The sequence below is a fragment of the Myxine glutinosa genome, chromosome 11 (genome assembly GCF_964187855.1).
Source record: "Myxine glutinosa chromosome 11, kmMyxGlut1.1, whole genome shotgun sequence".
In the NCBI taxonomy this organism is placed as follows: domain Eukaryota; kingdom Metazoa; phylum Chordata; class Myxini; order Myxiniformes; family Myxinidae; genus Myxine; species Myxine glutinosa.
The window spans coordinates 18249577-18393755 of record NC_136271.1 but is presented as its reverse complement, the minus strand read 5'-3'; the positions used below and the strand labels follow the sequence as shown (position 1 = coordinate 18393755).

The following is a 144179-nucleotide window of genomic DNA, read 5'->3' as shown; positions in this document are numbered from 1 at the left end:
ACAAATGTTTCCTCTAGAATCGTTGATGGTCTTATCATTCATTTTCAAAGCTTCTTTATCAATGACCTTTTCAAGCTTTGAGTAAATTGTTAGTAGTAGTGGAGAAACTTTTGTCAAATTTACTTTAATAGAGTTATTAATTAACATAGCTTGTCCCGTATATTTAATAAAAGGACACATGTTATTCTCCATTATGGGTTTAATCCAAAAATTTCCATATTTATCTTTGTTCAATTTAACATCTTTGACATATTTTTCTATATCTTCCACCGAAGTAGAGATTGATTGAAATTTGTCTTTTGTGTTTTACTTTAAGCACAGTTTCATCTTTTAAAAAGCCTCTAAAAAAGGCACTTTGTTTTAAGTATAATTTTACTTTATAAATATGATAAATTCTGAAGGATATTTAGAATTTCCAGACTCTCCATATGATAAATTAGAAATCTGCCACCATTGTGGTAGAATAGGGCTTAATAATGAGGGTTCATATAAACAATGTATTTTCTGTGATTTAATTTTAATTAATGATAATAAAAAATATAGAAAAATATATAACTCTTTTAAATTAGAACCAAAAATGAATTACTTTACAAGATTAATAAGAGAGATTAATGTTAAGTATTATGGTGATAATACACCATTTCTTACAAGGGAAGAGACTATTTGTATTGAGGAAATGTATAAGGGTTTAATGATATTTATTATTCAAAATAATTTTAATGGAAATGTTAATACAAGATACTATATAAACAAAATAATGGATTATTTTGAAATTAAACCTGAACTCAGGATAAAATATAGAGTTTCTCAAAAAACTCAAAAAAAGTTAGATGACTTGTTTTCCAAATATATAAATGAATGATTTTTTACCGGTTTGGGAAAATAAGATAAAATTTAATAACCATAAAAATCTTCCAAATTCATTGAGATGTCTAATAGTCAGTTCAAGCGGATGTGGAAAAACCTGTTTACTTTTAAAGATGCTCCTTAGACCTAATTTTTTAGATTATGATAATTTAATAATTTTTACAAAGTCAAGTTTTCAACCCGAGTATCAACTACTCTCATAGGGTTTTAATGCGGGTCTTAAAAAGGAAGACATTATCGGTTTATTTAAACTTCAAAACAAACTAAATGATTATAATATTGATGATATTGTTGCGGATATGAGGACTGTATATTTTTTTTGATTGTGTGCTTTATTATTATTATTATTGTTTATTCTGTGCCCCCTGCCTCCGGAGCTGTGTAAAGGTGAAAGGGCATCCCATAATTAGTCCACAAGCATACACGTCAGCCAATAATAGAATACCCCTGTTCGATAGTTATATCTTATTCTGTGTTTTAGAGTAAGGCTGTGTCTCCCATTAATTGAAGTACTCCATTGCACCAGTGAAAGAGAATAGATCCCCTTTCATTCCCATCCCCAAAATCTCCATTTCCTTTCACATCCCCTTTCGTCATTGCCGAGCCTCGATTGCCAATTACCTCCCCTCCAAAACCACCATTGAACAAGTGCTCGGGTCGGGGAAGAGGGGCGTGCCCGCCCGTCGTCATCAAGGGCGGAGCCAGAGGGTCGCATGACCAACCAGGGCCGAGGTGAGCACACCGATGGGCGTGTCCTGAAGGCCGGCGGCTTGATCGCCGGAGGCGCTATAAAGGCGCGCGCGCAAGTGGCGTGAGAGAGTCAGTCAGTGGAGTCGGTGGTCAGTTGGTTGCGTTGGTTGCGGTGAGGAGTCGGTGGTGGTGGTCAGTGGTTGCGTTGGTTGCGGTGAGGAGTCGGTGGTGAGGAGTGAGTGGACCAAGAAAGAGTTGAGGGTTTGGACCAGACGAGTCAGACAAGTCCTGGGAAAGCAGCGGAGGCCACAGCAGCAACAACACCCAACAGCCACTTGGGGCCTGGACGGCGTTTTGAGCAAGGCCGTGAAGGAACGGCGGCTGCTAAACGCGCCGATCGTGCTGCAGGACCCCCTTGGACCTTCCTCTCCCTCCAGCCATCCACCTCCTGCCTTTCCACCCTTCTTGTGTACGTGAGTTTGTTTTGTTTGTTCTGTCCCTGGGTTAATTAAGTCTGTATAAGCTAGTATTTGCACTGTGTCACCTGCGTCTTATGTGTTGTAAATAAACGTGACTGCTTTCTTTTTGCTTGTGTGTACAATAAATCCAATTACTCTTCTGTCCGTCTTCTCGTTTTATTCCTTTTCCTCTTTGCATTTCGTCGTTTTAGAGTTTTCCAGATTGGGCAGCTGCGGTGCGATACGGCCAAAGTTCTGGGTGAATCGGGTGAGTCGGGGAACAACTGTTCGGTCGCGGAGCCTTCGCTCAGCAAAGTAACATCTAAACCGCGATCAGTAACAATATAATACAATTATTTTGTGATACACAGAAATCAAAATCAAAACCAAAACCCATAACTTGTATTCTCAGTGATAATACGGATGATATACCTTCACCTCAAGATTTAGATAAATCAAAAAAGAACCTCGTTATCTTTGATGATTGTGTTAATGAGAGAAACCAAACAGTAATGGATAGCTACTATACAAGAGGGAGACATTCTTCTTGTAATTGTATTTATCTTAGTCAGTCATATTTTCAACTCCCTCGGCGCTCAATAAGAAACAATGCTAATACTTTTATTTTATTTAAGTTAAATTCAATAGATACAAATAAGTTTTGGAGAGATAATTGTTCTACATTATGTAGTAAGAAGGAATTTGAAAATAATATGAAACACACGATTGGAAAATATAAATATATTGTTGTGAAACAAGATGAGATACTAAATGATATTTTTCAATAAATAAATACAGAAAATGAATACCGAAGAAAGAGTAAGAAAGTTTAAAGAACATCAAGAGTTGGTTTCAAAAGTTGTAAAGCAACAGAAAGACATAAAGAAGAAAAGGAGACAGAAACTAACTGGTGAAGAAGCCTTTGAAAGAAAACAAGAGAAATTTTTTAAACCACTTTTAAAAACTCAACAAACGATTTCACCTGCAGTTCCCACGGTAGAATTTACTCTGAAAAAATTTCAAATGCTCAAAGATTTTAGTCAAATGACAGAGCAAGAACTTGGAGAATTAGAATATGATGATGAAGGATTATTTCGGCATCTTGAGAAGGTAAATAAACTTTCCAATTATATTGTAGAAGCTCTTCAAAACAATGAATATTTGAAGGGTTCAAAAACCAGAGCAGGTCTCATTCCAACAGAAGAACCAGCACAGTTCCATCTTGTGAAAGAAAAGTTATTGATATTTAATGATAAATTGGTGTTCTTAAGTTCTGACCAACCAAATGTTGAATTAACCCCAAGATTAATGTTTCTTCTAACAAAAGATGGACATGCTAATTCACCTTATTTTGATGAACCGCTTGATATGGAAAGAGAGGAAGATAGAGAGTATATTGAGTTGCTAAACGCACTTGATTATGGAGTTTCTGTTGCTGGTAAAAGTAAGAAGAATGAGAAGGAGAAACATATTATTGATGCTTTAAGTAAGCTTGGTTCGGGTGTTAGTTTTCTTCCAAATGACCCATCACAATTAGTTAATAGGTTATTATTGTTGTTAGGTAGTAAGAAGGCTGGGAACAACAATTGTTTTAATGAAGCATCCACCATTTTAGATCAGTTGATGAATATGAAAATAATTAATAAATGTCAATACAAAGATATTTTATTAGATATTAAATAAGATGAGAAGCACAATTCTTAGTTTTAATTTCACAACGAGTGATTACTGCACATCGGATTTTTATGTGAAAAAATAAAAAATATTTTTTCACATAAAACGGCTTTTTTGCGCGCAAAAAAATTATTTTGCTATTTTCGGAGAAAAAAAGAATTTCGCCCTTTTTCGGGAAAAATAAAATAAAATGCCCTTTTTGGTCGAAAATGTCTGGCAACGCTAAAAAAAATTAGGGAATTTTTCGAAATTTTAAACTGCGATCGAAATTTTTAACTGCGATCGAAATTTTTAACTGCGATCAATCTCAAAAACAAAACGTTGCGTCCACTTGCGTGCGTTGCGTCCCCAGCGTGTACAGCAGTGAGGCGGTGTACTACAGTGAGAGAGTGTACACAAAGTGTGAACAAGTCTCCTATCAAGATGAGTGCTGCTCTTCGTGACAAGTGGCTGAAGGAATTCAACGCTGGCGGTGATGGGGCCACCTTCAAGTACGTGTCGAGTGACACGGCTTTCTGTCGAGCTTGTGAAAAGACTTTCCAGGCGAAGCAGAAGTCTGAGCTGGCCCAACATGTCCGAGGAGACCGCCACAAGAGCAACTTGGCCTTGAAGAAGAAGAGGACGGTCACGCAAGCCACCATGGAGGACTTTGGTGGCGGAAAGAGGCACAAGTGCGACGTCGTGGCTCAGGAGCTGTGCCAGGCCATGCTGGCCGCTGGCATCCCATGGTCGAAATTGGAAAACCCTGCCCTCTGGTCGTTCCTGGAGAAGCACATCACTCTCCAGATCCCCGATGAAAGCTGGATTCGAAAGCACTACCTCGACAAGTGCTACGACAAGGCCTTGGCGGGGATCCGTGCCGACCTCGGACAGCAGCCCATCTGGCTGTCCGTCGACGAGACGACCGATTCGGCAGGTCGATATGTGGCCAACATCATCGCGGGACGCTTGTCCAAGGAGGGGTGCTTTCGTCCCCACCTCATCCAGTGCATGTTTCTGGAGAAGACCAACTCCGGGGAGATCGTGCATGCAGTCAATGACACGCTGCGCTATCTTTGGCCTGATTTCAAGCCGGAGTGCCTCAAGGTCCTCGTCAGCGACGCCGCAGCCTATATGATCAAGGCCGGCCATGCCCTGAAGGAACTCTTTCCGGACTTGCTGCATGTGACTTGCGTTGCCCACGCGCTCCACCGTGTCTGCGAGACAATCCGAGAAATGTTCAAGGACGTCAACGACCTGATTGCCACGACGAAGAAGGTGTTCGTCAAAGCCCCGTCGCGTGTTGTCTTTTGGAAGGAGCAGCAGCCCAATCTTTCTCTCCCCCCGGAGCCCATTCTGACTCGGTGGGGGACGTGGATCGACGCCGCGGTGTTTTACGCCGAGCACTTCGAGGCCGTCAAGGACATTGTGGACCAGCTGAACGATGACGACGCGATGGCAATCCGGAGTGCCAAGGACCTGTTTGGAAAGGCGGACATCAAGCTCAGTTTGGTCTTCTTAAATGCCCACGTGTCGTTCATCCCGAAGATCCTTAAGCAGCTGGAGGAGGCCGGCATGGAGCTGGCCAAGGCCTTCCAGCTCCTTGATCAGGCCAAGGAGGAGCTCGAAAAGATCCGAGGCTGCCGTAAGGAGATCCTGCTCACCAAGTTCAAGGCGGTGCTGCAGCGCAATCCCGACATTGGTGTGCTGAGGACAGTGGCTTTGATCCTGGATGGAGATCAGCACGGATCTGAGGTTGGTGTGCCGGCTGGAGTCAAGCTTGCTGACATCCCCCTCTTGAGGTACTGCCCCATCGTCAGCGTCGACGTGGAAAGGTCCTTCTCTGTCTACAGAAACGTCCTCACCGACCGCCGACACCACCTCACCAAGGAGAACATTACCAAGATAATGATTTCAAACACCTACTTTAACCATTCCTAAAAGGGTCTTGTCAATTTCTTCTAGTCCTCTACTTATCAAACAATGCGGTTGCAATAAAGGTACCTGAACGTCATTTTTTACCTGTTTACTAGCCCAGAGTGCTTAATGTTGTGCAGGAAAAAGCTTACCATTTTTTGTTCTTTTTTTGACTGATTTCTGAAAAACTTGGTAATAATAAAAAATGAATAAAACGGGGGAAAAAAATATTTCGGGATTTTTTCACATAAAAAAAATATATTTCCGCTATTCAAAACATAAAAGGCCTATTTTCTTAACATAAAAATCCGTAGTCTAGTGATTACACAGCTTCATTCCCTTACCCACTACAACTTGACCCCACAAAAGAATATGAGGCTTCTTTGTTGTCAATGGAGACTTACAATACCCTTTTTAATATCACAGAGAAAAACAACAAGTTTAGTTATAATCCAGGAAGTGGATATAAAACTATAACCGTTTCACCCGGTGCTTACGAGATTTCTCAAATATCTTCAGAATTCTCTCGCCTTATGAAAGAAAAAGGTGATGAACCAAAAAATATTGTAATAGATATTCAAAAACACACTTCAAAATCAACTATTAAACTTAAAAATAATTATAAAGTTGATTTCACGATTTAAAATTCGTTCAGAGAGCTATTGGGTTTCTCTTCTAAAAACATTGAAACTAACGGGACGTCTTACAGTGATAATGTCATTCAAATATCCTCCGGTATAAATTCAGTATTAATTCATTGTGATTTGATTGATGGTGCTTATAACGATGGAATAAGAACAAATACAATATTTTCATTCAGTGCATACTCAACCCCGATTGGTTATAAATTTAATATGGAACCAAAAAATCTTGTCTATTTACCTGTGTCAGGAAAAACCATATACAGAGTAAATTTTAGGATAACCGACCAAGATAATCGTATGATATCCTTTAATGATGAAATTATATCCATCAGAATTCACCTACGTGAAGTTTTTCAATAAATAAATAATGGTTATTGTGAGAAAACACGAGTTGGGAAAATATAAAATAATTACAGGGGATGGGATGTTCCTTTCACCATACTATAAGGGTGAAGGTATGTTTCTTGGTAGAGGATACTATAAACCAAAGAGACAACGGGGTGTGGGACATCAATTTAGAAATAAAGGAGATGGGATAATTGATACTCTAATGGGTATTGGTTCAACCATCCTTAAACATAAAGACCTAATTGGTTCAACTGCTTCAGCCGTGGGCTCAGTTGCAGGTGCTATAAAGAGTATAAAAGATGCTCAAAAGGAGTCTCATAAATTACAAGCAATCAAAGAAATAAAAAAAGGTAAAACTCAACTATCTTCACAAGAACGACAAAAAATCATTAAAATACTTGGGTCAGGGTTTCAACGATTTTAATGATATATAAATACAAGTATGGAAGCGATTGATAGTATCTATGATTTGGATGATACGATTATCATTTCAAACTCTACTAAAAAGGAAGACTATTTTAAGGTAAATGCTATAACAAGAACAGACTGGAATTCAAACGGAACAAAAAGTTTTGAAATAAATAATCAACAAACTTACTTGAATATAGCTGATAGTTTCTTGCTGTGTAAATTTAAATTCACTAAGGCTGCGAATAATACTAATGCTACACTCGTAAATGATTTCTTCTGGAAAATGTTTGATAGTGTCCGCCTGTATATTGGAACACAAGAGGTTGAAGCGGTTGATTATGTCTCTGCTATATCTGAAATGATGAAATTTACACTATATTCGGTAAGTGATAGAATGGGTAAGGGAGCTGTTGAAGGTTTTATTCCTGATATGTCAACGGGAACAAATGCTGACCCTGGTTATAGTCAAAGGAAGTCAATGTATAATGATGATACAAAAGCAGAGAATAGTTTTACCGTAGCAGTTCCTCTGAAAGGTATATTTGGATTTTGTGATTATGATAAAGTTTTGTATGGTCTTAAAATTAGATTTCAACTACAAAGGAATGATAATGTAAATAGATTGCTTTTTGGGGCTGAAAATGCTTTTGGCGACAATAATAAATTTGTTATTAATGATTTGTGTTGGTATATTAGTGAATATACTCCTAATCTTAAAACGGAAGAGATGTTAAATAGAAGACTTAACTCAAAGAAACCGCTAAATGTATCATACCTTAAAAGAAGATGTCAACACGTTAAACTGGAACACACTACCTACACTTGGAATTTGGGTGTTCTTGAAGGAAAGCCACGATACCTATGGCTCATTTTTAAGAAACCAGATGGAGAGGAGGGTACTGATAAGAATAATGCGCTGAGTGATAATGCTAAGGTGAAACAACTTCGGGTTTCTCTTGATGGAACATTTTATCCGCGAGATAGATTGGAAATTGATTGGGAAAAAAATGATTATGCGGAAGCCTACAAGTCTTACCAAAAGGTGTGTGAAAGCAACGGTAATAATGAACCTATTTTGGATATGGTTGCGTTTCAAAAACTTTATACCATCTACGCAATTGACCTGAGTTCTCAAAAGGAAACTATAAAGTCTAATAGAGTGGATACTTCTCTATACATTGAAAGAGGAGAGAATGAAGAAGTTGATGCTTATTGTTTGCTTTTGGAGGAAACAGAATTACAGATTAATACAGATAATGGTGTTATGATTAATATCACATAGGTTTTTTCTCATAAATAAATGAGTAGGAAAGAACTGGTATATGTTAATCAAATCAATCTTAATAAATTAACATCTTGTATTCAAAATCAAAAGCCTTGTATTATTAACGTTAATACAATTCAAAGAAAAGGAGCAGTAAGAATTGATGTTTTACTCACAAGAGAGCAGGTAAAAACACTAAATGATGCTGGTTCACTTAAAATTAAAATGACAAAACCTATGTTAAAGAAATATTCAATACAAGAGGGAGGATTTCTCCCGTTTCTAATTCCTTTATTTGCTGGTTTAAGTGCGGCGGAGCATTGACTGGTGGTATTTCAGCAGCGGTAAAAACTGCTAACGAAAGGAAGGCACAACTAAAAGCTCAAAAAGAATTGGAAAGACATAACAAGGAGTTGGCAAAACAAATTAGTGGAAGTGGTGTAATTGTGGATTTTGCTCAAAAACTTGAAAGTCTACCTGATACAGCTAGATTGTTAGTTGGAGATATGCTTTCCTCTATCGCTCAAGCGGGTGTTAAACTAACTAAAAGGGGTAATGGGTTATATCTTTCTCATAAATAAATGGATAAATGGTTTAAACAATTTGGAAAGAATACAACGTCAAATATAGAACTTACTAAATATTGTAAAAAACTAAAAATTGATAATGTGGTTATTTGTATGAGAGATGAATTTAAAAAGTTGTCCAAGAATACAATGAATATTATTATGAATTTAGACACACAGAATGGTTCTCATTGGGTTTGTATTCATAATAGTCAGGATAAATATTATTTTGATAGTTATGGTATGCCACCGCCTGTTGAAGTAATACAATTCTTACAGAATGGTGTTTATCAAACATTTCAAGTTCAAGAAATTAATTCTAAATGTTGTGGTCAATTATGTTTATTTGTATTATTTCAACTCAACAATAATGAAAATTTTTATGATATCATTTTTAATCTAATATAAATGACTTATGTTGGAAAAGATGGTTCTATCTTTGGAAAATCCTCTCAGGATATTGATTTATCAAATTATTATACAAAGGCACAGGCTGAACGACAAAAATATAGTATAAGTAAAAATATTAATATGAAGAATACTTATAAATTAATCAATTATCCAAACCCGACAGATGCGAATGACTTAATTAGATTTAGTGATTTATCACAATATATATTTTTAAAGAAAACAGCACGTTTTGTTAAACAAGTAAAACTTACAACCACAACACCTGGTTATACTGACCATACACCTTTTCTCATTCAATTTAACTATCTGCTTACAATTGAATTTTATAAAGGACATATAGTTAATATGCGAATCAATAAATGGGGGTATGATATGCCTGATTTAGGGTATAATTGGCATTTTTCAATAAACTTAGAAGACCTACATGATTTGAATCAGTCTCGTAAAGAAGAATATTATCCGCTTGGTGAGGATAAGGATTTATGTGGAAGTACAATTAGTAAACAACAAATACATGGTTTTAAGAAAAGAAAAATATATGATAGTATAGCGATGGTTAACATGACAAAGAAGGAAGGTAATGAGATAAGGATAGAAAGCCCAGGAATACAAACCGATTTGGTAGTGGGAAGATGGGGTGGTATTACCTGTTATAATATTAATCTCACATATATTTCTGATACATAAATGGCAGGAAAAAGACTACAAGAGAATTATAATTTTTGTATTCAGGGATACCTACAAGAAAAGGGTGCTCAGTATTACATACCTTATGATTTGGAGCATATACATGGAAATTTTGTCATTAAAAAGTGGCCTTATACTGATATTGCTAAACTCACAAATAGAGACTTGTTTAAAATATTAAATAAAAATGAACTTCTCAAAGTTATGAAATATAAAACTCTTTTAGAAATCGTCAACAAATCTTATTGGTATCCTATTATGAGAAAAATAATTATAGATACAAGAATATCTCAAAATCCAGATGAGTATATGTATAATATTCTTTGGGGCTCAAGCTCAAGGGTAGCAAGGGATGAGGAAGGAGTTGAAGAAGAGAAGGAGGAAGGAGTTGAAGAAGAGAAGGAGGAAAGAGAGAAGGAGGAGAAGGAGGAAAGGGAGGAGGAGAGGGAGAAAAAGGAGAAGGAGGAGAAGGATGAAAGGGAGAAAAAGGAGAAGGAGGAGAGGGAGGAAAGGGAGAAAAAGGAGGAGGAGGAGAGGGAGGAAAGAGAGAGGGGGGGAAAATATAAAAATATGACCATTCCTAAGATTAATGAAAGATTGAAGTTATTACGACAAATAAATCAATCTCAACGCACCGAAGAGGAAAATAAAGAACTAATGACTCTTATGAAGATATTGGGTTTTAAATTTGCTATAATAAATTCAAAGAGCAGATATACAACATATAGTTGATGATGTTGATGTTATTGACTTTAGTTAGTTTTATTTGTAAATAGAGGAGAGAGTGAAGGCATTCCTAAGGATTCTTTATGTTTTAAAAATCAAGATAGAAATGTATATGTTGAAAACCCAAAAGGCTTTGGCACTATGTAGGACTTTTTCTCATAAATAAATATGAGTTATCTATCTATAATTCCAGTAATCTCTGTGTGTATGTTTGTATGTTTGTATGTTTGTATGTTTGTATGTTTGTCTGTGACCGCTGTTTCTCGACAACCACGGGTCCGATATACTTGAAACTTGCCAGGTATATTGCTGGGGACCTGAGGATGTGCCTTTTCAAGGTTTCATATTAATCGGACAAGTAGTTACCGAGCTATGGCGATTTCTTTACCAAACTCCGCAAGCCGTTCGCTTTGGACCAAACCATTTCATGTAAATAGAGGGGGGGGATTGTCACCGTACTCGCAAGCCGTTCGCTTTGGACCAAACCATTTCATGTAAATAGAGGGGGGGGATTGTCACCGTACTCGGAAGCCGTTCGCTTTGGACCAAACCATTTCATGTAAATAGAGGGGGGGGGGATATAATTTTAGATATATATATAGTACGGGCATGCCCTAGTTGTCTCAAATGTAAAAAGAAAACTAAATCTAAAAATATCTCCTTTGTTAAAGCTAAAAATAATAGAGTTTATCAAAAAGGAATATGTCAAGTGTGTGGCTCTAAAAAGTGCCAATTCATCTCTCCTAAAAGTGGAGGAGACATACAAAAGTTTTTGTCAGGAAGTAAATTTACAACAACTGGAATTCCAGGGGAACTACATCTACCTGGATATTCTTTCTGTGGTCCTGGAACAAACCTGGATAAAAGATTAGATGAGGCTGACAATCCTAAACCTTGGTCTAAACCTACAAATAGGGTTGACGAAGTGTGTATGAAGCATGATATTGCTTATGGGAAAACCACGACGTTGACTGAAAAACATAAAGCCGACAGAGAAATGTTGTATAATTTGTCTTTGATACAAAATCCAACGTTGAGAGAGAAGGTTGATAGGTTTATTGTGAGAAATTTGATAAATGCTAAATTGAAACTTGGCCTTGGTTATTCACCCTCAAAAAACTATTAGGCTCTAATGATGTCATCAAGACTGAGGAGCTTTTGGCTGATGAATTACATAAACCTATAATCACAAAGTTCAAAAGAAGGAAAGTTTATTCTACATACACTGACCACATATGGTCCGCTGATTTAATCAAACTAAAAAATGATAAGGGATACAAGTATGCTTTAACCGTTATTGATTTGAGGAGTAGATTTGCTTGGGTTGTTCCTTTGAAAAACAAGAGAGGTTATACTCTGATGTTAGCCTTCCAACAGATATTTAATAAAAGTAAAAGAAAACCAAAGAAACTGTGGACCGATGAGGGAACAGAGTTCTATAACAAAATATTTATGAAATTTCTTAAGGGGGAGGGTATTAAATTATACAGCACCTTTAATGAAGGAAAAGCAGTTGTTATTGAGCGTTTTAATCGTACTTTAAAAGAGAAATTATATAAAAAATTCACACAACTCGGTTCACAAAAATGGGTGTATTTTATTCAGGATATTGTAGATAATTACAATAATACAGTTCATTCATCAACAAAATCAAAACCATCAGAAACATTTACAAAATTAGAATATGAAAAGGAGATTAATTTGAGAAAGCCCAAGTTCAAAGTTGGTGATATTGTAAGAATATACAGATGGAAAAGTCATTTTGAGAAAGGTTATACAAAGAGATGGACTAATGAATTATTCAAAATCGTTGATGTAATGGATACTATGCCTTGGACTTACAAATTATATGATATGAATTGAGAAGAAATCTTGGGTTCATTTTACTCACAAGAATTACAAAAAACAAAACTGATAATTCATTAAACAACAACCATCCATACTTTCATCCACCCAGATTAGCTAATTTAATTAGTAGTAATAAAAAAAATTAAATAAATAAATAAAAATCATAAGCCACACCCACACAGACCCCACCCACAAACCCTGCCCACACAGACCCCGCCCACACAGACCACACCCACACAGACCCCGCCCACACAGACCACACCCACACAGACCCTGCCCACACAGACCACACCCACACAGACCACACCCACACAGACCACACCCACACAGACCACACCCACACAGACCACACCCACACAGACCACACCCATCATCCCCCACCCCTGTGCGCCCCCACCCTTGATCCCCCCTCATCCCACCCCCACCTTCCCCACACACACAAGGGGAGGGGAGGGGAGGGATGAGGGGGGGATCAAGGGTGGGGGCACACCTTCCCATCTTTTTTCCCTTTATTCTCTTTTTGTAATTAAGAATTAAATAATTCTGGACAAAGCGAATAAAATCAAAATTATGAAATAACATTAAAAGCATAAAAATTATAATAAAACATTTTTCACGAGGTATAAATTCAGTTTCTTCCATAAATTCAGTTTCTTCCAAGGTATAATATCCTCTTGTCTCCCATGTTGGCTTCACCAATTTCTTTTGTGTCTGCAAGGCACAAAAGGGATTTTAAATTAAATTCACCAAACACAGTATTTGCCTGCTGTGTCATCCCAAAACCACATGAGGGCAGTCTAGGACCATAAATGAGAAACTCCATTTTTCCAAACAACTCACATGAGCAGGAAATTGGTTGACACTCCTCCGGTCGTCGAAGTTGTGAAATCCCTGGGTTTCATCAAACTTCATGTTGCTTGGTTGGTTTTTCATGCTGGAATAAAACAAACAGTTAGTTAAAGGAAATAACACACAGCTCACTTTACCACACAGCACCTTTAACACACAGTTATTCAACCACCAACTTTGATAAAAAGGAGAAAATTAATGGATTGAAGTTTGTGAATAATTAATTATATCTCTTACCTCTCGCATAGAATTTCAAACAAGGTGTTTAATTCGTTGTCAGTCATTGGTTCTGTTGTTGAGACAACCTTGGAGAATATTAACGGGTGAGAGAGGCTTTCTAAACACTCAACCATCTCATTATGAAGACCCCTCCGAACTTCAGTGAATTCTGTAAGCGTTTCATTCAACTCCTTCCTTTGTTGGTGAAAATCATTCACTTCATTTTCAACATCAATCACCAGGTTTGATAAAGATATACTGTAAAAGAGAAAAAACAATAATTATTGAGAGGATGTTAATGATGTTCCATATAAGACAATGAATAATTAATCGTGAGAACAAAAAAACTTACCTGTCTTCTGATAAAGCTTCATCCTCCATCCTCCAGAGAAACATAACGTGTGTTTAAAAAAGCAAGGTGTGGTTAGAGCCTTTATAGGCAAGGCTGCGTCATTGGCAAGGCTGCGTCATTGGCAAGGCTGAGTCATGGCTGAGTCATCCTGTGCCACGTTGGCAACTGGCTCAACAAAAGATGATGCAATGTTTCGCCATAAATGATAGAACCAAGTATCAACAGACTAAAGAGTGGAGGTGTAATCAACGTTGGTATATAAATGGAAAACACAACGAATGTGAAAAATATCAGATTCAAGAGGTTGAGAGAATCACTGGTCAGAAGGTTCTCAAGACGGATAAACGTATTCATTTGTTAAGTAGGGTAATGGAGGGCGGGAAGAAAAATATATTAGAGTGGAGTGAGAACTTTAATGGTTATCAATCGGATAATAAATATTATAATTTTAAAATGGTATGTGGGAGAGGAGGAGGTCAAACAAGAACCCTCCTTGAAACATACCACTTTATACTTTCACAACAAAAGGTTAAGGAACCTGTATACTTTATAAATATACTTGATGGGGATGAGTTCTATAGGAGAATGGAACTCTTAAAAAAGTTAGAAAGAGATAATATATTTATAGGCTCATTAGTAGAGTGGTCTAAGGAACTACATTAAGGGGGTAGTGGGGGGAATAGGGTAAAAATTACATGTAAGTGAGAAGGATCATAGGTTCATAAGGCTAGAAGGATTATAGATTCATAAAGGAAGAAAATCATAGGTTCATAAGGTGAGAAGGATTATAGGTTCATAAGGTGAGAAGGATTATAGGTTCATAAGGCGAGAAGGATTATAGCTTCATAAGGTGAGAAGGATTAATAGGTTCATAGAGGGAGAAATAGAGGTGTTTATGATTTTTGAAAAAGACAAGGGGGTAAATGACATTAGATAGGGATTTCCCATGTTAAACGGAGGTGTCCCAGAAGCAACATTTATCACCTACTGACTTGCATATCTGATCACTGAATTCAACCACCAAATATTTTTAGGTCAACATAGGCCAAAATGTCAACATAGGCCAAATTTCTAAAATCCTCAATTTTCATCCGATTGACTTGAAAATTGAACAGCATTTGCATATCTGCTCACTGAATTCACCCACCAAGTATTTTTGAGGTCAACATAGGCCAAAAGGTCAACATGGGTTACATTTCTAAAATCACCAATTTTCATTTGATTGACTTGAACTTCTTTGAGGATTTATATATATGGTCAATGAATTCAACCACCATCTATTTTTGAGGTCGGCGTAGCCCAAATGGTCAACATAGGCCAAATTTCTAAAATCCTCAATTTTCATCCAATTGACTTGAAATTTGAAGAGGACTTGCATATCTGGTCACTGAATTCAACCACCAAGTATTCTTGAGGTCAACATAGGCCAAAAGGTCAACATAGGCCAAATTTCTAAAATCCTCAATTTTCATCCAATTGACTGACTTGAATTGAAGAGGACTTGCATATCTGGTCATTGAATTCAACCACAAATTATATTTTAGGTGAACATAGGCCAAAAGGTCAACATGGGTTACATTTCTAAAATCACCAATTTTCATTTGATTGACTTGAACTTCTTAGAAGATTTATATATATGGTCAATTAATTCAACCACCATCTATTTTTGAGGTCAACATAGGCCAAAAGGTCAACATAGGCCAAATTTTTAATATCCTTAATTTTCATCTGATTGACTTGAAATTTGAAGACCACTTGTATATCTGCTCACTGAATTCAACCACCAAGTATTTTTGAGGTCAGCATAGGCCAAATGGTCAACATAGGCCAAATTTCTAAAATCCTCAATTTTCATCCAACTGATTTGAAATTTGAAGAGGACTTGCATATCTGCTCACTGAATTCAAGCACCAAGTATTCTTGAGGTCAACATAGGCCAAAAGGTCAACAAAGGCCAAATTTCTAAAATCCTCAATTTTCATCCAATTGACCTGAATTGAAGAGGACTTGCATATCTGGTCATTGAATTCAACCACAAATTATATTTTAGGTGAACATAGGCCAAAAGGTCAACATAGGCCAAATTTCTAAAATCCTCAATTTTCATCCAATTGACTTGAAATTTGAAGAGGACTTGCATATCTGGTCACTGAATTCAACCACCAAGTATTCTTGAGGTCAACATCGGCCAAAAGGTCAACATAGTCCAAATTTCTAAGATCCTCAATTTTCATCCAATTGACCTGAATTGAAGAGGACTTGCATATCTGGTCATTGAATTCAACCACAAATTATATTTTAGGTGAACATAGGCCAAAAGGTCAACATAGGCCAAATTTCTAAAATCCTCAATTTTCATCCAATTGACTTGAAATTTGAAGAGGACTTGCATGTCTGATCACTGAATTCAACCACCAAATATTTTTAGGTCAACATAGGCCAAAATGTCAACATAGGCCAAATTTCTAAAATCCTCAATTTTCATCCGATTGACTTAAAAATTGAACAGCATTTGCATATCTGCTCACTGAATTCACCCACCAAGTATTTTTGAGGTCAACATCGGCCAAAAGGTCAACATGGGTTACATTTCTAAAATCACCAATTTTCATTTGATTGACTTGAACTTCTTAGAGAATTTATATATATGGTCAATGAATTCAACCACCATCTATTTTTGAGGTCAACATAGGCCAAAAGGTCAACATAGGCTAAATTTTTAATATCCTTAATTTTCATCCGATTGACTTGAAATTTGAAGACCACTTGCATATCTGCTCACTGAATTCAAGCACCAAGTATTTTTGAGGTCAGCATAGGCCAAATGGTCAACATAGGCCAAATTTCTAAAATCCTCAATTTTCATCCAACTGATTTGAAATTTGAAGAGGACTTGCATATCTGGTCATTGAATTCAACCACAAATTATATTTTAGGTGAACATAGGCCAAAAGGTCAACATAGGCCAAATTTCTAAAATCCTCAATTTTCATCCAATTGACTTGAAATTTGAAGAGGACTTGCATGTCTGATCACTGAATTCAACCACCAAATATTTTTAGGTCAACATAGGCCAAAATGTCAACATAGGCCAAATTTCTAAAATCCTCAATTTTCATCCGATTGACTTAAAAATTGAACAGCATTTGCATATCTGCTCACTGAATTCACCCACCAAGTATTTTTGAGGTCAACATAGGCCAAAAGGTCAACATGGGTTACATTTCTAAAATCACCAATTTTCATTTGATTGACTTGAACTTCTTAGAGAATTTATATATATGGTCAATGAATTCAACCACCATCTATTTTTGAGGTCAACATAGGCCAAAAGGTCAACATAGGCCAAATTTTTAATATCTTAATTTTCATCCGATTGACTTGAAATTTGAAGACCACTTGCATATCTGCTCACTGAATTCAAGCACCAAGTATTTTTGAGGTCAGCATAGGCCAAATGGTCAACATAGGCCAAATTTCTAAAATCCTCAATTTTCATCGAACTGATTTGAAATTTGAAGAGGACTTGCATATCTGGTCATTGAATTCAACCACAAATTATATTTTAGGTGAACATAGGCCAAAAGGTCAACATAGGCCAAATTTCTAAAATCCTCAATTTTCATCCAATTGACTTGAAATTTGAAGAGGACTTGCATACCTGGTCACTGAATTCAACCACTAAGTATTCTTGAGGTCAACATAGGCCAAATTTCTAAAATCCTCAATTTTCATCCAATTGACTTGAAATTTGAAGAGGACTTGCATATCTGGTCACTGAATTCAACCACAAATTTTATTTTAGGTGAACATCGACCAAAAGGTCAACATAGGCCAAATTTCTAAAATCCTCAATTTTCATCCAATTGATTTGAAATTTGAAGAGGACTTGCATATCTGATCACTGAATTCAACCACCAAATATTTTTAGGTCAACATAGGCCAAAATGTCAACATAGGCCAAATTTCTAAAATCCTCAATTTTCATCCGATTGACTTGAAAATTGAACAGCATTTGCATATCTGCTCACTGAATTCACCCACCAAGTATTTTTGAGGTCAACATAGGCCAAAAGGTCAACATGGGTTACATTTCTAAAATCACCAATTTTCATTTGATTGACTTGAACTTCTTTGAGGATTTATATATATGGTCAATGAATTCAACCACCATCTATTTTTGAGGTCGGCATAGTCCAAATGGTCAACATAGGCCAAATTTCTAAAATCCTCAATTTTCATCCAATTGACTTGAAATTTGAAGAGGACTTGCATATCTGCTCACTGAATTCAACCACCAAGTATTTTTGAGGTCAGTATAGGCCAAATGGTCAACATAGGCCAAATTTCTAAAATCCTCAATTTTCATCCAACTGATTTGAAATTTGAAGAGGACTTGCATATCTGGTCATTGAATTCAACCACAAATTATATTTTAGGTGAACATAGGCCAAAAGGTCAACATAGGCCAAATTTCTAAAATCCTCAATTTTCATCCAATTGACTTGAAATTTGAAGAGGACTTGCATATCTGGTCACTGAATTCAACCACCAAGTATTCTTGAGGTCAACATAGGCCAAAAGGTCAACATAGGCCAAATTTCTAAAATCCTCAATTTTCATCCAATTGACTTGAAATTTGAAGAGGACTTGCATATCTGGTCACTGAATTCAACCACAAATTATATTTAAGGTGAACATCGGCCAAACAGTCAACATAAGCCAAAAGGTCAACATAGGCCAAATTTCTAAAATCCTCAATTTTCATCCAATTGACTTGAAATTTGAAGAGGACTTGCATATCTGATCACTGAATTCAACCACCAAATATTTTTAGGTCAAAATGTCAACATAGGCCAAATTTCTAAAATCCTCAATTTTCATCCGATTGACTTGAAAATTGAACAGCATTTGCATATCTTTACACTGAATTCACCCACCAAGTATTTTTGAGGTCAAATGGGCCACATTTCTAAAATCACCTATTTTCATTTGATTGACTTGAACTTCTTAGAGGATTTATATATACTAGGGCATGCCCGTACTATATATATATCTAAAATTATATCCCCCCCCTCTATTTACATGAAATGGTTTGGTCCATTCGCAAAGCCAAAGCGGACGGCTTGCGAGTACGGTGACAATCCCCCCCCTCTATTTACATGAAATGGTTTGGTCCAAAGCGAACGGCTTGCGAGTACGGTGACAATCCCCCCCCACCCCCCCTCTATTTACATGGAATGGTTTGGTCCAAAGCGAACGGCTTGCGAGTACGGTGACAATCCCCCCCCCCCCCCTCTATTTACATGAAATGGTTTGGTCCAAAGCGAACGGCTTGCGGAGTTTGGTAAAGAAATCGCCATAGCTCGGTAACTACTTGTCCGATTAATTTAAAACCTTGAAAAGGCACATCCTCGGGTCCCCAGCAATATACCTGGCAAGTTTCAAGTATATCGGACCGGTAGTTGTCGAGAAACAGCGGTCGCATACACACACACAGACACACACACAGACACACAGAGATTACTGGAATTATAGATAGATGGTCACTGAATTCAACCACCATCTATTTTTGAAGTCAACATAGGCCAAATTTTTAATATCCTTAATTTTCATCCGATTGACTTGAAAATTGAACAGCATTTGCACATCGAGTCACTAAATAGGGAAACTAACTAGTTATGAGGTCAAAGGTCAACTCAAGGTTAACCTTCCAAAATCGTCATTTTTCATCTGAAAAATCGCCAATTTTCATCCTGTTGACCTGAGTTTTGATCAAGATTGTAAATTTTAATCTTCATGAAATGGACAATTTGCTGCATCAACGGAAAACTTTGGGGGGGGGGGGGGTGGGATTTTGCAAGTATCATGCTACGCATGACGTCTTCTTGTTACTTGCAAAATCGAAGATTTTTCAAGTATATTGGTCGGTTGTGTTTGTGGTTCTGTCTGTCTGTTTGTCTGTCTGTTTGTTTGTTTGTCACTGGCCTACAGGTCACAATTTTCAACCAAACTTCACCAAATGGTAGAGTTGGTCAAAATCCAGAAGCCTATTGTTTTGGGGTCAATAGGTCAAAAGGTCAACATAGGCCAAAGGTCACCAAATTTGCTAAATTTCTAAAATCCTCAATTTTCATCCGATTGACTTGAAATTTGAAGACCACTTGCATATCTGCTCACTGAATTCAACCACCAAGTATTTTTGAGGTCAGCATAGGCCAAATGGTCAACATAGGCCAAATTTCTAAAATCCTCAATTTTCATCCAAATGACTTGAAATTTGAAGAGGACTTGCATATCTGGTCACTGAATTCAACCACCAAGTATTCTTGAGGTCAACATAGGCCAAAAGGGCAACATAGGCCAAATTTCTAAAATCCTCAATTTTCATCCAATTGACTTGAAATTTGAAGAGGACTTACATATCTGGTCATTGAATTCAACCACAAATTATATTTTAGGTGAACATAGGCCAAAGGGTCAACATAGGGCAAAAGGTCAACATAGGCCAAATTTCTAAAATCCTCAATTTTCATCCAATTGACTTGAAATTTGAAGAGGACTTACATATCTGGTCATTGAATTCAACCACAAATTATATTTTAGGTGAACATAGGCCAAAGGGTCAACATAGGGCAAAAGGTCAACATAGGCCAAATTTCTAAAATCCTCAATTTTCATCCAATTGACTTGAAATTTGAAGAGGACTTGCATATCTGGTCACTGAATTCAACCACCAAGTATTCTTGAGGTCAACATAGACCAAAAGGTGAACATAGGCCAAATTTCTAAAATCCTCAATTTTCATCCAATTGACTTGAAATTTGAAGAGGACTTGCATATCTGGTCACTGAATTCAACCACAAATTATATTTTAGGTGAACATCGGCCAAAAGGTCAACATAGGCCAAAAGGTCAACATAGGCCAAATTTCTAAAATCCTCAATTGCCATCCAATTGACTTGAAAAGTGAACAGCATTTGCATATCTGCTCACTGAATTCACCCACCAAGTATTTTTGAGGTCAACATAGGCCAAAAGGTCAACATGGGCCACATTTCTAAAATCACCAATTTTCATCCGATTGACTTGAACTTGTTAGAGGATTTATATATATGGTCACTGAATTCAACCACCATCTATTTTTGAGGTCAACATAGGCCAAATTTTTAATATCCTTAATTTTAATCCGATTGACTTGAAAATTGAACAGCATTTGCACATCGAGTCACTAAATAGGGAAACTAACTAGTTTTGAGGGCAAAAGGTCAAAGGTCAACTCAAGGTCAACCTTCCAAAATCGTCATTTTTCATCTGAAAAATCGTCAATTTTCATCCTGTTGACCCGAGTTTTGATCAAGATTGTAAATTTTAATCTTCATGAAATGGACAATTTGCTGTATCAATGGAAAACTTTGGGGGGGGGGGGATTTTGCAAGTATCATGCTACGCATGACGTCTTCTTGTTTATTTTTTGATTAATTAATTAATTGATTTATTACTTAATTATCATCGATTAATTAAGTACTTATTTATTTCCTTTCTCTTCTGGGCATTATCTGAGGCACCGTATAAGCTAGGAAGCTGATATTTTGACACAACAATTACCAAGTCATTGTTAGATTTATTGATTAATACTGTTGCGGTTCTGTGTTTTTATAATAAATGTTAATTTCCCCTCCTAGTTTAGTTACACTACAACATGTAGCCTCGTTTAAGCTCAGTTATTTCTTAGTGAATGAAGGCATAGACCTTACCTGTGTGTAGTTTTGCGTTGAGCAGAATGATGAGAATTAGGTCCTTTACGATGCCGCCATGCTTCTGGTTTTGGTGCGAAATACCACAAGGCCGGCCTGAACAAGTCGATCAAGGCCGAAGGAAGGCGGGCAGGAGGAGTGGGAGTGACCGGTAAGCACGAGCCGCCAATCAAGGCTCAGGGGGGCGGGGGGGTGGGGGGGGAGTGACTTACCACTGCGGCAAAAGGCAGGGTTTGGAACATTCGATGCGGGCTAAGGGCGGGACGATATAACCCTGTGCCCAGAGCCCCCACCTCAGTTGAGTTCTCAGTTATGAGACGAGAGGAGCCGCGCTGAATTGAGGTATGAGTCTGGGTCCTCCGTTGAGTTACGAGAGTGAAAGCGCTGTGTTGAGCTGGAGTCAGATCCTCCGTTGAGTTACGAGAGTAAAAGCGCTGAGTTATGAGTTTGGAGTGCTCAGTTTGACGGCAGTTGTATTTATCGCGCTGTGGAAGACAGCCATGCCGGGCCACCGACGCGCATATTTTCCCGCCTGCCTGCCTTTGCTGAGATACGCGCGTGAGGATTTTCCCGCCTGCCTGCCTGTCTTCGCTGGGACACGTGCTGTGACCGCCAGAGGGCCACGCCGGGTGAGCTGTTCCTGGACGACCAAAGCCAGCGCGTTCAGCGCATGAACAATTCTTCCTTCATCCCCCTGTGAGTGTGAGTGGGCCCATTGTCTGAGGAAATAAGTAAGACTGCTTAAGACTGCCCTGTCTCTTCTTCTTCTTCTACCAGTGTACATTGTGTAAATAATAATCAAACCTGTTCTTCCTTTGATTCGACCGTTTCGTCCCTTCCATCATTGACAGCGTGGTACAAATTATATCGCTCTGATCGGGTTCCAATAGCAAGGTAACAGCACGGACCACATGGTATGCCATCCGCTCCGGTGTACTCAATTACGCGTGGTTCGTGCGAGACTCGATCCCCTCTTCCGCGGCGGCATGGGTACTTAGGTACGTGCGAACATTGTCCCGGGACCCTTTTCCACGTCTGCCCGGAAGTGGCGACTCAGTCTCGCGGTTCGAAGACCCAAGGAGAACAAGGGGCTTAATCTCCCCTTGGTAAGGGAACGGGCTTCGCAAAACTGCAACAATACATTAATCGATTAATTAATTATTCAATGAATGACTTAATTAATTATTTTTTTAAGTTACAGATTGGGATGAAACAGTGTTGGTTTCGGTATTGTATTAGTCAATTGATTCATGATTTAATTATTTAATGATTAACATTTATTTATTTTCATTATTAATCACATATATTTTCTTTCTCATCTAGGCAATATCTCAGGCACCTTTTGAGCTCGGCAGCTAATATTTGACATGACAGAGACGAAGTGATGTGGCTATAAAGGATATTTTGGATTTATTGATTAATCGATGATTATTACTTGCAAAATCGAAGATTTTTCAAGTATATTTGTCGGTTGCGTTTGTGGTTCTGTTTGTCTGTCTGTCTGTCTGTTTGTTTGTTTGTCACCGGCCTACAGGTCACAATTTTCAACCGATCTTCACGAAACTTCACCAAATGGTAGAGTTAGTCAAAAGTAAGAACCTTATTGTTTTTGGGGTGAAAAGGTCAACATAGGCCAAAGGTCACCAACTTTGCCAAATTCCTAAAATCCTCAATTTTCACCCGATTGACTTGAAATTTGAAGAGGACTTGCATATCTGGTCACTGAATTCAACCACCAAGTATATTTGAGGTCAACATAGGCCAAAAGGTCAACATAGGCCAAAAGGTCAACATTGGCCAAATTTGTAAAATCCTCAATTTTCATCCCATTGACTTGAAATTTGAAGAGGACTTGCATATATGGTCACTGAATTCAACCACCAAGTATATTTGAGGTCAACATAGGCCAAAAGGTCAACATAGGCCAAATTTCTATAATCCTCAATTTTCATCCGATTTACTTGAAATTTGAAGAGAACTTGCATATCTGGTCACTGAATTCAACCACCAAGTATTTTTGAGGTCAACATAGGCCAAAAGGTCAACATAGACCAAATTTCTAAAATCCTCAATTTTCATCCAATTGACTTGAAATTTGAAGATGACTTGCATATCTGGTCACGGAATTCAACCACAAATTATATTTTAGGTTGACATCAGCCAAAAGGTCAACATTGGCTGAATTTCTAAAATCACCAATTTTCATTTGATTGACTTGAAATTCTAAGAGGATTTACATATATGGTCACTGAATTCAACCACCAACTATTTTTGAGGTCAACATAGGTCAAGTTTTTAAACTCCTCAATTTTCATCCGATTGACTTAAAAATTGAACAGCATTTGCACATTGAGTCACTAAATAGGGAAACTAACTATTTTTGAGGTCAAAGGTCAACCCAAGGTCAACCTTACAAAACAATTTTTCATCTGAAAAATCGTCACTTTTCTTCCTGTTGACCCGAGCTTTGATCAAGATTGTCAATTTTAATCTTGATGAAATGGACAATTTGCTGTATCAATGGAATTTTTTTTCTTGGGGTTTGGGGCGGATTTTGCAAGTATCGTGCTCCGCATGACGTCTTCTTGTTTATTGATTAATCAATTCATCGATTAATTGTCTAATTTTTGATTAATTATTTAATTAGCTTTCAAAAAGTTACAGATTCGGGTGAAACACTGGTGGTTTCGGTGTGCTATTAGCCAATTGATTAATACATTATTTTACGATTATCATAAATTTATTTAAATTTCACAATTAATCAATCAATTATTGTACACCTCTCCCTCCCAATATCGTCTCTATGCGCTGCATGGCGGTATTGCCAGGCGCCCCTGCAATGCAGCACTCGAGGATGTTATTTATTTATTTAGCATGGGGGCGGTGTACTTTGAATGTATCTGTTCTTGTTTTTATAAGTGGCCTTTTCAGATTAGCATGACTTTCTTCTTAGTTTCACAAAGTATTTTAGTGTGGTCATCCTGCCTCATTGTAGTAGACATAGGATCCTCACTACAATGGTCTATCATCCAAAATGGACACTAGAAATGTCGTATATCATCCACTCCCACTTATTCTCCTTATCCCACTCTCTCCATATACATTTACATACTTCCACAACTGAATTACCCACTTCTCTGAACCACTTCATCCACTCACACTTGTATCCCTTCTCTCACTACCTTTTCTACCCCTTCACATACTTCCTTTAACTCCTTTATTCATTCCCCTCTGTCTTAACTGACTTCCCTCTGCTCATCCACTTCTCCCTTTACCCATTCATCTACTCCCACATACCTTTTCACCCACTTTCCCCTCCATCTATTTATCCACTCCTCTGTTAATCTATTATTGTGTATATATACACTGCCAGTCAAAAATTGAAGTACTTTACTGGTGTACTTAACAATTAAAAGTGTACTTAAACTTTTGACTGGTAGTGTATAAATTTTTTTTAATTTTAATTATTCGTGTTTATGTTGAAGGCTCCAGTCATGGACTATATAGTCATCGAGACCAGGCCTTCAAAAAAACAGCTGCATTGATAGAAAAGTGAAGAAAGAGAGAATAGTCGAAGAGTTTTTGTGGAAGTAAAAAAAAAAAAAGTACTTCTTGAAAAGGGTAAGATCATTTAAGTGTTTGGAAAGACACGAGAAGATAGAGTTCCATAGTTTGGCAGTGGTGGGGAAGAAACAAACATAATCGCCCACCCTTGAGTTGCCAATGGCCACACAATAATTATGCGATGTAATGGCTTGTTGAGTATTCCGTGGTCTCACTAATGGAGGAGGTATACAAGCAGCAGGTTATTGGGAGCAGTAACCGAAGTAATATCTGTAGAAAAAAAGAAAGAGTACCAACTTTGTGGTGTAATTTGAGTGGGTGGAGTTTTGAGGTCAGATTGGGAGAGTTAAGTCGGATTACTTGGGATTCAATTCTGTCCAGTGAGTATGTGGATCGGGAACCTCCCCAGATGTGAGAGCAGTACTCTATACATTGCATACAAGGACAAATCAGTCCTTTATATCGTTGAAGTAACGGTTGTGAGGAGAAGAATCTTCGACATCTGAACAGGACTCCTAGTTTCTTCAAGGCAGATTTAGCTGTTTGTGTAATGTCTGGATTCCAGGATAAATTTGATGTTGGGGTAATACCTAGTAGGTTTATTGAATCACATTGTGTCATTATGGAGCTTTCAAAGGAGATTGGAAAGTTGAGAGGAGAAGAAATTTAGTTTTAGAAGCATTAAACTTAACCTGATTACATTTGCCCCATTGGGAAATCTTGTGCAAATCCGAATTTAAAGAGGTGGCTGTGATCAAACGAGATGTAGATCAAGTGAGGGAAGATGGGGCAGATGGGTAAAACATGGAGAAATGTAATGTCGAGTCATCAGCATATGAGTGCATTTGGTTATTTGCAGAAGATGGTCATTGATAAAAAGAAGGAAGAGTGTTGGAGACAGGACAGAACCTTGAGGGACACCGCTGTTGATAGGGAAGGAGGGAGATGTTGAACCATCAATAATTACAGAGATCGAGCAGTCGGAGAGAAAGTTTGATATGAGAGAGCAGAGTGAAGGAGGAAAGCCGAAAGAGGGAAGCTTGGATATCAGACACCGATGCCAAACTCTGTCAAAGGCTTTTGAGATATCAAGGCCGACAACAAAGGATTCCCCAAAGTCTCAGAAAAGAGGCCCAGACATTCGTAATGTAAGAAAGGATATCACCGGCAGATCTTCCCTTGTGAAAGCCATATTGATGGTCAGATAGAAGACTGTGAGATTCAAGATGCTTGATGAAATGGGAATTGAGAAGACATTCAAAGACTTTGGAAATAGTAGAAGTCAGAGCAATAGGACGGTAGTTGGAAGGGTTTGAACGATCACCCTTCTTTAAAATAGGCTGCACTGAGGCATGTTTCCAGGAAAGAGGAAAAGTTTGGGTTTTTTAACAAAAACGAAACAAACGAGCAAGCACGGGTGCAAGTTCTGAAGCGAACTCCTTCAAGACACAAGGAGGAATGCCATCTTGTCCGTACGCCTTGCTTGTGTCCAGAGAGAGGAGTACTTTTTTGACTGCATGGAGGGAGATTATACGGAGGGGCATAGGATTGGTAAGGGGTGCATCAAGGGGAGATGGAATGTTCGTCATCCAGTGTGGAATTAGAGGAGAAAAGAGAACCAAAAAGAGTTGATTTATCAAATGGGGGAACAGCGAAGGAAAGGTAGAGTGACAGAAGTTGGTGATATTTTTAGCAAATGACCAGAAAGATCTATTCGTGGAAGATGATGAGAGGTCGTCACATTTATTTTTGATAAAGGAATGCTTCGCCTCATGAATAACATGTTTGCAATGATTTCGAGCAGATATGAAAGCTGAATGTGAGTCGGAGGAAGAGTTTTTCCATGTCCGACATGCCTCATCTCTTGCACGAAATGGTCGCAGAGCAGGAATTATTGGACCAAGAGTTGGTAGGAGAGATAAACTTGAAAGAGAAGGGGATATAAGCCTCCGTTCCTTCAACAATAACTTCAGCTATACATTATCACTTTATCTGGGTTCAGCTGCATTCCCACTCTCTTCTAAGTTATCTGCGTCATCCCTGAGTCTACGTCATTTATTGGGTGTAATAATACATTGACTTGTATTACGCACTCCAACCAAGAACAGCACCACACGATACACGTTCATGTTGAGAAGTTGCTTCGCCACTTCAGCCAAAACACATGGGGTTATGAATGATTTTAACCACAATCTCCCAAGACCCACCTGAACCTAATATCGTCCAGATAAAGGATAAGAGGAGATACAGATAAGTGGAGGTGGATGGAGGTTTTCACCCCTGTTTGTTACTTGCGAAATTGAAGATTCGGCACACCTGAACTTCTGTCCACCTGCAGTGCCTTCAGGAAGTATTCACACCCCTTGACTTTTTTTTTCTCATTTTGTTGTGTTACAGCCTGAATTTAAAATGGATTTAATTGAGATTTTTTTTGTCACTGATCTACACATAATACCCCATAATGACAAAGTGGATTGACTTTTTAGAAAGTTTTACAAAATAATTTTATAAATTCTTTACATAAGTATTTCGCCCCCTGAGTAAATACTTCGTAGAAGCGCCTTTGGCAGTGATTACAGCTTTGAGTCTTCTTGGGTATGTCTGTATCAGCTTTGCACATCTGGATTTGGGGATTTTCTCCCATTCTTCCTTGTAGATTTGCTCAAGGTTTGTCAAGTTGGATGAGGAGCATCAGTGAACAGCAATCTTCATGTCTTTCCACAGATTCTCAATGGGATTCAAGCCCGAGCTTTGGCTGGGCCACTCAAGGACTTTCGTATTCTTGTTGTGAAGCCATTCCAGTGTTGCTTTGGTTGTATGCTCGGGGTCATTGTCTTGTTGGAACATAGATCTTCACTGCAGTCTGAAGTCTTTTGCACTCTGAAGCAGGTTCTCCTCAAGGATTTGCCTGTATTTCGCTCCATTCATTATTCCCTCTATCCTTACAAGTCTCCCAGTCCCTGCTGCTGAAAAGCATCCCCACAGCATGATGCTGCCACCACCATGTTTCACGGTATGGATGGTGTTCGATGGGTGATGAGCTGTGCTCGGTTTCTGCCGGGTGTAGAGCTTTGCATTCAGGTCAAAGCATTCAACTTTCGTCTCAGACCACAGAATATTTTGCCTCATGCTCTGATTCTTTCACTTGCCTTTTTGGAAACTCGAGGCGTGCTGTTGTGCCTTTTTCTTAGGAATGGCTTCTGTCTGGCCACTCTCCCAAAAAGCCTAGATTTGTGAAGGGCTGCAGAGACTGTTGTCCTTCCAGCAGGTTCTCCCATCTCGGCCAAGGAACTCTGTAGTTTTGTCTAAGTGGTCACGTTCCTCCACTTGGTCACCTCCCTGACCAAGGTCCTTCTTGCCCTTGACCCTTGAGTTTAAGATCCTTGACTCATGAAGACCTTTGTACACTTTGGATTGCTTAGGCCCCTTGACCCAGTTTGACCATTTCGACCTGTAACTACTGTTCAATGACCTTTTGGACCCTTTAAATCACTTTGACCCCTTGAGCCTTTATACCTGCTTGACCTGTTTAGACCTTTTAGATTGTTTATTTGGATTTTGCACGTATCGTGTTATGCACATCTTTCTTGCTTGTTTGTGAGCAGGATATCTTAAAAAAAAAAAAAAAATTATTTTGAATTGGAGGAAACTTGGTGAACAGGTTGAGTGTGTGATAAGGATGAATTGATTTCGATTTTGATGAAGATCCAGATAATATAGCTTTAAAAGTGATCACCATTGAGGGAGGGCCAAAAATGATACGATATGTCAAAGCTGTGGATGAGTTGTCAAAATGAGGTGGACGAGTTGGTTAGGCGACAAGAACAAGCCGATTAGATTTGGTTCAGGTCCGAATCCAGATCCGGCCTATCAGTGGGATACAAAACGTAAACTATTCAGCCTGGCGGAGGTATGCTCTCTACCAATATACAATGGCATTGTTCATTCTAATTCTTTCTTTTGTGTACAAAATGTACTTTTGTTGTTGATATCTTCCCCTCGCCCTTTGAAAGGCCAAGTTTCTAAATTATGAAAATATTGTTGTGGTTTTGAGAGCTCCTCACTTTGTAAATAAAGAATCACTTCTTGTAAATATTCCATCATTTAAAAGGTCAAAGGTCGCACCCATAGTTAGGCCATATGCAACACGTAGGACACCATAGGACTGTCAGTTAGTTCCTTAGTATGTGTTTCAGATAAGACTGTGTTCCCAATAGTTGAATCTGCGTTGCATTAATTAAATAAGATAGGCCCCATTCCGTCCATTTTGCCAGTCTCTCTCTCCAAATTGGGTTACGCGCCTCTGCTCGCCCAGCAGCGTGCGTTCGCTGCCTCGCTCCAAACGCCATTACGCACGCGGTCAAGCTTGGAGAAGAAGGGGGCGGAGCGCCAAGAACAAGGCGTGGCCCTGTCAACGAGCCATCAAGGGCTATCCAACCAGGGCTGAGGTGAGCTAACTGGCGGCGTGTCTCTATGAAGCGCGCATTGATTTCAAAGCGCGTTATATAAGCGCAAGCGCGAGGACTGCTTTCAGAAATGCGCAGGGGGCCGTTGCTATTGAGAGAACAGCGCGGAGACGGCGGATGATAACACTGCGCAGAGGATCGCTTGGAACCATCGTTTGATACGAACTGCCGTTTGATACGGACCTTGATTGATCGGGAGAGAGAGAACATTCGGCATGCTATACGCACGCAGCATTCCAGCCCCTCGCATATGTAAGGTCCGGTCGTGCGCCAACGACACGCAAAGCTGCCTGCCGTTATTCGCCCGTGGACCCGGAGACGGATCCCATCGCCTGGAACCATCTGCCTGGACCTTCCCCCCCTACCAGCTGCCATCCCATGTGAGTCTGTCTGTTTGTCCGGGGTTGTAAGTAAGACTGTATAGATAAGCTTGCCCTGTGTCCTTTTGTTTCTCTTTTCTTGTACATGCTTTCGTTTCCTCTTCTTTGGGTCTTGTAAATAATTAATAAACCCACTCTTTGTTCTTCCCTTACTCTGGTTTCCTCTTATTCGATCGCCTCCATCCTTTCCTTCAATTGAGTACCTGTGGCACGATTTGGAAACCGCTCAGGATCGGGTTTAGTCATTTGTTAACGGCTCGGATCGCGGATTGCTAACCGCTCGGCAATATTCCATCTTATCCGTGGTTCGAGCGGGAGTTATTTCCCTGCTCGCGGTCGGGGTTAGTACGTAGGTATTTGGGACTTCATTGACCAATCACCCTAGCTGATTCCGACCAGGAGGAGTGTCATAATTTCCAGGATTGGGGGACGGCCAGCTTAAAAGACAAGGGGATTAACCCCCCCCCCCCCCTTGATAAGGGGAGCGCCGACCCCCGAATCCGCAACAATATGATGGAGAAAATTAGAGAAGGCCATGGACACTCCATAGGTGTTCCGTTGGAATAACATGGGTCCAACAGTTAACCCATTGATTTGAAATCGAAATGTGGATAAAGAAAGTCACTGAAGTTTTCAGAGGCAAATTTTTTTAAATTAGAATAACTCAGAAGTTACATTTTAGCAAACATCAGAGCTCTAGGGACCTGATCCAGTAGGTCCAGCGTCGCCCAGTATTGCTGGCATTGGGATCGCCGTCGAACCTCTGTTTTTTTTTTGTATGCAAGATCGAGGCTCGTGTAAGAGCTAACATTAATCACAAAAAAACAAACACACATAAAACATATGATAAAGGGAGTGGGAGACAAGATTGGGAGAGAGAGGGAAGCACACAAGTACAACAGTAGAGAACAAGGACATCGGGAGATCTGTGGGAGGGAGAGGGCTTGGGGGGAGAAGGCATGGGAAGGGGGGGGAAGGGGTGGAAGAGGTATAAAACACATGGACACTGCTAGGACTTCCAGGAAAGAAGTTGGTATTTCAAAAAAGTAGATCTGAGGTGAATTAACAGGGGTAGAAAAGATCAAGGTTTTGGATGGGGGAAGATAAGAGATGGTGGTGAACAGCTGTTTTAAAGACCTGGAGGGAGGAGTGGGATTGAAAAGAGTGAGGGAGTTTGTTCCAGAGGTGGGAGAAAAGAGGAATGAAGGTGAGCGGAAGGTCTTGATTTTGGCAGTTTCACCAGAAGAGGGTTTCTGGCAGATCTTGTGCGTCCTGCAGGAATATTTGGGGGACAGAGCACAGACAGAGCAGGGGGAGTAAGGCCAGAGAGGAGTCGGTAGAAGACAGAAAGACCACCTACCTGCCTGCGGTGAGAGAGAGTTTTGGGTTTTTGAGTCCTCAGGGACTTTTGGGTCTTCTATGTCTTTTGGGGACTTTGGGTTATCTGGGTCTTTTTGGTCATTGGGGTCTGTTGCGTCCTCAAGGACTTTTGAGTCTTCTGGGTCTTTTGTGTCCTTGGGAGCTTTTGGGTCCTCTGGGTCTTTCGGGGTCTTCAAAGATCGAAGGGGTCTCAACAGTCTAAATATCTCGTTCATTAATGATTGAGATCTCGATCTCGTCTAAAGTGATGGCAGATCTCATGAGCCCACAAATGATGTACATACACATGTGCTGGACGGCACCCCATCTGCCGGTATTAGTTGGTGGACACTGAAGATCCCACGCTGTCTTTCACTGAGAGTTGGCGAGCTATCTCTGGCACCCTGCACAAGTTAAAAATTCCTGCCCTGACTACTGTTGGGAAGGAAATGGCAAGCCACCTGTTTTGTGTAAAGTGCAGGGGGCCGGGAGGAGGTCTGGAGCCAAAATGTGGTGAGAATAGTATGGGTCGTGTGTTCGAGTAGGTTAGATTTACTCCTGTATTTGGGATCTGGCAAGGGTAAGTCATATGTAACATGTGCACTGAGAGGGCAGTGACCATCGTTTATAGAGCAGAAATGGGAAAAGGGTGTGTTGTGTAAAACCTCCTGTACAGCAAGGTGGACTTGGGCACAGAGGGCACTCTGCAAGCGCTCCGTGCTTTAAAAAGCAACAACGCAGGCTATTTGACCAAAAGACAATAGGCCAGGGTGGCATAGTGAGCTGTGGAGCTCTGGGAAGGGGCAGAACACTATTGAGGGGCTGCCCAGTCGGGCGGGACAGCCTGAAATATGTCACGACCCACGCTAGTGGGCAGCCAATGAGAGGCACCGTCTGTGCATGTCGGGGGTGATGAAGGCCATGTCCGCATGTGCACTCGGCAGTTGGAGTTGGACCTCACAAGATCGACATCTCTCTGTTTTTCTGGCTTTTGGAAGAAGGACAGTTTGAAGATGCACGATGCCACATCCTCTTCATTGCCATCCATTCTCTCACCCCAAACTGCACTTTGCCCTGTGCAAAGCCAACGTGCATGACCACAGTCATCCTGGGCCAGGACGAACTTGTACACACATAAGTCCTCGCCTGTTCTGTTCCCCGTTGTTGTTGGCGTCCGGTATTTTAGCGCCACAGCGGGTTATTTCTTACCATTGTAAATAGGATTTGCATGTTCCTTCCATCCCTCTGGACACTCACGGGCATTGAACCCTCGGCTCAGAAGGTGTGCGTTAGCTTGGCGTCTGACATGACAACCGGTGTCAGGAGTGGCTGGGCGTCTGATGCGACAGTGCATACTATAACGCACTTTGTTAATATTATCACCTACAGTAAAATTTTGCTTTCAGCAAAGAAGTTAAACTCCACTTGAAATTCACATGCAATACCCACCGGTTACGTGGTTCAAAAAGGGAGTAAAATTTTGAACCACCAAACTCGTACACCAAGCTGGGTTACCAGTGAACAATGACAGAAACGGCCATTTTGAAGAAAAAGCTTTTAATTCGCCAAAACTCGGTCCACATAATCATACAGTAAAATAAGTTAGCAATCTGTATCCAATCTCTGCATTCGGATTTAGCGAGAAGACAAATGTCAAAGCATGTTAGTTTGATATTTGAACTACAGTTTGTTCAAAAAAGAACGACATATATCAATCATAATCACACCTTCATTTCTGGGTCGTTAGGATTCCATTTTGTTTTTTTGTTTTTTTTACGATAATTAAGCTTTTCATTTAATATTGTCGCTTTCGAGGTCAACCTTACCAGGTGCGTCATTGTGCAAAGTATAGAGACGAACAGAATCATCCGTTTTGTTCCATGAACAAGGTTAAATAAGATCAAAACATATTTACTTTACTTTCACCCTCACCATCCATGGTACGTCGTAATACATCAGCTGCATAGTCACAATAATATTCAATATCTTGTAGTTACCAATGTGCACATGTAAACAGCAAATCGGAAATTCCATTTGTGTTGGAATAAAAAATATTGTGGGTTCCTTATACCAACCTCGATTTAAATGATCGATGAATGAAAACGCGATTTATAAAATTCAAAAGTACATTTTAAATCAATAGTTATGCATGACCAATCAATTTGTGACAAATGTCCCTCTTGTGTAAGAAAAATTTTGGTGTAAAGTTACAGTAACGATGGTGGGACAAAAATATACATCTGATTTTATCTCGTGTGTGTGGTGCGTTGCCAGGTGTGTTGGCAGTGCGTGATGCCTTTGCCCGGTGTGCGGTGTGTTACCTGGCATACGGTGTGTTGTCCGGTGCGCGCTGCCCAGTGTGTTGCCTGGTATGCGTTGCGTTGCCCGGTGTGTTGCCCGGTGTATTGCCTTGTATGCGTTGCGTTGCCCGGTGTGTTGCGCGTTGCCCGGTGTATGCTGCGTTGCCCGGTGTGTTGCGCGTTGCCCGGTGTATGCGTTGCCCAGTGTATGCTGCGTTACCCGGTGTATGCTGTGTTGCCCGGTGTGTTGCGCGTTGCCCGGTGTGTGTGTAGCGCGTTGCCCCGTGTGCTGCGCATTGCCCGGTGTATGCGTTGCGTTGCCCGGTGTATGCGTTGCGTTGCCCGGTGTATGCGTTGCGTTGCCCGGTGTATGCGTTGCGTTGCCCGGTGTATGCTGCGTTGCCCGGTGTATGCTGCGTTGCCCGGTGTATGCTGCGTTGCCCGGTGTATGCTGCGTTGCCCGGTGTATGCTGCGTTGCCCGGTGTATGCTGCGTTGCCCGGTGTATGCTGCGTTGCCCGGTGTATGCTGCGTTGCCCGGTGTATGCTGCGTTGCCCGGTGTATGCTGCGTTGCACGGTGTATGGTGCGTTGCCTGGTATACGGTGCGTTGCCTGGTATACGGTGCGTTGCCTGGTATACGTTGCGTTGCCCGTTGTACGGTGCGTTGCCCGGTGTATCATCCAAACTATCAACTCTAACATTTTCTGATCGTCAATTCGAAATGCATTTTCAATTTGACCCCACGTATGCAGGTTCATGAAACAACTTACATCTTGATAGTTTTGTTGGCACAACAAGGGAAGCTCTCAGCATTCTGACCAAACAAACTTCATTGCTAGTTAGTACATCAGAAGCACCTTTGTCATTCCTCGCCACAAGTACTTTATGTGAACCCGTAATCCCTTGGACCGGCTCACAGCCACACACGTGTCATTCAGATATGTCTGGTGAGAAAACACAAGCGCTCCTTGTGAAGGCCATGGCGGCTCTTCCACAACCTCAGGCCCAACAACATAACTGTTCATGTGTTTTCTCGAATCAAGTTGCCACTCAAAGCCAAAGAAGAAAACGTACACCGACCGGGCAGCAAATAGTCATCCCCTTTATGCTGTACAATGACATCTATTATCACAATATATTAAACTCTTGTCATTTTCTTTTATAGATACCCATATAAGGTAGGAGTAGTGTGCACTTGCTTAGTAGTAGTAAGTTAGTTAGTTTTATTTTTGGCTGTAAATGTGGATGGAGATATAACCAAGTACGGTGATTACGGCTCACCATGGGTTGTCTCCAGGGGTGGATTTGTGTTAACCCAATGATGGGAAGATCAACTTCTCGTTAACACGAAGAAGAATCCGACTTGTTAACGCAACAGTGTTTCGGATAAATTATTGGAAAGAAAAACGAGGAAGTTTTGCAAACCAACCAATTTGCTTATTGACTATTACACATATTGAGCATCTTCCAATTTCAGGAACGCTTGACCGAACGATGGGAAAGATTATGGTGTTCAAGTTCATTATGGTGACGGAGAAACAAAACGGGTTTTGTAAACAGTTTACACACACAACATATACAGCTTATTCTTCAGCTGCTTGAGCATTGGCCAGCAATGGTATCCGTGCGTGAGCAGCTTCACCGAGTAATAAAGACGCTTGCTGAGAATGTGGAAAATATAATTCCATCATGATTAACTTAGACTCCCTCGGTTATTCCTGATTGGCTGACTCGGCAGCATCAATCGATAACCTGCGGAGGTCAAAGGTGCAACCATTGCTGTGCAGAGACCGACATGTCGGTGCTAGTCCTTCGTGCAGTCCTGCACTTTATTCTGTTGTCCTTAGAAACGAATGTGCAAGGATGTCAAAGAATTTTGTTTGGAGAAAAGGTTGTCTTTCCCTGGAAAATATGTGCTCCCTCCACATGTTCCCAGATATGACCCAAGTGCAAAAATGAATGCAATGTTATCTTCAATATAAATCAGTGATTATAAAGATTGCGCACGACAGGGTTGTGCTGGAATACCGACTGTCTGCCTTTTCCAAATCCTAATGTCCGATAGGATGGAATCAGCACTACAGGGTTGTGCTGGAATACTGACTGTCTGCCTTTTCCCAATCCTAATGACCGGCAGGATGGAATCAGCACTACAGGTTTGTGCTGGAATACCGACTGTCTGCCTTTTCCAAATCCTAATGACTGACAGGATGGAATCGGCACAACAGGGTTGTGCTGGAATACTGACTGTCTGCCTTTTCCAAATCCTAATATCCGACAGGATGGAATCAGCACAACAGGTTTGTGCTGGAATACTGACTGTCTGCCTTTTCCAAATCCTAATGACCGACAGGATGGAATCGGCACAACAGGTTTGTGCTGGAATACTGACTGTCTGCCTTTTCCAAATCCTAATGTCCGACAGGATGGAATCAGCACTACAGGGTTATTCTGGAATACTGACTGTCTGCCTTTTCCAAATCCTAATGTCCGACAGGATGGAATCAGCACTACAGGGTTGTGCTGGAATACTGACTCTGCCTTTTCCAAATCCTAATGTCCGACAGGATGGAATCAGCACTACAGGGTTATTCTGGAATACTGACTGTCTGCCTTTTCCAAATCCTAATGTCCGACAGGATGGAATCAGCACGACAGGTTTATGCTGGAATACCGACTGTCTGCCTTTTCTAAATCCTAATGGCCGACAGGATGGAATTGCCCTACAGGGTTATTCTGGAATACTGACTGTCTGCCTTTTCCAAATCCTAATGTCCGGCAGGATGGAATCAGCACTACAGGCTTATGCTGGAATACTGACTGTCTGCCTTTTCCAAATCCTAATGTCTGACAGGATGGAATTGCCCTACAGGGTTATTCTGGAATACCGACTGTCTGCCTTTTCCAAATCCTAATGTCCAACAGGATGGAAGCAGCACTACAGGGTTATGCTGGAATACCGACTGTCTGCCTTTTCCAAATCCTAATGACCGGCAGGATGGAATCAGCACTGCAGGGTTATGCTGGAATACTGACTGTCTGCCTTTTCCAAATCTTAATGTCCGGCAGGATGGAATCAGCACTGCAGGGTTATGCTGGAATACTGACTGTCTGCCTTTTCCAAATCCTAATGACCGGCAGGATGGAATCAGCACGACAGGGTTGTGCTGGAATCGTGACTGTCTGCCTTTTCCAAATCCTAATGTCCGACAGGATGGAATCAGCACTACAGGGTTATGCTGGAATACCGACTGTCTGCCTTTTCCAAATCCTAATGACCGGCAGGATGGAATCAGCACTACAGGGTTATGCTGGAATACCGACTGTCTGCCTTTTCCAAATCCTAATGACCGGCAGGATGGAATCAGCACTACAGGGTTATGCTGGAATACCGACTGTCTGCCTTTTCCAAATCCTAATGACCGGCAGGATGGAATTGCCCTCCAGGGTTATTCTGGAATACTGACTGTCTGCCTTTTCCAAATCCTAATGTCCGACAGGATGGAATCAGCACAACAGGGTTGTGCTGGAATACTGACTCTGCCTTTTCCAAATCCTAATGACTGGCAGGATGGAATTGCCCTCCAGGTTTATGCTGGAATACCGACTGTCTGCCTTTTCCAAATCCTAATGTCCGACAGGATGGAATCAGCACTACAGGGTTATTCTGGAATACTGACTGTCTGCCTTTTCTAAATCCTAATGTCCGAAAGGATGGAATTGCCCTGCAGGGTTATTCTGGAATACTGACTGTCTGCCTTTTCCAAATCCTAATGTCTGACAGGATGGAATTGCCCTACAGGGTTATTCTGGAATACCGACTGTCTGCCTTTTCCAAATCCTAATGACCGGCAGGATGGAATTGCCCTACAGGTTTGTGCTGGAATACTGACTGTCTGCCTTTTCCAAATCCTAATGACCAGCAGAATGGAATCAGCACTACAGGGTTATGCTGGAATACCGACTGTCTGCCTTTTCCAAATCCTAATGACTGGCAGGATGGAATTGCCCTACAGGGTTATTCTGGAATACTGACTGTCAGGCTTTTCCAAATCCTAATGACCGGCAGGATGGAATTGCCCGACAGGGTTATGCTGGAATACCGACTGTCTGCCTTTTCCAAATCCTAATGTCCGGCAGGATGGAATCGGCACTACAGGGTTGTGCTGGAATACTGACTGTCTGCCTTTTCCAAATCCTAATGACCAGCAGGATGGAATCGGCACTACAGGGTTGTGCTGGAATACTGACTGTCTGCCTTTTCCAAATCCTAATGACCAGCAGGATGGAATCAGCACTACAGGGTTATGCGGTTTTCGAAATTATTGTTGTGAGCTACCATGCCATCCTCGACTTGTGATTCACAGGCAGATTTATGTCAGCACCTGTGCCATACTTGGGCAGGTGTCTCGTCCAAATCGGTTGCTCGTGAACATTAAAGGACCCACGGTTTTTTTTGGCTGAAGTGTTAGTGAGTTTTTGACAACACCCTGAACAAATTCCCCAATCGTTCCTTGTTCCGCCCCACACCAGCATGCCACATTAATCATTGAATCACGTGTCCAATATTCATTCAGTAATGACGAGTGATTTTGTGCCACGACACAGAGGATTATTGTCAATGTACCAGATTATTTACCACACCAGTGCTGCTGTAGCAGTTCTTGGGCAAAAGGTGATGCTGGGTGGTTTGTCAGAACTGTTTGGTTATGCAGTGTGGTTATGCCGGTTTGTGTGGTTATGCCGGTTTGTGTGGTTATGCCGGTTGGTGTGGTTATGCCGGTTGGTGTGGTTATGTCGGTTGGTGTGGTTATGCCGGTTGGTGTGGTTTTGCCGGTTGGTGTGGTTATGCCGGATTGTGTGGTTATGCCGGTTTGTGTGGTTATGCCGGTTTGTGTGGTTATGCCGGTTTGTGTGGTTATGCCGGTTTGTGTGGTTATGCCGGTTGGTGTGGTTATGCCGGTTGGTGTGGTTATGCCGGTTTGTGTGGTTATGCCGGTTTGTGTGGTTATGCCGGTTTGTGTGGTTATGCCGGTTGGTGTGGTTATGCCGGTTTGTGTGGTTATGCCGGTTTGTGTGGTTATGCCGGTTTGTGTGGTTATGCCAGTTTGTGTGGTTATGCCGGTTGGTGTGGTTATGCCGGTTGGTGTGGTTAAGCCGGTTGGTGTGGTTATGCCGGATTGTGTGGTTATGCCGGATTGTGTGGTTATGCCGGTTTGTGTGGTTATGCCGGTTTGTGTGGTTATGCCGGTTTGTGTGGTTATGCCGGTTTGTGTGGTTATGCCGGTTTGTGTGGTTATGCCGGTTTGTGTGGTTATGCCGGTTTGTGTGGTTATGCCGGTTGGTGTGGTTATGCCGGTTGGTGTGGTTATGCCGGTTGGTGTGGTTATGCCAGTTTGTGTGGTTATGCCGGTTGGTGTGGTTATGCCGGTTGGTGTGGTTATGCCGGTTGGTGTGGTTATGCCGTTTGGTGTGGTTATGCCAGTTTGTGTGGTTATGCCGGTTTGTGTGGTTATGCCGGTTGGTGTGGATATGCCGGTTGGTGTGGTTATGCCGGTTGGTGTGGTTATGCCGGTTTGTGTGGTTGCCAGGATGTTACTGTATGCTTGTGAAAGGGACACCCAGCTTAATGATGCCTCATCCTGCCCTCGAAGCACCAGGATGACATTCCATAGCCTGGTTGGGATTCACATCCAGGCTGGACAGCTGAAAGCATTCCTACCAGCCATACATGAAGGCTAAAGTCTGCCATTTCCAGTCTAACGGAAACTTCTGTCATCCCATTACTAAATGGTTGAGGTCTAAGTCAGGTGACTTTGATTGAATTATATATTTAATTGATGGCAGGTTAATTAAAACTGGTTGTTTGTCTGAAGAAGACCACTGTTCTCTTAACAAAAGTTCCTTGACATTCTGAGAAAATATTAACCACATTTCTTTCTCGTGTCACTTACAAACGCCCACAACAGTTGAGGGTTGTCCTATCGGTCTGATAAGGAAAAAAAGCATCACGAGTTGAAATGTGGTAAAATTTCCACTTGGTATAAAATCCTCGGTGGTGAAATCTGGATGTGCGTTAGTGAAATCTTGAAATCTTGAAGCCAGTGGCAACGGTGCATCAGAGGACATAGAAAATGGGAGTAATGAGGCCAACAGTTAGAATCCAGCGAAACGAGAGCGGAGTCCTGGCCATGGCAGCCGACAAATAGTCACAACGCTCACCATCCCAGCCAACGTAACAATGGCACACGAAGTTGCGCTCCAAGTGCCGCAAGTCCGCCCTGGATAGTCGGCCCGAGACCAGGAAACCTTCACCTGTGAACATCCAGACACAGATTAAAGACTTTTCAAAATCGAAACGGAAAGAGCACGACGCGACAGTCATCATCGTCGGAAATCAGAGCTTGTACCTTCGTGACGGGGAGGCCAGATGGTGAAGCTGTGTGGGTTCAGGTGCAGGTAGGCCTCGGATGACGGGATGCGACGTGCACAGCGCCCGTGCTGGTTGCACACTGCTCGGCTGCACTCGCGAGCGGCCTTGCTCACGTTCGTTATGTACGTGCCGAGCTGGTTTGCAACGTACTGTTTCAATCCAATGCAGCTCTCCTGTGGAAGGCCACAATGTGTCAAAGGCCAAAGGAATGAATGAATCAGAAATGAAGGAGAAGAAGAAGAAAATAAACCGACGTTGTTAATGGGGGTAGAAAAGATTACACATAGGTTTGGAGGATGACCTGAGATTCCTGAACATGAAATGAGATTGACGGCCTAGATGAGATGAGATGATGAGAGCACAACGGCCTAGAGGTACGCACGCTCACGGCTCATGTGCCATCCTGGTCTGTCATCTGTCGTCCTGGTCCCGAGGATGGATGTTAAACTGAGCGTCCAGTCTGCCAGGATTTGTCGGTGGATGTTGAAGATCCCACTGTGTCGCTCGTGAAGAGTAGGCAAGCTATCGCCGGCACGATGAACAAGTTCCAAATTCCTCCCCTAACTTTCGTGAAACCTTGGGCCGAGCTTAATTGGCTTTTCAAGTGAAACAAGGACTGGATCAAGTCCAAATGCACAGTATTTTATTACCCCATTCCCCCCAATCAGGTGTCAGCCATACTGGAGGCTAATATTTTGGGTCCTGTCTGTATGTCTGTGTGTGTGTTCGTCCAGGGCTGAGGCAACCACTAGGCCGTCGCTGAATACAGATGTGTTTGCCCAAGTGATCGACTGTCTTACTTGGCAACTTAGTACATAGTAACCTATAAACCAACCATCACACTTCCGGTCACGTGACCAGAACGAGCTTTACAATCCCCATTACTGGTCAGAAGTGGAACCTTGCTGCCAAATTTCAGCCGGTTTGGCAGGGAAAGTCGAAGTAGGCAACGGATGGTCGGACAGATGGTGCACGATGACAGCTTATCTGGAATTCCAATTCCAGATAAGATAATCGACTATATAAGAGAGCTGTTGGTGTGTGGTGTGTGTGTGTGTGTGTGTGTGTGTGTGTTTGTGTGTGTGTGTGTGTGTGTGTGTGTGTGTGTGTGTGTGTGTGTGTGTGTGTGTGTGTGTGTGTGTGTGTGTGTGTGTGTGTGTGTGTGTATTTGTGTGTATTGTTAATGTCCGGCTTCCTTCTTGTGACTGCAGTGCAGTAATTGGTCTTTATTTTGATTACACTAGACCCTTTAGAACCCTAACACCATTGATGACCACAACTGCCCTTTCGAACCTTTACAATCCTGAGGCCCATTAAAACGACAATGACCCCAAGGACCATGAAGACCCACAAAGACCCTTAAAACTCTTCGGACCACTAAGACCCTTTAAGACACCTAAAACACTTGAGCCTTTAGATCCCCACGACCCGTTGAGACCCTTAAGACTCAAAAGACCCTTTATAAGCCTAAGACCAGTTCCGACTCCTCAGACCCTTCCAAATTCTAAGACCCTTTAGAACCTAAACACTCTTTAGGACCCAAAATACCCAGAGGAACCTTCAAGACCCCGAGGACCCAAAATGCCCTTTAAGATCCAAAAGACGCAGATGACACTAAATATGCTTAAATGCCCCAAAGACCCAGAGGACCCCAAAGTCCTTTAAAGACCCAAAAGACCACGAGGAGCCAAAACACCTAATATCCTGAGGACCCAAAACGCACAAAATGGACAAATCTACATGTCCTGGTGAGGATCTGTAATATCTACTTGCTGTTCCTTGTTATTTATATTTTACAGAGTGATGGGCTAAAATAATAACATTGCAGTCATTTCATAGAAATATTATAGTGGAATAACCAACACACCAACCACAGTGGTTGATACTTTGATACCTGGGAGGGTTCCGTTCCACCTCCTGAAACCTGCATGTGGAGATAACAAGTAACAACACACATGCATATACGTTACGAGTATATTCATAATTAGCTCTGATCAATCCTGTCCATTCTTGATCAATATCTGTAGCATCCCAAGTGAAGTGACGAAATCCCTCCATTTTGCTTGAAAACAGGGGCAATACCCCTGGCGCTCACCTGGTAGAATAAACAGTATACTGCACTGACTAAAGGTATTTTAAACCAATTTCAATGGTTTCTAGAAGACAGGGCAGCAGGTAGAATCATACTAACGTAATCATAAGATTTTAAACAAAAAAAAAAGACCTATTATGGGGGCAACCCTCCCCCCCTCCCCCAACCTCGTATACATCCTCAGACCCCAATTTTTCTAATGCCTTGAACAAACATTGGTACATCACAGGTGATGAAGGTTTGTGGTGAAATTTCATCAAAATTGTGTGTGTGGTTTCAGAGGAAACAGCAAATACCTATTTGGGGGGGGGGGGGGGGGGTCAAACCTGGACCCACTTTGACCCCCTGTAGACCCTCTTAGACCCCGATTTTTTTTTTAAATGTCGTGAACAAACTTTAGTCACAACACAACAAATATCATTTGTGCCAAGTTTTGTCACACTCCCTTCAGCGGTTTCGGAGAAGTTGCAAGTGTTTACGAACAGACGGACGGACTGACGACGCGCCATCCCATAAGCTCACCTGAACTTCGTTCCAGGTGAGATAAAAATGATTTTAAGGGTCATACCAGTGTGACCAAATCATGAGTGACATTTAATGAACTAGGGCATGCCCGTACTATATATATATCTAAAATTATATCCCCCCCCCCCCCCCCCCCCCTCTATTTACATGAAATGGTTTGGTCCAAAGCGAACGGCTTGCGAGTACGGTGACAATCCCCCCCCCCCCCTCTATTTACATGAAATGGTTTGGTCCAAAGCGAACGGCTTGCGAGTACGGTGACAATCCCCCCCCTCTATTTACATGAAATGGTTTGGTCCAAAGCGAACGGCTTGCGGAGTTTGGTAAAGAAATCGCCATAGCGTGCACAAACGCGCAGGAAAGCGAAAGAATCGCAAAGTAGTTTTAATTAGTTTTAAAACATAGTTTAACGGCAACATAGTTTGCCAACGTGAAATAAATGAATACGCTCTCAAATGTGCCGTCCGAGGCAGAGTCTGTTCGCCACGTTCGGCACACGTGATAGCTCGCTGCTCTCTGATTGGTTGAATCGTTTTTTGGACATAGCTCGGTAACTACTTCTCCGATTAATATGAAACCTTGAAAAGGCACATCCTCGGGTCCCCAGCAATATACCTGGCAAGTTTAAAGTATATCGGACCCGTGGTTGTCGAGAAACAGCGGTCACAGACATACAGACATACAGAGATTACTGGAATTATAGATAGATGAATCTTTGTAGCTTAAACATTTTAATAATGTCTTTCTCATGTCTATGTAGTGTGTCCGACTCAGAGACGTCGTACACCCTCATCTCAAAGTGTACAAAGTGAAATACAGGCGATGAAGAAAGAATCACAAAGTAGAGAGAAAAAAAATAACAGGGTAAAAAAGCAAAACTGAGTTAAGCCTCAAAGTGTGGATGTACTGTAGGTCGGTAGGCCTTACCCGTGATTGGGCGTATTTCATGTCACCCCAAAGGATGATTCCCGCAGCTCCAAGTGCGGCACTCTCTCCGATACTATGCACCAGATCTATCTAGGATAGAGGCAGGTAATGCATTGGGGAAGGAAATGGAAGCTTTTGACAGAGGGTATTAACGATATTAAGCACAAGGCACAATTTATTTGTTTCTCTCTGTGGTCGATGGGTTGTCGTATCATACAAAGTTACAGCGACGTAGTGGTGACGACCCTGGATTGGCCTCCAGAGGTTGAGAGGTTCTGGACTTCTGGAACCCAACCTCATCTCAGAAGGACTGCCAATTCACATCAGATTATCAATTGAATCCCAGCTCTCTCAATTGTAATGAGAAAAAAGGTGATCTATCTGCCCCACAGGTGGTGTCAGTCCACAAATTCTGGTTGGGCGTGCTTATAATGTTCCGTTGGACTGAACCAGAACCAAGCCGAGCGAAATGTGAAGGCCAGAACAGCTTGGTTCGAATTTATACTAAGGGGGTAAATGCGCTTGGAGTGGGCACCAATGTCAAATGCACAATGGCAATGCCATTCCATGGGGATTCAAATATATCGTGAAACTTGTACACCGCTCCTTTCCTATGCCATCTCCAGGCGCTGCATGACGTCATCGCCGGGTACCGAAGGGGGCTCGGCAATGACGCACGCTGAAAGGGAGTACTCAGTTTTCACTCCGTTTGTTTGTTTCTCGTTTTCTTTCTTGTTTGTTTGTTTTCTTGTTTTCTTTCTTGTTTGTTTGTTTTCTTGTTTGTCCGGGCAATATCTCAGCCATCCTTTGAGCTAGGAAGCTGAAATGTCGGTACAATAGTGAGCACGTGCTTTGGGAAAAACTATTTTTTGTTTTTTTGATTAATCAATTAATTACTTAATTATTATCGATTAATTAAGCACTTATTATTTTTTTCTCATCTGAGCAATATCTCAGGCACCTTTTGAGTTAGGAAGCTGATATTTGAACTTGACAATGACCAAGTGATTTGGCTGTAAAGGCTATTTTTGATTTCTTGATTAATCAATCAATTGATCAATTATTTAATTTTTCAATTACTCAATTAATTTTCAAAAAAGTTACAGATTCAGATGAAACCGTTGTGCTTTCGATATGCTATTAGCCAATTGATTCAGAAATTCTTTATTTAATGACCAATAATTTATTTATTTTAATTACGCAATGAATCAATCAATTATTGTGCATCTCTTCCTCCCAATTCCATCTGCATGTGCTGCACTGCGGCATCGCCAAGCACCCAAAGCGCCCGGCAATGTAGTGCAGATGGATACGTTATTTATTTATTTGGCATGGGGGCGGTGTACTTTTAATATATCTGTACTTGTTTTCTTTCTTGTTTGTTTGTTTGTCCGGGTGATATCTCAGCCATCCTTTGAGCGAGGAAGCTGAAATTTCGGCACAATAGTGAGCACGTGCTTTGGCAAAAACAGTATTTTTGGTTTTTTGATTAATCAATTAATTGATTCATTCCTTAATTATTATCGATTAATTAAGTACAGTACTTTTTTTTTCTCATCTGGGCAATATCTCAGGCACCTTTTGAGTTAGGAAGCTGATATTTGAACTCGACAATGACCAAGTGATTTGGCTGTAAAGGGTATTTTTGATTTATTGATTAATCAATTAATCGATTAATTATTTCATTTTTCAATTACTCAATTAATTTTCAAAAAGCTACAGATTCGGATGAAACCGTGGTGGTTTAGATATGCTATTAGCCAATTGATTCGGAAATTCTTTATTTAACGACAAATTATTTATATATTTGAATTACGCAATGAATCAATCAATAATTATTGTACATCGCTCCCTCCCAATTCCACCTGCATGTGCTGCACTGCGGCATCGCCAAGCACCCAAGGCACCCGGCAATGTAGTGCAGATGGATACGTTATTTATTTATTTGGCATGGGGGCGGTGTACTTTGAATGTACAGTGCATTCAGAAAGTATTCAGACCCCTTCACTTTTTTCACATTTTGTTATGTTGCAGCCTGATGCTGAAATCTTTTAAATTCATTTTTTCCCTCATCAATCTACACTCAATACCCCATAATGACAAAGAGAAAACAGGATTTTAGAAAGTTTTGCAAATTTATTAAAAAGGAAAAACTGAAATATCACATTGACATAAGTATTCAGACCCTTGGCAATGACACTTGGAATTTAGCTCAGGTGCCTCCCATTTCTCTTGATCATCTTTGAGATGTTTCTACACCTTGATTGGAGTCCACCTGTGGTGAATTCAATTGATTGGACATGATTTGGAAAGGCACACACCTGTCTATGTAAGGTCTCACAGCTGACAATGCATATCAGAGCAAAAACCAAGCCATGAGGTCGAAGGAACTGCCTGCAGAGCTCAGAGACAGGATTGTGTCGAGGCACAGGTCTGGGGAAGCCTACAAAAAAAATTTTCTGCTGCATTGAAGGTTCCCAAGAGCACAGTGGCCTCCATAATTCTTAAATGGAAGAAGTTTGGAACAACCAGGACTCTTCCTAGAGCTGGCCGCCCGGCCAAACTGAGCAATCAGGGGAGAAGGGCCTTGGTAATAGAGGTGACCAAGTACCCGATGGTTACTCTGGCTGAGCTCCAGAGATCCTGTGTGGAGATGGGAGAAACTTCCAGAAGGACAACCATCACTGCAACACTCCACCGATCTGGGATTTATGGCAGAGTGGCCAGACGGAAGCCTCTCCTCAGTGAAAGACACATGAAAGCCCGCTTGGATTTGCAAAAAAGAACCTAAAGGACTCTCAGACTGTGAGAAACAAGATTCTGTGGGCTTTCATGTGTCTTTCATTGAGGAGAGGCTTCCGTCTGGCCACTCTGCCATAAAGCCCAGATCGGTGGAGTGTTGCAGTGATGGTTGTCCTTCTGGAAGTTTCTCCCATCTCCACACAGGATCTCTAGAGCTCAGCCAGAGTGATCATCGGGTTCTTGGTCACCTCTATTACCAAGGCCCTTCTCCCACGATTGCTCAGTTTGGCCGGGCGGCCAGCTCTAGGAAGATTCCTGGTTGTTCCAAACTTCTTCCATTTAAGAATGATGGAGGCCACTGTGCTCTTGGGAACCTTCAATGCAGCAGAAAAATTTTTGTAGGCTTCCCCAAATCTGTGCCTCGACACAATCCTGTCTCTGAGCTCTGCAGGCAGTTCCTTCGACCTCATGGCTTGGTTTTTGCTCTGATGTGCATTGTCAGCTGTGAGATCTTATATAGACAGGTGTGTGCCTTTCCAAATCATGTCCAATCAATTGAATTCACCACAGGTGGACTCCAATCAAGGTGTATAAACATCTCAAAGATGATCAAGAGAAATGGGAGGCACCTGGGCTAAATTTCAAGTGTCATAGCAACGGGTCTGTATACTTATGTCAAAGAGATATTTCAGTTTTTTTTTTTAAATAAATATTCAAAACATTCTAAAATCCTGTTTTCTCTTTGTCATTATGGGGTATTGAGTGTAGATTGATGAGGGGAAAAAATGAATTTAAACAATTTCAGCATAAGGCTGCAACATAACAAAATGTGAAAAAAGTGAAGGGGTCTGAATACTTTCTGAATGCACTGTATCTCTATTTGTTTTTCTTTTGATGATGAAATCACCTAGCGTGATGATGAAAGTCGCTCGTCTCATTGAGCCACTCCTTGGCCTAGGCCTTGTGAACATCCCATGGTTACTGCTGGGTTGGCTACGCATGATGGTTTAAGGCACATGCTCATGTGTGGCCCACCCGACAATAACTATTGGCCGTTACAACACAATCTTAGCCCATTGACTCACACGACCTCTCTAAACAAAGCAAAGTCTTCTTTCCCCAACCCCTGACTATTTTTTTTCCTGAATATTCTTGATAAATGTCATTCCTACTCCAACACTCGTTTTAGCATGATCAATCACAAGAGGCATGTCGAAAGATATCTGGAGAATAACATCATGTGACCAAAAATACCAGAATTCTACACAATCCAGGCTCAATCACCTCGGTCTTGAAGTTGCTCTCGATAGCACCAGCATAGATGTAAACAGGTTGTGTGTACACAAAGACGGGAAGGGCATGGTGGCGCCGAGCTAGCTGAGCCACACGTAGTGCCTCAAGAACACGGTGCTGCACAAATTTCCTCCCATTGGTCGTCGAGCGGAGTTGTCGTGGCATGTATATGGACGGGAAAAGCGCCGTGCTCTCCTGCCAGAGCCACTCCAGCTCCTTGTTCCTCAATATCTCAATTTCAGGACAATGTCCTGTATATCCAGCAAAGTTGTTCTGGTAATCGTGATTGTAGCAGTCTGGGAACAGGTAGAAACCCCAGAGCGCGTCAGGGCGCAAACTTGTACCCAGGTAGAGGGTCTCGAGCATGTACTGCCGGGCAGAGGTTTCGAACTCCCACTGAGCCTGCTTGTTGACCAGCTCGTCGTGCCAATCCGGGTGCATCTTGTGGACAAGCTGCCGTGATTGCAGGCGGTAGACATCTTTCTTATCCCAGTTTCTAATCCATTGAGGCCTCCAGTCCTCCCAGTCAATGACGGCCAAGCGCCCCGGACTGCCCAATGGCATGTACGACTCGATGTCCTCTTTCGCTTTGTCCAAATGTCTTAGTAGGCTGGCGTTCTGTGGCAGTCCGCCATTCACAGGGACTCCGTCTGCCTTGTAATGAGGATAAAGTCCGAGACGATCATGATAGAACACCGTGACACTCTGTCCTTTAAAATGTTCGTTTGGGTAACACACGAGGTCAAATGGACTCATGTCGAACTTCATGCGGTAACGAGGCTCACACTGTTCTGATGGGATGTTCCACACAACCAAGAAGGGTCGGTCTGGAATGAGTGGTGACCTGGCATGGAGGGATTCCGTTTGACAGCCCTTCACACACAAGGGACAAATCCAGTAGCCGTTAGCAAAAATGTCAGCAGCGATTTAGGAAAGAAACAGAAACGAAGAAATTCAAATTAACAAACTATTAATATATTATGCAGAGCTAAGGCCTCCACCCCTTTCCGTATTTATGTACAATTCTTCATTTCGTGTAAGATTCAGAATTTGGATCATTGGAATTCATTTCAGAATCATTGGAATCTCCCGCGATGAAACTAACTCCGAGGGCCTTTCACTCACTCACCGCAGGCAGGTTGGTGGTCTTTCCGTCTTCTACCGACTCCTCTCCGGCCTTGCCCCCCCCCCCCCCCCCCCCCAGCTCTCTCTGGGCTCTGTCCCCCAAATATTCCTACAGGTCGCACAAGATCTGCCTGCAACCCTCTTATGGTTAAACTGCCAAAATCAAGACTCTCTGCTCACCTTCACTCTTTCATTCCTCTTTTCTCCCGGCTCTGGAACAAACTCCCTCACTCTCTTCAATCCCACTCCTCTCTCCAGGTCTTTAAAGCAGCTGTTCACCACCATCTATCTTCCCCCATCCAAAACCTTGATCTTTTCTACCCCCACTAAATTCACCCCAGATTCACTTTTTTGAAATACCGACTTCTTTCCTGGAAGTCCAAGCAGTGTCCATTTGTTTTTTTACCTCTCCCCTCCCCCCCCCCAAATTCCCATGCCTCCTCCCCCCAAGCCCTCTCCCTCCCACAGATCTCCCGATGTCCCTGCTCTCCATCTTGTTCTCCCACTCCCTTTATCATTTGTTTTATGTTTTATGTGTCAGTTTGTATTTTTTGTGATCAATGTTTGCTCTTACACGAGCCTCGATCTTGTATAAAATATATATATATATATATAAAAAGATTCAATATGTTGGGTTTGATTTATTTCACAAAACCAGACCAAGAAACACACTAGAACGTCACTCAGTAGAGCGCACACCTCCGCCAAGCTGAACACTTTACGTTTCGTATCCCACTGAAAGGCCGGATCTGCATCTGTACCTGAACCAAAATCGATTTGGCTTGGTCTTGTCACATACCCAACTCAAACACCAAGTTTCGTCTGAATCTGCCCATAACTTTTTGAGATATTGCGCTCATGCACAAACAAACAAGAAAGACCTCGTGCAGAGCACGATACTTCCGAAATCCCTAAAACAAATTCGACCTGAAAATAATTGGTGGTTGAATTTAATGACCAAATATGCAAATCCCCTTCAAATTTCAACTCGATCAGATGAAAATTGAGGATTTTAGAAATCATGTCTATGTTGACCTATTGACCTCAAAAGTACTTGGTGGTTGAATTTAATGACCAAATATGCAAATCCTCTTCAAATTTCCAGTCAATCAGATGAAAATTGACAATTTTAGAAATTTGGCCTATGTTGTTGACCTTTGGCCTTTGTTGACCTTTTGACCTCAAAATCAATAGGCTTCTTGCTTATTACCAACCCTACCGTTTGGTGAAGCTTCATGAAGATCGGTTTAAAATTTTGACCTGGAGGACTGTTGGGTATTGACAGACAAACAGACGGAACTGGCACGGCACTTGGTAGAGCGCTCACCTCCACCAGGCTGAACAGTTTATGTTTTGTATTCCACTGATAGGCCGGATCTGGATTCGGACCTGAACCAAAATCTTATCGGCTTGTTCTTGTCACTTACACAACTCACCCACCAAGTTTTGTCATAATCCGTCCACAACTTTTTGAGATATCATGCTATTGAAGGAACTGCGCTCCAACGCGAGTCGAAAGAATTGACGCGACCAAAGACGGAATTCGTCCGAGTTGCTTTATTGAAACAAAACAGCTCAGGTATTCTGACAAGCCCGTTTATCGGGCAGCAATATATATACACATTTATGTCGGGAAGTTTGCCCGGCAAAAGCTATACCGGGCATGCCCGGGTGTCAAGGGCGAGCCTTGGAAAGGCGAGTCTGGACCTGCCCGGGCGTGTTTGGCTGCGGCCTGGCAAGTCGAGGCTGGGCGTGCCCGGGCGCTCTGGGCGAGCCCTGGAAAGGCGATAGCGGGCATGCCCGGACGCTCTGGGCGAGCCCTGAAAAGGCGATAGCGGGCATGCCCAGACGCTCTGGGCGAGCCCTGGAAAGGCGAGAGCGGGCATGCCCGGGAGGTTCGGGCGTGCCCGGGAACAGTGAGTCCGGGCATGCCCGGGAGAGGCGCGTCTGGCCGTGTTCTGGCCGGTGCAAGGTGATTGTGTGCATCCAGCGGTAACCGCTACACACGCCCCTCCAGAATCGACCTGCACCGGCAGGGTCAATTTAAGGGGGGTCCGGATGACCCGGCCGAAGCGACCCCTGGAGGGTCGTGGGGAGGGGTCCGACGTGGTGGTGGGTGGTCGAGCGGGGGGAACTGTGGACGGGGGGCGGCCTCGCCGCGGAGGAAGGGCCAACCGTGGTGGTCGGTCGACGTCCATGTGCGCCGGTTTGAGGCGGTCCACAGAAATCCGGTCCGGCCGGCCGCCGAAGTCGACGATGAAAGACTTGTCGCCCCGTCGCAGGACCCGGAAGGGCCCGTCGTACGGCAGCCTGAGTGGCCCCCGGTGCGCGTCATGACGCACAAAGACGTACTCCGCTGTGCGAAGCGCCGGGGGGACGTAGGACTGGGGGCCACCGTGGCGGGACGTCGGCACGGGGGCAAATCGTCGGGCAGCCTCCTGGAGGTCCGAGCGCTGGCGAGCAGCGGACCAGGGACTGGTAGCGTCAGGCACGAATTCGCCCGGGACGCGGAGCGGCTGGCCGTAGACGAGCTCGGCGGCGGACGCCTGGAGGTCTTCCTTGGGGGCCGTGCGAAGGCCCAAAAGGACCCACGGCAGCCGGTCGGCCCAACCGTCGTCCTGAAGGCCGGCCATGAGTGCGGCCTTCATGGAGCGGTGAAACCGCTCGCACAACCCGTTGGCTTGGGGGTGGTAGGCCGTGGTGCGGTGCAGCGTGACCCCCAACGAAAGGGCGACCGCGCCCCAAAGCTCAGACGTGAACTGTGGGCCGCGGTCGGACGAGATGTCCGCTGGTGCGCCGAAGCGCGCGACCCAGGTGGCGATGAACGCCTGCGCCACGTCGGCGGTGGTGGTGGAGGCGAGGGGCACAGCCTCCGGCCACCTGGTGGTCCTGTCCACCATGGTGAGCAGGTGGGTGAACCCCCGCGAGGGGGGCAGAGGACCCACCAGGTCCACGTGGACGTGGTCGAAACGCCGTTCAGGCATGGCGAAAGGTGCCAGCGGAGCCTGGGTGTGGCGGTGGACCTTGACCCGCTGGCAGGCCGTGCAGGCGTTGGCCCAGTCGCGGATGTTTCGTCAAAGGCCGTGCCAGACGAAACGCGCCGACACCAGCTTCTGAGAAGCTTTCCGGCCCGGGTGAGAAAGGCCGTGGATGGAGGCGAAGATGCGGCGCTGCCAGGAAACGGGCACGATGGGGCGAGGCTGGCCCTGGGAGACGTCGCAGAGCAGGACGGTGCCCGCGAAGGGAATGTCGGCCAGGCGGAGGCCCGTGTCCGCCGCACGGAGTGCCTGCACCAAGGCGTCGGTGGTCTGGTCGGCCGCCATGAGCGCGAAGTCCACGCCGAGGTGGACTGCGTTCGCGCTGGCCCGAGAAAGACAGTCGGCCACGGCGTTGTCTTTGCCGGCGACGTGCCGGATGTCCGTGGTGAACTCCGACACGGCGGAGAGGTGGCGCTGCTGGCGGGCCGACCACGGCTCCGTGACCTTAGCCATTGCGTAGACCAACGGCTTGTGGTCGACAAAAGCCGTGAACGGGCTGCCCTCCAGGAGGTGTCGGAAATGGTGAACGGCCAGGAATAGCCCGAGCAGCTCGCGGTCGAACGTGCTGTAGTTTAACTCGTTCGGCCGGAGTTGCCGGCTGAAAAAAGCGAGTGGCTGCCAAACCCCGTCCACCCATTGCTCATGGACGGCGCCCACCGCGTAGTTGGAGGCGTCCGTAGTGAGGGCAATGGGCGCGTTGAGCACCGGGTGAGCCAGCAGCGTTGCGTCGGCGAGGGCCCGTTTGGCGCTGGCGAAGGCCCGTCCATGGCTGCGGACCAAACAATGTCATGCTTGGCCGGCTTGCCCCGGAGGGCCTCGTAAAGGGGCCGCATGAGCTGAGCAGCGCGGGGCACGAATCGGTGATAAAAATTCACCATGCCGAGGAACTCTTGGAGGGCCTTGATGGAACGGGGACGCGGGAAATTGGTGATGGCCTCGACCTTGGTCGGCAGCGGCACGGCCCCGGTCTTGGTGATGCGGTGGCCCAAAAAGTCAACGGTCGTCGCGCCGAAGTGGCATTTGACCGGGTTGACAATTAAGCCGTGCTCGCTGAGGCGACCGAACAGTGTTCGGAGGTGGAGGAGGTGCTCGGCGCGGGACGTGCTGGCGACGAGGATATCGTCCAGATAGACGAAAAGAAACGGCAGGTCGCGCAGCACGCCGTCCATCAAGCGCTGGAACGCCTGGGCCGCGTTCTTGAGGCCAAACGGCATCCGCAAAAATTCGAACAGGCCGAACGGCGTGATGACGGCCGTCTTCGGGACGTCGGCCGCCCGGACAGGTACCTGGTCGTAGCCCCGTATCAGGTCAATTTTCGAAAAGATGACCCGTCCCGCCAAACGGGCGGAAAAGTCCTGAATATGCGGGATCGGGTACCTGTCGGGGGTGGTAGCGTCGTTGAGACGGCGGTAGTCACCACACGGGAACCATCCACCCCCCGGCTTTGGCACGATGTGCAGTGGCGAGGCCCACACGCTATCGGAGCGCCGCACGATGCCGAGGTGCTCCAACGCGTCGAACTCGGCCTTCGCCACGGCGAGCTTGGCCGGGTCGAGGCGGCGGGCCCTGGCGTAGACCGGCGGGCCCTGGCGTAGACCGGCGGGCCCGTAGTGGGTATGTGGTGCTCGATCCCGTGCCGCACCGCGACGGCCGAAAACGTCGGCCGCGTGAGGGCCGGGAATTCCGCGAGCAGGCGAGCGAACTCGTTCGCTGCCGGGAGGGCGCACGCCAGTTTGGTCGGCGCGGAGCTGCTCATCGTGCACGCCAGGGAGCTGAAGGTCTCGGCGTTGACAAGGCGACGACGTTTGACGTCGACCAGCAGCCCGTGCGCGCAGAGGAAGTCGGCGCCCAGCAAAGCCATGGGGACGCAGGCGGTCACAAAAGTCCATTGAAAACGCTGGCTGCCGAAGCAGAGGGTGACGACGCGTGGGCCGAAAGTGCGTATGGCCGAGCCATTAGCAGCGACCAAAGAGGGGCCGCAAACGGCGTCCCGCCTGTCCTGCTCGGAGGCGGGTATGACGCTCAGTTGGGCGCCGGTGTCACACAGGAAACGCCGCCCAGACGCTTTGTCCCGAATAAACAGCAAGTTGCCCGAGTGGCCGGCGCTCATGGCTGGGAATGAACGCCGGCCCGGCCGTTTCCCGACCTGCCGAAAGTGCACGGGGGCCGGCACGTCCGAGCCTTGTGTCCGAACCTGGCGTGGTAATAACACCACGCACGGTCAGGTGGAGGCCCCGGCCGTCGTGTCGGAAGCGGGCGGTGCGGCGTGGCGGCCGCCAGTTGCACCGGCAGTTCGGCCTCCAACCGCGCAGGGCGCTCGGGCGTCGCCTCGGACGGCGGCGGGCTCCAGGTAACCGCGCCGATGTGCTGGCCCGCCGAGGAGATCTTATCGGCTTCCCTGGCGAGGGCGCGGGAATCCGTGATCAACGTGCCAGCCAGGGCGAGGCGTACCGGGTGAGGCAGCTGGCGAAGGAACAGCTCGCGGAACAGAAAATCCGGAGAGTGCTCACCGAGCAACGAGAGCATATAGTCCATGCGCTCTGACGGGCGCGTGTCGCCGAGCTCGGGCAGAGCGAGCAGGCGCCGTGCGCGTGCTGCCGGTGAGAGGGCGAAAGCGTCGAGGAAGAGTGTCTTCAGCGCGTCGTATTTGTCAGCAGCCGGCGGGTGCTCGAGGAGGCTCAAGGCGCGGGCCGCGGTGGCGGAACCGAGCGCCGCCACAACATGGTGGAAGCGGGTGTCGTCCGCAGTGATGCCTCGCAGGGCGAACTGAGAGTCCGCCTGAGCGAACCAAACAGCCGCGTGAGCCTCCCAGAAGGTAGGCAGTTTAAGCGTCACTGCCGTATCCATGTCGGTAGGTCACCAATGAAGGAACTGCGCTCCAACGCGAGTCGAAAGAATTGACGCGACCAAAGACGGAATTCGTCCGAGTTGCTTTATTGAAACAAAACAGCTCAGGTATTCTGACAAGCCCGTTTATCGGGCAGCAATATATATACACATTTATGTCGGGAAGTTTGCCCGGCAAAAGCTATACCGGGCATGCCCGGGTGTCAAGGGCGAGCCTTGGAAAGGCGAGTCTGGACCTGCCCAGGCGTGTTTGGCTGCGGCCTGGCAAGTCGAGGCTGGGCGTGCCCGGGCGCTCTGGGCGAGCCCTGGAAAGGCGATAGCGGGCATGCCCGGACGCTCTGGGCGAGCCCTGGAAAGGCGAGAGCGGGCATGCCCGGGAAAGACGAGACCGGGCGTGCCCGGGAGGTTCGGGCGTGCCCGGGAACAGTGAGTCCGGGCATGCCCGGGAGAGGCGCGTCTGGCCGTGTTCTGGCCGGTGCAAGGCGATTGTGTGCATCCAGCGGTAACCGCTACACTATATATCTTTTTTTAATAACACACGCGACAGATCGATATACTTGAAAAATCTTCGATTTTCACAAGCAACAAACAGGGGTGTAAACATAACCTTGCGTGGCGGAGGTAATCATGCAATAGTCATGTTTAGAGTAACATTCATTCTCTCAATGATAAATGGTAACCGGAGATTTTATCGTCTGTTGGTAAATTGCCGACTACTTCAATTCTGTGGTTGCTTCCAAATCCTGTCCTTAACTCATCCATCTCCGTACTCACCTTACCCATTCTCACCAAACTGCCCCTGCACTCTATCTTTTGCACCTGAGGAGGTAGAGAAGGTTCTTTCAACCCTCGACTCTGACTCTGCAACTGGACCGGATGGAATCGGATCAAGTGTCCTCAAATCCTGCTTTGCTGCTCCTGCACATCCTCGTTCTGCTCTTTTCACCCAATAATTTCCCCTTGGTCATATTTCAAGGGGCAAAAACTGATCACCTTAACTACCAACGAATTACCTTACTTCCATTTATCAGGAAGGTCATGGAATCGATCATCGCAGTTGTTATGAAATCCTTCCTTTTCTCCAATAACCTTATCTCAAATCATCAATTTGGTTTCAGACAAGGTCACTCCACCTTGGACATGTTGCTTCTACTCACCCAACAATGGTTGGAAGCCCTGAATGTCAGACAGGAGATCAGGGCCGTCTCTCCAAACATGTCTCAAGCTTTTGATACCGTCTGGCATCCTGCCTTGGTCCTCAAACTGTCTGCCTCTGGAATCCAAGGCCAACTCAGTCATAATTTGGGGGCGAGATAGGGGTGGGTGGGACGATAAGCACGGAAAGAGCACAGGGTACAGGACCTGAAAGAATGCGGCAGAAGACAGAGAGACAACCGACCTGTCTGTGTGATAGTGAAATGATCGGCCCATAGACTCAGCTTCAGCACGGGAGATTGCAATGATCTTGAGGACATGGTTTCCACAGCGTCAGGCTGATCAATGTGTGAGGCAGGAGAGCCATCCCAGTGCAGCATTCCATCAAGCAGTGGATGAAGGCCTTGGAGGAGAATTGGAGTTCAGGTTTGCCAAGGAAGGGCTTTGTTCAACACACGATGCCCAGTCAGCAACAGGCCTTGGAAGCCAACTATGAAATGTGGTTTGCCCAAGATTTCTCCAAATTACCCTTTATTTTGTCCTTCAGTCCTGCTGTTGGTGTTGTACCCCACTCTCTATCTATATCTCTTTCTCCCTCTCTTTCCCCTCTCCGTCCTTCTTTTCTTTTCTTTTCTTTTTTTCTCTTCTCTTCTCTTCTCTTCTCTTCTCTTCTCTTCTCTTCTCCTCTCCTCTCCTCTCCTCTCCTCTCCTCTCCTCTCCTCTCCTCTCCTCTCCTCTCCTCTCCTCTCCTCTCCTCTTCTCTTCTCTTCTCTCCTATTTTGTTACCTCCTGATCAATTATATTTCCGAGCTCCTGCACGAGCCTCTTAAAAAACCCCTATCGTACAGTTCTATAAAGATGGCATACAAGATCCTTTGGGAATTCCCAGTACTCAAGTTTAAAACCATGCGTGGGTGCCAACTACATCAATGGATTGCCATATTCACCATTACGCAATAAATGACAATGGACGGACAATTCTGCCGATGGATAAACGGAAATCCTTAAGCCTAGGCTAGTGTGAGGCGTAATAAAGTAGGCCACCGAACAGTGGGAAGGAGAGTGACGTTTTGGCAACTCTGTTTGCACAATGAAGGGCAGTTTAAGTGGCAGCTGGGATCGTTCTATTGACACGGATATAATTTCCAAAGTAATGAATGTGAGTCCACCGTCAAAGCCTTTTGCAACATGCAATCACGCGGAGCAGGCCTTCACTCTACATTTGCATTGCACACTTTCCAAACGGTCCTCTTGTGTATACCAATGCATAATTTAAACGTTTTGGCTGGAAATGAGACAAAAAAATAAGGATAAAGAATGTTGCCAACATTCCTTCCTTGCTGTGCCCAAAGGGGCAGTAGGCAATGTGTTATGAGGGTTTAGAAACTCAAAGAAAAAGATAAAATGGTTTAGAGAAAGAAAAAGGTCTGGGTCATAGCTTTGTAAACACAAATTGTTTATGGTAGACACATCCATCCAGCCATTTCTCAAAGATATTGGGACAGTCGGTAAAATATAGAATTGTTAATTCATAACCAGTTATTCAATGAGGTGTTGTTGGTCCTCATTTGGCAAAACTAACGGCAGGGACCTGGTTCATTAAGTTTTGTACCCAATGTTTGTAGATATCAGGTGCAATCATTTCAACACTCCTCCTTCAGACAAGTGTAAACTCACTAACCGACAACTATCGGGGACGCCTCTTCATGGTGGTTGTACCTCCCAAAGCAAGTCGGCCGAATCTTCCCCATTCTTCCCTGCTGCGAGGATTCGTCGGAGCAGCGCGGTCACGGTCAGAGTGCCGATCGGTCCCTATTGACCGGCCCTTTCCATCTTGTCTCTGTCTCTCTCTCTCTCTTTTTCTTTCTCTCTCTCTTTTTTTCTTTCTCTCTCTCTCTCTTTTTCTTTCTCTCTCTCTTTTTTTCTTTCTCTCTCTTTTTCTTTCTCTCTCTTTTTCTTTCTCTCTCTTTTTCTTTCTCTCTCTTTTTCTTTCTCTCTCTCTTTTTTTCTTTCTCTCTCTCTCTCTTTTTCTTTCTCTCTCTCTCTCTTTTTCTTTCTCTCTCTTTTTCTTTCTCTCTCTTTTTCTTTCTCTCTTTTTCTTTCTCTTTTTCTTTCTCTCTCTTTTTTTCTCTCTCTCTCATTTTCTTTCTCTCTTTTTTCTTTCTCTCTCTTTTTCTTTCTCTCTTTTTCTTTCTCTCTCTTTTTTTCTGTCTCTCTCTTTTTCTTTCTCTCTCTTTTTCTTTCTCTCTCTTTTTCTTTCTCTCTCTTTTTCTTTCTCTCTCTTTTTCTTTCTCTCTCTTTTTCTTTCTCTCTCTTTTTCTTTCTCTCTCTTTTTCTTTCTCTCTCTTTTTCTTTCTCTCTCTTTTTCTTTCTCTCCCTCTCTCCCTCAATCTCTCTAACTCCGTCATGGCCCTGACTTTGTGAAGTTGGGGGTACACCATACTGGATGTGCAGAATCTCTGGGTCGCTCCTGCGAGATCGATCGGCTGTCTTCATGCCGCGGACTTGTTCGAGAAAACTGTCTGGGGCTATACAACAACGACAACTCATTAATCTATGATGGTCCGTTGGATTTGCTCTTCAGGCCATGTGCAAGACGTCTCACATTGGGTTTAAGTCGGGGATGTAAGCTCGCCACTGCAGGTTATCCATGTTGGTTGGTGTCCTTGAACCAATTCACAAAAGCTGGCCATCCAGCAAAGGCCAAAATGTCCCAATAAGATGCCTTTATAAAAGCATGGTGCCGCTTTACGTCGTGGGGAAAACAGGCTCATGTAGGTTGAGAAGGTACTTTTTCAATTTGGATGTGCTGTCTCAATGCTTTAATGGTATAATCCGCTACTAGTGTTCTCTAACCTTGTCGTGGATCGGCCGGGGAAGGTTTTGTCCCGAGTCTTTCACGAATCGGCTGGCAAAGCTTGACGTTCGACTGGAGCCAATTTCGGCAAGAATTTGCAATTTGTTTGGGGGTGCTCAGAAACAGCACACCTGCCCTTCATGAAAGAGATGGGCTCTTTAACATCCACCAGCTAATGCTGAGGAAGACACCTGGATTAACCTCCATCTGATAGATGGCACACTCAGACGATTTCCAGTCGCATTGGGAATTGAACCCAGACTAGACAGCTCAAAGTAGAATGAAGAACTAATCTTAGTCTTAAAGGCAAGTGTCTGACATCAACATCTCCTTGCTTCCCATTAAGCTTAGCAGATATCGATCAATATGCCATTGATTCCATCCGTTAGACAGCTCAAAGGTGAGTGCATTACCTCTGCACCATCCTGTCGGACACTTTTGACAGTATAATACTCGTATATGTCCAAAAGCAACCTTTGTTCATCGATAAGCAATTAAATTTACAAATAAAGATTCACCCCAAATAAAGATACACCCCAAATAAAGAAACATCCCAAATAAAGAAACACCCCAAATAAAGAAACACCCCAAATAAAGATACACCCCAAATAAAGAAACACCTCAAATAAAGATACACCCCAAATAAAGATACACCCCCAAATAAAGATACACCCCAAATAAAGATACACCCCAAATAAAGATACACCCCAAATAAAGATACACCCCAAATAAAGATACACCCCAAATAAAGATACACCCCAAATAAAGATACACCCCAAATAAAGATACACCCCAAATAAAGATACACCCCAAATAAAGATACACCCCAAATAAAGATACACCCCAAATAAAGATACACCCCCAAATAAAGATACACCCCAAATAAAGATACACCCCAAATAAAGATACACCCCAAATAAAGATACACCCCAAATAAAGATACACCCCAAATAAAGATACACCCCCAAATAAAGATACACCCCAAATAAAGATACACCCCAAATAAAGATACACCCCATATAAAGATACACCCCAAATAAAGATACACCCCAAATAAAGATACACCCCAAATAAAGATACACCCCAAATAAAGATACACCCCAAATAAAGATACACCCCCAAATAAAGATACACCCCCAAATAACGAAACACTCCAAATAAAGATACACCCCAATAAAGATACACCCCCAAATAAAGAAACACCCCAAATAAAGAAACACCACAAATAAAGAAACACCCCAAATAAAGATACACCCCAAATAAAGATACACCCCAAATAAAGATACACCCCAAATAAAGAAACACCCCAAATAAAGATACACCCCAAATAAAGATACACCCCAAATAAAGAAACACCCCAAATAAAGAAACACCCCAAATAAAGATACACCCCAAATAAAGATACACCCCAAATAAAGATACACTCCAAATAAAGATACACCCCAAATAAAGATACACCCCAAATAAAGATACACCACAAATAAAGAAACACCCCAAATAAAAATACACCCCAAATAAAGATACACCCCAAATAAAGATACACCACAAATAAAGAAACACCCCAAATAAAGATACACCCCAAATAAAGATACACCCCAAATAAAGATACACCCCAAATAAAGATACACCACAAATAAAGAAACACCCCAAATAAAGATACACTCCAAATAAAGATACACCCCAAATAAAGATACACCCCAAATAAAGATACACCACAAATAAAGAAACACCCCAAATAAAGATACACCCCAAATAAAGATACACCCCAAATAAAGATACACCACAAATAAAGATACACCCCAAATAAAGATACAAAACAACAACAGAGAGGGGAGGGGGGTTATAGGTAAACGCAGAGTAAGTATTCAAAAAGGAAAGACAGATAGACAAGGTAGAAACAAATAAAATGCTCATTAATAGGGAGTTTCACAGCAGACTATTAGTCACATGTTATATCTCAGGCCAATTCCCGGGTTTAAAAGTGACAAATATCGGGTACAGGAAAAGGTCTGATGTTGATTGATGGTGTGAAAGGGTTAACTTCACTGTACATTTTCACATGTTGAAGATTGTGTGGAAAGGTTACCTTCACTGTACATGTTCACATGTTGAATGATGGTGTGGAAGGGTTACCTTCACTGTAAATGATCACATGTTGAATGATGGTGTGGAAGGGTTACCTTCACTGTACATGTTCACATGTTGAAGATTGTGTGGAAAGGTTACCTTCACTGTACATGTTCACATGTTGAATGATGGTGTGGTGTGTTCTCACTAAAGATGTATTAAGTGCTTTTTATGCCTCTCCTGACAAAGTCTCCGGAGGCATTATGTGTTCGGTTTGTCCGTCCGTCCGGCTGGCTGGTTGGATGTCTATCCTTCTGTCCGTCCATGCGTCCGTGATAGGTTTTTATTCCCGTGATAACTTAAGAATGGCTGAAGGGTTCTAACTTCTAAGTCAAACTTGGTACAAATATGTATAATAATGCAAAGATGAACTGTTTAGATTACGGGTGAAGAGGTCAAAGGTCAAAGGTCCCGTCCCATTGGATAAAAATTCTGTTACCACGCTAACTTGTGAACCTGTGATAGGATTTTGACGAAACTTGGTAAAAGTATATATTATGATGCAAAGATGAACTGATTATATTTCAGCTTCAAGAGGTCAAAGGTCAGAGGTCATGTGAGGTTAAAATGTGATACTTGAGAATAGCTGAAGGGATTTAAATCAAACGTGGTAGACGTATGTGTAATGAAGTAATAATGTGAGTGAAGGCATATTGGTCGATGTTGCGATGTCGAAGAGTGTTGTTCTAGTTCTAATTATATTCATCGCCTCCTCGCCAAGTTCTGCCACAGCTTCTGGATCATGCCCATTTTACTCGTTTTCAGTCTGCCATGTTTTCTTTGTTGGTTTTACCCCTCTTTACACCCTCCATATTTCACTGTTGAAATGGTTAAGCTTGATTGTGTGACCATTGGTTTCTTTGCTGAAGTTGTGAATGCAATGCAAAGGTTTAAAGTAACTGAGGGTGAGTGTCCATCTGAGTTGTGTTCAGAGACCACCTGCATATCACAGATGTTAAAAAGCATTGTAATCCACTATTACTGAAATTAGACATTGTAAATGCTTGTACAAAATGAAGCTTATCAAAACATACAGAACTAGATGGTATTCATATAATATACGTCTGTCCATATGTATGTATGTATGTATGTATGTATGTATGTATGTTTCCTCAAACATATACCAATCAGAGCTGAGGATCTGGTCACATGACAGGGTGATGTGATTACGTCTGATGTCATTACGGCGGTACGACGGCTGACTCCGCACACCGCCATTTTGATTCCAATTTCATTCAGGCTGAACATATCGTCGAACCTTGTCATATATCACAATCGTCATGCTCTACCTTTATGTTTTTCATTTGGTGTGAAACACAAACAAACCGATTGTTAAAATGACCATCAAATATCGAAAGCATAGACGTTACAGCTCTTCCAACAATATGGTACGGTGCGTATAGGCGTTATGCCTCACCTTTGGATCGCTTCGGACAAATTACGCCCAGATTTCTTAATATAGCAGTGTATCGTTTCAGTAGTATCATTTTTGTAATAATAATAATAATAATATAGTAAATATAACCAAAAGACTTCATTTAATCCCAATGTGAATGGAAAGGTAATGGATTGAAGCAGTGTATGGTTCATGAATCAGTGATAAACGGTGTTTGGCACTAATATTAATAACCGAGTTAGTAAGGACCCTGGTTTTTTGATAGTAATATCATTTTCGAAATAATGATAACGTAACTTTAATATTATAGTAAATCTAATCGTAACACTAATCCCTTCGTAGTGACTGCAAACGTACTGGAAGTTAAAATACATCATCTTCTACATATTAAAGTAGCGGCAGTTTTGTGTCCGTTACGTCATTACGTCTATGATGTTGATTACGACAGCTGACTCCACCGACCGACATTTTAATTTACTCGTACACCTGCTCATTATGGGAGTGGTAGGAAGGGTCATTCAGCTTTGGGGTATATAGATTAAAGTCGATCTATGGTCGGGTCTCAAGAACATTGGGTGTGTTCATTTACCAAGGTTCTTTTGGATAGATCGCCAAGTGGTTTAAGCATTCGAGCAAGCACTCCATTCAAAACCCTTAAGGAACGGCTGGCTTGGCAAGCGCGAGCTAGGTGCTTGGTAAATGAGCACACCCCCAGCCCTTGTGGGGCACATAGATTACAGTAGATCTTCGCTCACTTCTGTAAGTAAAACTTACCTCACGGATATCGGGATTCCTCCAAATTTCTTTGTTTAATGTTATAAGCAGCATTAGCGACTGTTTAAAAAGCTAATCATATGTGTTTTTGTGGTTTATAATATTTTACAAATCCGGCTACGCCGCTGTTAGACTTTTGGTCTTGTTTTTCTTTGATCCAATATGGCTGACAGACCACATGAGCGATTACATCATATATTTATATTCTCTAAATAATTGTTGCATAGATCACACTCAATACATTTCAAACTGATTGGATTAAGCGTTGTCCCTGACGAATTATGACATCATCATTATGACACCAACGACGTCATCGTTAACAACACCTATTCCCCATATTGAGTTCTTTACAATTAGCCACGTTTCAATTTTTCCCATGCAGCGGTTTCGGAGATAAAGAGGTGCAACGTTTTTCGGTTTTTCTAAGATGGTGCCGATATCACGTGACCTATTACGTTATAATTAGCATTAAAATATTCTACTGGAGGAGGCGATCTTATGATCAACATTTCCTGTCCATTGGACTAACAAGTGCAGAGGAAAAAATTTTCATACTGATCGGATGAAGCATTATACATGTCGAATTATGACGTCATAATGAAGGCACAAATGACGTCACCATTAACATATCTTATTCCCCATGGGGAGTACTTGACAGAATGAGCCATGTTTCATCTCTTTCCATTGAGTGGTTTCGGAGATATAGAGGTCATTCAGGGATGTGGGGGACCAGGAGAGGGGTGTAAATTCTCTATGTAAATGTGTACCCTGTAGCGCCACCTGGTGATGGTGGCAGAGGGTATTTCAATTTCCTTTTTTACCTGTGCAACACTAAAGTTATGAAGCACTCTTTGCATGGGAAAATTTTTCCTCCTCCCCTTCCCCCCCTCCACCAAAATGGAGGGGCCTGTCAAAGCCACCCCTATCCCCCCAAACTATGTATATGTCGTATATCTTTCCTAGTGATGCCCACAGATTGGCAAATTCAAAATCAGAGCGGGGTCAAAGGTAAAAATGTTCTGTAATGCAGCACCCCCTGCCAGCACTACACAGGAATGGTGGTTTCGTTTATTTAGTCATGTATGACTCTACACAGCTCAGGAGTGAGTAAACTACAGTACAGTATAACCAAATGAGCTGCCTTACCATCCCTCAGCTAACTCAGCCTTACATAGAGACCTCCCATCCAAGGCCGAACCAGGTTCCTGGACTGTGCAAGCATCATAGTCTAAGTGTTGTTGCATGAATGGATCATCCCTTCCTGTCGTACGATACTGTACCATGTGTTGTGACTGATAATTATTGTAAAACCATCTCACAATAATAAATAAATAATTTCTGTTTTAAAAAACCCACCAAAGTTGTGAAGGTAATGTAAAGCAGAGCAGAGATGGGCCGCCATCTTATCAGAGCACTGCTGGTAATGTCCCGCAACATGCTGGAATCAGCAATGATGGGCAGGAAAGCCGTCACCGCAGGGCTGCGCTGTGCTGCTCATTTCTTTCCTGTGAAGAGTTAGACCGAGTGACAATAACGGTCAAACATTAAAATCGGCTTTCATCAACGTGCCCACCAATCCAAGGAGGAGAAATTTCAGGTGAAAGTTAAACTAAAATACAACTACAATTCTACTACAAGATTACTACAATACTACTACAGTATTTTGGCCAGTACTGCAGCATTATCAACAAGAGAGAGAAATGTGTTGCAATACATGTCCCCTACCAAATTTCAGTGGACTATGTTAAAGGGTATGGAAAAAAAAAAGCAGAAAACCACAGGTGGGATGGGCAGACAGACAGACAGACGGACGGAGAGATGGAGAGCAAAGCTATAGTCCCCTCTGGGTATGCGATTAACAAAGCTTTTTGAAGTACACTACATGGCCAAAAGTATGCGGACACCCCTTCTAATTAGTGGACTCGGCTATTCCAGCCACACCCATTGCTGACAGGTATACATAATCAAGCACACAGCCATGCAATCTCCATAGATAAACATTGGCAGTATAATGGGCCGTACTGAAGAGCTCAGTGACTTTCAACGTGGCACCGTCATAGGATGCCACATTTCCAACAAGTCAGTTCGTCAAATTTCTGCCCTGCTAGAGCTGCCCCGGTCAAATGTGAGTGCTGTTATTGTGAAGTGGAAACGTCTTGGAGCAACAACAGCTCATCCGTGAAGTGGTCGGCCACATAAGCTCACAGAACGGGACCGCCAAGTGCTGAAGCGCATAAAAATCATCTGTCCTCGGTTGCAACATTCCCTACCAAGTTCCAAACTGCCTCTGGAAGCAACGTCAGCACAACAACTGTTCGTCGGGAGCTTCATCAACCGGGTTTCCATGGCCGAGCAGCCGCACACAAGCCTAAGATCACCATGCGCAATGCCAAGCGTCAGCTGGAGTGGTGTAAAACTCGCCGCCATTGGACTCTGGAGCAGTGGAAATGCGTTCTCTGGAGTGATGAATCACGCTTCACCATATGGTAGTTCGACGGACGAATCTGGGTTTGGCGGATGCCAGGAGAATGCTACCTGCCCGAATGCAGAGTGCCAACTGTAAAGTTTGGTGGAGGAGGAATAATGGTATGGGGCTGTTTTTCATGGTTTTTCTCACGAGTCATTTTTCCATTCATTTAAATATATATTTATTTTGGAAATGTTTTTCAAAGCTAAAAGTGCTGTCACCACACAATGTTACGGTTTGTTGTTTACTTGTATCGTTTTACACTTTCCATGAGGCAAGCACCGGTGCCACCATTAGAACCAATGATGTATCCGGGGACCTACTCCATACACACAGGGCTGCCTTGTTTATAGAAGCGAAAGTGCTTTGTCAATTCACAAGCAAATTTCTCCACTGAGAGCCCAGTGCCTTGTCTGTGACGTCAAAATCACAAGATGTCCGTTTCCTCATGAGAAGAACATCTATGTAGTCATCACAAAACTGATGAGCTACATGAACTTTCAAGATCTTGGGAACCACCTTTTTTAACCACATGGTGAAGAGTATGTAGTTCTCTTGAGTCCAAGAGTTAAATTCCCAAGATGCCAGACCCAGCAGGTTCAAAGGTCAAAAACTGTTTTGCAAGGTGGAGCCCATAGCAACCTTTTGTGCCACACAAACCCAGCTAGCCCAGAAGATTAATCAATTAGAACGACACTCGGTAGAGCGCATACCTCCGCCAGGCTGAACAGTTTGTTTTGTATCCCATTGATAGGCCGGATCTGGACTTGAACCTGACCAAAATCGAATCGGCTTGTTCTTGTCATCTAACCAACTTGTCCACCAAGTTTAGACATAAGTAGTCCATAAATTTTAAAAATATCATGTTATATATCGCTTTGCACCCGATCTCTCAAGGGTGAAGAATCACTGAAAAATTAACAATTATCATATCCGAATCCATTTTCAGATCTTCACAAAAATCGAAACGATCAGTCCTTGTCAGATACCCAACCTCGCCACGAAGTTTCGTCCGAATCCGTCCACAACCTTTTGAGATATCATGCTTTATATCGTTTTTGGCCCGATCTCTCAATGGTGAAGAATCATTTAAAAATTAAATAATTCTCATATCTGAATCCATATTCAGATCTTCACCAAAATCGAATCGATTCGTCCTTGTCACACACACAACCGGTCCACCAAGTTTCGTCCAAATCCATCTATAACTTTTTGATATATCCTGCTATATGTCGGTTTTGGCCCTATCTCCAAATGGTGAAGAATCGCTTAAAAAATTATAGTAGCCGGATCCGAATCCGGATCTTCACCAAAATCTAATCATTTCGTCCTTGTCCCTTACACTACCTCTCTGCCAAATTTCGTCCAAATCCATCCACAACGTTTTGAGATACTTTGCTAACAAACAGACAGACAGACAAACAGGCAGTCAGGGGTGAAAACATAACCTCCATCCACCTTTGGTGGCGGAGGTAATGAGTTGCCTCAAAATCAATATTAGTTGAAATCCTTAGTGACATTGTTCCGAAACACAAAAAGGATGACACAACCTTTGCACGCCATCAGGTCTACTTTGCACCCTCCGCCCCACAAACGGCTTCAGCCTGGAAAAGCTGTGAAGCCGAAGCAAAACAGGATGGAAGGAAATCCCGTTTCAGCAGGTTTGTCAATGTGGTGGCGCTGCCTTCAGCCAACTCAGCACTCGACTCGCAAACTTCTTACTTGGCTCACAACCATTTAGTCGGCCTGCACTTGCTACATCTATTATTTCGTTTCGGCAACCCCATTATTAACCCCTTCAGGCAATATTTCTCGAGTTGTTAGGGTTAGGGTTGTTAGGGTTGTTAGGTTTCTTCCTTCCACTCAAGGAAGATTCAGCCAACAGAAAGATGCCCAAAGGGCTGCAAAACATGACCTTAGCCAGACTGATAAAGAGGAGACCAAGGTGAGGGCCTCACACAGCATTACTACACCAACAATAGCATTCCATCACCCACACATCTAAGAGGACGATTCCCTTTGTGCCGAGAAGCTCCCGAAACACGGAGGCCCGGGAATATATGGCGAGATCTGCGGAGCAGACTTTGCGGCACCAAAGGAACCCTTCAAGATCCTAATGAGCATGAAAATGGCGACGCAACCTGGCCTGGCTAGCAGACATCCAAAATCCAAGGAGCCAAAGCTTGGTGGAAGTACAATGCGTTTTTGGAATGAACCTTCACTGACGAAGAGTGCAATGCTGTACATTCTGAAATTCTGAAAATGGCATTATTTCACCTGACGTGTGGACATTTATATCATTCTCGTCAGGTGGAAACCACAAAACAAAGTAGAACATCACTCGGTAGAGCGCAAACCTCCACCAGGCTGAACAGTTTACATTTTGTATGCCACTGATAGGCCGGATCTGGATTCGGACCTGAACCAAAATTTAAACTTTTCCTTAACATCGACCCAACTCATCCACCAAGTTTCATCCGAATCCGTTCACGACTCTTTTTCGATATCCTGCTCACAGACAGACGAACTGACTGGGGTGAAAACATAACAACCGTCCACCTTCAGTGGCGTAGGTAATAAACTTAAACCCAGAGTTTAATCTCATTATATTGCAGGAAACACACCTGCCATATAATGAGCCACACCTGCCATTATATGGCAGGAAACAAAAATCTCCACCAATAAGATAATGATGATGATGATGACCATTCCTTTTTGCATCTTCAGAATCATATACATATACATACACATACCACATCAATAGATATTAAGATAGTCCATGACAGGCCAAAGGCTTGTTATTAGCTCACCTGGAACGAAGTTCCGGGGAGCTCATGCGATGGCGCGTTGTCTGTCAGTCCGTCCGTAAACACTTGCAACTTCTTTTCCGAAACCGCTGAAGGGATTATGACCAAACTTGGCACAAATGATATTTGTTGTGTTTTGACTAAAGTTTGTTCACGGCATTAAAAACAAATGCCCCTTTTCGGGGTCTACGGGGAGAGGGGTTGCCCCCCAAAATAGGTATTTGCTTTCTTCTCTGAAACTACACACACAATTTCGATGAAACTTGACCACAACCGTCATCACCCATGATGTACCAAAGTTTGTTCACTGCATTTAAAAATCTGCCCCATTTGGGGTGTATGGGGGTTGCCCCCCAAAATAGGTATTTTCTTTCTTCTCTGAAACTACACACACAATTTCGATGAAACTTGACCACAACCGTCATCACCCGTGATGTACCAAAGTTTGTTCACTGCATTAAAAAATCTGCCCCATTAGGGGTCTATGGGGGGTTGCCCCCCAAAATAGGTATTTGCTTTCTTCTCTGAAACTACACACACAATTTCGATGAAACTTGACCACAGCCGTCATCACCCATGATGTACCAAAGTTTGTTCACTGCATTAAAAAATCTGCCCCATTAGGGGTCTATGGGGGGTTGCCCCCCAAAATAGGTATTTGCTTTCTTCTCTGAAACTACACACACTGTTTCGATGAAACTTGACCACAACCGTCATCACCGGTGATGTACCAGAGTTTGTTCACTGCATTAAAAAATCTGCCCCATTAGGGGTCTACGGGGGATTGCCCCCCAAAATAGGTATTTGCTTTCTTCTCAAAAACTACACACACTGTTTCGATGAAACTTGACCACAACCGTCATCACCCATGATGTACCAAAGTTTGTTCACTGCATTAAAAAATCTGCCCCATTAGGGGTGTACGGGGGGTTGCCCCCCAAAATAGGTATTTGCTTTCTTCTCAGAAACTACACACAGTTTCGATGAAACTTGACCACAACCGTCATCACCCGTTATGTACCAACGTTTGTTCACTGCATTAAAAAAATCTGCCCCATTAGGGGTGTATGGGGGGTTGCCCCCCAAAATAGGTATTTTCTTCTTTGTCTGTTTAAAGTCTTATGATTATGGTAGTATGATTCTGCATGCTGCCCTGTCTTGTAGAAACCATTGAAATTGGTTTAAAATACCTTTAGTCACTGTGGCAACTGTTTCTTCCACCAGGTGAGCACCAGGGTTATTGCCCCTATTTATTTTAATACTGTGTAATATATTCGTCATTAATATAAAAGTGCCTGTTTTCGCTGTAAACACATCGTTATCCTCTCCCTTGTTGTGTCTTAGACTTGTGAATATCTCACCATGTGACCCACCTATTAAAACAAACAAAGTATATGTATGGAGAGGGACACATTATTCGACAATAACACTCACCGTGCAAATAAACCAGACAAGAATGGACAAATTCCAGGCACAGCATGACGCACAGACTCCAGAAAGGTGCCCATGTTTTCCAGCAAAATGCCAGGGTGTGTGCCGTTCGGAACACCAAGGGACGGAGGGAAAAGGCGTGAAATCACAGGTCTCAACTTGGCCAATTTGTGGTCGTTTAACCTGCCCACTGCCCCAGGTGGGAATCTCAACAGTCACTGGTGGTGCATCTGCGTGAAGGAAATGGTGCGCAAGGATAATTGTGCACCTGACCTGCATGGGCACCTTTACGAGGATTGCGGAGCGCTTTCGTGCAGCTACAATTCGCTTGCAATACGGGGACGGGAGGCAGAGGCAAGTGTCCATGCTGAGATTTAAATGATAAATCATCTCCACCAAATACTTTCATCTCCTTTTTAAAGTCACGGGTTCACTTAAGGGCAATATGTCCATATTGATGCTTTGCAAATCCTTCCAAATCCTTTTTAATCTTCCCATATTAAATTGAGGTTTTCCAATCATATTGTACAAGTAAAAACTTCATGATGAACTACTAAAGATATGTGAAGAAGGTAAAGTACCGGAATAGCAGATTGCTCGTTTTGGACCCAGGAGGGTTATAAAGCCAAATAAACGGCACTCAAGAAATGAAATTTGGTTCAGTGTTACCTTCATAAAACCCACTGTATGTACTTTATTCGAGAAAAAACACTCCGACGGCGACGTTATTCAGCTGCATCTAAACATTTTCAGGATAACGGGTTAACAAAATTGTCATCACAAAGGAAAGGATGAAACGTAAAGAGTCAATGTGGATGGGGGTTACTCCTTTCAAAGATAATCTGAATACACAAAGTCTTAAAACATCGGATGTACCAGTATTGGCCAATAACATGTTACCATCGGCCAATAACATAGGTTAGCATTGGGCAATAACATAGGTTACCATCGGCCAATAACATAGGTTATCATTGGTCAATATCATAGGTTACCATTGGCCAATAACACAAGTTAGCATCAACCAATATCATAGGTTAGCATCAGCCAATAATATAGGTTACCATCAGCCAATAACACAAGTTAGCATCAACCAATAGCATCGGTTAGCATCAGCCAATACCATAGGTTACCATCAGCCAATAACATATATTAGCATTGGTCAATAACATAGGTTACCATCAGCCGATAACACAAGTTAGCATCAACCAATAGCATAGGTTAGCATCAGCCAATAATATAGGTTACCATCAGCCAATAACAAGTTAGCATCAACCAATAGCATCGGTTAGCATCAGCCAATAATATAGGTTACCATCAGCCAATAACACAAGTTAGCATCAACCAATAGCATCGGTTAGCATCAGCCAATACCATAGGTTACCATCAGCCAATAACATAGATTACCATCAGCCAATAACATAGGTTAGCATCAGCCAATAACATAGGTTAGCATCGGCCAATAGCATAGGTTAGCATCGGCCAATAACATAGGTTAGCATCAGCCAATAACATAGGTTACCATTGGCCAATAACATAGGTTAGCATCAGCCCATAACATGTTACCATCAGCCAATAACAAAGGTTAGCATCGGCCAATAACATAGGTTACCATCAGCCAATAACAAAGTTAGCATCGAGGAATAATAACGGTTAGCATCGGCCAATAAAATAGGTTAGCATCGGCCGATAATAAAGGTTAGCGTCGGCGAATAATAAAGGTTAGCATCAGTCAATAATAAAGGTTAGTATTGGCCAATAGCATAGGTTAGCATTGGCTAATTATAAAGGTTAGCATCAGCCAATAATAACGGTTATCATCAGCCAAGCAATAATAGGTTAGCATTGAGAAATAATATAGGTTAGCATTGAGAAATAATATAGGTTAGCATCGGCCAATACCATAGGTTACCATGGGCCAATAATAACGGTTATCGGCCAATAATAAAGGTTAACATCGGACAATAATAAAAGTCAGCATTAGCAAGGCAAAGAAAGCAAAGAAAAGCAGCCTCTTTACTAGGACATCGACTTGAAGTTAACCCTTGCCCTCCCCATCCCCTTTTCCCCCAACCATAACGCCCTTTACAGACGCTGCGTCTCATTCCAAAGTGGAAAAAAGTAAAACGTTTTGGATCTGAATATGCCAAGGTATTCGGGATTGCTGCCAACAAACTGCCTTTAATGCTCCTTTGGTTTCCATATTTTCTGGGTCTAACGAGGTGCTTGGATCTGAAAAGCCCAGGAAAGTTGGTCCCTTCTCCCACGCTCTGAAAGTCAATCCATGCATTAAAAGTTTATATGGATATAATGGAAAGGTATTGCTTACCAGAACTTCATGAGACCATTTTTACTGTGCTCGAATCCATGTGTAGTTAACAAAAAAATGCAGTAACTTCAAACATTGCCAACACAAAGGTAACTGCTTTATGAGTGTTTGCAATACTTTACATGATTCATATACACTGTGAATGAGTGTGTTTTGGTACTTAGCAAATCAAATCCAAAATGATTGTGATAGACTGGTATCGATGCCAACGTTTGTAAATCACATCCACACGTACTACTGCAGTCCGCCATTTTATGGCGACGGTTCACGACCGGTCTACGCGGAGATCATGTCCTGATCGGGCACCCGCGTCTTGTCGGTTCACAATCGGCGGTGATGAGCACGTGACATTTCACAGCCAATGGGGTACCCCGAAAAGCAACAGGTGGCTGGCTCGACAGAAATTACTTGGAAATTCACGGAAGTTACCTTCGCTGCTCCCCTGCAGAAACACCTGTGTGCAACCTCGGTGACCCAACCAAGACCCTGGGCAACGGGTTGGGGCAGGTGTTTGGAATTTGGCCACGGTGCCCAGGTGTTGGTCCCCTCGGAATCTTCTACGCCGACTAGTAAAAACTAGGATACGAGATGCGGACCTGCCCTACATTATAGCAAGACGAACTTTGTAGGCAATAACTATTTCATTGAATATGGAAAAAAAAAAATTGGGGGGATAATATCGGCAGTATAAACGCTAAACCATGTGCGTGATATTCCGCAGATCCAGCAAGTTCAACAGGTAGAATGTTCTGGCATTGAGCGAACGCGTCTCTTACTCGAGCTCAAATTTTTTTGGCCTCCATTCAAAAATTCTTTCCGTTTCCCATGAACATGCGGCGGTGAGAGATCATCAAATGAAATGCAGACAGCGCAGTGGCATTTCTATTGAAAAAAATAAAACATGGAGACTTCCCTGAAATTTCACGGCCAAAGGGCCAAAGGGCCTGAAAACAGCACATGGCACTAATCTGGGATGATCCGGCTGAACCAACTCGCAATTGGCGCTGGTCGAGCTGACGGCTCACGAATCGGGTTTGCATGCTCATTTACCTTCTGGTCAGATAGAGTGAGCAAGGAGAAGCTAGAAAGAAGTGGAAAGAAAACATCATGGAGGAATTTAAAATGAGAAGGTGGAGGTGGATGGATTGGAGGCGTAGCATGTATGGAAAACAAGAACATCACAAAACTAATAACACACTGGAAGCTTGAAGGTCGAAGAAGGATTGGCGGACCTGGAGAGACCCGGCAGAGTATGGTGGGGTCCACTCAAGTGGTAGTAGATGGAAAATGCAAATTTGAGATTTGCCCTCTAGTTAGGGTTAGGGTTGGGGTTGTTAGGGTTAGGGTTAGGGTTGTTAGGGTTAGGGTTGTTAGGGTTAGGGTTGTTAGGGTTAGGGTTGTTAGGGTTAGGGTTAGTTGTTAGAGTTAGGATTAGGGTTAGGGTTATGGTTAGTTGTTAGGGTTAGGGTTATGGTTAGTTGTTAGGGTTAGGATTAGGTTAAGCTTCTGTGGGGTCCATTCAAGTGGTAGTAGATGGAAAATGCAAATTTGAGAAAAGCTCCTCGTTAAGCAATGAATGGATGTCCCGAATCTTAAGATTGATGGAGAGAGGCAGGTGTTTTGGACATTGCCCGAACATTTGATGCCGTTTCACGTCTACCTTTGGTTAAGAAGCCGTCTGCTGGTGGCATCGAAGGTCGTCTTGACCGTCGCACCGATTTCCTTCGTGCACACAAACAGACCGTTGCTCCATATTGGAATTCTTTATTCGAGTTTTCCTTTTGGAGACTCGTGTCCCTCATTACACCGTCCGGGGCCCTCTATTTTTGATGTACACCGGTGACCTCTCTACCTCAGTGGAAATCCTTTGGCGTTTCACAGCCGATTCTGCCTTGTGCCGGACAGCTCCTCGGCTCTTTGACAAGCAGAGAATGCAAGACCACCTGGAATATCAACTTCAATGAGGAAATGTATTACATTGCATCTGTCTCTCAACCATCAATCCTCTGGCAGAGGTTCAGTACTTGGAGTTCCTTGGCCTAATAAGTTGCCATGAACTGTCTTGGGCCCAATCAAGTGTCCAATCTAGCCTCGAGGGTTGGGCATGGCCTTAGCATTCCTTCCTTGGATATCGTCCGTTCCTCACAATGTACGACATATTTTTCATCAGTGGTATGGAAATGGATCCCCCGTGGGCTCGTAGCGCTACTTCACATTTTGCACCCCTGGAAACAGTGGGACATAAGGGTCTCAAGGTAACTGTATTTCTGAGCAAGAATCTTTTGTGTGTTTCATACGCAGCCTCTGGCTGCTGGTTGCATCATTTTCTGGTAGCAAGGCTGTGCTGCTGATGCGGTGGCCCTGTTACCAGTAAGCTGGTACTGATGTTGCAAACCTCAGAAGGATGACAGGCTGAGTCGACCCACCTGTCGATATTTCAACAGAACACCAGGGGCTCCAACAACAAGACCCTGAGATCTCAAGCCAACCACGTTAACAATGAAACCACCACCAGGCAGGCACAGGGGCTGTTTTTCTATACCTCCAATGACAGGATGGTGACCCTTTTCTGTGGTTGTGGTCTTGCCTCTTTCTCCTTTAGCAGCAATGGAGGCGGTTCACCGAACATAAGGGTCTTACCACATTTGACCTTTCGGTTCAGGTTCATTTGCTCCCTTCATCTTACCTCCCATAACCTTTTCTATTCCCGTTAACCTTTCCCATTTGTTGACCTCTGACCTTTTCGGTCTGCATTTAAAAGTCATCACTGCATGGACATGGTTTTATAACATTGCGCTGTGTGACAAAAACTCAAGAAATATGTATGTCTAATTGCTGTTCACACGAGAGAATAAAAAGTAGTTGTTTTTTATTCCAGAGCTATGAAATGCTCCAATTTTTCTCCAAGAAGCCTTTATTAGGGCCAGTGGGACAGCTGCCGTGGTCAATTGGGTGTCCACAGTGAGCTAGGAAAGCCGCAGCACATGCCTCATCCGCCGGACCGAGCTCCTGACTTTTACATCCCAGGGGGCTCTTCATCTTCCCAGCATCTGTGCCTCTGCACACTTCCCTCTCTATAGAAAACTCTCTCAATGAAAGTATATGGAGGAAAGAAAAGCAGAGATAAGACACAACAATAACAAAAAACACACCTGTGCTCCCTGTAACAGCAGGCAAGACAACAGGTCCTCAGACCAATGAGGACAATGCCCTCTTATCATCACCTATTTCCGCCAACCTGTCCCCTCGAGCATTCAGGCCATGCACCTTCATTGGCAACTCGGAAAAAATTGGGTCAAGAGTTCAAGTCCAGATCAGAACCATACCGCCCTGACCTTTCACACGTCATACGGTCCCGATGTCCAGGTAACGGGTGCTCTCCGAGACGCGCAAAATGATGAAAGTTTCAATCGTAAGTAAATCCCATAAGAATCTAAAAATGAAGAAAATAAATCGCAAAGTAGCCGAATGACGGATGAGTGGGAACAGCCGGCCATTAAAGGAATGCGCTCCTGAGATTCCCATTTGTGGGCCACTACAGGCAGAGTCATCCTGGAAACTCCTTAACCTGCTACCATTGTTGCTGCAACTAATGGACAACATATTGTACATGGCATGTTTTTGGGGGATTGTGTACAACTGTTTTCCCTGGAAGATAATATGCACACCTTAACAGACTTTATACTTTTCCACCCTTGCACAGTTACCTTTGTGAAATGTAAATGCTTATGGCTTGTGGTGGCTGGTTGCATCATTTCTGGAAGCGTTGTTGTGCTCCTGATGCAGTGCCCCCTCTTTTAAGTTATTTCATTAAGCTGGTACTCATTCAATCAACCCACATGGTGTTATGGCTCAAACAGTCCCTCCGACAGTGGATCAAACTCAAGTCCTTAAGATCTTAAGACAGCCACCTTAATTGTTCAGCCAAAACCAGATTTCAGGTAAAGGTGTACTTTATAATTGGCCCAACAATGCACCGAACAAAGAGTGGGCCAGTTGTCTTACCTTAAGAATATGCTCATTAGAAAAAGCAAAAAACACATGTTTCATTAGGCAATAAATCATGCAAAACTTTCTAAATTAAACTATGGAGTGCCGAACTAGCATGACGATGACATTGGTCGCTGTGCCCCCGATGCAGTGGCCCCTGTAGGTTAACGGATGAATTGGTAGTTGATTACTGATTACTGATTGTAATTACTGATTACTGATTACTGATTGTAACGAAACTTCACCAAGTTGTATACTTATAGGTCGTCCCAATTGAGAAGCCTCTTGTTTTTTGGGGGTCAAAAGGTCAACATAGGCCAAAGGTCACCAACTTTGCCGAATTTCTAAAATCCTCAATTTTCATCCGATTGACTTGAAATTTGAAGAGCACTTGCATATCTGGTCACTGAATTCAACCACCAAGTATATTTGAGGTCAACATAGGCCAAAAGGTCAACATAGGCCGAATTTCTAAAATCACCAATTTTCATCCGATTGACTTGAAATTTGAAGAGCACTTGCATATCTGGTCACTGAATTCAACCACCAACTATTTTTAAGGTCAGCATAGGCCAAAAGCTCAACATAGGCCAAGTTTTTAAAATCCTCAATTTTCATCCGATTGACTTGAAAATTGAACAGCATTTGCACATGGAGTCACTAAATAGGGAAACTAACTATTTTTGAGGTCAAAAGGTCAAAGGTCAACTCAAGGTCAACCTTCCAAAATCATCATTTTTCATCTGAAAAATCGTCACTTTTCTTCCTGTTGACCCGAGCTTTGATCAAGGTTGTCAATTTTAATATTCATGAAATGGACAATTTGCTGCATCAATGGAATTTTTTTTCTTGGGGGTGGGGGGCGGATTTTGCAAGTATCGTGCTCCGCATGACGTCTTCTTGTTTATTCGTTTAGGATGCTATTGATAACTCGCCTACTCTTTGTGAAAGACACGGGGAGATATTGAATGTCCCGTCCGCCGGCACTAGTTTGTGGACGTTAAAGATCCCACAGTCTTTCACAAAGAGTTGGGGCATTATCGCCAGCATCCTGGTTAAATTCCGAAATCCTCCCGCGTTCAATGGAACATTAGGCCTGGACAGCCGATTCATGAAAGACTTGGGCCAAAAACGTTCCCCGGCCGACCCCACAAGAAGGTGGGAAAAATTGGGCCCAGTAAAGTAGTCGTCGGAGTAGTTCAACCAATGTTGAAGATGGGTCCTCCGATTAGAAATCCGTTCTACGTACCGCTCGCGTGTAAATGTCTCACCCTGCACATGTCAAACACCAGGATGAGAAGTTATAGCTGGGTCCGGATTCAAACCCAGGCTACACTGTTCAGAGGCAAGAACGCTACCTCTCGGCTACTCTGGGAGGCCCATAATACTGACAAAGTCTGGTGATTTTTTTCAAACTGAAGATCTGCTTATGCAAGTAGACAAGCAACATTCACACCATCCCATCAGTATTTAGGGACAACCAATCCCCTCACCGAACATCCTACAATTAACATTGTCTAGCTGGCATCCCTTCCTTTTACGCATCCCCCACTCGGGCTCATCCTCGCTCTACATCCATTAAAGCTGCAGATGTGCCAGCCTGGAACACTTTCAGGCTGGCATCCGGATCAAGAGCACACTTAACCATGTCCTACAAGCCATGACCAGTAGTGACAATTTTACACTGGACCATGTAAATGACCGGAGAGGAAAGTGGCCCACATATGGACTCAGGGCCTGCATCATGGAGGGACGACAGAAAGCTCAAAGGAGTGCATGAAGTGTTAAAAACAAGAACAATAACACAAACTAGTACGGTATTTGGTGGAGCGCGTATCTCCGTCAGGCTGAACACTTTACATTTTGTATCCCACTGATAGGCCGGATCTGGATTCAGGCCTGAACCAAAATCTAATCGGCTTGTTCTTGTCTCTTACCCAGCTCATTCACAATTTTTGGAAATATCAATTTTATATCATTGATTTGGCCCCATCTCTCCATGGTGACAAATCACCAAAATAATTAAAAAATTCTCATATCTGGATCTTCACCAAAATCGAATCAATTTGTCCTTACCCCACACCCAACAAACATGTCACCAAGTTTTGTCCAAATCCATCCACACGTTTTTCAGAGATCCTGCGCTCATAAAAGGACAGACAGACAAACAAACAGACATGGGTGTAAGCAAAACCTCTGTCCATCTTCGGTGAGGGAGGAAACCGAAGAAAACAGCTCCACGCTATCACCGTGGGAATGCACATGGTCGCTAAGTCAAAACAAGACCAGGCTGGGATCTGCTGAGTGGAGGATATGCTGTCCCCCTGTCATGTGACCAGATCCTCAGCTCTGATTGGTGGACGTTTGTGAGGGACATACATGGACAGACAAATGCTGTTCCAGACGGAATTGCCCTAAAAATATGGCTGCCGAACCACGTGACCGATGACGTTATTCATTTGTTTTTCTGACAAATTTATCCCCGACATCATGCTCAAGACATTTCATACTGATGGAATCAAGCGTTCCACTTGTCGATTTATGACGTCACAATGAAGGCACTTATGACATCATACTTAACATATGTTATTCCCCATGGAGAGTACTTTACAATCAGCGACATTTCAATTGTTTCCATGGAGCGGTTTCGGATATATTGAGATGCAAACTTTTCGTATTTTTCCAAGATGCGCCTGAACCATGTGACATATGATGTCATAATTATGATTTTAATATTCCACAGGAGGAGGAGAAACCTTATCTATGGTATCGAAAAATTACTAAAATCTATGGTGAAAATTTCATGTCAATGGATCAATAGTTGCAGAGAAATCGAATTTTAAAGGGAATAAACCCGCACAATGCCGGAAGGGACACACATACATACATACACACATACATATACACACATACATACATACACATACACACATACATATACACACATACACATATACATACACATACATACACACATATATACATACATGCATACATACGCACATACATACACATACATAGTGATACATACATACATACATGCATGCATACATACATACATACACACATACATACACATACATACATACATACGTACACATACATGGTGATACATACATACGCACATACATAGTGATACATAGATACATATGCACATACATACACATACATAGTGATACATACTGTTACAGACACGACTTTGATGTTAAGGTGGGCCGAGCGGAATGGCCGTCGTGTCCGCACAAATTACCCGATCGTACTCGAACGTCGACAAAGCCGCGCTACGCTGGCTCAATAGGAAGGAGAAGACACCCGGCTGGGTTATAATGACACAATACGACACCAGGGTTTCGATTCTCAAGTATATTCGTACGGAAAAAGGTCAGATTACAGGGGCTAGAGGTATATTACAGGAAGACAGGCACTTAGACACACTCTTATATTAACCCCGGACAGACGACAGACACACGGGACAAAATGCTGACTCACACGGGGGTTGATGAAAAGGAAAGGCAGGTCGCGATGGCTCAAGGTGCACTCTTGGCTCAAAGCAGGGTACACGGTTCGGTCCAGAGATGCGGGGAGGTCTCGTCGCAGCGCTCAGAGGTGACGTTCTTTCTCAGGCCTCTCCAAACTCAGGCGCATCTGTTTCAGCGCTCGCAGGTCCGTCTTTCTCCAGCTGGGGCGAATCTGACGTCACGTCCGGCAAGCGGCTGCGTATATCCGGCGGGGAGTGACACGCCCTCGGCTCGTTAGCTCCGCCCAGATGGAATCGGTCCGCCCTTCTTATTGGGTGCGGGGGGGGTTTACCAGGCTCCGCCCTTGACGAGGAGCTGACAGCCAGCCCCTTCGTGGTAACCCCGTGGGGCGCATGGATAATGGCGGCTAACCGAGCCGGAGGGAGGACGCACACTCCCCGCGCGCGCCGTTGTTGTAGTTGTTGTTGTTGTAGCTGTAGTTGTTGTTGTTGTTGTTGTAGCTGTAGTTGTTGTTGTTGTTTGGGGAAGAAGATGGGAGGAGGTATGGGAAGGTCCTAAACTCACTACTGGTGCCATATAATCACATTCTGGTGCAACGAAGAGTCATAATTAATGGAGACGAGGCCTTAACTGACATAGAATAAGAATAACTAGGAAGATGTCCGAAAGTTGTCTACGTGTGGTGCGGTGGACCTGGGCACGACATTTAATGGGGGAATAAGGGGAAGGTCGGCTCTACTGATTGTTATTTACATGCAATGGGACTAGGGAATGGGGGATTGGGGAAAGTTGGGGAGTATTGGAGAAAATAGGGGAATATTTACAAGCGGATATGGAGGCCAAATTCCATATTCGCAACATTGCACCCTTCTCTACCCTCGGGGCGTCCCGACCCGATAAATTTTTACCTACTTTAGTGTGGCACGCAATGTAGTTCCCTCTACTATTAACTCTACCCTGAGTGCGACAGTTTTACAGATATTCACAAATGAGTAAATATGTCCCCCTGCGACGTTGCACCCTTCTCCTCACAGAAACACACCCACAGGATAACCGAATCCGGAAAGAATTCGCAAACTAAACATACAGCCGGTAGGGAGCATTATTTACAAGACTACGCTGCTATTTACACTACGATCCAGGACCTGTTTTTGGAGGAACACATGCAGATGTTATGCATAGAGAGAGAGCGCGCTTGCCAACATCGATACACCAACCCACGAGTGCTCTGTGGCCGACGGCCTTTAATAACGTGCAGAGCACCCTTCCCGAGCATCAAAAGCACCACCCCACCACCAATCGGTGCAGTCACCATTGTTCATTGGAATAAAAATAAATTCGACAACCCCTAACCCTGCAGGTGTCTCTTGCTCTTCTTGTGGTGCACTTGGTGTTAATTAACAGTGGTTCACCTTTATGGCATAGGTGCCACGTTGACCCATAGGTCCTTCCACGGGTGGTGCTTGGCCGCAAAAGAGCTGCGGTCCATTGTGGGTGGCCACAAACATTGCGGTCCATATGGTGTATCGATCCAGGCAGCCAACAGCGAAAGTGCAGGCCCACAACTGCGTAGCCAGCACCTCTCTCTCCTCTCTCTCTACCCCAAAGCCAGATCCTCGGAGGTGGGAGACAAAAGAAGAAACAAGTGAGTAAGGTGGTAAGGGCGCAAAAGTGCACGCAATATAAGGTAATGCACACTGGGGGCACATGGGAACCAGGTGAGACAGGTACGTTCCTATCGTACGCCCCCCCCCCACCAGGTAACCTACATGGCCCCTCCCTTACCCCTTACTGTATCCACAAAACACAACACTACCCATAAACATCTACTTTACAAATCAACAAACATCCCTACTGTCTTCCCCGTTCCTCCCATAAACCAAATTCGTCTTCTCTCCCTCCTAACCAATCAAATTTGCCATTTTCAACTCTCATCAAAATTTGCCATCTCCAACTCATCATAATTTGCCATTACCAATTCATCATCAGTCCCTCCTAGGGAGGGAGAGATGGAATCACCCCAATGTCTCATCCACGTCGTGATGCGTCTCACAAATCCAACAGCAATTCTCATTTCTGCAACACAAACAAAGAAAACACAGGTGTGGAGTCATCATCATCACCACAGGTAAGTGGCTGCGTATGGTGCGACAGGTTCATCAATCCTAACTATTTCCTAAATGACTTTAACAACTTTACACTACCCGGGGGCTTTCTCCGGCCAAACCATTGGCCCTCTTACACTATGGGTTCTAAAAACCAATTCCCATTGGCCAAACTGTGGTGCTCTTCAATTTGGGGTCTCACTCCCCCGATTCATCTCCCGGTGCCCTCGCACAATTTCTGGGCTGCGGCGTGTACCTCTCCCAGTGGGTCTACCCACCTGCACACCTCCACCACTGCAGTTGCCTCCGAGCTTACCTGCTCCTTGCCCTAACCTAACTACCTGGGGAAGGCCCTCTGGCACTCTCCCCACTCGGTGCCCTCTCTGGCACTGGGCTACCCGGGTCCATCCTCCGGATCCTCGGGCCCCATCCACAACTCTACCGGCTCCCAGAGCCCACCTGCGGCCTCACCTGGCCGACATCCTCACAGTGGTGGAGTGCTCAACCAACTACACACACTAACAGGCTACACGCCCAGCCATTTCCACAACACTAATGCACCCATCCACAACACCATTCTGCAACCGCACCACAAATGCCAATATCCAACCACAATTTACCTGCACCCTCTACCTAACACTTACACTACCCGCCCCGGGTGCTCGTGAAAGGGGTCCACTCTTCCCCCATCCACACCTTCGCACCATGCACACCACTCCGTACCACTCACTCCAACTCTCTCCACACACCTGTACCTGCACACCTGTGCTCTCACACCTGGTGCCACCTGCACCCTTCTCTCCCCAAGCGCATTCGCGCTGATCCACACACTCACTACTCATACACGGCTCCACACACCTGTCCAGTTGCACACCTGTGCAATCACACCTGTTCAATTCTCACACACACGGCATCATCTCAGCTAACTACTCCCTTCTGAAACTTGCGCTTCCCAGTCGTCCCTTTAAACTATTGCGCTCCCACGTCATTATCATCCACACTAATCTACCTGCGTCCCCACTACAGGTATCAGTCACTAACTAACCTTAACGTTACCTAAGGTCATCTTCTCTAGATCCCTACACACAATATCCTAACCCACCCGGGCTAGTTTTCACTGCCATACACCCCATAAGCTATAGCTCCTTTGCCCCCATATGGGAAGGATGGTGGATTTGCCATCCCACCACATCGGGGGTCTCTCACTACCAATTTTGCACATCAAATTTCAACAAATCAAAAATTTGCCAATCATCTGCCAATCACTGTACCATTACCAATCATCACTCTGCCAATCCTTTGCCAATCATCAAATTTCGCCTTTTTCTAATTTCGGGGCCAAAACACTAACCTCATCACCCAGTCTACTCACTACTGCCTCTCGGTGCGCCAATTCCTGTCCAAAGCCCGGCTTCGTAAAGCCAAGCAATGGATGCTGGTTGTTTTGTGCCAGCGGCTGGATGCGTCCGGCACTCGGTGCAGGGACGGGGGCTTACCCGGGCCGAGATCCCACGCACCACCTCGGCACGGAGCCATCCAATGCCCCGTTCTCGACCTGCCGGCACGTCTCACCAAAAAGTGGTCGCCATGACGACCCTTTCTATCGGGCTGCCAGCTCCGCCTAGTGGAGCCTGGACGCGGCCGTTCAAAGCGAGGCCCGGCACGCACCGAGGGCCTGCTTCGGCTAAAAGTCGCTCTAACCTCTAACCCGTTTAATGTCGATGCTTCACCTGCATGCTTACACCCCGAAGCCCGTTCCTTGCTCACACATCCAGCCGTGCTCATGCTCCTCGTACCTTTCCTTACACACCCAGGCACACCCATTCCACTCACAGCCTTGGTCACACACCTGACCACCGAACACTTTGGCACACATTCGTTGCTCGCACACCTCACCAATACACCTCTTCGCGCCCCCTCCTCGGTCACCTCCTCTGTGACAATCACAGGTGTGCCCTCATTCGCACACCCAACCACGTGCCTCACCACCAACTCCAGCGTGCATTCCCACTCACGCTCTACCATTCCAGGTGTGCATCCTTCCATCCCAGGTGTACATCCTCGCTCACCTGTCACAACTAACTCACGCTCCATGTCACTCTCACTACTTCCACCTCCATTCCTGACAGCGCACTCACCCTTACTCTTGACAGCGCACTCTTTCCCCATGCACCTGTCCGTCACACACCTTTCTCGCGCACACTCTCCCGTTACACCCTCTGTAACACTCACCACAGGTGGACACTCTTCCTTACTTCTGACAGCGCACTCTTTCCTCATGCACCTGTCCGTCACACACCTTTCTCGCGCACACTCCTGCGCACACTCTCCCGTCACACCCTCTGTAACACTCACCACACCGCGCTCCCATGTGCTCCCTCGCACACACGCTACGACCGACTCACTCTCGCCAGCACACTCACTCCTTGGTACACACTTTTTCCTCACACACCCCAGAGTCGGACTTTCTTGCACACCTCCATTTTCGCACACCAGACCTGTCGCACACTTCACCAACGGCCTCTCACGAACATCCGGGTCTATCTCGACCCCCAAGCTTATTAAATCACCTGGCGCATCATACGCACGACCATATTGGTCACCACTTACACCGGGTCCTCTTTCTTTTCGCTTCTCCTCCATCACCTGCGAATCCCTCATCCGGTTAATGAGCACATCATCACGATTCGAACACAGACTTTGGACCAATTCTTTTACTTCCTCCTTTATCTCTTTCTTATCCTCTCTCCGTCGCTTTTTAATTTCGCTCACCCCCTCTTCCACTTCTTTCTGTGTCGCTTTCAACCCTCCTAATACCGCAGTGTTCCTTTGAACCTGCTCCACTAACTCCGTCTGTCCCACCGTCAGCTGCTCCACCTCCTGCGTCAGGTCCTCTATGCCCCCTTGTAACTTTACAGTCCCCTTTCTCACCTCCTTCTCCATGTGCTCCTTACAGTGCCTCACCTCCTCGCGCACTCCTCCGACCTCCTCACTCACACCTCTTCTAATCTCCTCTCCCTCTACCCCATTTTTCACTCCCTCTATCTGATTCTCCTGGGCAGCCATTCTATTTTCTACCCCCATTAACCCATTTTTCACCTCCTTTATCCCGTTGTCTAACCCCTCAAAATTTTTGTCTACCTTCTCACCAGTACCCCTCGCTTCGTCCCTCATTACCCCCATCTGGCTTCCCATTACCCCCAATCGCTCACTCCGAGCCCTCGCTTCGTCCCTCATTACCCCCATTTGGTTTCCCATCCCTTTGAAATTATCGTCTGTTTTTACCATAAAGGCCATCATCTGTTTCATAAACAGGTTCCAATTCATTGGCATCTCGGGTTCGGCTACCGCGACCACGGCCGCGGCTAAATTTGGTGCCGCTACACCCACGTGCGCGACCACGCTATTTTGCGACCCTGCCGCCCTCACTGCTTCGCTCTCCTCGCGTCCCTCAATTTGGTCCTGGACCGACCCTGCTTCACTCTCCCCTACCGGACCCCAGCCGTCTTGATCCGCCATAGCGCGACTTGCAAAATTCGAGTTTCGTAAAACAAATACAAATTTCGGCCGCTCCAAATTTTGACCAAATTTTTTTTTTTTTCCTCTATTCGTTTTTTTTTTTTTTTCAAAATTTGGTCGGGCCTCGAATCTCACTCCCGACACCAATTGTTACAGACACGACTTTGATGTTAAGGTGGGCCGAGCGGAATGGCCGTCGTGTCCGCACAAATTACCCGATCGTACTCGAACGTCGACAAAGCCGCGCTACGCTGGCTCAATAGGAAGGAGAAGACACCCGGCTGGGTTATAATGACACAATACGACACCAGGGTTTCGATTCTCAAGTATATTCGTACGGAAAAAGGTCAGATTACAGGGGCTAGAGGTATATTACAGGAAGACAGGCACTTAGACACACTCTTATATTAACCCCGGACAGACGACAGACACACGGGACAAAATGCTGACTCACACGGGGGTTGATGAAAAGGAAAGGCAGGTCGCGATGGCTCAAGGTGCACTCTTGGCTCAAAGCAGGGTACACGGTTCGGTCCAGAGATGCGGGGAGGTCTCGTCGCAGCGCTCAGAGGTGACGTTCTTTCTCAGGCCTCTCCAAACTCAGGCGCATCTGTTTCAGCGCTCGCAGGTCCGTCTTTCTCCAGCTGGGGCGAATCTGACGTCACGTCCGGCAAGCGGCTGCGTATATCCGGCGGGGAGTGACACGCCCTCGGCTCGTTAGCTCCGCCCAGATGGAATCGGTCCGCCCTTCTTATTGGGTGCGGGGGGGGTTTACCAGGCTCCGCCCTTGACGAGGAGCTGACAGCCAGCCCCTTCGTGGTAACCCCGTGGGGCGCATGGATAATGGCGGCTAACCGAGCCGGAGGGAGGACGCACACTCCCCGCGCGCGCCGTTGTTGTAGTTGTTGTTGTTGTAGCTGTAGTTGTTGTTGTTGTTGTTGTAGCTGTAGTTGTTGTTGTTGTTTGGGGAAGAAGATGGGAGGAGGTATGGGAAGGTCCTAAACTCACTACTGGTGCCATATAATCACATTCTGGTGCAACGAAGAGTCATAATTAATGGAGACGAGGCCTTAACTGACATAGAATAAGAATAACTAGGAAGATGTCCGAAAGTTGTCTACGTGTGGTGCGGTGGACCTGGGCACGACATTTAATGGGGGAATAAGGGGAAGGTCGGCTCTACTGATTGTTATTTACATGCAATGGGACTAGGGAATGGGGGATTGGGGAAAGTTGGGGAGTATTGGAGAAAATAGGGGAATATTTACAAGCGGATATGGAGGCCAAATTCCATATTCGCAACAATACATACATACATACATATATACATACATACATAGTGATACATACATACATATATACATACATACATAGTGATACATACATACATACATACATACATATATACATACATACATACATAGTGATACATACATACATACATACATATATACATACATACATAGTGATACATACATACATACATACATATATACATACATACATAGTGATACATACATACATACATACATATATACATACATACATAGTGATACATACATACATACATATATACATACATACATAGTGATACATACATACATACATACATATATACATACATACATAGTGATACATACATACATACATATATACATACATACATAGTGATACATACATACATACATACATATATACATACATACATAGTGATACATACATACATACATACATACATATATACATACATACATAGTGATACATACATACATACATACATACATATATACATACATACATAGTGATACATACATACATACATACATATATACATACATACATAGTGATACATACATACATACATATATACATACATAGTGATACATACATACATACATCCAGACAGACAAACACTGTTCCAGACGGCATTGCCCTACGGGCTACGCAGTAAATATGGAGGCCTCACCACTGGGATACGGTCAACTGTTCTTTTCTAAAAGGTGAACGAGTCATCGAAGAAAGAACTACAGTGGAACCAGTAACCCAACAACTCAGGTCGGACTCTCTCTCAAAGTGACCATAATATGCAAATACGAACCCCGACTCATTCATTCCCTCAGCCTCCCATTCCCCTCCATCTTTCAGCTCCAACATGATCTTGAGGGGTAAGAAATCCAAGGAAAGTGAGCGTCACACGGAGGTTACAAAGAGTAAGTTTTACAAGCCTCGTCATCGGCCACGCTCTGCCTGTTTGCAGGAGGACAGGGAGGGCTCCCTCGGGCCCTCGGGCGGTGCCCAGGCCTAGTCTCCGCCACCCTGGCGACCAACATCCGGGGGAAGGAAGGCCGCTTATCCCAAATACAGTCACTCCGAGTCAACATCTATCTTATCATAGTCACATTCCCCAATAAAGGTGAACCTCTGTTTTCATCCAAAAAAAACACACAGGTATTTTGTGCAGCTACCTTTACCAAGGGAGTGAAAAACTCCGTTAACACTAACAGATTGACTGGCATCTGCCACCTGTTAAAACCTTGTGAGATCCATTCCTAGATCGAGATGAAAGAGATCAAGATTCATCTTCCAAAACCTGCTGCTCCATTTAATCTGGAGATAAGGGGAGATCAATCGAAAAAGAACATGTGATGAAGCAATCAATTGGGATCATCCTCTTGAGTGTTCCTGGCGGAATGAAGAGCTCCGATTGATCTGGATCTCCGAAGTTCAAATCCCATTAGTGGGTTCACTTGTTTCGTTGTGTCCAAATATCCTTGTAATTCGTGTTTGAGTACAATGATGCCTCCCAATGACCCAGGCTTGGGTTTAACATGTGGCGTGTTCAAAACTGCTTGGAATAAAACGCGTTAATCGAACAAACACCATCTTTTAATTTCTGATTACATGAAGTGTGTGAGTGTAATATACACACACACACACACACACACACATATATGCTCGAGTTATGCACACTCATATGTGTATGTATGTATATAGTTATGTATATGTATGTATGTCCCTTCGTTTTCTCTCGACCAAGCTATAAACTGTCATCCTGGTGTTTCATCAATATGTGTGCTGTCTCTCTGATGGACTCTCCCCGATGTGTGTGTGTGTGTGTGTGTGTGTGTGTGTGTGTGTGTGTGTGTGTGTGTGTGTGTGTGTGTGTGTGTGTATTACCCTATGACATGACACTGACGTCATGCATATAAGTTATACCAACACATCACCTCCAAACTAGGAGGCATCCGCGTGGTACTCAAGTCTTTGCAGACTGAGATTAAAGCTCTATGGTCACAAATAGACAAAGGTAGAGATGTCGATCTAGATTTCACCCTCATTATGGGCCTTATGAGGCCTGCCTTTTTTATAATAAAAAAGGTAAAAAAGCAAACATTTAAACAGCCTTGGACGTGCACCTTGACCCCACGGCCAAGGCACACCGTCTATCAAGGCTGTCTCATTGGCATACACATGCACCTCAACCCAAAGGCTGAAGCACATGGTCATTCAAAACACATGCATCCTGACCCCGAAGGGCCAGAACGCATGGTCATACAATTGTACCACTCCTCCATATGAGTGAGTCCCCACAACCTCAACACCATGTCGTCCCGACGAGGCCTTATTTTCCCTCATCAGGACAACATACTGAAAACTGTTTGTTTATTTGTGACCAATCCAAGCCATTAATATACACAGGTTGAACCCCCTAACTTGACTGGGAAGCAAGGCACAGATCGAGTCTCACCCCAGCAATTGCTGCACAACCTGTTAGGCAACCAACAACCAACTAACAGGTTGAGATACTGTTAAAAAATACAGAAGAAATAATTTCTTTCCATCCTTACACCCAAACCGACTTGTGAAACAAAAGATCAGCCGAAATGTAACAGTAAAATGGAACCCCTGTGGTTCAGGTTTCGGTACTAGAATCGGGTTTCCTAGCTCCTCAAAACTGAAAATGACCACCTTTTACATTCAGCACAATCTTTATTTAGCAGAGAAAATAGCAAGTTAAGAATTCACAATGTGCAACGAGGAGATACACACCCTTGCACGTACGTACTATGGTATCGCTTCATTACGAGCCACCATTAAAGCCTCCGCCGCGCCCTGCAATTACACCCCCAGGGGTTATTTCCAGCCGCCGACCGAGCCGAAGCATCGAGTCAGCGACCGTAACGCCGGGGCACAGACGCCCTTTTGTCTCGGCAAGGCCGAGCGGCCAATGGTCGTGCACGTTCCTTCAGACAACCCCACTGTCACTCAACGCACAAGGCTTGAGCAATGATGGAAAAACCGTCAAGGTGCTGGCTTTAGGCCAACGACACGAGGGACATTCAAAAGGTTCTACAAGATAGATACTCCCCCTGTGGTTCAGGTTTCAGTACTAGAATAGGGTTTCCTCAAGAACCTCTAGAACCCCCAGAGAATAAAAGAATGTATAAAAACCACACATTTTCTACGATTTACTTTTCAATACATAAAGATATGTGATTCGTAAGAAAAATGTTCTTACTAATTATATACAATGGACACAAACACCAAGAAGCCTGTGTGACTCAGACTATTGTGAGTACTCGATGTTGTTGGTAGAACTTTGTGAACGCAACACCTAATATTTCATCTCCTTTGTCATTGCATCAGCAGTCGCATTAGACTTTTACAAACCCTTACCCGTTATTAATTTTACATTTATTTAACTGCATCAACGGAAGGAGGAACATGTTTGGATAACGTACGTCTGTCAAGGAAGTTAAAAGTTTTTGTGCTGTTGGCCATCCTCAAGCCATGGTTAAGGGTAACGAGTACGGACACAAATGGCACATCAAATGGCAAGCTTGCAAACTCGATCTTACAGCTCCCCAAAGTACATATCTGTACAAACCGTGGCTTCGCCCCCACCTAAACGTGCACGTGGGGCCAATGAGAGGTCAAAATAAGCCCTTTGGGGTCGCCAATACATCACGTGGCCGTAAAAAGACCGACTGTGAGTGAATGGCATTTAGCTTTGGATTTGTCTGGAAACGCCAGTGTACGTCACTATTTAACCTGTACTTGTACAGATCAACGAGTAAAATGCGACCAGAGAGGCCTAACAAGGTGTTCTTTAATAATAATGTTGTTGTATAGCCCCGGACAGTTCTGTCGAACAAGCCCGTGGCACGGAGATAGCCAAACGATCTCCTGGGAGCGACCAAAAGATACCCCACATCCAGGATGGTGTACCCTTGCCTTCACAAAGTCAGGGCCATGATAGAGTTAGAGAGAGGGAGAGAGAGAGAGGGAAAGAGAAAGAGAAAGAGAAAGCAAAAGAGAGAGAGAGAAAAAGACAGAGAGAAAGCCAAGAGGGAAAGGGCCGGTCCATGGGGGCCGATTGGCACTCTGACCGTGACCGCGCTGCGCTGACGAATCTGGGCAGCGGAAGAATGGGGAAGATGGGGGTACAACCACCGCGAAGAGGCATCCCCGATAGTTGGTCTACGAATGTTCATTAATGCACAAGTTGTTCTCTATCATGGTTAGAGTGTCCACTCTGAGTCTAGGTTCTAGGTTTGAACCTCTAGCGAGTCGTACCAAGGACTAAAAATGGTGCGTGCTGCTTCTTCACTTGACACTCAGCATTTAAAATGGACGTAGCACGGACGAACAAATGTAGGTTGGCAATAACATCTCAGGTTATGATAGGGCTTATTTACCTCCTGCATCACCGAAGTTCCTGGTCAGGGAACTCACATTCATAAGGATTAACGACCTCAAGGTAAATGTTATGAGGACCGCTCATAGGATTCTATGAACGAGGTGCTCACAGGTGTCCAAGTCAGGCCAAAGTTTTTTTGTTGTTGTTTTTTTACTTTCGATATGTCTATAAATCTATAATATAACTAGAAAGCCACTCGGTAGAGTGCATACCTCCGCCAGGCTGAACAGTTTACATTGTGTATCCACTGATAGGCCAGATCTGGATTCGGACCTGAATCAAAATCGAATCGGCTTGTTCTTGCCATCTAACCAACTCATCCACCTAGTTTTGTCATCAGTCCACAACCTTTTTAATATTATGCGATATATCGTTTTTGCCCCGATCTGTTAATGGTGAAGAATCACTTTAAAAATTAAAACATTGTCGTATCCGGTTCCGGAATCAGATGTTCACCAAAATCGAATCGATTCGTTCTTGTCACACCCAACCAGTCCACCAAGTTCCGTCCGAATCCGTCCATCACATTTTGAAATTGAATGATATATGTCGTTTTTGGCCCTATCACTCAATGGTGAAGAATCCCTTTTAAAAAATTCTCGGATCCGGATCCGGATTCGAATCTTCACCAAAATTGATTCAGTTCTTCCTGGTCACACACCTAACACTCTCCACCAAATATCGTCCGATTCTGTCCATAACTTTGAGATATCCTGTTCACAAACAGACGGGGGTGAAAACATAACCTCCACGCACCTTCGGTGGCGGAGGTAATTAGCATTGAGAAACATTTATTAACAAGAAAGAGCAATCAGAGATTGCAAAACCCTCGCCAGGATGTATTTTCAGTGGTTTTTAAAGGCTTTTGTGTTAAAACAAATATGGCGGCCGAACCACGTGACCGATGACGTCATCATTATTTATTTTTTTCTCCACTAATATATTCCTACATGATGCTCAAGAAATTTCATCTTGATAGGATGAAGTTTTGTACTTGTCGAACTATTACGTCATAATGACGGCACCTATGACATCATCATTAACATATTTTATTCCCCATGGAGAGTTCTTTACAATGAGCCATGTCTCAATTTTTTCTATTCAGTACTTTCGGAGATATAGAGGTGCAAACTTTTTCGGTTTTTCCAAAATTGTGGCAAAGCATGTGACCTATGACGTCATAATTATCATTTTTTTAAATGCTACAGGTGGAGTTGCACCTATGGTGAAAATTTCCTGTCAATCGGACCAACGGTTGCAGAGAAAATCATATTTATTCTGTGCGGACAAACAGACAAACAAACAGACAAACAGGCAAACAAACAAACGGACTCAAATGCAATACCCTCTCCTCAAGTGAGGATAAATATATGAATTATTGTATTTTGAAAAATAGAAAATGGCGTTTTTGGCCGACAGGGCAACTTTCCCCCATCTTAATCTACCAAATTCCGAATTTGACTATTTCATCACAACGCAAGGAATCACCTCTAAAGAGAAACGGACATGACCCAAAAGGTCGGTGCGGAGCCCCAAAACAAACGATGAATTTTGCGGAACCTCAAGAACCACATTCATATCAGAACTGCCACAATGAATGTCTCTCATCGACACTGTCTCTCATGGTCCCTGTCCCACTCTCTCTCATTGACAGCACCCATGAAGCAGTCAGTGAGTGTATGAAAAGCAGTTTGGACTCCATGATCACACGTTAACATTAAGGCTTTCAGGTAAAGCATCATGGCCTGTCACCAACAGGTACCATGCATTGTCTATACTGAAACCGAGGTCATATTGAAGGTAACAAAGCCAATTGAACAGATTGTTTTTTGAAACGACCGTTTCATTCTGGTACCAGGAGACAAATATATTTCATACTATTCCTCCTGGAGAGTGGAATGCTGTTGCCTCAAGGAGGGTTGCCATTGGGGACGGGTTCTGCTTTGACGGTCTAACGCACCCCAAAGACACTCGATAGCACCGATATCTGGAAACGGTTTAAGGAGCCTGACATGGACTTCACATCAGGCAGAGCAGATGCCACGTTGTTCAAACCGATCCTGCACAACACAAGCCTGATGGATGACAGCATTAACAACACAAAACATTCCATAATGGTCTGGACGCGCGAGTTGTCCGAACACTCGAACGTAGTTGGTCCTGATCCAGAGATATCTTTTTGTATGCAAGAGCTTTGAAGTGAGATGGAAGGCCCAAAACCGTGCCGGCTGAACAGCCACTCCATTATTCTCCAATACCAGCGACCTGAACAGTCATCGCGATCCATCAGTGGCCCAGCGGTTTATGAGGTTTCCACCAAGCAAATAAATATGTCGAAGGGACAAAGGCTCAGGTCAAACGATTTGACCAATAAGGAAGGTCTTCAACACTCAGTCCCAGTTGAAGAAAAATGTAGGGTCGCAATTTCGGAGCACGGCCTTTGTCGATACGACGGAAGTGTTGGCTGGATGTGGTTCCTTGCTAGATTTCTATTTCCAGTGGCACACACTTATTTTGTGATTGAATGTAAACTTCCTTTGAGCAGATTTGTTGATTTGTTGTTGATTTGAAGATTTGTTGGACCTCACAACTCTTTTCTATAGATTCAGAGTCCATGCGTGCAGGTATGAAAATACAAAGCGGAATGCTTATAATAATCACTCTCAATAACCCTAACCCTAACCCTAACCCTAACCCTAACCCTACCCTAATAACCCTAACCCTACCCTAACCCTAATATGGGTTTATTCCCACAAAAGTCAAGTTGAATCACCTGCCCCTTTTGTGTCTTCTTTTATTTTTGTTCTAACGAATTACCTTCACCGCCGAAGGTGGACGGAGGTTATTTTCACCTCGGTATATTTGGCTGCCTGTGAACAAGATATCTCAACAAAAAGTTATGGATGAATTCTGATGAAACTTGGTGGACAGGTTTGGGACATGACAATGACAAGGAGGAAATGATTCGATTTTGGTGAAGATCTCGATCCGAATACCAGAATTTCTTCAGTGAATTTTCACCATTGAGAGATAGGGCCAAAAACTATATACTGTATAGGACTATACCTCAAGAAGGTGTGGATGGATTCGGCCAACACCTGGTGAACACGTTGGGTGTGTGCCAAGGACGAATTGATTCGACTTTGGTGAAGATCCAGATCCGGATACGAGAGTTTTTTTTATATTTTTACCTTCGCCAAGGCACAGAACAGATCAGGACACCACATAACAAAGGAAACAGCAGGAGACAGGGGAAAAGGCAACAGTAGAGCGGAGGGAGAAAGTCGATGGAGATGGACAAACAAGGGATGCAGGTAACAATGAGGGGTAGTGGAGAACATAAGGGGAGAGCAAGATGGATACATAAGCAAAGTTTTAGGAGGGGTGGGGATGGTTTAACAGGTGTAGAAAATGTCATGGATTTAAATGGAGGATGACTTGAGATGGTGGTGAACAGCTGTCTTGAAGACCTGGAGGGAAGAATGAGATTGAAGAGAGTATATATAGTAGGTGGTTCCACAGATGGGAAAAAGAGGAATAAAAGAGAGGAGGTGAGCAGTACTTCCGGATTTAAACAGTTTCACGAGGAGGGGGTTGTACGTGGATCGCGTGCATCTTGCAGATACCTGGGGTGACAAAGCACGGAGAGGGCAGAGGGTGCAAGGGTAAATCTGGTGGATGAATACAGAGAGACCACCGAAAGTAGTTGATGGTGAAGCGATAGGCTCAAAGACTCAACTCCATCGCGAGAGATTCAAATGATCTTGAAAGCCTTGGTTTCCACGGCGTCAAGCTGAGCAAGATGTGAGGCAGGGGAGCCAGCCCAGATGGGAGAACAGTACTCCATCAAGCTGCGGATTAAGGCCTTTTAGGAGGATAGGAGCTCAGGTGTGCCAAGGAAAGACTTTGAATGATGGAGGAAGCCCAGTCGGTGTCTAGCTTTAGAAGCAAACTTTGAAATGTGGCTTGCCCAAGAGAGATCATGGCGAAGAGCAAGACCCATGAGTTTGAGTGACTGAACCTCTTTGAGAGGGTTGTTGAGAAAGTAGATGAGGTGGAAGCGGAGGGGAAGTCGCAGCCTGAGGTACTCCTCGGGTGTTGGAGGTGTAAGAGCAGTACACAGGGGGGGGGGGGGGGGGAATTGAGTTTTTGATGTACAGTGCATGTCTGTCCGCCACCAGGACAGGGTTCAGGTCGATCAAAGCAGAGGAAACAATAGCCAAGGAGATACACTAAGGAGTCAGGGATGACCTGTGGGAGTAAGGAGTCTGTTAAACAGATGTCTGGCTTATCAGCAGCAGTCTGTATTGAGAGATCTGTCATGTTGTAATGGAGGCCCTGGATGTTTGAGGTCCACGCAGTTCGCGATAGGGGGAGAGGAGCTGCTGATAGGAAGTAGGGATATGGAAAGGAGCAAGGAGAGGGTGCAAGGTGGGGAGAAGTGGAGAGTAGGGGGGGGGGGGAAGGCTGGAGGAGGAAGGACGAGGGGGGAGCATATGGGGGGAATGGTCTGCCATGGAGGGTTTTGGAACCATGAAAGGGGAAGCATTTGTCATGTGCACACAGCCTTTGCAAAATTGACGCCTCAGGATTCCCAGACTGGATGACCTGCGACAGACTCCCTGGGTGTGGTGGTGGTGGTGAGAACATTTTTGGTTGGAGGCATGGGGGAATATCGGCTGCAAATGAAAAAGGTTCAGGAGTGAGGAGGTTTTGGGAAACAAGACTTGGGAGAGAAAAGGAAGAAATTTTGAAGAAGAAGAACAATGAATGGGTTATTCCTGATGGAATAATATGCAGAGCAAGGCAATGTTTTAATGATGTGAAGAGGGTTTAAGGAAGAGAAACATTTTATTCAGTTTGGGGAAATTGCAAAGATGGGATAGGAAAATGAGATTGGAGATTGGATTTTTCCAATGTTGTTGGTTGTTGGGGTTTTTCCCCCCCAAGTGAAGAAGGTTAGATATTTTAATCAATTTTTTGAGGGAGGAGGGTAAGTGGATTGAGCCGAGGGATCAGTAGGAACAATAGATGGAATAAAAGGAGTAAAACAATGGAGAGCAAGCACATTGAACTATGCTTAAAGCAGGCAGGCCCCGACTTAACTGGGGGGTGGGGGCGGGAGGTGACGGGGGTGTGGAGGGGGGAAATATTTAAACAATTCAACACAGCAGGATATGGTTTGGGACAGAAAAACTGACAAAGCACGAATAGCAAAACAGAAATGAAAACGAAACATTAAAAACACAACGTAAATGGTACGGGGAACTTAGCTTATAAGAACAGGTAGGAGAGAGCGCTGATCAGTCGTCCATGTGCGCCGATCCCAAACTGGAAGTCAAATGTTTTCACTCCAGTTGTATGTTTGTCTGTGAGCAGGATATCTCAAAAAGTTAGACAGATTCGGACAGAATTTGGTGGATAGGTTGGGTGTCTGAAAAGGACAAATTGATTCGATTTTGGTGAAGATCCGGATTCGGATCTGGATTTTTGAGAATTTCTTAACTGATTCTTCACCATTGAGTGATTGCGCCAAAACCGATATATAGTACGATATGTCAAGAAGTTGTGCACAGATTCAGACGAAACTTGGTGGACAGTTTGGGTGTATGACAAAGACGAATCAATTCAATCTTGATGAAGATCCGGATATGAGACTTTTTAAAATTCGTCGAGTGATTTTTCACCATTGGGTGATGGGGTCAAAAAACGATACATATCATGATATTTCAAAAAGTTGTGGACAGATAACAAAACTTTGTGGATGAGTTGGGTAGGTAACCAGAACCAGTCGATTAACTTTTGGTGTGTGACAAGGACGGATAGTCCGGATGCAGATCTGACCGATCAGTGGAATACAAATTGTAAAATGTTCAACCTGGCGGAGGTATGCGCTCTACCAAGTGCCATTCTAGATTACACATGTGTCAAGTGACATAAATTACCATGGTGTATCAAACATATGAATACGGTACCAAGTGTTCGTCTCCTTTTTTTTTGTCGTTGTACCCTTTTGCATGTTGCCCTCGTATTGGTTTTATTTTTTCCTGCAACAAAAATTATCTTAGAATTCCAACGTATTTTGTTCTCATTCCACTTCGCATTTTTCCGCTCGACAATGCAATATTACAAACATTTTGGAATGCATGTTCCCAATTGGGAAATATTTATTATTTTTGGTCTCATCAGTTCCTTTCATCCAGCTCCCCTGACACTGATTTGACAATTTGGTCCGTGGTTTATTACTTAACTAGCAGAGTACCCACCCTACAGGCGATTTTGGTCCAGGCATACAACACGTTCTTCTCACGCGTACCTTTATTTGGGCGGTGTATAGGCAACTAACAACAGCCTCAATTGCTCCTGAAAATAAAAATAAAAACCCGTGTTACGTACATCAAGCGAAAACATGCATACTGCTTATAATTCAAAACACCTCACTGCACTGGAAAACGTGGGCACAGGAATACTGTACATACTGTAAAGGGTGAGTACTTGTAATACCCTCTCCCACCTGGAGGCGGCGCCACACGATACACATTTACATAGAGAATTTTCCCCTTCCTCAAGACCACCGGCAAAGATAAAACACCCCTATACACTAATTGTGGTCATGCTGATCCTATGTAGCAAGTCTGGATGTAATTGGCCCAGAACTGCATGATGAGTAGCACGGCAAACAAACATCGGTCCATGAATTATAGTGAGGATTCACTCATTCATTCATTGGTGTGCAGCACATATATAGAGGCTGATTGCATATAATTGCATGACTGTGCCGTTGATGCAGTGTCGCCTGTCAGTTAAGGCACGAATTTGCAGTTTGCTCAGGGTGCCGGAGATAATTCGCCGACTCTTTATGAAAGACAATGTGCGATCGGTGCTGGCAGACGAGTCCTCCGGCTAAAGATCCTTTCAATGGATGGCACACACCTTGACGAATCTCCCTTTATGGGAAACATCACAACTTTTACAATCGATATATGAATGGTGTTACAAGAAGCCTTACATCACAACATTGCATCACATGGGCAGTGGCAGCTTCTTTTCTCCTGTTTATCCTCCACCAACGTATGCTGAAACTTTTTATAGGAGCACTAAATGACCCAGCATATCCGTCTTCCTTTCCACGACAAACGTCTTTCTGACAAGCAAGTTCCCTCTTCCTGCCAAACCCCATTCTACTTACTCCATCTCTGCCTTCCTCACCCTTCCTGCCTTCCTTATCTCCCCTGGCTCCAATCCACTCCCAAGTTTTTGTCCAAACGTAATACCTCAAAGTTTTGCAAAATTTTCCCACCACTACGAAAAGCGGTGATGCAACGAGCATGAACAGAATTTCAAAAATTATTAGATTTAAACCAGACCAACAGGACAAAGTGCAAAGAGAACACACAAGCACAAATGACATGGTCGAACCGTGTAGAGGTGTAAAAGAAGGATTCACCACAAACTGTGTAAAAGGAGGATTCAGAGCAAACTGTATAAAATAAGGATTCACAACAAAGTGTGTAAAAGAAGGATTCCCAACAAACTCTGTAAAAGAAGGATTCACAGCAAACTGTATAAAATAAGAATTCACAACAAACTGTGTAAAAGAAGGATTCACAACAAACTCTGTAAAAGAAGGATTCACCACAAACTCTGTAAAAGAAGGATTCACAGCAAACTGTATAAAATAAGAATTCACAACAAACTGTGTAAAAGAAGGATTCACCACAAACTCTGTAAAAGAAGGATTCACAGCAAACTGTGTAAAAGAAGGATTCACTATAAACTGTGTAAAAGAAGAATTCACAGCAAACTGTGTAAAAGAAGGATTCACAGCAAACTGTGTAAAAGAAGGATTCACAGCAAACTGTGTAAAAGAAGGATTCACTATAAACTGTGTAAAAGAAGAATTCACAGCAAACTGTGTAAAAGAAGGATTCACCACAAACTCTGTAAAAGAAGGATTGACAGCAAACTGTGTAAAAGAAGGATTCACTATAAACTGTGTAAAAGAAGAATTCACAGCAAACTGTGTAAAAGAAGGATTCACCACAAATTGTGTAAATTAAGGATTCACAGCAAACTGTGTAAAAGAAGGATTCACAGCAAACTGTGTAAAAGAAGGATTCACCACAAATTGTACCTCGTCCAGTTGTGTTTGTGCAGGACCTGCGGTATTCCAAAGAGACTGCAATTCCAGTCGTCATTATCACCAACACTTGGGAATCATTGTGTCCTATGGAGCAACATTCCGAAAAGGGGAATGTCTTGATCGTTCTTTGTTCTCATTGTAATTGTTTTATTGTTATGTACGGATAATGTTAAATAGATGTCATTGGGAGTCTTTATGCACGAATTTCATTGAGATTTGGCAGGAAAAACAAAATAAAAACTATCCTTTTACCATTGGTTTGATCACTGTACCTGAACAATCCCATAAAATCACCTTTCATTTCCTAATAACACTACCCAGATACCATGAAGGAGGATTATAAAATCACTCTACCTGAACAATCCTATAAAATCACCTTTCATTTCCTAATACCACGACCCAGATACCATGAAGGAGGATTATAAAATCACTCTACCTGAACAATCCTATAAAATCACCTTTCATTTCCTAATAACACCACCCAGATACCATGAAGGAGGATTATAAAATCACTCTACCTGAACAATCCCATAAAATCACCTTTCATTTCCTAATAACACTACCCAGATACCATGAAGGAGGATTATAAAATCACTCTACCTGAACAATCCTATAAAATCACCTTTCATTTCCTAATAACACTACCCAGATACCATGAAGGAGGATTATAAAATCACTCTACCTGAACAATCCTATAAAATCACCTTTCATTTCCTAATAACACTACCCAGATACCATGAAGGAGGATTATAAAATCACTCTACCTGAACAATCCTATAAAATCACCTTTCATTTCCTAATAACACCACCCAGATACCATGAAGGAGGATTATAAAATCACTCTACCTGAACAATCCTATAAAATCACCTTTCATTTCCTAATAACACCACCCAGATACCACGAAGGAGGATTATAAAATCAATCTACCTGAACAATCCTATAAAATCACCTTCATTTCCTAATAACACTACCCAGATACCATGAAGGAGGATTATAAAATCACTCTACCTGAACAATCCTATAAAATCACCTTTCATTTCCTAATAACACTACCCAGATACCATGAAGGAGGCTTATAAAATCACTCTACCTGAACAATCCTATAAAATCACCTTTCATTTCCTAATAACACTACCCAGATACCATGAAGGAGGATTATAAAATCACTCTACCTGAACAATCCTATAAAATCACCTTTCATTTCCTAATAACACCACCCAGATACCATGAAGGAGGATTATAAAATCACTCTACCTGAACAATCCTATAAAATCACCTTTCATTTCCTAATAACACTACCCAGATACCATGAAGGAGGATTATAAAATCACTCTACCTGAACAATCCTATAAAATCACCTTTCATTTCCTAATAACACCACCCAGATACCATGAAGGAGGATTATAAAATCACTCTACCTGAACAATCCTATAAAATCACCTTCATTTCCGAATAACACTACCCAGAAACCATGAAGAAGGATTATAAAATCACTCTACCTGAACAATCCCACAAAATCACCTTTCATTTCCTAATAACACTACCCAGATACCATGAAGGAGGATTATAAAATCACTCTACCTGAACAATCCTATAAAATCACCTTCATTTCCTAATAACACTACCCAGATACCATGAAGGAGGATTATAAAATCACTCTACCTGAACAATCCTATAAAATCACCTTCATTTCCTAATAACACTACCCAGATACCATGAAGGAGGATTATAAAATCACTCTACCTGAACAATCCTATAAAATCACCTTCATTTCCTAATAACACTACCCAGATACCATGAAGGAGGATTATAAAATCACTCTACCTGAACAATCCTATAAAATCACCTTCATTTCCTAATAACACTACCCAGATACCATGAAGGAGGATTATAAAATCACTCTACCTCAACAATCCTATAAAATCACCTTTCATTTCCTAATAACACTACCCAGATACCATGAAGGAGGATTATAAAATCACTCTACCTGAACAATCCTATAAAATCACCTTCATTTCCTAATAACACTACCCAGATACCATGAAGGAGGATTATAAAATCACTCTACCTGAACAATCCTATAAAATCACCTTTCATTTCCTAATAACACTACCCAGATACCATGAAGGAGGATTATAAAATCACTCTACCTGAACAATCCTATAAAATCACCTTTCATTTCCTAATAACACTACCCAGATACCATGAAGGAGGATTATAAAATCACTCTACCTGAACAATCCTATAAAATCACCTTCATTTCCTAATAACACCTCCCAGATACCATGAAGGAGGATTATAAAATCACTCTACCTGAACAATCCTATAAAATCACCTTTCATTTCCGAATAACACTACCCAGATACCATGAAGGAGGATTATAAAATCACTCTACCTGAACAATCCTATAAAATCACCTTCATTTCCTAATAACACCACCCAGATACCATGAAGGAGGATTATAAAATCACCCTACCTGAACAATCCTATAAAATCACCTTTCATTTCCGAATAACACCACCCAGATACCATGAAGGAGGATTATAAAATCACTCTACCTGAACAATCCTATAAAATCACCTTTCATTTCCGAATAACACTACCCAGATACCATGAAGGAGGATTATAAAATCACTCTACCTGAACAATCCTATAAAATCACCTTCATTTCCTAATAACACTACCCAGATACCATGAAGGAGGATTATAAAATCACTCTACCTGAACAATCCTATAAAATCAGCTTCATTTCCTAATAACACCACCCAGATACCATGAAGGAGGATTATAAAATCACTCTACCTGAATAATCCTATAAAATCACCTTCATTTCCTAATAACACTACCCAGATACCATGAAGGAGGATTTTAAAATCACTCTACCTGAACAATCCTATAAAATCACCTTCATTTCCTAATAACACGATGCAGATACCATGAAGGAGGATTTCAAAATCACTCTACCTGAAAAATCCTATAAAATCACCTTTCATTTCCTAATAACACCACCCAGATACCATGAAGGAGGATTATAAAATCACTCTACCTGAACAATCCTATAAAATCACCTTTCATTTCCTAATAACACTACCCAGATACCATGAAGGAGGATTATAAAATCACTCTACCTGAACAATCCTATAAAATCACCTTCATTTCCTAATAACACCACCCAGATACCATGAAGGAGGATTATAAAATCACTCTACCTGAACAATCCTATAAAATCACCTTCATTTCCTAATAACACTACCCAGATACCATGAAGGAGGATTATAAAATCACTCTACCTGAACAATCCTATAAAATCACCTTTCATTTCCTAATAACACGATGCAGATATCATGAAGGAGGATTATAAATTCACTCTACCTGAACAATCCTATAAAATCACCTTCATTTCCTAATAACACCACCCAGATACCATGAAGGAGGATTATAAAATCAATCTACCTGAACAATCCTATAAAATCACCTTCATTTCCTAATAACACTACCCAGATACCATGAAGGAGGATTATAAAATCAATCTACCTGAACAATCCTATAAAATCACCTTTCATTTCCTAATAACACCACCCAGATACCATGAAGGAGGATTATAAAATCACTCTACCTGAACAATCCTATAAAATCACCTTTCATTTCCTAATAACACTACCCAGATACCATGAAGGAGGATTATAAAATCACTCTACCTGAACAATCCTATAAAATCACCTTCATTTCCTGAATAATACCACCCAGATACCATGAAGGAGGATTATAAAATCACTCTACCTGAACAATCCTATAAAATCACCTTCATTTCCTAATAACACTACCCAGATACCATGAAGGAGGATTATAAAATCACTCTACCTGAACAATCCTATAAAATCACCTTCATTTCCTGATAACACTACCCAGATACCATGAAGGAGGATTATAAAATCACTCTACCTGAACAATCCTATAAAATCACCTTCATTTCCTAATAACACTACCCAGATACCATGAAGGAGGATTATAAAATCACACTACCTGAACAATCATATAAAATCACCTTTCATTTCCTAATAACACTACCCAGATACCATGAAGGAGGATTATAAAATCAATCTACCTGAACAATCCTATAAAATCACCTTCATTTCCTAATAACCCTACCCAGATACCATGAAGGAGGATTATAAAATCACTCTACCTGAACAATCCTATAAAATCACCTTTCATTTCCTAATAACACTACCCAGATACCATGAAGGAGGCTAATAAATTCACTCTACCTGAACAATCCTATAAAATCACCTTCTTTTCCTAATAACACTACCCAGATACCATGAAGGATTATAAAATCACTCTACCTGAACAATCCTATAAAATCACCTTTCATTTCCTAATAACACTACCCAGATACCATGAAGGAGGATCATACATTCACTCTACCTGAACAATCCTATAAAAACACCTTTCATTTCCTAATAACACTACCCAGATACCATGAAGGAGGATTATAAAATCACACTACCTGAACAAACCTATAAAATCACCTTTCATTTCCTAATAACACTACCCAGATACCATGAAGGAGGATTATAAAATCACTCTACCTGAACAATCCTATAAAATCACCTTCATCTATCTATAATTCCACTAATCTCTGTCTGTGTGTGTGTATGCGACCGCTGTTTCTCGACAACTACCGGTCCGATATACTTGAAACTTGCCAGGTATATTGCTGGGGACCCGAGGATGTGCCTTTTCAAGGTTTCATATTAATCGGACAATTACTTACCGAGCTATGTCCAAAAAACGATTCGACCAATCAGAGAGCAGCGAGCTATCGCGTGTGCCGAACGTGGCGAACACACTCTGCCTCGGACGGCACATTTGAGAGCGTATTCATTTATTTCACGTTGGCAAACTATGTTGGCGTTAAACAATGTTTTAAAACTAATTAAAACTACTTTGCGATTCATCGTAACTGCGATTCGTAACTGCCGTTCGCTTTGGCTTTGCGAATGGACCAAACCATTTCATGTAAATAGAGGGGGGGGATTGTCACCGTACTCGCAAGCCGTTCGCTTTGGACCAAACCATTTCATGTAAATAGAGGGGGGGGATATAATTTTAGATATATATATAGTACGGGCATGCCCTAGTCTATCTATAATTCCAGTAATCTCTGTGTGTGTGTATGCGACCGCTGTTTCTCGACAACTACCGGTCCGATATACTTTAAACTTGCCAGGTATATTGCTGGGGACCCGAGGATGTGCCTTTTCAAGGTTTCATATTAATCGGACAATTACTTACCGAGCTATGTCCAAAAAACGATTCAACCAATCAGAGAGCAGCGAGCTATCGCGTGTGCCGAACGTGGCGAACACACTCTGCCTCGGACGGCACATTTGAGAGCGTATTCATTTATTTCACGTTGGCAAACTATGTTGCCGTTAAACTATGTTTTAAAACTAATTAAAACTATTTTGCGATTCATCGTAACTGCGATTCGTAACTGCCGTTCGCTTTGGCTTTGCGAATGGACCAAACCATTTCATGTAAATAGAGGGGGGGGATTGTCACCGTACTCGCAAGCCGTTCGCTTTGGACCAAACCATTTCATGTAAATAGAGGGGGGGGATATAATTTTAGATATAGATATAGTACGGGCATGCCCTAGTTTCCTAATAACACTACCCAGATACCATGAAGGAGGATTATAAAATCACGCTACCTGAACAATCCTATAAAATCACCTTCATTTCCTAATAACACCACCCAGATACCATGAAGGAGGATTATAAAATCACTCTACCTGAACAATCCTATAAAATCACCTTTCATTTCCTAATAACACTACCCAGATACCATGAAGGAGGATTATAAAATCACGCTACCTGAACAATCCTATAAAATCACCTTCATTTCCTAATAACACCACCCAGATACCATGAAGGAGGATTATAAATTCACTCTACCTGAACAATCCTCTAAAAACACCTTTCATTTCCTAATAACACTACCCAGATACCATGAAGGAGGATTATAAAATCACTCTACCTGAACAATCCTATAAAATCACCTTTCATTTCCTAATAACACTACCCAGATACCATGAAGGAGGATTATAAAATCACTCTACCTGAACAATCCTATAAAATCACCTTCATTTCCTAATAACACTACCCAGATACCATGAAGGAGGATTATAAAATCACGCTACCTGAACAATCCTATAAAATCACCTTCATTTCCTAATAACACCACCCAGATACCATGAAGGAGGATTATAAAATCACTCTACCTGAACAATCCTATAAAAACACCTTTCATTTCCTAATAACACTACCCAGATACCATGAAGGAGGATTATAAAATCACTCTACCTGAACAATCCTATAAAATCACCTTCATTTCCTAATAACACCACCCAGATACCATGCAGGAGGATTATAAAATCACTCTACCTGAACAATCCTATAAAAGCACCTTCATTTCCTAATAACACCACCCAGATACCATGAAGGAGGATTATAAAATCACTCTACCTGAACAATCCTATAAAATCACCTTCATTTCCTAATAACACTACCCAGATCTTCCCTGAAAATGTCTGCTGCTCTTCTTCTGCTCCGATCGGATCATCTGATCATGTCCTTGTTAAAGTGGACATCTCTCTGACCATCCTCAGGGAGCCTGCTCAGCGTCGACGAGTCTGGCATTTCACTCAGGCCAACTGGCACGGTCTTCAAGCAGCCATCAATCATCTGGACTGGTCTCCCATCTCTACCACCTCTGACATCAACTCATCCTGGGAATTCTTCCAAAGTAAATTGCTCTCTCTCATGCACAGATTTATCCCATCTCGTCTTCAGTTGTCATACCCTTCCTCCCATCCATGGTACACGGAATCTTGTGGTGAGGCTGTTGCCCAGAAACAACTTGCCTTCGTCTCCTGGAAAGCAAATCCAACGGAAGGAAATCTCATTTCCTTTCACAAAGCCCGAAACAAGTGTGTGTCCACCCTCAGGAGAGCCAGGAAACAATATCTCTCCGTTCTCAAGACCGAACTCTCTTATCTGTCTCCCTCTTCCAAATCCTGGTGGCGTCTGGTCAAATCCGTTTCTGGTGTTTGTTCCCCCTCCATCCCCTCCCTTACCTCAAACGGCTACACAGCTGACTCCGCACGTGAAAAAGCTGAATGCCTCAACTCTGTGTTTGCCTCTAAATCTTGTGTCCCAAACCCATCCCTCTCTGTACCCACCATACCCAGTCGTACCCTGCTGCTCCTGGACTCCGTGTCCTTTCCTCCTGACAAGGTGGAAAAGTTTCTGTCAACCCTCGACTCTGATTCTGCAACTGGACCCGACGGCATCAGCCCACGGGTCCTAAAATCTTGCTCTGCTGCTCTATCTCACCCTCTCTCTGTTCTCTTCACCCTCTCTTTTGCTCAAGGTCAACTGCCATCTGCTTGGAAATCAGCCAACATCACCGCTTTGCACAAAAAAGGTGCAAAAACAGATCCTAGCAACTACAGACCAATCAGCCTTCTCCCAATTATCAGCAAAGTCATGGAATCCATCATTGCTTCGGATATGAAATCTTTCCTCTTCTCCAATGGCTTGATCTCTGATCATCAATTTGGTTTCAGACCAGGTCACTCTACTCTGGACATGCTGCTTCTGCTGTCTCAACAATGGATGGAGGTCCTCAATGCCAAACAGGAAATTAGAGCTGTCTCCCTCGACATATCACGTGCCTTCGACACGGTCTGGCACCCCGCTCTGCTCACCAAACTCTCCTCCTTTGGTATCCATGGAAATCTCCACGCATGGCTGGCGGACTTCCTCTCTAGTCGTCGTCAACGTGTGGCCCTGAATGGGTTTCTCTCATCTCCTCTTCCTGTTCAGGCTGGAGTTCCCCAAGGCAGTGTTCTGGGCCCCGTGCTTTTTCTGGTCTTCATCAATGATCTCTCTGACTCTCTCGAAAATCCTCTCTATCTCTTTGCTGATGACTCCACTCTCTGCCGCTCCATTCCTCTTCCCTCAGATCGGCAGTCTGCTGCCTCCTCACTCTCTGAAGACCTGGACAAAATCACAGACTGGTCAAACAAGTGGAACATGTCTTTCAATCCTGACAAATCTCACACTCTTACTATGTCTCTCCGAAAAGATCGACTGGACAACCCTCCCATCTACTTTCTCAACAATCCTCTCCAAGAAGTTCTGTCGCTCAAGATTTTGGGTCTCACTATCTGCCATGATCTTTCTTGGGAAAACCACATTTCCAAGCTGGCCTCCAAAGCCAGTCGCCGACTGGGCATCCTCCGTCGTGCGAAGTCCTTCCTCGGCACACCTGAGCTCCTCACCACATACAAGGCTTTCATCCGCAGCTCAATGGAATACTGTTCTCCCCTATGGGCCGGTGCTCCTGCCTCACACCTAGCTCGGCTTCACGCTGTTGAAACCAAAGCTTTCAGAATTATTGTAATCTCCCGCGATGAAGCTATCTCTGAGGGCCTTTCACTCACTCACCGCAGGCAGGTAGGTGGTCTTTCTGTCTTCTACCGACTCCTCTCCGGCCCTGCACCCCCAGCTCTCTCTGTGCTCTGTCCCCCAAATATTCCTACAGGTCGCACAAGATCTGCCAGCAACCCTCTGATGGTTAAACTGCCGAAATCTCGGCTCTCTGCTCACCTTCACTCTTTCATTCCTCTTTTCTCCCGCCTCTGGAACAAACTCCCTCACTCCCTTCAATCCCACTCCTCCCTCCAGGTCTTTAAAACAGCTGTTCACCACCATCTCTTATCTTCCCCCATCCAAAACCTTGATCTTTTCTACCCCCGCTAATTCACCCCAGATCCACCTTGTTTGAAATTCCAACTTCTTTCCTGGAAGTCCTGGCAGTGTCCATATGTTTTATACCTCTCCCACCGCCCCCTTCCCATGCCCCCCCCCCCAAAGCCCTCGCCCTCTCTCAGATCTCTCGATGTCTCCATGTCTCTCGGTCCCTGCTCTCAAATGTTGTGTTTGTGTCCTTCCCCCTCTCTCCCCATCTTGTCTACCGCTCCCGATGTTATATGTTTTATGTGTCGGTTTGTCTTTCTGTGTGATTAATGTTCGCTCTTTCACGAGCCTCGATCTTGTATACAAAAAAAAAAAAAAAAAAAAAAAAAGATACCATGAAGGGGGATTATAAAATCACTCTACCTGAACAATCCTATAAAATCACCTTTCATTTCCTAATAACACCACCCAGATACCATGAAGGAGGATTATAAAATCACTCTACCTGAACAATCCCATAAAATCACCTTTCATTTCCTAATAACACTACCCACATACCATGAAGGAGGATTATAAAATCACTCGACCTGAACAATCCTATAAAATCACCTTCATTTCCTAATAACACCACCCAGATACCACGAAGGAGGATTATAAAATCACTCTACCTGAACAATCCTATAAAATCACCTTCATTTCCTAATAACACTACCCAGATACCATGAAGGAGGATTATAAAATCACTCTACCTGAACAATCCTATAAAATCACCTTTCATTTCCTAATAACACTACCCAGATACCATGAAGGAGGATTATACATTCACTCTACCTGAACAATCCTATAAAAACACCTTTCATTTCCTAATAACACTACCCAGATACCATGAAGGAGGATTATAAAATCACTCTACCTGAACAATCCTATAAAATCACCTTTCATTTCCTAATAACACTACCCAGATACCATGAAGGAGGATTATAAAATCACTCTACCTGAACAATCCGATAAAAACACCTTTCATTTCCTAATAACACTACCCAGATACCATGAAGGAGGATTATAAAATCACTCTACCTGAACAATCCCATAAAATCACCTTTCATTTCCTAATAACACTACCCAGATACCATGAAGGAGGATTATAAAATCACTCGACCTGAACAATCCTATAAAATCACCTTCATTTCCTAATAACACCACCCAGATACCACGAAGGAGGATTATAAAATCACTCTACCTGAACAATCCTATAAAATCACCTTCATTTCCTAATAACACTACCCAGATACCATGAAGGAGGATTATAAAATCACTCTACCTGAACAATCCTATAAAATCACCTTTCATTTCCTAATAACACTACCCAGATACCATGAAGGAGGATTATAAAATCACTCTACCTGAACAATCCTATAAAATCACCTTCATTTCCTAATAACACTACCCAGATACCATGAAGGAGGATTATAAAATCACTCTACCTGAACAATCCTATAAAATCACCTTCATTTCCTAATAACACTACCCAGATACCATGAAGGAGGATTATAAAATCACTCTACCTGAACAATCCTATAAAATCACCTTCATTTCCTAATAACACTACCCAGATACCATGAAGGAGGATTATAAAATCCCTCTACCTGAACAATCCTATAAAATCACCTTTCATTTCCTAATAACACTACCCAGATACCATGAAGGAGGATTATAAAATCACTCTACCTGAACAATCCTATAAAATCACCTTTCATTTCCTAATAACACTACCCAGATACCATGAAGGAGGATTATACATTCACCCTACCTGAACAATCCTATAAAAACACCTTTCATTTCCTAATAACACTACCCAGATACCATGAAGGAGGATTATAAAATCACTCTACCTGAAAAATCCTATAAAATCACCTTTCATTTCCTAATAACACCACCCAGATACCATGAAGGAGGATTATAAAATCACTCTACCTGAACAATCCTATAAAATCACCTTCATTTCCTAATAACACCACCCAGATACCATGAAGGAGGATTATAAAATCACTCTACCTGAACAATCCTATAAAATCACCTTTCATTTCCTAATAACACTACCTAGATACCATGAAGGAGGATTATAAAATCACTCTACCTGAACAATCCTATAAAATCACCTTTCATTTCCTAATAACCCTACCCAGATACCATGAAGGAGGATTACACATTCACTCTACCTGAACAATCCTATAAAAACACCTTTCATTTCCTAATAACACTACCCAGATACCATGAAGGAGGATTATAAAATCACTCTACCTGAACAATCCGATAAAAACACCTTTCATTTCCTAATAACACTACCCAGATACCATGAAGGAGGATTATAAAATCACTCTACCTGAACAATCCTATAAAATCACCTTCATTTCCTAATAACACTAACCAGATACCATGAAGGAGGATTATAAAATCACGCTACCTGAACAATCCTATAAAATCACCTTTCATTTCCTAATAACACGATGCAGATATCATGAAGGAGGATTATAAATTCACTCAACCTGAACAATCCTATAAATACACCTTTCATTTCCTAATAACACTACCCAGATACCATGAAGGAGGATTATACATTCACTCTACCTGAACAATCCTATAAAATCACCTTTCATTTCCTAATAACACTACCCAGATACCATGAAGGAGGATTAAAAAATCACGCTACCTGAACAATCCTATAAAATCACCTTTCATTTCTTAATAACACGATGCAGATATCATGAAGGAGGATTATAAATTCACTCTACCTGAACAATCCTATAAAATCACCTTCATTTCCTAATAACACCACCCAGATACCATGAAGGAGGATTATAAAATCACTCTACCTGAACAATCCTATAAAATCACCTTCATTTCCTAATAACACTACCCAGATACCATGAAGGAGGATTATAAAATCACTCTACCTGAACAATCCTATAAAATCACCTTTCATTTCCTAATAACACCACCCAGATACCATGAAGGAGGATTATAAAATCACTCTACCTGAACAATCCCATAAAATCACCTTTCATTTCCTAATAACACTACCCAGATACCATGAAGGAGGATTATAAAATCACTCTACCTGAACAATCCTATAAAATCACCTTCATTTCCTAATAACACCACCCAGATACCACGAAGGAGGATTATAAAATCACTCTACCTGAACAATCCTATAAAATCACCTTCATTTCCTAATAACACTACCCAGATACCATGAAGGAGGATTATAAAATCACTCTACCTGAACAATCCTATAAAATCACCTTCATTTCCTAATAACACTACCCAGATACCATGAAGGAGGATTATAAAATCACTCTACCTGAACAATCCTATAAAATCACCTTTCATTTCCTAATAACACTACCCAGATACCATGAAGGAGGATTATAAAATCACTCTACCTGAACAATCCTATAAAATCACCTTTCATTTCCTAATAACACTACCCAGATACCATGAAGGAGGATTATACATTCACTCTACCTGAACAATCCCATAAAAACACCTTTCATTTCCTAATAACACTACCCAGATACCATGAAGGAGGATTATAAAATCACTCTACCTGAAAAATCCTATAAAATCACCTTTCATTTCCTAATAACACCACCCAGATACCATGAAGGAGGATTATAAAATCACTCTACCTGAACAATCCTATAAAATCACCTTCATTTCCTAATAACCCGACCCAGATACCATGAAGGAGGATTATAAAATCACTCTACCTGAACAATCCTATAAAATCACCTTTCATTTCCTAATAACACTACCCAGATACCATGGAGGAGGATTATAAAATCACTCTACCTGAACAATCCTATAAAATCACCTTTCATTTCCTAATAACCCTACCCAGATACCATGAAGGAGGATTATACATTCACTCTACCTGAACAATCCTATAAAAACACCTTTCATTTCCTAATAACACTACCCAGATACCATGAAGGAGGATTATAAAATCACTCTACCTGAACAATCCTATAAAATCACCTTTCATTTCCTAATAACACTACCCAGATACCATGAAGGAGGATTATAAAATCACTCTACCTGAACAATCCGATAAAAACACCTTTCATTTCCTAATAACACTACCCAGATACCATGAAGGAGGATTATAAAATCACCCGACCTGAACAATCCTATAAAATCACCTTTCATTTTCTAATAACACTACCCAGATACCATGAAGGAGGATTATAAAATCACTCTACCTGAACAATCCAATAAAATCACCTTTCATTTCCTAATAACACGATGCAGATATCATGAAGGATTATAAATTCACTCGACCTGAGCAATCCTATAAAATCACCTTTCATTTCCTAATAACACCACCCAGATACCATGAAGGAGGATTATAAAATCACTCTACCTGAACAATCCTATAAAATCACCTTCATTTCCTAATAACACTACCCAGATACCATGAAGGAGGATTATAAAATCACTCTACCTGAACAATCCTATAAAATCACCTTCATTTCCTAATAACACTACCCAGATACCATGAAGGAGGATTATAAAATCACGCTACCTGAACAATCCTATAAAATCACCTTCATTTCCTAATAACACCACCCAGATACCATGTAGGTGGATTATAAAATCACTCTACCTGAACAATCCTATAAAAACACCTTTCATTTCCTAATAACACTACCCAGATACCATGAAGGAGGATTATAAAATCACTCTACCTGAACAATCCTATAAAATCACCTTTCATTTCCTAATAACACTACCCAGATACCATGAAGGAGGATTATAAAATCACGCTACCTGAACAATCCTATAAAATCACCTTCATTTCCTAATAACACCACCCAGATACCATGAAGGAGGATTATAAATTCACACTACCTGAACAATCCTATAAAACACCTTTCATTTCCTAATAACGCTCCCCAGATACCATGAAGGAGGATTATAAAATCACTCTACCTGAACAATCCTATAAAATCACCTTTCATTTCCTAATAACACTACCCAGATACCATGAAGGAGGATTATAAAATCACTCTACCTGAACAATCCTATAAAATCACCTTCATTTCCTAATAACACTACCCAGATACCATGAAGGAGGATTATAAAATCACGCTACCTGAACAATCCTATAAAATCACCTTCATTTCCTAATAACACCACCCAGATACCATGAAGGAGGATTATAAAATCACTCTACCTGAACAATCCGATAAAAACACCTTTCATTTCCTAATAACACTACCCAGATACCATGAAGGAGGATTATAAAATCACTCTACCTGAACAATCCTATAAAATCACCTTTAATTTCCTAATAACACTACCCAGATACCATGAAGGAGGATTATAAAATCACTCTACCTGAACAATCCTATAAAATCACCTTTCATTTCCTAATAACACGATGCAGATATCATGAAGGATTATAAATTCACTCTACCTGAACAATCCTATAAAATCACCTTTCATTTCCTAATAACACCACCCAGATACCATGAAGGAGGATTATAAAATCACTCTACCTGAACAATCCTATAAAATCACCTTCATTTCCTAATAACACTACCCAGATACCATGAAGGAGGATTATAAAATCACGCTACCTGAACAATCCTATAAAATCACCTTTCATTTCCTAATAACACGATGCAGATATCATGAGGGAGGATTATAAATTCACTCTACCTGAACAATCCTATAAAATCACCTTCATTTCCTAATAACACCACCCAGATACCATGAAGGAGGATTATAAAATCACTCTACCTAAACAATCCTATAAAATCACCTTCATTTCCTAATAACACTACCCAGATACCATGAAGGAGGATTATAAAATCACTCTACCTGAACAATCCTATAAAATCACCTTTCATTTCCTAATAACACCACCCAGATACCATGAAGGAGGATTATAAAATCACTCTACCTGAACAATCCTATAAAATCACCTTTCATTTCCTAATAACACTACCCAGATACCATGAAGGAGGATTATAAAATCACTCTACGTGAACAATCCTATAAAATCCCCTTCATTTCCTAATAACACCACCCAGATACCATGAAGGAGGATTATAAAATCACTCTACCTGAACAATCCTATAAAATCACCTTCATTTCCTAATAACCCTACCCAGATACCATGAAGGAGGATTATAAAATCACTCTACCTGAACAATCCTATAAAATCACCTTTCATTTCCTAATAACACTACCCAGATACCATGAAGGAGGATTATAAATTCACTCTACCTGAACAATCCTATAAAATCACCTTCATTTCCTAATAACACTTCCCAGATACCATGAAGGAGGATTATAAAATCACTCTACCTGAACAATCCTATAAAATCACCTTCATTTCCTAATAACACGACCCAGATACCATGAAGGAGGATTATAAAATCACTCGACCTGAACAATCCTATAAAATCACCTTCATTTCCTAATAACACGATGCAGATATCATGAAGGATTATAAATTCACTCTACCTGAACAATCCTATAAAATCACCTTTCATTTCCTAATAACACCACCCAGATACCATGAAGGAGGATTATAAAATCACTCTACCTGAACAATCCTATAAAATCACCTTCATTTCCTAATAACACTACCCAGATACCATGAAGGAGGATTATAAAATCACGCTACCTGAACAATCCGATAAAATCACCTTTCATTTCCTAATAACACGATGCAGATATCATGAGGGAGGATTATAAATTCACTCTACCTGAACAATCCTATAAAATCACCTTCATTTCCTAATAACACCACCCAGATACCATGAAGGAGGATTATAAAATCACTCTACCTAAACAATCCTATAAAATCACCTTCATTTCCTAATAACACTACCCAGATACCATGAAGGAGGATTATAAAATCACTCTACCTGAACAATCCTATAAAATCACCTTTCATTTCCTAATAACACCACCCAGATACCATGAAGGAGGATTATAAAATCACTCTACCTGAACAATCCTATAAAATCACCTTTCATTTCCTAATAACACTACCCAGATACCATGAAGGAGGATTATAAAATCACTCTACGTGAACAATCCTATAAAATCCCCTTCATTTCCTAATAACACCACCCAGATACCATGAAGGAGGATTATAAAATCACTCTACCTGAACAATCCTATAAAATCACCTTCATTTCCTAATAACCCTACCCAGATACCATGAAGGAGGATTATAAAATCACTCTACCTGCACAATCCTATAAAATCACCTTTCATTTCCTAATAACACTACCCAGATACCATGAAGGAGGATTATAAATTCACTCTACCTGAACAATCCTATAAAATCACCTTCATTTCCTAATAACACTTCCCAGATACCATGAAGGAGGATTATAAAATCACTCTACCTGAACAATCCTATAAAATCACCTTCATTTCCTAATAACACGACCCAGATACCATGAAGGAGGATTATAAAATCACTCGACCTGAACAATCCTAAAAAAACACCTTTCATTTCCTAATAACACGATGCAGATACCATGAAGGAGGATTATAAAATCACTCTACCTGAACAATCCCATAAAATCACCTTTCATTTCCTAATAACACTACCCAGATACCATGAAGGAGGATTATAAAATCACTCTACCTGAACAATCCTATAAAATCACCTTTCATTTCCTAATAACACTACCCAGATACCATGAAGGAGGATTATAAAATCACTCTACCTGAACAATCCTATAAAATCACCTTTCATTTCCTAATAACACGATGCAGATACCATGAAGGAGGATTATAAAATCACTCTACCTGAACAATCCTATAAAATCACCTTTCATTTCCTAATAACACTACCCAGATACCATGAAGGAGGATTATAAAATCACTCTTCCTGAACAATCCTATAAAATCACCTTCATTTCCTAATAACACGACCCAGATACCATGAAGGAGGATTATAAAATCACTCTACCTGAACAATCCTATAAAATCACCTTTCATTTCCTAATAACACGATGCAGATATCATGAAGGAGGATTGTACATTCACTCTACCTGAACAATCCTATAAATACACCTTTCATTTCCTAATAACACTACCCAGATACCATGAAGAAGGATTATAAATTCACTCTACCTGGAAAATCCTAAAAAAACACCTTTCATTTCCTAATAACATTACCCAGATACCATGAAGGAGGATTATAAATTCACTCTACCTGAACAATCCTATAAAAACACCTTTCATTTCCTAATAACACTACCCAGATACCATGAAGGAGGATTATAAAATCACTCTACCTGAACAATCCTATAAAAACACCTTTCATTTCCTAATAACACTACCCAGATACCATGAAGGATGATAATAAAATGACTCCACCTGAACAATCCTATAAAATCACTTCCCACATCCTAATAACAACACTATCTGCATACCATGAAGAATTCCTATAAAATCACCTCCCACATCCTAATAACAACATTACCTGCATACCATGAAGAATCCTACAAAATTCACGTTTCACATCCTAATAACAACACTACCTGCATACCATGAAGAATCCTATAAAATTCACCTTTCACATCCTTATAATGACACTACCTGCATACCATGAAGAATCCTACAAAATTTACCTCCCACATCCTAATAACAACACTACCTGCATACCATGAAGAATCCTACAAAATTCACCTTTCACATCCAAATAACAACACTACCTGCATACCATGAAGAATCCTATAATATTCACCTTTCACATCCTTATAATGACACTACCTGTATACCATGAAGAATCCCATAAAATTCACCTTCACATCCTAACAACAACACTACCTGCATACCATGAAGAATCCTATAAAATTCACCTTTCACATCCTAATAACAACACTACCTGCATACCATGAAGAATCCAATAAAATTCACCTTTCACATCTTAACAACACCACCTGCATACCATGAAGAATCCTATAAAATTCACCTTTCACATCCTAATAACAACACGACCTGCATACCATGAAGAATCCTATAAAATTCACCTCCCACATCCTATTAACAACACTACCTGCATCCCATGAAGAATCCTGTAAAATTCACCTTCACATCCTAATAACAACACTACCTGCATACCATGAGGAATCCTATAAAATTCACCTTTCACATCCTAATAACAACACTACCTGCATACCATGAAGAATCCAATAAAATTCACCTTTCACATCTTAACAACACCACCTGCATACCATGAAGAATCCTATAAAATTCACCTTTCACATCCTAATAACAACACGACCTGCATACCATGAAGAATCCTAAAAAATTCACCTCCCACATCCTATTAACAACACTACCTGCATCCCATGAAGAATCCTGTAAAATTCACCTTCACATCCTAATAACAACACTACCTGCATACCATGAAGAATCCTATAAAATTCACCTTTCACATCCTAATAACGACACAACCTGCATACCATGAACGAGGATTATAAAATCACTCGACCTGAACAATCATACACCTGTTGTGACAATAAGTAAAGTTGATAAATAAGTAAAGAATTGTTAATGTGGTGTGGCAAAAGACGATGTGTGGTGAACTCTTACCTGCAACAAGGTAGGTGCGCCACCAGATAGGTGTGGTTGTGCTGAATCCCGGTGGTCACAGCACATTCACCTGTTCGGTCGATTTGCAGCATCGCATCCCGATTATGGACGAGTCTTAGTTTGGGTTTTACCACCGCGTTCCCTGGGAAGCCAAGGGGCGGAGAATTACGGGATGGGGAATGGGGTGGGGGCGAGGGGCGGAGAATTACGGGATGGGGAATGGGGTGGGGGCGAGGGGCGGAGAATTACGGGATGGGGGATGGGGAATGGGGTGGGGGCGAGGGGAGGAGAATTATGGGGTGGGGGCGAGGGGAGGAGAATTATGGGATGGGGAATGGGGTGGGGGCGAGGGGAGGAGAATTACGGGATGGGGAATGGGGTGGGGGCGAGGGGAGGATTACGGGATGGGGAAGGGGGTGGGGGCGAGGGGAGGAGAATTATGGGATGGGGAATGGGGTGGGGGCGAGGGGAGGAGAATTATGGGATGGGGAATGGGGTGGGGGCGAGGGGAGGAGAATTATGGGATGGGGAATGGGGTGGGGGCGAGGGGCGGAGAATTACGGGATGGGGAATGGGGTGGGGGCGAGGGGCGGAGAATTACGGGATGGGGAATGGGGTGGGGGCGAGGGGAGGAGAATTATGGGATGGGGAATGGGGTGGGGGCGAGGGGAGGAGAATTACGGGATGGGGAATGGGGTGGGGGCGAGGGGAGGATTACGGGATGGGGAATGGGGTGGGGGCGAGGGGAGGAGAATTATGGGATGGGGAATGGGGTGGAGGTGAGGGGAGGAGAATTATGGAATGGGGAATGGGGTGGGGGCGAGGGGAGGAGAATTACAGGATGGGGAATGGGGTGGGGGCGAGGGGAGGAGAATTACGGGATGGGGAATGGGGTGGGGGCGAGGGGAGGATTACGGGATGGGGAATGGGGTGGGGGCGAGGGGAGGAGAATTATGGAATGGGGAATGGGGTGGGGGCGAGGGGAGGAGAATTATGGGATGGGGAATGGGGTGGGGGCGAGGGGAGGAGAATTACAGGATGGGGAATGGGGTGGGGGCGAGGGGAGGAGAATTACAGGATGGGGAATGGGGTGGGGGCGAGGGGAGGAGAATTACGGGATGGGGAATGGGGTGGGGGCGAGGGGAGGAGAATTTTGGGATGGGGAATGGGGTGGGGGCGAGGGGAGGAGAATTACGGGATGGGGAATGGGGTGGGGGCGAGGGGAGGAGAATTACGGGATGGGGAATGGGGTGGGGGCGAGGGGAGGAGAATTACGGGATGGGAAATGGGGTGGGGGCGAGGGGAGGAGAATTACAGGATGGGGAATGGGGTGGGGGCGAGGGGAGGAGAATTACGGGATGGGGAATGGGGTGGGGGCGAGGGGAGGAGAGTTACGGGATGGGGAATGGGGTGGGGGCGAGGGGAGGAGAATTTTGGGATGGGGAATGGGGTGGGGGCGAGGGGAGGAGAATTACGGGATGGGGAATGGGGTGGGGGCGAGGGGAGGAGAATTACGGGATGGGGAATGGGGTGGGGGCGAGGGGAGGAGAATTACGGGATGGGGAATGGGGTGGGGGCGAGGGGAGGAGAATTACGGGATGGGGAATGGGGTGGGGACGAGGGGAGGAGAATTACGGGATGGGGAAGGGGGTGGGGACGAGGGGAGGAGAATTACGGGATGGGGAATGGGGTGGGGTGAGGGGAGGAGAATTACGGGATGGGGAAGGGGGTAGGGGTGAGGGGAGGAGAATTACGGGATGGGGATTGGGGTGGGGGCGAGGGGAGGAGAATTACGGGATGAGGATTTGGTGTGGGAGGGGATTGATTTGAGGGTGGGAATGAGGTGGAATGAGGATGGGAATGAGGTGGAATGAGGCTTGGTGTGGGAGGGGGTTGATCTGAGATTGAAAATGAGGTGGAATGGGGGGATTGGTGTGGGAGAGGTTGATTTGAGGATGGGAATGAGGTGGAAGGAGGATTGGTGTGGGAGGGGATTGATCTAAGGGTGGGAATGAGGTGGAATTGGGATTGGTGTGGGAGGGGATTGATCTAAGGGTGGGAATGAGGTGGAATGGGGATTGGTGTGGGAGGGGTTCATTTTAGGTTGGGAATGAGATGGAATGGGGAGTTGGTGTGGGAGGGGTTGATTTGAGGTTGGGAATGAGGTGGAATGGGGGATTGGTGTGGGAGGGGATTGATCTGAGGATGGGAATGCGGTGGAATGGGAGGTTGGTGTGGGAGGGGATTGATCTGAGGATGGGAATGGGGTGGAATGGGGGATTGGTGTGGGATGGGAGGGGGTTGATCTGAGGATGGGAATGAGGTGGAATGGGGGATTGGTGTAGGAGGGGTTGATCTGAGGGTGGGAATGAGGTGGAATGGGGGATTGGTGTGGGAGGAGGTTGATCTGAGGATGGGAATGAGGTGGAATGGGGGATTGGTGTGGGAGGGGATTGATCTAAGGGTGGGAATGGGGTGGAATGGGGGGTTGGTGTGGGAGGGCGTTGATCTGAGGGTGGGAATGAGGTGGAATGGGGGATTTTGGTGTGAGAGGGGGCTGATCTGAGGGTGGGAATGAGGTGGAATGGGGGGTTGGTGTGGGAGGGATGGATTTGAGGATGGGAATGGGGTGGAATGGGGTGGATTGGGGGATTGGTGTGGGAGGGGATTGATCTGAGGGTGGGAATGAGGTGGAATGGGGGGTTGGTGTGGGAGGGGATTGATCTGAGGATGGGGATGGGGTGGAATGGGGGATTGGTGTGGGAGGGGATTGATCTGAGGATGGGAATGGGGTGGAATGGGTGGTTGGTGTGGGAGGGGATTGATCTGAGGATGGGAATGGGGTGGAATGGGGGATTGGTGTTGGAGGGGCTTGATCTGAGGGTGGGAATGAGGTGGAATGGGGGATTGGTGTGGGATAGGTTGATTTGAGGATGGGAATGAGGTGGAATGGGGGATTGGTGTGGGAGGGGATTGATCTAAGGGTGGGAATGAGGTGGAATGGGGGGTTGGTGTGGGAGGGGATTGATCTGAGGATGGGAATGGGGTGGAATGGGGGATTGGTGTGGGAGGGGATTGATCTAAGGGTGAGAATGAGGTGGAATGGGGATTGGTGTGGGAGGGGATTGATCTGAGGATGGGAATGGGGTGGAATGGGGGATTGGTGTGGGAGGGGGTTGATCTGAGGGTGGGAATGAGGTGGAATGGGGGATTGGTGTGGGAGGGGCTTGATCTGAGGGTGGGAATGAGGTGGAATGGGGGATTGGTGTGGGAGGGGGTTGATCTGAGGGTGGGAATGAGGTGGAATGGGGGATTGGTGTGGGAGGGGATTGATCTGAGGATGGTAATGGGGTGGAATGGGGAGTTGGTGTGGGAGGGGATTGATCTGAGGATGGGAATGAGGTGGAATGGGGGGTTGGTGTGGGAGGGGATTGATCTAAGGGTGGGAATGGAGTGGAATGGGGGGTTGGTGTGGGAGGGGGTTGATCTGAGGATGGGAATGAGGTGGAATGGGGAGTTGGTGTGGGAGGGGATTGATCTGAGGATGGGAATGAGGTGGAATGGGGGATTGGTGTGGGAGGGGATTGATCTGAGGGTGGGAATGGAGTGGAATGGGGAGTTGGTGTGGGAGGGGATTGATCTAAGGGTGGGAATGGGGGGTTGGTGTGGGAGAGGGTTGATCTGAGGATGGGAATGAGGTGGAATGGGGAGTTGGTGTGGGAGGGGATTGATCTAAGGGTGGGAATGGGGTGGAATGGGGAGTTGGTGTGGGAGGGGGTTGATCTGAGGGTGGGAATGAGGTGGAATGGGGAATTTTGGTGTGGGAGGGGGTTGATCTGAGGGTGGGAACGAGGTGGAATGGGGGATTGGTGTGGGAGGGGGTTGATCTGAGGGTGGGAACGAGATGGAATGGGGGATTGGTGTGGGAGGGATTTATTTGAGGGTTCAGAATGAGGTGGAATGGTTGATTGGTGTGGGACGAGTGGATTTGAGGGTCGGAATGAGGTGGAATGGGGAGTTGGTGTGGGAGAGTGGATTGATCTGAGGATGATGGTATATGGATTGAGGAGGGTGAGGATTATCTGGTGGGTTGTGGCCAGGAAAGGGTAATGTGATGATTGTACGAACAAAAACCTCCCAGAAAATGGTCAACCATTCCCATGCTGAGGTACAAAAGGTAATAATCGCAAACGGTGTACATGGTACCCGCACATACTCCCGATACCATTTGAATTCCCAATAGTATCCGCACGCTATTGAGTCCACACCTAAGGGAGTCCGTCCGCGGAGCGCACACAATGCCGGCTTTTCCCAGCGTGACCCCGGGCGCGCGCGCAACGTCTCGCGGAGTACTCGCGTGAGGGGTGCGCGGGGTACTCGCGTGAGGAGCGGGGTACTCACGGGAAGAGCGGGGTACTCACGGGAGGCTCGGGATGAAGCGCGCACCGAGGAGACGCCGCCTGTGACCCGCGACCACCGCGCCGGCCGGTTGGTCGGACGAGCGGTGAGCCGAGGCCCCGGCGGCAGGTATTACCGGGCAGCGATCCCATTCGCGGGACAAGAGTTTCGTTCGTTATTCATTTTTCTTCCTTCCAACCTTCAGCCACTCAATGTGTACGCTCATTCGTTCACTGTGAGCGCTGCTCGCGTGGAGCCTGTCGTGCTCACACTTACAAGAGAAGAGGTGTCAATGAGGATAACGATGATAATATTCATATCATTGATGAAAGGCAATAATTGTTTTTCCTTACCTGTGAAGAGTTCACTGAGCTCTGAGGTAATTTATATCAAATTACGATTAAACTTTTATCAGAACGGTTATCAAGGTAAATATGTGGGACTGACTCACAAATACATTTTATTATTTCACCCCTTTGCAAGGTCCGCCTTACCATCTTCACCTCTAACCCTCACCCTAACAACCCTAACTACCCTAACTACCCTATCCCTAACTACCCACCCTTTAGCAAAGTCCCCCCTTACTATCTTCACCTCTAAGCCTCACCCTAACTACCCTAACTAGCCTATCCCTAACTACCCACCCTTTAGCAAAGTCCCCCCTTACTATCTTCACCTCTAAGCCTCACCCTAACTACCCCAACTACCCTAACTACCCTCACCCTAACTACCCACCCTTTAGCAAAGTACCCCCTTACCATCTTCACCCCTAACCCTCACCCTAACTACCATAACCCTAACTACCCACCCTTTAGCAAAGTACCCCCTTACCATCTTCGCCCCTAACACTCACCCTAACTACCATAACCCTAACTACCCACCCTTTAGCAAATTCCCCCCCTCAATAACCAATTACCTTAATTACCTATTCCTAACGAGACCCCAAGCCCTCGTGCCATTGTCCACTCGACACCTGCGATCCCAGTTTGGCGGTCATTAGAAGATGACGTCACACTGGAAGCTGATTATATAGTGAAACACTCAGGATTTTCTCACTGAACAAACAGCTTTTCAGGAGAGTTTCACAGAGTAGTGCGAACATTGCATTTCTGTATGGAGGAATTAACCTGGAATACACAACGGTCCTGCACTCCACGAGAGACTCTCATTTCTGGCTAAACGCCCTTTTGTCCTGGAATGACCACCTCCATTTTCCATCAATTTGATATATTCGAGTAAATGTGTTTGTGTGTGTGTGTGTGTGTGTGTGTGTGTGTGTGTGTGTGTGTGTGTGTGTGTGTGTGTGTGTGTGTGTGTGTGGCGTGTGGTGTGTGCTGTGGTGTGGTGTGTGTGTGTGTGGTGTGTGTGGTGTGGTTTGGTGTGGTGTGGTGTGTGTGTGTGTGTGTGTGTGTGTGTGTGTGTGTGTGGTGGGGTGTGTGGGTGTGGGTGTGTATGGTGTGTGTGTGTGTGTGTGTGTGTGTCTTTGGTTGTTATCTCCAGTTGCGGGTTCATAAGGTGGAATGGAGTCCTCCCAGGACCCAAAGTATCCACCTCCTCTTCTGTAAGGCATCACGGTTCATGGACAAAGCTGATCAACTTTTTCATTTCAGAGTTTTGTTCCAAGTTCTCTTTTCAGGATCGCCACCGAACCCCGGATTGCCTCCAGTTGTACCTCATTTGTGGTAATATTCCCAGGGATGTTTTTCACAATCTCAGTGAGGTGCTTCTTCATCATTCCTGTTGCTCCAATTATCACTGGTACAATTTCAATGCTCTTCATCTTCCAAGATCTCTTTACCTCATGTTTGAACTCCTGGTATTTGGGTCATTTTCTTGATGTCTACTTTGTTTAGGCCAAAATCGCTGGGTACTGATATCTCACCCATCTATGCCGTCTTTTCCTTTTTGTTCCCGAGTACAATGTTTGAACGCAATGCTTTGTTTTCTATGTTCACGCTCGGTGGAATCATCAGGTCGTACGTGATCATGACGTCCTCATTTTCAATGATTGCCCTTGGTTCGTGTTTCCATGAGTTTTCTGGAACTGGAATGTTAAATTTTTTGCAGAAATACCAATGAATCACTTCCCATACTTTGTTGTGCCGTTGTGTGTAAAGTTGTTCTGATAATTGTTTTTTGCATCCCGAGAGCAGGTGACTCGTACTTTCTCTTTCTGTCTTGCAGAATCTACCCTTGTCCATCTGGCTCAGTTCCACCATCTTTTTAAATCCATTGCTGTGATGTCCTCGATCTTGGACATTTATTATGATTCGTTCTCCGTCCCAGTTAAGCTGACCTCTTTTTAGCCATTCCAATGAGCCTTCTTTGTCTATCCCTACTCTGGAAAGATCTCCCCCGAAGATCCCACGGCGTATCTTCACATCTGGTGTTTATCGATATTTCCTACTGAGTGCTGTAATATCAATGTGGTATTCCAGAGCTCCATTGCTTTTTCAATCAGTTTGATTATTTGTGGATTGATTTTGTATATTTGCGTGCATTTTATAATCCACGAATGTGGGACACTGTTGAAAGCTTTCTTATAGTCTACTTATTGGTGTGTGTGTGTGTGTGTGTGTGACCCAAGACACCCAGTACACGTGACCCAAGACAAAGGAGCTTACACTGAAACTGGTTGCTAGGTAACTATAATAAGCGTCTCTTCTGCCTCTTATTACATAACTATTTTACATATATAAAATATTTAAATAATTCGATTTATTTTAAATAATTATTTATATTAATTTATTTGTTTTTCTTATTTATTTATTTTTATTTAGAATTTTTTGTTTATTTATATAATTATTTTGAATTTCATTCAAAAAATCATTATTTAATTTATTTAATTACTCAATTAATTTAATTATTCCAATTTGCTTTTGAACTCGTGTGTGTGTGTGTGTGTGTGTGTGTGTGTGTGTGTGTGTGTGTGTGTGTGTGTGTGTGTGTGTGTGTGTGTGTGTGTGTGTGTGTGTGTGTGTGTGTAATATACATAAAGCTCATTCTAACCACTGACTCACTCACTGACTTACTGATGTAAATGTTTCGTACCTTAATATAGGTTGGACATGGACAGAAAGTTGAAATTTTGCATACTGCTGCAACTCAAAGCCAATATCCCAGAAAAACTAGAACTGTATGGGTTCGAATATATTCCTCCACCAGGCTGAACAGTTTACATTTTGTATCGCACTGATAGACCCGATCTGGATCCGGATCTGAACCAAGATCTTATCAGCTTGTTATTGTCACCTGCTCAAATCATTCATTAAGTTCCGTCCGAATCCGTCCACAACTTTTTAAAATACCATGCTATATTGTACGTCGTTTTTGGCCCTGTCTCAATGGTGAAGAATCATTAAAAAATCTATGATCCGGATCCAGATCTTTACCAAAATCGAATAAATTTGTCCTTGTTACACAAACCAATCTGTCCACAAATTTTTGTCCAAATCTATCCACCACCTTTTGAGATATACTGCTCACAGATGGACAGATAGAGGGGGTGAAATCATGCCGTCCTTCCACCTACGATGGCGGAGATAATCACAAAACGGTTTGAGAAATTCCGTAAACGAATATATCTGCAAATGAAAGTCAGCCGAAATAGACTCTGTCTGCTCAATGCAGGACACGTGACCCAAGACAATGGAGCTTACACTGAAACTGGTTGCTAGGTAACTATAATAACCGTCTCTTCTGCCTCTTATTACATAACTATTTTACATATAAAAAATATATAAATAATTCGATTTATTTTGAATAATTATTTATATTAATTTATTTGTTTTTCTTATTTATTATTATTTTGTTTATTTATATAATTATTTTGAATTTCATTCAAAAAATCATTATTTAATTTATTTAATTACTCAATTAATTTAATTATTCCAATTTGCTTTTGAACTCTCATTTTGCTACTGTTTATATAATCTATGTTAATGTCTATATCGAATATAAAAAAGTTATTTCTTACCACTCACTCATTGATATAAATGTTTAGTACCTTCTAGGTGCGGTAGAACATTGAAATTTTGCATACTGATGCAACTTCAAGACAATATCCCAGGAAAAAAATTCACAAAACAGTTGGAACTAGAAAGGCCCTTGGTACCTCCGCCAGGAGAGCTCGATCATCCTCCATCTCATGCTGTTGGTATTTATGTCAAAGACTCTTTGCCTGTAGTTCATGAAAACACCTGAGACTGTAGCACTCATTAGTTCATGTGTTTCCGTCTTGCTCTCCTCCGTTCCACAACATCTCTATTTTTTTTCGATGTCGTTCACCTTCATCGCCCTCCTGCGCAGTGCTAGATGCCATCTCGGACAGCGTTGACTGTGCTATTTCATTGCGACCTTCACCTAAGATCATAGTATTTGGTGACTTGAACGTTCACCACAAGGAATCATATCCCTGATCATGATTCTGATGGAAGGTACTCACTTGATATATCCAAGTGTTCCGATCTGTATGAATACGTTACCCATGTTTTGCCTCCAACTGGTAACTCGGACCACTCAACTGTTCTTGTCCATCTCTCGTGTTCTTCACCCACAACTACATTCCATCCTTTTCACAATAATGTTTTTCAGTTTGGGAAGGCTGATTGGGACGGATTTCGTTCTTTTCTGGCTGATGTGCCATGGGGATCTGTTTTTTATTCTGGGTCCGGATTTGGCTGCTGAGGAAATAACCCAAAATGGATCCATATTGACATTGAGAATGATATTCCTTCAGATAAAGATAAAGGCTCAGATAAAGATAAAGGCTCAACCTTTGCTATAAAGCCCCTCCCCTCCCCCTCCCCCTCCACTACTCTCCCTCCCCCTCCCCCTCCCACCCCTCCCCCTCCCCCTCCCGCTCCCCCTCCCCCTCCCCCCTCCTCCCCTCCCCCCCTCCCCTCCCCCTCCCCCCTCCCCTCCCCCCCTCCCCTCCCCCTCCCCCTCCCCATGCCCCTCCCCCCTCCCACCCACCTCATCCTCCCAGCCCTCACCCTCCCTCCCACCCCCTCCCCCTCCCAACCCTCACCCTCCCCCTCCCCATCCCTCCTCTTTTCCCCTCTCCCCCTCCCCCTCCCCTCCACCTCTCCCCCCCCCCTCCCCCTCTTCTCCCCTCCCCCCCTCTTCTCCCCTCCCCCCCATTCCCCTCCCCTCCCCCCCGTTCCCCTCCCCTTCCCTCCCCTCCCCCGCCCGGCAATGCCGGGTACTTCTGCTAGTATAGGATAAAGATATTCCCATCAGATAAAGGCTCATTCTCAACCCTGGTTCACTCCTGCTTGTGCGGCAGCAATTGCACATCGTAACCATTTTTTTCAAGAAGTACCATTTCCTGGGGACCTTTGCTATAAAGCCTCTGTTTCTGGTTCTATTACGGCTCGGCTCTAGACTCTTCAGAGTTCTTAACCGCAACACATCATCTATAGGTCCTCTCTTTCATGGACCTGAGGTTCTTGCCTCCCCTTTGGATAGGGCCGTTTGGATAAATCGCCCCTTTTGCAGAGCAATTTGCCCCTAAATCCTCGCTTAATGATGATGGACATTCCCTTCTTGTTTTTCCATCTTGCACAGATGAGGTTATTTTGGTCGCCTTTGTCTCTTCCAAGAATGTTGCCAGAGTTATTAATTCTTTGAATGTCTCAAAAGCTACTGGTCCTGATGGGATTCCTGTATGGCGAAGGTGTTACCCTGAACTTGCACCATGTGTGCAGAACTGAAGCCCTCCTACTAGACAACACACACACACACTCACTAACACGACGGACTTGACTTCAGCCAAACACGATCAGTGACATTGGAGGAAATGACGTAACTGCCCAGAGCACTGGGTGCTGGCGACTCCATTTTATGATGTCCTTTATTTTCTCTCTGCAAATCCGCAGAGCACTTCACAATTCAAGTGAGCAGTCAAATCTGAAGTCAATATTAGTATTCACTTAGAATCTGAAGCTATGATACAAAAAAAGCACACATTGCAATTGGATGAAAATGGATGATTTTATGTGATGCTGACCTTTGACCTTTTGACCTAAATACAACATCAGTGCAGGGAAATAGCATGGCCTTGCCATTGAAAGCTAACTCCTGTGCTGAAATATATCAAGATCCAATGGATCAACACTCGAAGGAAGAAATACTTTCATGAGAGTGTAATCATTGGATGACTCTTCTTTAACCATGAAAAACTCATCGATTTTCCTGCTTATCGTTTATCTGGATTGTCAGTTTGTGCCACATACAATATCATCACCTGCAAATACTGTGTTATCTCTAAAGAGCGGATTCTTGTTGACTGTGTTCACAACTTGTCTCGATAAGCTTATTACCCCGCACACGCAAAGCGAAAAGCGAGGTTAAGCAATTGGGTCGTATCCATCCATCTGTCTGTCCGTCTTATCAGTTTATGATCGTCAGTTTATGATCGAGGAACAGTTATTTAAATCAAATGTTATATTTTTAACACGAATCAGAACATGAATAGGAAGACAAGTCTTTTGTTTTACCTACATCTACATTCGCTCTGAATTCATCCCAATCGCACATGTGCAGAGGGGAGTGGGATAATGTTTTTTTGATTGGTGAAACAATTAGGTGACCCAATATACGAATTCTTAAAATTTCAGGTCAATTGGATTTAAATTGATGCTTTTATGTGACGCTGACCTTTTTTTACTTTTTCTTTTATTATTATTTATTTTTTTATTTTTTTTGGACCTTTGACCGAATTGATAATTTTTTTCTTCTCCATATTCTCATAATAAAACTTTGATGATAAATCTTATGGCAAAACTCAAATGATAAATTTAAATTTCAGGTCAATTGGATGAAAATGAATGATTTTAGGTGATGCTGACCTTTAACCTTTTGACAAAATTATTAATCTGCTTTCTCTATATTCTCATAATAAAACTTTGATGATTAATTTGATGGCAAAACTCAAATGATAAATTGAAATTTCAGGTCAATTGGATGAAAATTGATGATTTTAGGTGATGCTGACCTTTAACCTTTTGACAAAATTATAAATTTGCCTTCTGCATACTCTCATAATAAAGCTTTGTTGAAAATTTGATGGCAAAACTCAAATGATAAATAGAAATTTTAGGTCAATTGGATGAAAATGAATGATTTCAGGTGATGCTGACCTTTAACCTTTTGACAAAATTATTAATTTGCTTTCTCTATATTCTCATAATAAAACGTTGATGATAAATTTGATGGCAAAACTCAAATGATAAATTGAAATTTCAGGTCAATTGGATGAAAATTGATGATTTTAGGTGATGCTGACCTTTAACCTTTTGACAAAATTATTAATTTGCCTTCTGCATACTCTCATAATAAAGCTTTGTTGAAAATTTGATGGCAAAACTCAAATGATAAATAGAAATTTCAGGTCAATTGGATGAAAATGAATGATTTCAGGTGATGTTGACCTTTAACCTTTTGACAAAATTATTAATTTGCCTTCTGCATACTCTCATAATCAAGCTTTGTTGAAAATTTGATGGCAAAACTCAAATGATAAATAGAAATTTCAGGTCAATTGGATGAAAATGAATGATTTTAGGTGACGCTGACCTAAAAACGCGAGGTTAAGATTAATTAATTTGTCTTTACTATATTATCATAATAAAGCCTTTTTGAAAATTTGATGAGAAAACTCAAAATGATAAATTTAAATGTCAGGTCAATTGGATGAAAATTAATGATTTTAGGTGACGCTGAGCTTTTGACCTTTTGACAAAATTATTAATTTGTCTTTTCTATATTATCATAATAAAACTTTGATGAAAAATTTGATGGCAAAACTCAAATGATAAATTGAAATTTCAGGTCAATTGGATGAAAAATAATGATTTTAGGTGACGCTGACCTAAAAACGCGAGGTTAAGATTAATTAATTTGTCTTTTCTATATTCGCATAATAAAACTTTGATGATAAATTTGATGGCAAAACTCAAATGATAAATTGAAATTTTAGGTCAATTGGATGAAAAATAATGATTTTAGGTGACGCTGACCTAAAAACGCGAGGTTAAGATTAATTAATTTGTCTTTTCTATATTCTCATAATAAAGCTTTGATGATAAATTTGATGGCAAAACTCAAATGATAAATTGAAATGTCAGGTCAATTGGATGAAAATTAATGATTTTAGGTGACGCTGACCTAAAAACGCGAGGTTAAGATTAATTAATTTGTCTTTTCTATATTCTCATAATAAAGCTTTGATGATAAATTTTATGGCAAAACTCAAATGATAAATTGAAATGTCAGGTCAATTGGATGAAAATTAATGATTTTAGGTGACGCTGAGCTTTGACCTTTTGACAAAATTATGAATGTCTACTCCATCGCCTCATAATAAAACTTTGCTGAAAATTTGATTACAAAAGGTCAAATGGTAAAAACGTTATGGCCTGGACAGACACACAGAAGTACAGGTAATTGAAAAACTTTTTAAAAAATGATCGTTAAAATCATCTATCTATAATTCCATTAATCTCTGTGTGTATGTGTGTATGTGTGTTTGTATGTGTGTATGTGTGTTTGTCTGTGACCGCTGTTTCTCGACAACTACCGGTCCGATATACTTTAAACTTGCCAGGTATATTGCTGGGGACCCGAGGATGTGCCTTTTCAAGGTTTGAAATTAATCGGACAAGTACTTACCGAGCTATGGCGATTTCTTTACCAAACACCGCAAGCCGTTCGCTTTGGACCAAACCATTTCATGTAAATAGAGGGGGGGGGTTCTGTGGTCGTTGCGAATGGACCAAACCATTCATGTAAATAGAGGGGGGGGTTCTGTGGTCGTTACTGCCACGTGGTTTCAAAGTTTTTTTTTGTTGTTGTTGTTTGCACGCATGTTTTTTTGCACCCACGTACGGGCACGCCCTAGGATGTTTACACACACACACCCCTACACAAATTTTTTTTTTTTTTTTTTTTTGGCAAGGAACGGGCACCCACGTACGGGCACGTCCTAGCTTATATATAGTACGGGCATGCCCTCTGTGTGTGTGTGTGTGTGTGTGTGTGTGTGTGTATGTATGTGTGTATGTCTGTGTGTTTGTCTGTGACCGCTGTTTCTCGACGACCACGGGTCCGATATACTTGAAACTTGCCAGGTATATTGCTGGGGACCTGAGGATGTGCCTTTTCAAGGTTTCATATTAATCGGACAAGTAGTTACCGAGCTATGTCCAAAAAACGATTCAACCAATCAGAGAGCAGCGAGCTATCACGTGTGCCGAACGTGGCGAACAGACTCTGCCTCGGACAGCACATTTGAGAGCGTATTCATTTATTTCACGTTGGCAAACTATGTTGGCGTTAAACTATGTTTTAAAACTAATTAAAACTAATTTGCGATTCATCGTAACTGCGATATGCGACCTTCCGGAGCTCCTGTGAGAGCGTGCGCCATTACGGATAGTAATTCAATTAAAAACATAAAAACATTGTCCCAATTCAGTCAGAGCGAAGGGCGTTGTTTTAAGCGAAGAGCGTTTTATTTTTCCCCTAAAATTCAGTCGCCGGACGGTGAAAGTTTTTTTTTTGGGGCAGCTACTGGCAGCCACGTACGGCCAATCACAGGACACGTTGTTGTGTCGACGTGCCGTGTTGTTTTCCCTCGCGGTTTGGAATGTTTTTCCTTTTCATTTTTTTTCCTCTTCTCTTTCTACTTTTCCTTGCGATTAAATTGCAAAAAGCCAAAATGCGTTGGCGCTAATTGAATATCTTGATTGAATTGGCGCTAATTGAATAATTGAACTTCCGGACAGTGAAGACTTCACTTCCGGCCTTACGAAAGTGCCGACTTACTGTCTCGATTGTATCTTCCCACTGTCTTATTGTTAGATCTATCTATTCTATCTATCTATAATTCCAGTAATCTCTGTGTGTGTGTCTGTGTGTGTGTCTGTATGCGACCGCTGTTTCTCGACAACCACGGGTCCGATATACTTGAAACTTGCCAGGTATATTGCTGGGGACCCGAGGATGTGCCTTTTCAAGGTTTCATATTAATCGGAGAAGTAGTTACCGAGCTATGGCGATTTCTTTACCAAACTCCGCAAGCCGTTCGCTTTGGACCAAACCATTTCATGTAAATAGAGGGGGGGGATTGTCACCGTACTCGCAAGCCGTTCGCTTTGGACCAAACCATTTCATGTAAATAGAGGGGGGGGGATTGTCACCGTACTCGCAAGCCGTCCGCTTTGGCTTTGCGAATGGACCAAACCATTTCATGTAAATAGAGGGGGGGGATATAATTTTGTACGGGCATGCCCTAGTTACTTTAAATTGAAGTAACAATGCGTGGGGTATCGTTCTTTAACTCTGTAGTTAGTTTTATGCAATTGGTATAAATTTATTCAATCAAATTTGATGCAATCAAATATTTAACCAAGTCTAATCTTGCATACTTCCCCTTTAAGGATTGTTGCCTTTGTAGATATTTATTTCATAACGGAATGTGGAGAGCATCACGACTGAAGTCCAACGGATTTGAGATAATACCTACACAAAAATATACTGTAAGAACTTCATCACCGATAGGCAGGCGATGTGGCTTTGTTGTAAGATACGGCTTCGGGTATTGGTAGACAATAACTATGGCGAGCTGAAATGTCACTTTGCGGAAGAGGGTTAGTAAATAAGTTAGTGTAGAAACGTGAGATGCTGCACATTCCTTGAGGTTTGGTGCAACTGCATATCTGCCTCGATGCAATGGAAGGGAAAAAGGGAGAAGGAATAAGTGCGTAATTGTTTTCCACAACAGAAAGCCCAGACCCTCTTCAAGATTTTAAAAGTATGCTACTAAAAATACTGGAGGGGAGACAAAAGGGGTAGTGGAGGTGGAGGGTGGGGGGCAAGAAGAGACTTTCCCATGAATATGGTGTCGCTTTTTCTTCTGCATTCCCCTAAAGTATTGGATTCATTCTGAGATAATATGGTGCATGCTTTGGGGTCTTATTGAACTCCCTCACACCTGATGGGCCTGAGCCATGTCAAGATGGCCCAAGTATCCAAGGTCGGTCCATACTCCACACCATGCCGAGACACTTGTTTGTGCATGGCAGGAGCACCTGTGTTTGATGTGGAGTGGAATGCTGCTGGGTTACTCTCCCTTCTTTGCTGTTTTCAGTTGTTTTTAACAATGGGGCTTTTTCCAAATTGTGCAATCTCTCAATTGAAACATGTAGCGCCATGGATAAGAACAACATTCTTTCTGGAGCCAAAGTAAGTAATACAAAACCAAAGTACGGTAACAAGCGAAACTATGTTTCCTTTCATGCTGATTTCACGTAATATAAGATTGAAGTTCACGGGTGAGAAAATAGATAGAAGCTGAAAGGACGTTGAACTTACAGCTGGGCAAAGGACAGCCGGGGTACGTGGAATGTACGGACGGACATGATCCGGGACACTTGAGAAAAGAGAAGGTAAGGAGATCCCATAAGAGTTAATGAGTGTGGACAAGATTATGGGTTTGTGTGAGAGACAACCTGAGATAGCAGCGGGAGCTGTCGTTACTTTAAATCCCTGAAGGTGGAAACAGGATTGATTTCCCCACTAACAAAGAGTTACAAAAAAACTTCAACACAGGAGGAGGCCGCCAGGCCGTTACCAACTTTTTCTGCTGCCACAACATTTCCATGAAGCCTATTCCATGTATTAATGTTTCTGAGTGAAAGACCCCCAACTTACTACCGTCCGAACTCTCCTCTTATTTATTCTGAAACTGTGGACCCGAGTCCTATCAGTCCATCCTGCTGATAAAGTTATTCTGCACTCGTTGTGTTTATACCCTTCATTATCTTCCTGGAGCCCTGGTGTTGGGCTAGCGGCTAGGGTGCCGGCTTAGGATCCTAGGATCCTGGGTTCGAACTCTCGGTCGATCGCCGAATTAATGCCAGGGGGGTTGACTCAGCCTGCTCATCCTTCCGAAGTCGGCTAATTGAGTACCAGTTCACTGGTAATTCCCTGCTTGTCGTTGAAGGCGGCAAAAAGGGTTGGCGTCAGGAAGGGCATCCGGCCGTAAAACATTGCTTCAAAAAGGGGACCAAAAAACAACAACAACCATGGTTCCCGAAGAAGGCCAACCCCCGCTTTGCGGGGAAAAATGGCCTCTAAAGGTGGTTTTTTTTATTATCTTAAACATCTCTATCATATCCCTTCATAATGATCTCCTTTCCGATGTATAAAGCCCTGTCTCTTTCAGCCACTCCTCATAGCCTCGTCTAGCCAGGCCCAGAATTATTTTAATCACTGGTACGCTGAATTCTCTCGATGGTAGCTATATCTTTCTTGAGATGAGGTGACCAAAACTAAACCCCATATTCTAGATGAGTTCTCACTAAATTCCTATACGTCTTTAACACAATCTCGTATCTCCAACAGGTTGTGCAGCAATTGCTGGGGTGAGACTCAATCTGTGCCTTGCTTCCTCGTCAAGTTAGGGGGTTCAATCTGTGTTTATTAGCGGCTTAGCTTGGTCACAAATAAACTATCAGCAGTATGTTGTCCTGATGAACCCATAATGAGGGCGAAATTTAGATTGACATCTCTGCCTTTGTTTATTTGTGACAATAGAGCTTTAATCAGTCTGCAAGGACTTGAGTGTCATACGGACGTATACCTCATAGTTTGGAGCTGATTTGTTGGTATAATTTATGCACATGACTTCAGCGTCATGTCATAGGGTCAGTGTGCTTCTTTGGCTCAATTTAATATTCCTCACTGCAAACCTCCTAACTGGTGATGAGCCGGACAGAGACAATGTGCTCGTGTGGCAGGCGACACTCGTTGCTAACAGGTTGTCCAGCAATTGCTGGGGTGAGACTCAATCTGTGGCTTGCTTCCTCGTCAAGTTATGGGGTTCAATCTGTATATCTACAGTCACGTGAAGAAGTAAGTACACCCCATGTAAAGTTTTGACTTTTTCAACATATTTCAACATACAGCTATTTGATTTTCATTTCAACAATATTCACAAATAAAGGTGATATAATATAACAAATATCATGAAACATTTACATTTTGTAGTCCATTGTATAATTAAATCGATATAAATGCAAATTTCGCATGTGGAAAAAGTAAGTACACCCTTGGCTCTAATAGGTGGTATTGCCCCTCTTTGGCAGAAACAACCTCAAGTAGGCGTTTCTTATAACTGTCGACGAGTCTCTAACATCGACTGGGAGAAATGTTTGCCCACTCTTCCATGCAGAATTCTTTCAGCTGTGCGATGTTTGAGGGGTTTCTTGCATGCACAGCTCGTTTCAAATACCCCCACAACGTCACGATGGGACTTAGATCCGGGCTTTGACTTGGCCATTCCAGACCTCTCCATTTCTTTATTTTCAGCCATTCCTTGGTGGATTTACTGGTATGTTTAGGGTCATTGTCATGTTGCAAGGTCCACCCTCGGTTGAGCTTCAACTTTCCGACAGATGGCCTCACATTATCCTCAAGCACCCTCTGGTACAATGAAGAATTCATAGTGGATTCTATGATGGTGAGCTGCCCAGGCCCTGATGCAGCAAAGCTGCCCCAAACCATAATATTTCCACCACCATGCTTTACATTTGGTATCAGGTTCTTGTGGTCAAATGCTGTCTTTGGTTTTCGCCAAACATGTCTTCTGGTACTGTGGCCAAATAGCTCTACCTTTGACTCATCTGTCCAGAGCACATTGTTCCAGAAGTGCTGGTCTTTGTCTCGGTGTTCATTGGCAAACTTTAGTCTTGCCCTGATGTTCTTTCTGGACAGCAAAGGTTTCCTCCTGGCACACGTCCCATGTAGATCAAATTTGTGTAGCCTCTTTCTAATGGTAGACTCGTGCACTTTGACATCAACAGTGGCAAGAGCTACCTGTAGGTCCCATGATGACATTCTGGGGTTCTTAGAGACTTATTTCAGCATCATGCGGTCCGCTCTTGGGCTAAACTTGCTGGGGCGGCCTGGCCTGAACACGTTGGCAGTTGATTGGAATCTTCTCCACTTGCAAATGATCTTCCGGACAGTCGAATGATTGATTTCAAATTGTTTGGAGATCTTTTTAAATCCCTTCCCAGACTCGTAGGCATCTATAACCTTCTTTCTGAAGGCCTCAGAGAGCTCTTTTGATCTAGGCATGGTGACGCCGCGCACTTCAACAACAAAGAGCAAACCAAACTAGATGTCTGAGGTTTAAATAAGACAGGTTCCTCCAAGACCCTCTCTAACGATGATCTAATCATTTGCACCTGAGCTTGTGCACCTGATTCTAATTTTAGGTATTTGAAGTAGTGATAAATGTAGCGGTGTACTTACTTTTTCCACATGCGAAATTTGCATTTTTGTTTATTTAAATTATACAATGGACGACAAAATGTAAATGTTTCATGATATTTGTTATATTATATCACATTTATCTATCAATATTGTTGAAATGAAGATCAAATAGCTGTATGTTGAAATATGTTGAAAAAGTCAAAACTTTACATGGGGTGTACTTACTTTTTCACGTGACTGTATATATACAAGTGAATAAAAAAATGTATGCTAAATTAAAAAGGCAATGTAGGGATGACAGACTACAGTCTAAAAAGGTCCTAAACAAGATAGGGATGATGTTGGTTTAGAGAGTGGCTAACAGTATTGCCATCACATAACAATCCCTCCAGCGGCTCTACCCCCATTAAGCTGATTGATTGTCATAGCCCTGCCTAGTCATAGCCAGTCGTAGCCATGACAGTTAAAGTCATAGCCCAGCCCTATTCTTTTGCATAGGAATGTAGTTTTACGTACTTTTCGTGGAATCCTTTCAAACTACGAGAATTATCATACCAAAGGATATTGCAGGAAGTAAAACTCTGTCGAATGGTAGCAGAATCATTGCCATTGATAGAGGCAGCTCGGAAATATGCCGTTTGAAGAAGATTATTATTACTAGCCGAAACCTGTGGAACATCCACGGAAGGGAGGATGTGGTGTATGGATAGAGTGTACCATTATGGATGGCATAGGGGAGCGCTCATGGGATCTTCTTCTTCCGTTAAACTCCAATTTTTTCTCTTTAAGTTAAGTCCAATCAGTCATATCTGCTCGAAGTGCTCAGGCCATGCCTGCCCGCTCTCATACTTTTATTTCCGTTCGGTGTAGAAAGAGATTGACATATCGTTCGTCTGTTTTCAGCTCGTTATCTTTAAGCTTCCTTATGTCTCGCCACCTGCTACACCTCTCTGAGTTACGAGGATTTATGCAACGCACCCCGAGTATCGCAACGTCACTCCATTTAACTTTATTAAAATGACGATAAAGACGTGAAACCCGTGGAACATCCACGGAAGGGAGGATGTGGTGTATGGATAGTGTACCATTATGGATGGCATAGGGGAGCGCTCATGGGAACTTCTTCTTCCGTTAAGCTCCAATTTTTTCTCTTTAAGTTAAGTCCAATCAGTCCTCTCTGCTCGAAGTGCTCAAGCCATGCCTTCCCGCTCTCATACTTTTATTGCCGTTCGGTGTAGAAAGGGATTGACATATCGTTCGTCTGTTTCAGCTCGTTATCTTTAAGCTTCCTTACGTCTCGCCACCTGCTACACCTCTCTGAGTTACGAGGATTTATGCAACGCACCCCGAGTATCGCAACGTCACTCCATTTAACTTTATTAAAATGACGATAAAGACGTTTCCTTATATATCCTAATTTAAAATGTTCAAGGGAATAAAAAGACCATTTGGTTCACACCACCCATGTTCACACCACTCGACTGTCCAATCAGCGGACGGCTCGCTTCGCCTTCGCCCAGCAGACGCCAATACTATGGCGTCGTAAGATGGAGTCGTATCGGCAGTTAATCGGATGATTTTGGGCCCCAACGTCAGCTAATTCAGATTTTTCGAGTATGTCTGTACGTGATAAACAAAGAGCGCGGTTCGTCGATCGTAAATCCATTAGTGCCGTGGGCATCGGGTCACTGGGTGCGGCGTAAAAGGGATAACAAAGTCGAGTCCTTACGCTATTATTATATAGATTATTATTATTATTATTATTATTATTATTATGAACAAGAAGATGAATTCCCGGGTTTGACCGATCCCGGTTTTTTTCACTTTATTTTGCTTTTGCCTTGGTGTGGAGAACTGAAAAGTGATCCCTACCTCGACAATCAGCTGAACAGACCAGGTGGGCTCTCATATGTAGCCTAAGTGAGTTTTTTAAGAAGATAATCCAACTTTAGTTGTATGTAGCAGATGCGAGCGACATTTTTTTCCACGCCATCCCTACATAGAGAGTACTAGCATACTCTCTGATATATATATATAGGTCTATATATATGATCGGCATGACATTTGCAATTTAACTTCTGTACCCTAGCCAAATGTTGTAACCCAAAATTGATGGCATTCTACCTGGTGGGTCTGGAGAAGAAGATTTTTGAAGGAATGAACACGATTTTCCCAAATAGTGACTGTCAGCCATTTTGACACACTTCCAGTCACCTGATCGGCATGGCTACCACAATTTAACATCCCTACCCTTCCCCAAATTGTCAGTTATGTTCGTAATTGTTTTAAATAACTTTGTTGCATGTTTTTGCCAAAAAGAAAGTGCTCGGAGGAAATGAAAATCCACCGGAGCGGGCAAAGCCCAGATGATTACCCAACTTTGCAGTGAAGCTTTCGGCTGCTCGGAAATGTACTTCTTGCTGAAGTTTACCCGGACGGGCAACATCTGGATATCTTGTTCTATTGCTCAAAACGAGGCTGCAAGGAAACTTTCCACTTGCAGTAGCTGGGCGTGCTGTCAGCAATAATTATAACATTGACAATGATGGAATGCCTGCAGGAACTGGGTCAACAACACATCTGAAGCTTACACGTGAGTGCTGCTTGGGAAAACAAATGATGCAGCAGTTTTGTGCCCCTTGAAAGTGTGTTGTGTTTTCACTCTTCCCTACATAAAAGGACTTGGTGTGGACATACCTCTCAAAATGACCTTGAGATGTTATCAAAGCTCTGCTTGAAGTTCAGGATTTCTTCCTAAAATATAGGAGCCAATGCATATAGGGAACCCACTCTCCCACCCAAGGAGGTGTTTGTACATACCGCTGCTGCGGTGTTTCCATTCCTTTATATAAAGTCAAGGCTCGGGGAAGAGCTAGTGCACTTAATGGATGAGGACACAACATAACACAAGGAACAGTAGCGAGAGGGGGCACCAACAGAAGGGTTGAAGAATAAAATAGATAGATGTGGGGAGGAAATTGGGGTAGGAGAGAATGCATGGGGTGGACAAGATGGATACAGGAGGAAACTCTCAGAGAGGAAAAACTACAAACTTGGAAGGAAATCGGGATGAGGGTGGTCGGGTTGGGTCGGGGGTTAATGGGGGTAGCTAGAAATTAAAGACCATGGTTTTGGATGGGGGGTTATCTGAGATGATGGTGAACACCTGTATTGAAGACCTGAAGAGAATGGAAGATTGGGTGTGATGTTTGATTTTAAGTTGATTGAAAAAAGTAAAGAACAAAGTCTTGTAAATTTAATTTCCGAGTTAAGCATAAGTTTAGGGGAAATTGAAGCGTTTACTGAATCTTCAAGGTCGACAAGGTCGTGCCGAGCACATAATCAACTGTTGTCAATCAAAAACAAATGCTAAACGTATTTGGTGAACACACTTTTTTACACGAGGAGAAAGATCACATTCAATCAGTTGTTGTTGTTGTTGTTGTTGTTGTCGTTGTTGCTTATGTTGTATAGGGTATGGCCCCAGACAGTTCTCTTGAACAAGTCTGCGGCACGGATACAGCCAAATGACCTCCCAGGGGCGACCCTGAGATCCCCAACATCAAAGATGGCGTACCCCCGCCTTCACGAAGTCAGGGCCATGACAGAGTTAGAGGGAGGGATAAAGAGAGAGTGGCAAGAGGGAAAGGGCCGGTCCATTGGGACCGATCGGCACTCTGACCGTGAACACGCTGCTCTGAGGAATCCAGGCAGCAGGGAATAATGGGGAAGATTTGGCTCCCGGCCTGCGTTGGGGGGCACAACCACCGCGAAGAGGCATCCCCGACATTTGTATGCTTTCAGTTGGTCTTCGAGCTGATTGGCCTGATTATTACTCCCGCCAGGGAGTAATGCATTCGATCGTGTCCGTGTGTGTGTGTGTTCGTGTGTTTGTGAACAAGATATCTGGAAAAGTTCTGAACGGATTTGGATGAAAGTTGGTGGGATGATTGCCCTTGGGATAAGGAAGAATTGATTAGTTTTTGGTGAAGCTCAGGATATTATTCCGGATCCAGGAACTTTTTGAAGGATTGTTTACCATTGGAAGATAGGGCTCATTTTTTTTAAACATTATCTTCTATATATTCTATCTATCTATAATTCCAGTAATCTCTGTGTGTTTGTTTGTACGTTTGTACGTTTGTACGTTTGTACGTTTGTACGTTTGTTTGTTTGTCTGTGACCGCTGTTTCTCGACAACCACGGGTCCGATATACTTGCAACTTGCCAGGTATATTGCTGGGGACCCGAGGATGTGCCTTTTCAAGGTTTGAAATTAATCGGACAAGTACTTACCGAGCTATGGCGATTTAGCCGTTCGCCGTTCGCTTTGGCGTTGCGAATGGACCAAACCATTGCATGTAAATAGAGGGGGGGGTTCTGTGTTCGTTGCGAATGGACCAAACCATTCATGTAAATAGAGGGGGGGGGTTCTGTGGTCGTTACTGCCACGTGGTTTCAAAGTTTTTTTTTGTTGTTGTTGTTTGCACGCATGTTTTTTTGCACCCACGTACGGGCACGCCCTAGGATGTTTACACACACACACCCCTACACAAATTTTTTTTTTTTTTTTTTTTGGCAAGGAACGGGCACCCACGTACGGGCACGTCCTAGCTTATATATAGTACGGGCATGCCCTAGTATTTAAAATTGTGATATGAAAATAGTTTTCATATTATTGTAAATGTAGTTTAAACTCGTGGTTATGCGTTAGAGCGGTGTATTTTGTTAGCAGCGTCGTCTTCAAGGTTCTTTTTTTTTTTCTAATAAAGACATATTCTGTCATTTAAAAACCACCAATGTGTGTATTCGGTTTCCCCGTTTCATAAAATGTATCGTTTGATACGTATAATGCTTTAAAACGGTTTTTTTTTGTTTTTTTTACCTCAGAAGAGATATCAACATTTACCTCAGCGAATGTCAATCCGGTGTCAGTATTTGATGAGTGACTTATAAGTGTGACAAGCATGTGCACGGGATTCTTCCCAGAAGAATGAGTGGTCGCATTAGCTTGTACGACTTAAAATGAGCGAGTTTTGTTTTGACGTTTGGGCCAGTTTTACATGTTGTATCCCGAAGGAACGAAACGAACGTTTTCCAGGCTTACAATTTTATTTGAAGTCACACATGCCTCAAAATACACTCACTTATATAGAATTGAACGCTGAATCCGAAAATGTAAGTGAAATTGCCTTGTTTTTTTTTTAACATTATCTTCTATATATTCTAAATATATATCTGTGCAGTGTCTGTCTTGTGTTGTCTTGTCTTGTGTTCTCACTGAACTACTCCCTCAAACCTTTGTGAAATCGTACTATTCCAAGTTGACCCACGGCGGGAGTATGCGCTCTACTGAGTGGCGTTATAGTTAATTATGGATTTTACCAAACAGTACTTGAGAAAGCATAGATTTAGTGCTGTGAAAAACAAGGTAAAGCTCACGTTTTGGGCAATATTCTTCATCAGAGCAACCAAGACTATATAGCATTCCAGGAAATACAGTGTTATGCTAAGACGTCATTGGTCCGATGAAGGACGTGATGTCCAAAACGTCAGCCTTACCTTGTTTCCGACGGTAAACTTACGCTTTCTCAACTCCTTTTCAAGAAAATCCATTGTTGTCCTCTCCGCAGACCTCACTATATAGTCTATACAAAGATTGGTATTCCTAATTATTAACTACACTTGTAAATATAAAACTTTAAGAACATTGTAAGTGTAATGGGAAATCCAAATGAGGAATATGAAAGTTGTTCACTCATCAGTTGAATAAGCCACAACTTACACTGAAACTCAATTATGTTTTGCTTTCAATCTCAGGGTTTTTCCATCGCAGAGATGCATGCTGCCGTTTTCATCCCTCTTTATAAGGTCTAAAGCAGTGAACCTTAGAAATTGTTGAAATTTTACATTACTTGTCCACCTCAACTGTCCGACTCTCTGGAAAATCCTCTCTATCGCTTTGCTGATGACTCCACTGTCTGCCGCTCCCTATCTCATCCCTCAGATCGGCAGTCTGCAGCCTCTTCACTATCTGCAGACCTGGATAACATCACAAACTGGTCAAACAAGTGGAACATGCCTTTCAATCCTGACAAATCTCACACTCTCACTATACAACAACAACAACAACAACAACAACAGGCATTTTAAGGCCATTGTCCCTGCTAGAGCGGGGGTTAGTCTTGCGGACCCCATGACAATCTTCTCCATTTTGCCCTATTTTCTGCATCTCCCCTTGTTAACCCCTTTGCCCAAATTTCTTCTTCCACCATCTTTAGCCAAGTCTTTCTCGGTCTTCCCCGTCCTATACTTCCTTCTACATTCATTTCCATCACTCTTCTCACCCAGTCACTTTCATCCTTCCTCAACACATGACCAAACCATCTCAACCTGTTTCTCTTCACAGCATCCATCACAGGCTCTATTCCCATCATCTTTCACAATTCATCATTTGTCTTCCTCTCTCTCAACGATACTCCACAGATCCACCGAACCATTCGCATTTCCACCCTTTCCAGCCTTCGTTGCTGCTCTACATTCATTACCCATGTCTCGCTCCCATATATCATAACACTTCTCACACATGCAGCATACACCTTTCCCTTCAGCTTCAATGACACTCCCCTCCTCGTCAGCATGCCACTCAGTTCCCGAAACTTCTTCCATGCACATCTCACTCGAGCAACCGTTGCCGAGTCTGATCCACCTTCTCCATTCAGCATGTCTCCGAGGTAACAAAATGTTTTCACACCTTCCAGCTTCACTCTGTCCCCAAGATCCAACTCAACATTTCCTCCATCTGCAGCTCCCTCTGTGCACACCTTACACTTGAATGTAGCTGCCACACTGGTTAATGACCCTCTCAGACCGCTACATTTTGATGAACCCACTCAGCGCACATTGTACATTGAATGGAGTTCACTCCGACACCCTTCCTGCACACAGCACACGGCCACTTTCCAGTTCTTTCCGCCTCACCACATGCTTTACCACTTGCCATCACCTTCGTCTTTCCGATATTCACCTTCAGACCTTTTGCCTCCAGACATTCCTTCCACTTGTTCATCTTCTCCTTCAGTCCATCCATACTTTCCCCAATCAACACCAGATCATCTGCATACAACAACTCCCACGGTAAACCCTCCTTTACTTTCTGAGCCAGCACCTCCATCACAGCTACAAATAGTAGTGGACTTAGTACCGACCCCTGATGCACTCCCACCTTCACCTCAACCTCACCACTGTTCCCTTCCTTCGTCCTTACAGGTGTGCACGCTCTCTCATACATTGTGCATACTCTTACGATGTCTCTCCAAAAAGACCGAACGGACAACCCTTCCATCTACTTTCTCAACAATCCTCTCCAAGAAGTTCTGTCACTCAAGCTTTTGGGTCTCACTATCTGCCATGATCTTTCCTGGGAAAACCACATTTCCAAGCTGGCCTCCAAAGCCAGACGCCAACTGGGCATCCTCCGTTGTGCGAAGTCCTTCCTTGGCACACCTGAGCTCCTCACCACATACAAGGCTTTCATCCTCAGCTTTATGGAATACTGCTCTCCCCTCTGGGCTGGTGCTCCTGCCTCACACCTAGCTCGGCTTCACGCTGTAGAAACCAAAGCTTTCAGAATCATTGGAATCTCCCACGATGAAGCTGATTCTAAGGGCCTTTCTCTCTCTCACCGCAGGCAGGTTGGTGGTCTTTTTGTCTTCTACCGACTTCTCTCCGGCCTAGCTCCCCCTGCTCTATCTGTGCTCTGCCCCCCAAATATTCCTATAGGTCGCACAAGATCTGCCAGCAACCCTCTTCTGGTTAAACTGCCAAAATCTAGGCTCTCTGCTCACCTTCACTCTTTCATTCCTCTTTTTTCCCGCCTCTGGAACAAACTCCCTTCTCTCTTCTCTTCAATCCCACTCCTCCCTTCAGGTCGTTAAAACAGCTGTTCACCACCATCCCTTATCTTCCCCCATCCAAAACTTTGATCTTTTCTACCCCCGTTAATCGACCCAAATCCACCTCTTTCAATCTCCGAATTCATCCCTGAAATTCCTAGT

At 43.2% G+C, this 144179-nt stretch overlaps 3 protein-coding genes across 4 annotated transcripts in view; all 3 read right to left on the bottom strand.

The window, feature by feature from the left end:
• Positions 1-14250, bottom strand: part of LOC144894171 (uncharacterized) — a 64607-nt gene extending 50357 nt beyond the window's left edge. Inside the window, exons 1-3 of the mRNA XM_078786253.1 lie at positions 13577-14250; positions 13331-13424; positions 12981-13201 (exon numbers count right to left, since the gene is read on the bottom strand). Of these exons, the coding sequence (XP_078642379.1) occupies positions 12981-13201; positions 13331-13424; positions 13577-13692 (431 nt within the window). The 5' untranslated portion in view covers positions 13693-14250. The remainder of the gene's footprint in view (positions 1-12980; positions 13202-13330; positions 13425-13576) is intronic.
• Positions 14251-32976: 18726 nt separating this feature from the next.
• LOC137436462 (hyaluronidase-2) lies at positions 32977-121989 on the bottom strand. 2 transcript variants are annotated; one of them, XM_078786449.1, is made up of 8 exons: positions 121863-121989; positions 117442-117583; positions 99028-99120; positions 64425-64573; positions 47741-48622; positions 43715-43804; positions 40148-40343; positions 32977-40052 (listed from the first exon to the last, which is right to left on the bottom strand). In XM_078786449.1, exons 4-8 carry the CDS (start codon positions 64503-64505, stop codon positions 39856-39858), a joined length of 1446 nt encoding a protein of 481 aa, XP_078642575.1. In that variant the 5' UTR covers positions 64506-64573; positions 99028-99120; positions 117442-117583; positions 121863-121989; the 3' UTR covers positions 32977-39855. The 2 variants fall into 2 exon arrangements, with proteins under 2 accessions (XP_078642575.1, XP_078642576.1); XM_078786450.1 differs by lacking the exon at positions 99028-99120.
• LOC144894170 (uncharacterized) lies at positions 77741-86464 on the bottom strand. Its single transcript, XM_078786252.1, has 5 exons — positions 83973-86464; positions 83523-83861; positions 78696-78782; positions 78173-78228; positions 77741-77826 (listed from the first exon to the last, which is right to left on the bottom strand). The coding sequence occupies exons 1-5, from the start codon at positions 85190-85192 to the stop codon at positions 77741-77743; spliced, it is 1788 nt and encodes a 595-aa protein (XP_078642378.1). The 5' UTR covers positions 85193-86464.
• Positions 121990-144179: the final 22190 nt, after the last annotated feature.

Coding starts and splice junctions, on each gene's coding strand:
- LOC137436462 (XM_078786449.1), bottom strand. CDS start 64,505: ATGTTGCGGGACATTACCAGCAGTGCTCTGATAAGATGGCGGCCCATC. Junction 43,805..47,740: donor AGAGCAACTTCAAGACCGAG/GTGATTGAGCCT, acceptor CCTCTATCCTAG/ATAGATCTGGTGCATAGTAT. Junction 40,344..43,714: donor TGAAATACGCCCAATCACGG/GTAAGGCCTACC, acceptor GGCCTTCCACAG/GAGAGCTGCATTGGATTGAA.
- LOC144894170 (XM_078786252.1), bottom strand. CDS start 85,192: ATGGCGGATCAAGACGGCTGGGGTCCGGTAGGGGAGAGTGAAGCAGGG. Junction 78,783..83,522: donor CCAAAGTGTTCGGTGGTCAG/GTGTGTGACCAA, acceptor CACATGGTTCAG/GCGCATCTTGGAAAAATACG. Junction 78,229..78,695: donor GAAATGTCGCTGATTGTAAA/GTACTCTCCATG, acceptor TTATGAGCGCAG/GATCTCTGAAAAACGTGTGG.